Source organism: Adiantum capillus-veneris, chromosome 9 (assembly GCF_014529385.1).
Source record: "Adiantum capillus-veneris isolate H3 chromosome 9, ASM1452938v2, whole genome shotgun sequence".
Lineage (NCBI taxonomy): Eukaryota > Viridiplantae > Streptophyta > Polypodiopsida > Polypodiales > Pteridaceae > Adiantum > Adiantum capillus-veneris.
This window is the reverse complement of record NC_140939.1, coordinates 125,257,305-125,401,483: the sequence shown is the minus strand read 5'-3', so window position 1 is coordinate 125,401,483 and position 144,179 is coordinate 125,257,305. Positions and strand designations below refer to the sequence as shown.

General features: G+C 40.8%; 1 protein-coding gene across 2 annotated transcripts; it reads left to right on the top strand.

Annotated features, from left to right (window-relative positions):
- The first annotated feature begins 121,586 nt into the window (after positions 1 to 121,586).
- Positions 121,587 to 125,308, top strand: LOC147451135 (scarecrow-like protein 18). 2 transcript variants are annotated; one of them, XM_086520103.1, is made up of 3 exons: positions 121,587 to 121,817; positions 122,616 to 122,701; positions 122,931 to 125,308. In XM_086520103.1, the coding sequence occupies exon 3, from the start codon at positions 123,239 to 123,241 to the stop codon at positions 124,607 to 124,609; it is 1,371 nt and encodes a 456-aa protein (XP_086376229.1). In that variant the 5' UTR covers positions 121,587 to 121,817; positions 122,616 to 122,701; positions 122,931 to 123,238; the 3' UTR covers positions 124,610 to 125,308. The 2 variants fall into 2 exon arrangements, with proteins under 2 accessions (XP_086376229.1, XP_086376228.1); XM_086520102.1 differs by having other exon boundaries at positions 121,587 to 122,398; positions 122,616 to 125,308.
- Positions 125,309 to 144,179: the final 18,871 nt, after the last annotated feature.

The following is a 144,179-nucleotide window of genomic DNA, read 5'->3' as shown; positions in this document are numbered from 1 at the left end:
AATCCCGCTTTACAATGGTACTTGGCCAAAACCCATCATTTCTCTATGATCATGAAACTCTTTGCTTACCTTTGGTAGAGGATGTTCTCTGAGGTTGTCACGATTCCTTTCATGGTTTACACAGACTCTGAGAAATTGGACAGCTCGTTTACCATCTTTGCTACGTATCCTAGCATATGTTGAACCATCGTCCATTAACTTTGTTTCCATTCGAACTCCCACAATGTAGGGTTGTCCAAGGATGAGATGATATGAAGATGTATCCTGAACAAAGAAGTTTAGGTCAATCTTTACATCACCTATTGTTATCTTCACACCTGGACATGCTGCATACAATTCACCGGATGAATTGTTTGCCACTTTTACCATCCAACCATGATCTGTGTCCATCGGCCATTTGCACTTGTTGTAGAGACTCTTTGACATTATGTTTATTTCTGAACCATGGTCAATCAAGGCAAAAAATGGCTCTTCAAGATCACCTACCTTGACCAAAGTTTCTGTAGTAGCCCTTGCCCAATGACTTCGTGAATAGTAACTCCTAGGAATATCTTCAACTTCTTCATCATCATTTGAGAAATGCACTTGCTTCACTCTCCCACTAGATTGGTAGCATCCTACCATAGCTCCATCATTCTCCTTATTTTGCAGTTGCATCCCTTGTGTCTTCGAGGTTTCCCCTTCAACCTGTGGACGAGAAACTTCAGCAAGGGTTTGCCTCTTCCTCTTGATGATGTCAATGATCTCCTCGTGGAATTCATGCTTTGCAATGCCAAGAACTTCTCCCAGAGTGAACTCAATCTTGCTATTCAAGATCCTTTCCTCCAAGACTTTCTTTAAATCTGTAGCAACCTCAATATCAGATTGTAGTTTATAAGTTGGGCCTTTTGTCTTACCTTTCGTTGTCTCTTTCTTCTTTCCTGTTGTAGACTTCTCCATGAGTACTTCAGGTGGAGATGCTCCTTGTGTTGAGGGTGTTTGAGAAGGCATTGAGTCGCTTCTTCCCCCACTTCTAGAAGCTATTTTTGATGGTCCTTCATCAGCATTCTCACGTCTGCGCTTCTCTTCTACAATTGCCTCATTTTGTTGGCATTTTGTAATGTAGGCATGCACTGACAATGAGTCCACTGGATCATTCCATCCTGTTTCTAGACGTATAATGGAATCACCTGCTTCATGTAGAATCTCTTTTGTAAGCTTTCCCTTTTTAGCTAATTGCATGACATTTGGCCAAATTTGACCATGATGGTCACTCACCTCTTCATCACAAAAATGTTCAATTTTTACTCCATAAGTAGCTGCCTCAACTGAAGAGGTGGCATGCTTGGTTGCCATATCTTCAACTAAGGTTTGCATTCCCCCCTTCCCAAAGTTAGTTCTCAAGGGTAGACCTGTCTCTCTTAAGTGGATTTTACCATCCTTAAAAAAGACAACATCTTTTGACAAAGCATCACTAAAATCATCACAATCCCTTCTTACATGGTTTGTACTTTCACACCAAATACATCTATTAACAAACCCTTCTTTGGGCTGTTGTCTTTGCCTAGGAAGTGGCCCTGATGGTTGGCCTTTTTCTTCAAGCTTTGCAAACTTCACCTTCAAGTCACGCATTCCCTTCACAAGCTCATCTAGCATGGACTCATCAAACTTAGGAGCGATAAAAGTAGGCTTTACCATTTTGTCAGAAGTTGAGGTGGAAGGACTTGTAGTGTTTACTACCATCTTGTGCCTTCTTCTTTGTCGTTTGGCAAGTAGTGAGACAACACCTTCAACCTCATTCCAGTCGGTCTTTAGTCCTTGCTCAACATCATTATCTTCAAGAAGAAGCTCCAAATTTTCTTGAAACTCTTTACCTGCAGCTTGTAAGAAAAGATCTGTCTTCTCTGCATCTAGTGTGGCCCTTTCTGTCCTTGTGAGTTGTGCATAGCGCCGCTCAAATTCCCTAAGTAGTTCTGTTATTGATAGTCCTTGCTTTGGCTTGACTACCCATTCTAAGAATATCCTTTTGGTCACTCTCTCAGAGTCCTCCATGAAATATTCCTCCTTTAAAGCTACTTTGAGTTCTTCCCAATTTCTCCCATGCCCATCTTTAATTGCCCTAACATGCTCCCTAATTTCTGGAGCAACAACTAGCTCAAAGCTTTGAATCATCTCACCTTCTGACACGCGATGCAGCTCCATCTCCTTCACATACTCGCGTAAGTACTTGGTTACATCTTTGCCATTGAACTGATCCATTCTGTTGACGACCGCTTGTATGGCCTTCGTTGCTGAAATCTCCCTTCTTTCAGTAGCATGTTGTTGTTGCATGAACATTGCAAATGCTTGAAACATTTGCATTGTTGTTGGGTCAAAATGCATACCCTGTTGCTCAACATGATCACCCATGGTTACCCACAAACTCTCACCCTGGCAGTTTCGCGTCGGGCTCACCAAAAATATGTCAAGAAATTTGCGGTCTTGCCAGGAAAGCACCGGGCTTATGGCTGTGAGAGTTTGTGAGAGAACTCAACAAAAACTATATGAAGGAGTTAAACCATAGATGCCATGAAGACTAGGGTTTGGAAAGAAGTGCAATCAAAGAAGACTCACTCTTTCTCTCTTGCACTCACACACACACAAAGAAAGAACGCAAAAGAGAATGTCAAAACAATACGAAGATGAAAACATCAAGGCTATGGTCATATCGTATCATGGGTAATATGAAAGGGTTAATGGATGAGTTAATGGCATTCAATCTTGGTTGACCAAATAGGCTACGAATTGTTCTTTGGAATTGTAGTTTTGTGCTTACCATAATATATATATTTTGTCTAGTGAATGGAATTAATTGTGTGTACAAATCCTCTTGGTTCATAGCAAGATAACTACGCTTACATCAAAAGAAAAATTATAGTCTATGAGAGGTAGTATGATGGGATCCGGTGATAGAAGTATTTCATTGAGCCTTTCAGGGCCGAAGAGAAACACTATACGTTGTTGAAAGTGTATTTTACGGCTAATCCATACGTTAATTCTAATAGATCGTACAGAGTGAAAGTGATAGAAATGATCATCATGTGGGTTATTCATCTAGGATAGTATGTGAGAAATGTAGATATGTGAGAAGTGAAGAGATGAGAAGTTTCCCTCCCAAGCCCTATTCTTGCCCGTAGGCAATAAGGATACTGCGGGGAGAGATGTACCTGTAGCAAGAGAACCTAGAGAGGATGAATTACTAAGAATGAGAGAGATAGGTTTGGTTAAGGAGATGAGATTAGATACATATATATATATATATATATATATATATATATATATATATATATATGTTGGATTAGAGATGAAAATGAAAACAACAAGAAATCAAGAAAACATCAATGTAGAACACATCTTACTTGAAACCCTTCGGCACCATTATTGATGGGAGAGAGAAGAAGAGTGGATAATTCCACTTTGATTGATACACCAAGTGCAAGACCTTCTTTGATTAGAGTTGATCTTCCAAGGTTAGCTTGTTGCAAGAATGGCTAGTCTCCCTCTAGGAAAAAGTGTAGGCTTGGGCTTATGTTAATGGCTAAGTACAATTAGGCGTTACTACTCACTCCCTCATGAATTCCTCTCATCAATGGCTTGAATGCTTGCGTTCCTTCCAAGGAAGAAGAGGTCCCCTTTTATAGGTGAAGGGAACCCCCAAGGGTTTACACAAGAAGAGAGGAGCCAGTGTGAACAGGAATTGGAAAAGTTGGAAATGAGTTGTCCCTGCATGATGTGGACAGACTGGGGTCCAATATTTTGATCATATCTCCTAAACCATGGCTCCAAATAAAAAAATAAAAATATGGGCAAAAACTTCAGCTCATTAGCTACGATTTTCATTTTAAAATCGTTTTCCAATTCGGATTGGAACCTTGTGTAAAAAATTCATCAAAATAGGGTCCATTTATGGCAGCAAAAGTCTTCATGTGGTCTCCTTAGCCTAGACTTTCATTTAATTCCAAAGGACACCTCATGCCATATAAAAGCATGACATTGCTCCTTGACAAAGTTTTGTAATCATGCTTGCAATAATGCATTAAAATAAGTGTATCTTTGAAATCATGCCACCTAGTGTCCCACTAGGATTTGATTCTCTCCTAGTAGCTATTTAAAAAGAAATATAAGAAAAGTATAAAAAATACATAGAATATATATATATTGGAGTTTACCCTAGATATAGGATCTAGCTAGGGTGTGAGATGATAATGAAATAGTAGAAATAAATAATCAATGCTTTTTGCCCCAAGTTAAAGAGGCGGAGCTATTGATGCTTTTCCCATAGTATTTTCTGATGGTAAAGTAAGGATATGTTACCCTTGAGAAAAATAATAGGATGAGATAGAAGGCTTATTATTATACTTAAATATGCATATGTACACTATAGGAAATATAATTATGTATCTAAAAAAATACAAGATAGATCTTGTAGCATGCGTTCCCACTATGTACGTGTCACAGCACGACAACGTTGTGCAAGAGTCTATGCATACGGAGTTAGAGCATTAGAGCTCTAGTGAGTCACAACACATTGAGTGGTCATGTTTGCAGTGGATGATTGCAGAGGAGGCTGAGATATCAGCGATTGTGCAGTTATTCCTTTCTATGCTCGACAGTGAGCACGGGAATATAGTTGTGCGGGATATGTCTTCCAGCAGACACCTAGAGCAGCTGGTTTGCTCTGAGGTTGCGCGACAGGTTGATGCGTCTTTTGTAGACAGTCAGGAGATGCATTTGGCTGATACGCCTTGTCAGTCAGAGATGCCTATTGCCAGGCACATATATGTTGGTGCATGCTCCGTAGAGCTAGCAAGGCCCGCTAGCATTGCATCGGCATTCGGTGGTCTCATGTATGAGATGCGGTGGTCTCATGTATGAGATGCTGATCTTGAGACCGGATATCGCAGCTGCAGTGGGAGAATTTGCAGTTGGGGTTGTCAGTCGTTTGTTGACTGATGATGGCATAGTGCACGAGGGATATATGCAGGTATTGCGTACATACTTGCAGTACGTGTGCTGTACGTCTGGTGGTGTATGGACTTACACGGGAGCAGGACAGCCGGATGCACACGATCACAGCCAGCCAGTGGGCATCGGTTGAGAGAGATTTTCTCTCGCCTTTTGTAGTCTTTAGACTAGGTTCTCTTGCTTAAAGGCACAGTCTCCTTTAAGTGGGAGGTTGTTGGGGTATAGGCACCTGTGCCTTGCCCGGCCGCCCAGAGTCTGGGCGCCCACTGACTTGTATACCTTATACATAGCATAAGTGTATAGGGGGCTGCTCACTCTTTGGAGTCTCCCCACCCATATCTGCATCGTGTGTGTCTCCTTCTCTCTCTCTCACTCTCCGTCTGTAGTGCTCCCCGATCCCCTTCACCGTTTGTACCACCAGCACTTCCATTTTCTAGCAAAAAGGCCACCAAGGTACACTATGCCAAATCACGTCGTGGCCACCACATTCACTCAAGTTCTCAAGTCGACAACAAGACAACCAGTGGACCACGTGCAGTATGTCCTGACCACTTTGAAGGGCACCAAGAAGGAAGGCAAAATCACTTACTTGGGACACCAGAGGTCTTGATGAGAATAGCATACCATGCCATTGGCATGGCCGACAACCTACCGCCTGCTCCTGATCAAAACACCTGGATATTGGCAGCACAACCCTCTCCAAGATCTACAAGGTCACGAAAAAGATCGTATAAATTCGATGAAGAATTAGCTGATAGCTCGCTGAAAATGCGCAGCAGCGAGAGCTTTGAAAATGAGGAAAAGAGAGCTCGCAGAGAAGAAATGAAAAGAAAAGCTGTGGCCGCACACAAAGAAGAGCCAGCCCAAAAACAAGCACGTTTTGAAAGAGAGAAATAGGCCTACCAACGCAGTAGACAAGCACAAGGGAAGGACCCAAAAAATGGGTGTCTGCTGAACTTAAAGGCCCTAGAATGAAGCATCATACAAGAAAAGAGGTTGAAGATCCGACAGAGCGTTTGGCAAGAATGTACCAAGAAGCTGAAGCTCTAAAGCTGAAGGAGGCAGAAGAAGCTGCTAAGAAAGCCAAGGAGGCAGAAGAACAAAGACAAGCCAAGGAGACAGCTAGAGCAGAAGCCCAAGAACAAAGCGTAGATCTCCCAGACCAACCTCACCGCCTACCGAAAAACACGAACACCCCATGCCAAGCCCACCACCATCAACTGCGGTCAAAGAGTTCAATAAAGAAGCGGAGCCAGAGAAAACCAATGAATCTGAATCCAACAAAGAAGCAGAGTCTGCACAAGATGCGTACCAGCAAGAGAAAGAGAAAGATAAAGAAGCAGAGCCAGAAAAAGAGCCAAACTATCGGATGTCTGCAAAGCAAAAGACGAGCAGCGACAGAAGTAAAAAATGAACTTCTTACGACATCCCTGTCAGCTCAAAAAATTCAAGTGCAATTAGATGTTGCCAATGCTTTTCTGCAATACTCTGAACAGCGGATCAATGATCAGGTACTCTTCTTACGGCAAATAAGAGAAAATCCAGCAGTGGCCTCAATCAAAGGAATTGATGAAGTGTACAAGGCACTAGAGAAGAAAAAAAAAGATCTTGAGTTGGAATTAAAGCTGGAACAATCACAGTGCAAGGATCTGGCACTGATGCGGGTTCAGAGAGAAGAGGAGCTCCTAAAGGAAATAGCAGAGCTTAAGCGAGTTAACCAACTCCTCAGAGATGGAAAACCAAACACGCAAGAAGAGGCAGGCACTTCAGAGCCGCCACAAATAGACATACCCTCGGTCTCATTTGCTAAGTTTGAGACACAGTCCACAGCAGAGCCGAGTGGTGATGAGGATTTTCAGATCAACATCACAGATACAGAAACAGTGCCAATGGTCCAGCTGTCAAAAGCTGAAGAAGACACACTGAAAGAGAAGACCACTCAAGAGGTGGATGAGCAGTGGAAAGCCGCAATGGATTGAGAGTTGAGAGTTTTACACTCTGTCAACGTCACTCAACTCACTCCCAACCAGATCAATGCGCAATGGCATCAACAATCCCTGCCATACACTCTCATTAAAGTGGAATTACTACAGGTGAAAGAGAGGCTGTACAAAGATATGCAAGAAGATGGCGCAGATAAAGACCACCCAAAGTGGAGGTTAAGCTGGTTGAACAAGAATCCAAGATACGTGATTCTGTTCACAAGAGCACCTGCGGCCCTTCAAAGAGATCCCACATTTTGTCATGTACCCAGAGTAAGGACATGGCAAGCGCATGAAGCACTGACAAAGAAGAGGCCAACTTGGCTTAACTACCCCAGACTGCCAACTCCAGAGAGAGGACAAGCAACAGAGGAATACATGGTGAAAACCCTAACGGGTGCCATGTCTTTCTTCAAGAATTTACCAGATCTCTCTTGCGCCATGTTATATAAAATTTGCAGAATGTTGCTCACATGAATCCAAGTTTTTAATGAGCCTGAGCAAACAGGAGCCCCATGGATATTATTTTTGGAAGGTAACAAAGGCTTATGCTACGATCTGAGTGGGCAACCTTTGGAAGAAGTCCTTTACGGCTTCTATACCAGATGTATGTTCTTGCGTTGAATAATATGTTGGCATTTGAAGAAGCTTTCTACACTGAATTCTTCACCTGGCAAATGAAGATATTTGCACCGGTGATCAGCAACCTTACATCCAGGTTTGTAGGCTACTCAACGATGGAGCTGAAGAATAAAGTGACCATGCAATTTTTGCAAGTTCCTGACAAAGAACGAAGAATCAGATACCAAAAGGCACTTGATGCGCTTAAAGACCGCCTCGCCAGCCGTCAACTCAAAGACTATTTCAGTCCATAAAGTTGTATCAAGGGACAACACACGCGAGGAGCGGGGGAATGTTAACAGCAAACTAACACGGACAACATTTTTTAGAGTTCTTTTTGTAAACATTTATTATTTTGATAAATCGAGAATATTGTAAATCCTATTTTCTTGGATAAACTTTGTAATTAATGAGACGGGGCTACAAGCTTCCAGATTGTATCAGCCAATCATTACCCAGCTTTGGTAGAACTCCAGATTATTAGTTTTGACCACCCAAAAACCTTGGTTAAGGTATAAAAGACAATTTTTGTAAGTTTTTTATAAGTTTTTGGATAAGAAATACACAGCGTGAGCTAACGGCGCTCACTTCTCTCCTTCTCGCGCTTCCTACTCCCTCTCCGGTTGTCACATTGCGATTGCGTTTGTTGCATTGCAACCACAGGTAAGAGCTCTACGCATTGACGTAAGCCATTCACAGTATTTTGTAGCTTTTAGGGTCGCCGTCCCGCGGCCTAGTTTCATCATAGCTAGGAATTGACACTTTTAAATCGAAAACTAAGCATAGGTGGGATATTGGGGCATCATTGCTAAGCATTTAGATGCATTCTGGGTCAAAAAAGACTAGTTCAAAAATCCACTGCTGTTAATAATTACGATTTTGGAACTTGACCTAAAGTGGGGTTTGAGACCATAAGCATGTGTGCTTAGATCTTATAAACATGTCCTACAAGTTTTGTTACATTTGGATGTCATTTGATGTTGTAACGGATGTGATTTTTTTATCGATGAGCGATTGGCTTTTGGTGATTTCAGTCACTTGAGTGTAGCCCAAGTTAGATGCGAGTTGTTAGTTTTCGAGAGATTGACAACCTCTTGTAGCCTCTATGCACTAGTCGAGTCAGCCTCGTCCCATGGATTGACAATTTAATCATGGTTCTCGCTAATACTGCAATAAGATAGGATGGTGAGATTAGACATGTGTCCCACAGGTAGGTTTGTACGTGTGGAGGAGAAGGCTATTAGTGCTTAGTGCAAGGAAGACAAGGAGGTCATTGGTACTCAGTGCAAGAAATGTTGCAAAGAGAATAAATATGAGTCATTGAATCTCTCTCCAAGATGACGAGGTGCATTGAATGTAATTGAAAAGAGACATTCCCTCAATCATCATGGCTATTATGACAATGTGAAAATAATATACTTGGAAGCATATTTTTTGGACGATTGTACTGAGGACACCTTTTCATTTACAACACCTATATTCTAGAGAAAGAATGCCAAAAAAATTATTTTCTTCGAAGGCTCTCCAAATGATCTCCAAAATTTCCTAATCACTAGGTGATTTTGGAGGTCTTTTTGAGGGCCATATTGAAGGGAGAGAGAAAAGAAAATAAAAGCGCATCCAATGAGCAACAAGGCAACATAACGCAAAAAATACATGAATAAATCAAGAAATAGGATAAAACATTCCAAAATGGGAAGAATATAAAATTGTTTGTAAGGTAATATCTTGTTTTTATTGGGTTGGTCGTATCAATATGTGGATCCATTGGTAAGGGAATTTGATATCCATCAAGGTATTGAAAGAGAATGACTAAAAGCTATCATACTCCCGCCACTAAAAGCTATTACTCTATTAAGAAATGTTTCAAAACACATCCTCCCTCCATTACAAGCAAGTTATCTTTTCTCTTCCACTTAGAAAGAAGTATGGCTTCTTCTTCTTCCTGTTTCTGCCCTAAAAGCTCTAGGGGTTTCTCTACTCTCTCCACAAAGACAAGGAATAAAAGATCCTCTATAAAAAATATTTTTCAGTGTGCATGGAAAACATGATTGCTAGATTTTAAAAATTTATCAGTGTTTTTAAATAAATTAAACTATATTTACTCTAGCCTAATTCTCATTGGTCCACCTCTATGGCCATCCAATAGGATTTGAATGCACCTTGGGAGCAAATGGGCTAGGGGAGATGACATGCGTCCACTTGCCCTTTGTGTAAAGGGAGCTTGCTAGAGTGTGCGTGTGTTTCTCTCTCATCCCCTACTAAAAGGGCTCGCCCCCTCAAGGATAGGGATGTGGGAAGAGTTTTGAGTCTTCCCACAAGCATCCAATCTACCCTAAACTTGACCATTGGACATAACCTTTAAATTTTGGAACCTTAACATTTTGAAAGTCTTAATGGGCTGAACCTTAGGGTCTTTGAATCAAATTGATGCACATTTCTCTTTTGCATATGGCCCCCCCTTTGGATCCCTATTTTCTCTCCTTTGGATCCCTACTGTGACCGGTCTGCCAGCCTAACCAATATTCTAACTTTTTCTCCCTTGGTACTTCCCCATATTAAATGATCAGTTAAACATGATAAAATCATTTAGGAGAATTAGATATTAGTTATTATGGAATTACCTCTCTGTTGAAATCATAGTTGTCCTTGACTATGGGGTAGAGAAGATAAAGCCTAGTCATTAGTCCTTTTTCTAGCGGGTAGAGGATCCCTATTTTACCCTACGACATCGTTTCAAAATGGATGACTAATGCATTTGGTGCTTGAGAGCCTAAGCTGCCGCATGCATGTCTGTGCATTAGTCCTATCAATCTTCCATAGTAGAGTGACAAGCTCTACTTGGTGTTTGGAAGACGACGTCTCCATAAACTTGATCCTAAGCATGCATACTTCTTAATATTTGTGCACAATAAATAAAAAGAGAGTCTTATAAGACAATTTTTTTTTTTCAAGTTTTAAACATTTTTACATTCGCTTACTCTAGGGAAGCATTGTAAGCAATGACAAGGTTTAGGTTATCCTTTAATTATATGCCTTGCATCCATCTAGAATCTTCAAAAGGATAGTTATTAAAATTAATGAGATACCGTCGGATAATCTTACTGCCTCTCAATACCTTGTCTTTATGTTGGAGAATGGACTCGTGCTGCAGCACCTCTTCTTAGTCCTCGATCTCCGGTGGGTCTTCAATAGTTGGTTCTTGAGGTGGCTCTCCTTTGTAAGGCTTTAATAGGCTCACATGGAAAGCATTGTGTATGAGACAATGACTGGGCAACTTGAGTTGATAGGCCATCTCATTGATTGGTCTAAGAATCTCGAAGGGACCATAGTACCTTTTTGCTAACTTAGCATAGTACTTTTGGTGTCCCGTAGGATTCTTCTATGTGGCATGCCTTAATCGATCCTTGGGAAATTTAAGCAAGACCCAATCATTTTCTTTAAAGGCTGGGATCTTCTGTGCTTATCAACATCAGCCTTTTGCCTTTACTGTGAGATAGAGATAGCATCCTTAATCTTTTGAAAAGATTTTTGTAGGTCTTGGCTATACTCATCTGCAGCAAAGATCTTCCATGTACCTTAAGTAGCAGGGGACTGTTGGATCTTCCCTCAATTACCTTAAAAGTGCTTTTCCCATGGAGGTATGTACAATATTATTGTAGGCATACTCCACTAAGGGTAAGTACTCTCCCATTGGGACCTTTGATCTACTTCCGTTACATAGGCTTTTAGTAGATCAAGAATTGTTAGGTTAGCTATTTAACTTTGGCCATCCATTTAAGGTGATAGGCTGAAGAGAAGTTTAGCCTTGTCCCTAAATTCTCAAAGAGACCCTTCCAGATATTACTGGTCATTCTAGGATCTCTATCTGACACTATGGACATCGCCAAGCCATGGTACTTGAAGATTTGTGATATGAAGAGGGTTGCCATTTGATGGGCTTTGATAGTCTTTTTGACAGGTATAAAATGAGCTTGTTTGCTGAACCTGTCTATTATCGTCCATATTCCCATATTTCCATGGATAGACTTAGGCAATCCAAAGATAAAATCCATGGATATGCTCTCCCATGGTGAATAGGGATTTGCAAAGGTTGAAGCAATCCAGGTTGCTTCCTGCTATCAAACTTTGTCTTTTGGCATACCATACATTTAGAAACATACTCTTGTATGTTTGCTTTCATGGTAGGCCAATAGAAATATGTTTCTATCCCTTTAGGGGTAGACTGAATCCCTCTATGCCCCGCATAAGGAGGAGCATGAGATTCATACATTACTTTCTCACGTAGTGAGTTAGTAACGCATAGTCTATTGCCATAGAGAATATAACCATCTTGTAAGGTAAATGGTTCCTCTTTCTTCCCTAGTGCAAGGGCTGAAATCACATCTCTAAACTCGGGATCAATAGCGTACTCATCTATCATAGAAGATAGATCATTGTGAGTTGCTATGGAAACCGTATTCACTCTCGGCCGTCTTGAGAGTGCATTAGCTACTTGATTATGCTTGCCAACAATGTGAGAAATATGAAAATGAGATTGTGAAAGAAAATCTGTCCACCTCATTTGTTGGTCAGAGAGCTTGGTCTGCGGTATGAAGTACTTAAGGCTTTGGTGATCCGTCCGCAGAATGAAAGGAGTCTCCAATAAATAGTGCTTCCACGAGTCTAACGTATGTAGAGCTGTGAGAAGTTCCTTTTCATATATGCCTAGAGCTTGCTCAACAGGGTCGAGCCTTCGACTTTCATAGCCTACGGCGTTCCCTTCTTGGAGCAAAACAGCTCCAAGGCAATCACCACAAGCATCACATTGGACTTCAAATGGCTTTGAGAGATCCGGAGTGTAAGCACATGTTGAGAGATAAGCTTTTCTTTAAGCTTCTCGAAAGCATTGTTCTCCTTGGTAGACCATGTATACCTAACGTTTTTCTTTGTTAGGTCATGTAATGGTCCCGTGATTTGTGAGAAATTTCTATGAAGCATCTATAGTATGCACACATACCTATAAAGCTTCTTAGTTCATGTAGATTCCTTGGATTAGGCCATCCTTCTATTACTTCTAGCTTTGATGGATCCATTTGGATGCCATCTTGAGAGATAATGTGACCTAGATATTGAATCTCTTGCAAGAAAAACTCACTTTTCTTTCGATTAATATAGAGTTTATTCTCTCGTAAGACTTGAAATATTAACTCGAGGTGTTGCTTGTGTTCATCTAGTGAATTAGAGTAGATGAATAGTGTTCTTTGATAATTACATCATCAAAGAATAGTCCAGGCTTGAATAGCTTCTCCATCAAGCGGTTGAATGTGGCTGGTGCATTGGTCAAGCCAAAAGGCATGACAATGTATTTGTAAAGACCAAAAGTAGTGCAAAATGAGGTCTTTACAATGTCTTGATCAACTATCCTTATGTGATGGTAGCCACTTTTTAGGTCAATCCTACTGAAGTAGGTTGAACCTTGTAGCTTATCAAATAGGTCTTCTACCCTTGGAACGGGAAATCTATTCTTGATAGTGATCCTATTTAATGCTCTATAGTCGACACACATACGATATGTGCCATTTTTCTTTTGCAATACTAACACTGGTGAACAAAATGGAGATGAGCTAGGCCTAACCATGCCCTTCTCAACTAACTCATGCACTTGCTGTATAATCTCCTCTTGTTGAGCTTGAGAAACTCTATAAGGAGGTTTATTAGGCAGTGAACTTCCTGGAAGAAGTTCAATTGCATGGTCATCATTGCATCGTTTAGGAGGTAGTTCACTAGGTTATCCGTCAATAAAAACATCTTGAAATCCCTTGAGAAAATTGGATAACTCTAATTCCTTGTGATTGTTTATATTTTCTTTCGCTAAAGCATTAGGTTCATTTTGAGAATCTTTAACAAAAATCATGTACATGGAAATAGAGCTCTTTGAATTATTAAAAGCTTGCGTATGTACAATGGGTATGGTGTTACCCAACTCCTTAGCATCTATGTACATATCTTTTTCCTTGAACCTAAAGTAGATTTGCCTTTCATGGAATTTAACATTGGTAGCCATGTGATCAAACCATGGTGCCCCTAGGATTACATCCTCGTGCTTGAGAGGAGAGATAAAGAAGTCCTCCTTGTCCACATAGCTTTGGATATGGAGACTCAATTTCTCAATTAAGGGAGCGACTGAGGCTTCTTGCCCCTTGAAAGCACCATCGATGGATAGGACATCTCCCATCTCATAGACTTGGATGCCTAGCTTGGTGGCCAACTCTATGGATATGAAATTGTGAGTAGAACCAGGGTCAAAGAGAATAAAAGCATCATGTTCTCTTACCTTTCCCCAAGCATGGCATAGAGGAGATCCTTTGTGGTGAGCATCCTCTTCTTGGATTTTGACCAAGGTAGCTCTAGGAGACTCATTTCATGTATTCTTGTGGGGACAAGCACAATAGGCATGCCCTTGCTCCCCGCACTTGAAACATCGGTTATTTTTACGATAACGCTCTAGATCTTCAGAAGAGAGTTTATTTTTTCCTTTATAAAGTCTCTTCTCCTTAGCTTTGTTGTTGTTGGCATTGCCTTTAGGAGACTTTTGGACATTGTCCTTTCCCTTAGGCTCATTATTACGGTCCTTGTTCTCCGTGGGCTTAAGATTTCTCTTAGCCCCTTGTTGGAAATTGATTCATGAGGCCACCATGGTATGGTGCATGACCGCAGATATGGTGCGTGGCCTTTGGGGGTTGACATACTCCACCATATCTTCTGTTAGGCCCGCACAAAATTGTTGTTTTTTCTCTCCAAAATCCATCTTTTTGAAGGTAGTGTCTTTGAGATGTAAGTCCCAAAACTTGTTTACATATTTGTGAATAGATTCGTAGGGAGAGAGCTTCAAGCTTCGCGATTTGGTGAGTACTTTGTCTTTGGCATCGGTAGCCAAAAACTGCTTCATGATGGAAGCTCTTAAAGATTTCCATGTTTGTGGAGCTTCACTATTTGCCCGTAGGCTAGACCACCATTGCCTGGCAGATTTTTGAAAATCCATAGCTACATGGCGTAGCTTAGAGGACTCCGTGAAGCCATCATCTCCAAACGCCACATTGAATTGTTGGATGAAGGCCAAGACTTTGTCTGTAGCACCAAAGGTGCCATTGTAGGTAAGGAAAGAAATGTTCGTTCCTCTCTCTTTGAACTTTTTGAGCTTGGACAACCTCTTCCATGCGGCATAGGATTTCCTATGTCCTCTTCTTTTTGGTGGTTCAAAAGTTGCACCATCACTTTCTTCAGAGGAAGATAAATTTGAGGAGGATGGAGAAGAGGGTGACCTCTTTCTCGCCTTTTCCTTTCCTTGTTCCTCCTTGTTTGCACCATCACTTTCTTCATAAGAGGAAGAGGATGAAGAAGATGGAGAAGAGGGTGACCTCTTTCTCGCCTTTTTCTTCTCTTGCTTTTTGTCTTCCCTCTTTGAATTATGGTGTGGAGAAGTGTGCTATGGTCTTCTCTGTTTAGGGGGTATTGAAGAGCGTTTTGTCCATCGTCTTCGTGGAGCCATTCTGTCGAGGTGGCAGGAGACTCACTTCTTTCTTGTTCCTTCAGTGGGGGCTCTACCATAGATACTTGAGTTCTCCTTTGGGAAGGAGATGCATCATCAAGTAGTAGATTCTTGAGCCCTTTGTACAGATCCTCTTCTCCTTCCCTTATCAGAGAGAGACCTCTTTTGGAAGTCTCACAAGGAGGCTTCATGTTGGGGTATAAAGCCCAATGTGGTCGCCCAGGTAAGTGGGCGGGCTGCCAAGTATGTACACATATTCTTTTGTAAAAACCTAATAAGAACTCACTATGCTCTACACATTACAGTAGAGCGAGTTCACCATATCGTCGTGCTCTTCTTCTCGCACTCTCTCTCGCGTCACACTTCCGCTCGTACTCCTTCAACTGGTATCAGAGCTCAAATCGAGGCTCGGGGCAGCACTACAGGAGGCTAGAGTCACCAGCTCAGATTGGAGTGAAATTCGACAGGCGAAGACACGGCCCCAAATCCTGTGGGAAAGCCCGAAGGCCTTGGTGTTCTTAGAATTTCATTCTGAGGTCATCTCGGCCACCGTTCGGCTTCGATAAATGTCTGCGCAGGCCATTTTCGACTACGTGGTCTCGATGGGTGCAGATCCGACTCTGCAAATTTGGGGTTTTTGGCCTACGACTGCAAGTGTTGAGGATATCGACACTCCCAGAGTGTTGATTTGTGGCTGTCTACACATCAAAGGACGGCTCCCAGTTCTTGGAGGCGTGTCACATACGACACGGGCGCATCTACACACAGACTGTAGGCGACATTCACTAGTTCATCAAGTAGCTTGTGTTTGCTACTTGATATTTCAGATTTCATCCTGACATTGCAGGTACTTCCACATGGGATGTATTGTCAGAGATGATGTATGTCTGTTGAGGGTTTGCTGGCTGTGAGTCATGCAGCAAACAACCCGCAGCGGTTACAACATACAGTGGGAAATTTGTGGATGTATGCCTTTGTGGGAAGTCTATGTACTGTCAGATTTACTGAAGCCTTTGTTGAGGGTCGAGTGAGGTTTTATTGAGCTGGGGGATTCTCGAATGTTGAGATCCTTTCGGTGATACAGGTCTTGGAGCGATCCCTCGAGCACCCTTAGATAGGCAGCTAGGATGTATTGACTGTGAGTTAGACAGTTGGGATTGCATCTTTGCTTTACTGCCGTTGAGGCATTGCCGCAGTCTATGCTTACAGGACAGTCAAAGATAGTACAGGTGCATGACAGGTTTATCCACAGCTTACAGTGTCAGAGAGATAGTGTTTTTGAGCTGTTTTTTGGTCTGTTTTTTGAGTACACCAGAGCCATTTTACAAAGGAGACTCTGCCGAAATTTATGCAGAATCTGAAGCTTTCTTGGTTCATTTGACAAGTTGATATTGGTTCAGAGGTCAGTTTACAGGGGAAACTCTGCCGAATTTTTCCCAGGAAAGTAAACCACTGTGAAGCGTAGCTATGGCTAGATCACAGGACACTGCTCTTTACAATATCGAGATCGACCCACAAGCTATATCTGGTGATTCGGTGAGCATACATTGTCCGTTTTTGCATTTCAGCATATCCACACGTTCGCAATGAGTAGAGCTACACATTTGACACTTTAGTTTTCAAAAACGACGACCTGCAAAAACCTATCAGACATGCTACGTGATTTTACACAGAGTGTTTAGGGTTGGGTTTTGGATCACGGACCTTAGGGAGAGCGACCTATTGGTGTTAATAGGGTTTCCTTCAAGTTCCGTAGCGTTTCGAGAACGTTTGATGGGTATTTGGCTCTTGAAAGCGTTGTAGGAAATCTCTTCTTGTGTACTTTTGAAGGCTGTAACTTAGACATTCGGTAGAGACCTCTGTAGGAAGTAGTCAATAGTCGGTCGAGTGTAGGTTGACACCCTATGCTTGCTTCCACGCGCCTATGGGTCGAGCTTCGTCCTTAGCTGAAGAATCTTGTTAGGTGATTTCTCGTTGTGCTCACGTTCGTCGCGCCGTATCCGCCAACATTGGCGCCACTGCCGGGGACGAAAACCCTAGGTAGGTGACCGAGACTAGTCCTTGAGGATAGGGATTCTCTGGCTTGCCAGATTCTTATTTTACATTTAGATAGTATCAGAGGGTGGGGGACTCTCTAGATCTTAGGAGGAGTCTAGGGAGTGAGTGTCTGGCCTAGATCCTTTGACTTAGGTAGTATTAGGTAGGAGAGTAGGAGTTGGAGTGGTAAAGGCGGTGAAAGGATAGCTTGAGAGTCCGGAGAGGCCAGGAAGCAACCGAGACACCAAAATCACCATCTCACATGATGAGTAGGAGTAGGGTAAGTAGGACATCATGATTTATGATCTGGAGCACTTCATGCATGTTATATTTGTTGTAGGCTCATCAAAGAGCTGTAAAAGATGGAAAAGAGTGTTTAAAAGCTGAATTGAAGTTCAAAAGTTTCTGTGAGTATTTTTAAGAGAGCTGCAGAGCATAGGGAGTACTCCTGTCAGAAAAAATTTAAAGTTTAAGACAGTAGACATCCTACGTGTAGCATGTCTCCAAGGGGATTTTAGCAGGGAATTTGGGGAAACTGAGGTCACCTGTGTGTTCAGAGGGTGGGTTTCACCCTAGTAACATATAGACTTGAGTGTTTTCCCTTATTGGATTGCCCAAAAGCTAAAAGGCGGACTCAGAAAACGTAAAAGATCAGAAAAGGTTTAAATTGAGAGAAATTTTCATATTTTTGCACTTGTAAGGCATATTGGCACTTGCTGAGAGCATAGGGAAGGCAAAGTAGCACTTTAGTATGAGAAAAGGAGCAGTAGACATCCTACGCGTAGGATGTCTCCAGGGTGTACTGGTGAGAATTTTGAAAATCTGAGTTGACCAGTGTGTATAGAAGGTAACAATTACCCTATATTCACTTGGAAAGGGGAACTTAACCATATCTTGACAGGATAAGGCCAAAAGACGAAAATTGCTAGACATCTTACCCAAATCGGTACCAAGGCATTATTTTAAGACCAAAACCATAGGATGTCTTCATGAGCATGATCTACATGATTTATTGAGTGCATGAGAAAGGTTTTATCTCAATTGGGTGAGAAAATTGGGTTTTAAGCAGACTTTAGCATTTTTTTACTGAAAAAGGCTAGAATAGCTAAATTTTGGGGTCTTTTGAAATCCAAACTAAAATCTAAGCATAGCATTGGGTTGATGACGTCAAGGGGAAGCTGTGGCTCAAGTTTGGGGGCAAAACAAAGCACTTAGACATCCTACACGTAGGATGTGTTCACATTGATTTAGCACTCCAAATCCAACTGTGAGTATACCAGAGTGAGCAGCACCTTAAGAGGAGTCTGTGGTTTGAAGTTGGAGCAATTTTGAGCAGTTAGACATGCTATGTGTAGTATGTCTAAGGCATGATATTGAAGTCAAAATCTGACTGTGGACATAACAGGGTGTTGTATAGCCTTAGGCAAGCCTCCTACTCAATTTTGGTCCAAATTGGAGTTGATTTGACTGGTCAGATGAACATCAGGCTGCTGTAACAGATTTCTGATTAGTTGACCAGCTTATAGGTGTCCAAATCAAAAAGTGAGAACAGTTGTGGACACAACACATCAAGGGGAATCTATAGTGCAAATTTCAGCCAAAATTGAGTAGGTAGACATGCTACGCGTAGGATCTCTACAGGGGCTTATTGGAGTCAAAATCTGACTGTATACATAGAGTGATGTTCCAATTGACTTAAGAGTTCCAGAACTTCTTTCAAAATTGAAATTGGACCTAAGTTTGACCTTTTGACAGAGCAAAGATGGAATTAAGACTTTACCTCTAGACTGACAAACACTCTGGTAAAGTACACTTCCAGATTAGCAAACCTAATCAAGAACATCCGAAGTGTATAGAGTACAGTACTGGTTGAGGTTAACCCTCCAGTTATACCAATCATTACTAAGACCACCTCTAGCGGTTAAATTCTTTGATTCGATTGCCGAAATTAAACGCTTATGCACAGGTATATTCAGCATCAAGGCAAGAAGTTGTGCGGAAACTGATCCCTTGCCAGTAGTGGTTGGATTTGTGATAAATTGCATTGCTGGGTGTAAGCATGTTAACTTGTCATGCTTTTTGTGCTAGTTATCATGTGGCAACAAGCATATATTGTAAGCATAATGAGAGTGTAACTTTTCAAATGTGTGGGAATCCATCAAATATTTCAAAATAGGGAGACCACCCTGAATCCACTTTCCTGACCATTTACGTAGTGTTACTCTGAGGGGAGTGGGGTAGTCAAAATGCGTGGAGAGAAGTGGAGTGGGGCAGTCAACATGCATGGAGAGAAGCGGGACACAGGGGCTAGAGGTAAGAGGAGCGCAGGGGCCAGAGGTAAGAGAGAACTTTCTGTTGAACAAAGTCGAGGGCTGAACTTTCTGCTGCTTCTTCTCTACCCCGAAAAAGGGTGAAGCTCTCTGATTCCCCAGCATCCCCAATGGCAAAGACCTTGCATACAAAGGGGAAGGATGAATCAGGTACTCTCTCTCTCTCTCTCTCTCTCTACCTCATTATGATTTGCAAGGATAGTTGCTGGTGCTGTCTTGGCTGGAGAGTTGTCCCTTGATGTCGGCTTTAGCAGTAGGACATCTTGTGAATAGTCACTTGAAATACAATCGCTCAAGTAAAATTCTGGCTCAAGAAGCACAAACCAGTGTTTGATTTGAACCTTGAAATTGGAAGGAAGTGCTCAATACTGCACTTTCCTACTGCTAATCTTGTGACATTGGGGGTGTGCAGGCCGATGGCAAGCTCCAAAGTTTATAGTCCCAGTACAGAGCAAGTTCTGTATTACAGCAGAAGAGTTCAATGATTTTCATGGCCTCTCCCTGGCTGGTGCCAACCCCAAACTAGTGAGGTGGGATCAGATCAGTGATGTGGAGTGGTTCAATGTTTTCAGAGAGTCAAAAAATCATAGTCACTATCGCATTAAATGCAGTTGTTTGCGTATTGATATGTTTGACCAGGTGATGCAGCTGCATTACAAGGTGTACCAGAAGCTCCCAACAAACATGGAGATCAACTCTGCATTCACCAAGGGGTTTGTAAAATAATTCAGCCCGACGGCAATTGCAAGTAGCTCAGCCATGCAATTCAATTGGGCTGAATTTGCTATTCAGCATTTGCAGGACCTCCGAGAGAAAGGGTACTACGAGGCCCATGTCGAAAAGTGGAGGATGCGCAATGTATGTCAAAACATCGAGGAGGCGCAAGCTGAAATGAAGGAGGATACCCAGGAGACACCTATCTCTCGCCACAGCACTCACCAGCAGGCTGAAAGACTTGTCATTTTTTGGCATTGAGAATTTGCAGCACATAAAGGCTGCCTCTGAAATTCTCAGCAAACAACTGCAAGATGCTAAAGAACATCTTCTAACTGCAAAATCAGAGTTTGAAGCTGCGAGGGTTGTCCAAGCAAGCAATGCTAGGGTCACCCCAAATTGTGCTTGCTATGAGACAAAAGCTTCACAACTCTGAAAATGAATTACAGAGGTTACTACAGAGCGACAGCGTGGATGCAAAGAGGGAAATAGAGTGTAAAGTAAAAATAGAGACATTTAAAGAGACATTGGAAGGTTTGGCATTTCTTGACAGTGAGGACACTCTTGCTGCTGACTCAACTTGTCAGTGTGTAAGTGCGTGACTTTTATGCTTCTACCGTATGATTGGAATATGTGCACAACAAACCTATGTACTTACCATGCTCCTCTTTTTTTTGGTGTGCAGATTAATGTGGAGGTTATGGAAGAAAAATTGAATGCATGTGAAGGTCAACCGTAACTCCTAATGCACATGAGCAAGATGCTACAAGCTCCTCCATTCCCACTGCCCTGTGTAATATGGCTATGGGCACTTTTATAGAAAGTATAGAAGGGGTATGCGATGGGACAATGATCAACCCATGCAGTGGCTGTAGTTTGCCACTTGAAGTAAAGGGAACCAATGCCACGGTCAAGATGCCCTGTGGGCATAGCTACCACTTTCTCTGCTTTGCAGTTGCATGGTCCTTGTCGACAAAATGTAGAGCTGTGAGCTTCCAGCAAAGGATACCACAAGAATGGTGTTGGAAACCCACAGGGCAAAGACATCCAATCACACCAACATCTGGTAAGATTGTACAGGGTGTGCTAATTAGCATACCCAGTGTGTTAATTAGAATATTGAGTGTGTTAATTGGATATGCTAATTAGAATATCTTGTATGATATGCTGATTAGCATACTGGGTATGCTCATTAGCATACTTGATATGCTAATTAGCATATAGGGTATGTTAATTAGCACACTAGGTAAGCTAATTAGCATAATGGATATGCTAATTAGCATACCCAGTGAGAATATTGAGTGTGTTAACTGGATATGCTAATTAGCATATCTTGTATGCTAATTAGCATACCCTGTGCTCAGTGTACAGATTAGAGTAAGTTTGTCATATTAGCATATCTAGTAAGTTAACTACCATATCCAAATGCTAACTAGCAAACTGTATATGCTAATTAGCATACTGGGTATGCTGATTAGCGTACTAGGTATGCTTATTAGCATATTGGATATGCTAATTAGCATACTGGATATGCTAAATAGCAGACTGGGTATGCTAATTAGCATACTGGGAATGCTCAATAGCATATTGGGTATGCTGATTCACGTACTGAGTATGCTTATTAGCATATTGGATATGCTAATTAGCATACTGGATATGCTAAATAGCATACTGGGTATGCTAATTAGCATACTAGGAATACTAAATAGCATATTGGGTATGCTAATTAGCATATTGGATATGCTACGTAGCATACTGGGACTGCTAGTAGCTAGCATACAGGACTATCTTTTAGCGTATAGGGTGTGCTTATTAGCATACCCACAGTGTTAATTAGAATACTGAGTGTGTTGACTGGATATGCTAATTAGCATACTTGTGCTCAGTGTACAGACTAGAGTAAGTTTGTCATAATGGCAAATGTAGTAAGTAAGCTACCATCTCCAGATGCAAACTAGCATATTGGATATGCTAGTTAGCATACTCAGCAATTCGAATTAGCATACTGGGCTTGTCAGCATAATGGATTCCAATGTATGCGATGCCGCACACATAGTCACAGCATATCAAACATTTTCTAGCATACATGACATGCTTATATGAGTCTTAATCCACGTTTTTTGTTGCAGGCCTGTGGCAATCCCTCCGTGATGTGGGCAGTGTGCATGACACGAAGGGCAAGGGAAAGGCTGTAATGGAGGACCTTTCGATCGAGGAGAGTGATGAGCTGGATATAGGTGAGAACCCTTCGACGGAGAAGGGTGTTGAGTTGGATGCAAGGAGTGAAAGGGTGGATGAGGGCTCCCAACAGATGCCAAATGAAAGCATGAAAAAAAAGGATGAAGGCGGTGATGTGAGCAGAAACTCAGAAGATGAAAAAGAAGATGATTTTTTTGTCATGGCTCCTCGTGTGCCTCGTGTGCCAGCGATGCCTGCTGCAACTGACAAAGCAGAAGCTTCTCAGCAGACAGTGGCTAGTGGCTCGGGGGAAACTTTGAAGAATGACAACATAGAAGATGAGCAAGAAGTTGGTGACAACAGCCCTCTCAAGGGTTTTTTGCGTAAAGCTCAGCTGAAAAGAAAAGTTGGCCTTGAAGAGGTACCCGAAGACATTGAGCACAGCCTGTGGTTCGGACAAGGCTGAAAGCTCCAAAGGTGAAAAGAAAGCCACCCGCTCAAGAGCTTGCAAAAAATTGTGTTAAGACTTATTGCTCCCTACCCAGTTGTGCCCTTCACTGTATATGCTAGACCATTTTGAAACTCAAATGCGTATTGTAACTGACATGCATTTTGTTTTCCAATGAAAATGTATTTTTGTGCAATATAAATCTGAGCAGCACTTCATTGTAATAGTTCATTATAATTTTTGTGGTTTTTCTTTTTTAAACTTGTTCATTTCGTATCGTCGTTTCCCTGTAGAGGAAGAGAAACAGGCATTAATCGTTATGCCTGATGCAACTGCGTCCATGCAATGGCAGAAATTACAGAGATGGCGAGTCCACAAAGCCAGGCACTTAAGGAGACAGAAAATGGAGATTGAAAAATGCCTTGAACGATATTCACAGCTTGCCCATAGTATTATTGAGCGCCTAAATTATGTGCACCCAAGTGGGCCGGTTATTTTTGCTGAATGGTATCCTCTACTAGACCTAATATGGGTACCTAAGCATTTATGTGATGAAAAAAGGGCTCTGGTGCTGGACCTAAACGGTCTTTTGGTGGTAGTGGTAGAGGCTCGCTTTGGTGAAAAGCCCCCGGCATATGCAGATGAAATGCTGAAATACGATGTACTTGATAAGCAGGTGTTTTGTCTCAAGGACAATCTTTTTTATTTGGACTGGTGCCTACAGTTCTTTAATGTGTTTATATGGAGCACAAGCCTCCATAGTAAAGTCATGAGTATTTGCCGTACTGTTTTTAAAGAGCAGGTGCCAAAGATTACTGGGTTTTTTGCTCAAGCGCACTGTACAAAGCAATCCTGGCAGATCCAGAGAAAACCTTTGTTTATGAAAGACTTATCCTTGTTCTCGAAACACACTCCGGGGTACAACGCCCAAAACACACTTATAATCGATAATAGCTTCTACAAAGTGTTTCAGAATCCACCACAAACTTGGCTTGTTACTCCTAGTCTAGAGCACCAGAGTGCTGAGCAGAGGGAAAAGTTCCTTATAGAAACTTTGAAGTCCTGGCTTTTTCTTTGGCTGCAAACGGATGATCGAAAAGCATATGTTGCTGATAATGTGTTTGAGACAGGCTCAGATGAGTTTTCTAATGCAGTCGTCAAACATTTGCTTGACATTCAAAAGAGGGATATAGAGGCTAAAAGACTGGAAGAAATTCATCGCAAACAGCGGGAAGCTGACCTAGAAGCAGAAAGAGAGAAAGAAAAGCTGGAGAGGGAAAGAAGAGAAAGTGAGCGACATAGTGCCAACCGAGAAGCAGAGGAGGAAGCAGAGAGAAAGGAGGAAGCAAAGAGAAAGGAGGAATCAGAGAGAAAAGAAAAGAGGCAGCAGGAAGAAGACAAACAGCAAGAAGGACAGCCCGGCCACTACAAGCGCCCTTAGAGGAGGCCTTAAGGGTTTTTGGGGCAGTGACTGTGATTGTAAAATTGAACCCTATGTAAATAATTTGATGCTGGCAATTAATGTAAACAGTTTGATAGTTAGCATGCTGGCAATTAATGTAAACAGTTTGATAGTTAGCATGCTGACCAACTTTATAATAAAACTGCATACCCTTACAGCAAAGTGGTATATAGAAAATCTAGTGGATACAACTTAAAAGCTGAAGGGAATGCTATTACAGATTACTTCATAGATTTCTAGAGTGATTGTATACACCTGCCTTCTCCTTGGGACGTGCTCCATGGGTATTTTGATACATCGCACCAGATGTGAAAGTAGGTGGACGATAGGCTGCTTGTGGTCTAGCTTGAAGGTGTAAGCATCCAATTTCTTGTAATACAGTCCTTGCACAACATATGAGCCTCTGTCAATTACATTGCTTCATTCATCAATGTACCCCTTCTCCACCTTCTCCTTTTCTGCAACACACTTGACCAGATAGAAATCCACATCTTCGGCGTTGGTTAAAGCGTCTAGATTTACAGCAAATGTGTCTCCAAAACATAGAGCGCTACTCAACACATCATGATGACCTTCGTATGTGAAGTCATCATAGCCAACGACTTCCTCTGTCGAAACTTCATCTGTTTGCTCAAGTAATGGCTGCAGAATCTGATAATCCCAAGCCTCCACGTGAGCTTTATTGATGCAGCGATTCCACCTTCCGTTCATGCATGCATCACAGAAGCATGCCAACTTTCTTGTTGCAAGGGCAGTTGGATCCTGTGGGTTGTGACCACGAATAGCATGCAAAGAGCGATTTTTTGCCACAGTGGCACAATTCCACTTAACTTCCCTGTTAACATCTCCCTCTTTAACCTTCCAGAACACACGAGCACATTCCATTTCTTTTGAAGGATATGATGCAGGTGCTCCCTGCGATAGGTTGGCCTGGAAATAAGCAACCACATCTGCTGCATAGTGCAATATAGCTCCATTAGGTTTTAGTTGGTCATGGGTCAAGGTTCTTTTCATAATTGCTCCTGCACCATCATGCTCGCCCTTGCCATGCCCTGATCCAAAGAAGAACCAGCTCATCCCAATCCCTGTGAGTCCACCATATCTTGCAACAACAAAATAGAAAGGCCTAGCTCCCTTGAATTGCGAGGCCGCACCATCTGACCACACCCAATGTTGTTTACAAGTGACACCCTCTTGTTGTAACCAGTCATGGTGTAGCATGAAGCAATGTTGCACAAATAGTGTGTCATGCACCCTATCATTTGATATGAAGAAGTGGATTGTTTTGACTACCTCCCCTGCCTTGAGGTAGTACGTTATGTGTACAAAAATAGTTACTTGACTAGAGTGCCAATGCATTGACTGAATCTCATTTTTCTCCTTGAAGGCGTAATTTTCAGCAAAGTCGGCAACTAAGACAATGACATCATCCGGAAAGCAAAGTATACAATCCTTAAATTGTTGTCCTTGCCATCGTGCCACATAGTTATGAGTGATGAAGAGCTTCAACTTGGTCTGCAACAGTCGAAGAAAATCCCAGCTCTGCATTTCTTTATGCAAAAGATCTTTTCTGTTCTTACTGTTTCCATGCCTGTCTTTTTCTTCTACATATGCAAATACTTTCACATTTATACTCTTACCTGGCTTTGCTGTTTCTAAGAAACATAATTCTAACTTCTTTACTCCACATATCTTACAGTCTCCCATCAGGCATTCCCTTCTATGGAAAACTGCATCTGCTGGCTTTGGACAGAGAATGGACTCCCACATCTGTGTGACACCTTTGAACGTGTGATGTGAAGCCAGGAAACCGCTGCTAATGTTCTTGCCTGTAGCACAGATATTGCATACACAGTTGCAACATGTATCATGCAGCCCAAAATCACGAGAGCGCATGTGGTTCAGTGCGCCTTTCAAAAAGGTCATCTGCACATGGTATTCGCAACAGCATGTGTACCTATCCTTCAGCCTCCTGCAAAAGAATGGCTTTAACATCTCAAACATCCTCATGCCAATCTTGCAATCTGGATGTTTTTGTTTGAATATTTGAAAGAGCTCAACCTACAATATCTATATTTGATCAGTATGTTTACTAGGAGAAATAATCCAAACAGGACTATACGCATTGCTACTTAATACATCCACCATAGAAACAAATTGGTGTGTTAAACAGCACATTGTATGGTCCTAACATGCATGTAACTGGGTATAACATTGTATACTAAGCATGCTAGTTAGCATGCTGAGTATGTTAACTAGCATGCTGAGTATGCTAACTAGCATAGCTGAGTATGCTAACTAGAATACTAGCTGTGCTAACAAGCACAATCAGTGTGTAGTGTAGCATACGAGGCATACTCATTAGCATGCTAGTTAGCATGCTGAGTATACTCATCAGCATGCTAGTTAGCATGCTTAGTATTCTAACTAGTATGCTAAGTTAGCATACTAGCTGTGCTAACAAGCACAATCAGTGTGTAGTTTAGCATACGAGGCATACTCATCAGCATGCTAGTTAGCACAGCTGAATATGATAACTAGCATACTAGCTGTGCTAACAAGCATAATCAGTGTGTAATTTATCATATGAGTCATTGTTAACCACATGAATGTGTGCTAAGAAGAATAGAAGGTATGCTAACTAGCATACATATTGTGTTAACCAGCACACTTATTATGTTGAACAGCATAGCCAGCACACTACGAATGCTAACTAGCATAAATCAGCTTACCCGTTATGCTACTTAGCATTCTCAGCTGTGCTAACTGAAGTCGCGGAGCGGAGCGTGGGTCGACTCTCTCACACACACACACACAGTGAGCTTACACAGTACAGTACACAGAGAACTGTTAGAAGGGTTATCTCCCAATTCCCCAGTATTCACAAAGTATATGTGAGTATATACAAAGAGTTAGAGGTAAGTGAGTTAGGCGGGCGGGCGGCCATATCCGCATAAGAGGCCACTTGGGCTTTAATCCCAACAACCTCCCACTTAAAGTCCAATGTGGCACTTTAAGTAACTGTAAATCTATGAACATAAATGTACAAAGATTTACATGGCTGCCATCTATCCAATGCCCAATAACTCACGACAATGCACAAAGCCCTCTCCTGGAAGTCCCTTTGTGAGTAGATCAGCAGGATTGTCCTTGGTGTGGATCTTCAGCAGTTGTATCTGCTTGTCTTCAAGTACTTCCCTAATGAAGTGATATTTGACATCAATATGCTTAGTCTTCGAATGGAACACTGGATTCTTTGCCAATTGTATAGCACTTTGACTATCACAATATAACTCTGGCATATCTACTTTGATTCCCAAGTCTGTAACCAATCTACCAAGCCAAATAGCTTCTTTGCATGCCTCATTTGCTGCAACATACTCAGCTTCTGTAGTAGACTGCGTAACACAATCTTGTAATCGAGATCGCCATGATATGGCACCTCCAGCCAATGTAAAGACATAGCCTGATGTAGATCTCCTCTTATCCAAGTCTCCTGCATAATCTGAGTCAGTGTATCCTCTGACACTCAAATCCTGACTACCATAGCATATGCGCATACTCTTTGTATGTTTTAAGTATCTCATGATACCTTTCACTGCCTCCCAATGTTTCTTGCCGGGATTTGACATATATCTGCTAACCACTCCCACTGCAAATGCAATATCCGGACGTGTAGCAATCATTGCATACATCAAACTACCCACTGCAGACGCATATGGAATCTTATCCATTTCAGCCTTTTCTTCCTCAGACACAGGACAATCTTGTTTGCTAAGTTTCACATATGGTGGCAATGGAACACTCAATGCCTTTCCCTTCTCCATATTGAAACGTTGCAAAACCTTGTCAATATACTTTGTTTGAGATAACCAAATCAACTTCTTTGATCTGTCTCTCTCAATGCGCATACCAAGTATATGACTTGCCTCACCCATGTCTTTCATGTCAAACGATTTTGCCATCTTTGACTTCAAAGCTGAAATTTCTTCCAAGTGTTTGCCAGCAATCAACATGTCATCCACATACAAAATAAGGATCAGCCAACTGCCATCCTTAGCCTTCTTTGTATATAGACAGTGATCGAACTCACTACGTTTGTAGCCTTGAGAAAGCATAAACTGGTGGAACTTATGGTACCATGCCCTCGGTGATTGTTTTAAGCCATAAAGACTCTTTAACAACTGGCATACCAAATGTTCCATGCCTTTCTCAACAAACCCTTCTGGCTGCTGCATGTAAATTTCCACATCTAAATCACCATGCAAGAACGCTGTCTTGACATCCATTTGGTGCAACACCAAATCCAATATAGCAACCAATGCAAGAAAGCATCTCAATGTAGTCATCTTGACCACTGGAGAGAAGACTTCATCAAAGTCAATGCCTTGTTCTTGCTTAAAGCCCTTGGCAACAAGCCTTGCTTTGTACTTTGGCTGACTATCATGAGTGGTGATCTTATACCTGTAAACCCATTTACAAGGTAGAGCCTTTTTGCCCTGTGGTAATTTAACCAACTTCCATGTCTGGTTTTTATGCAGAGCTGTCATCTCTGACTGCATGGCCAACTGCCATTTTTTCGAGTCAACCACTTGTAATGCTTCCTTGTAACAAGATGGTTCTCCGCAATCTGTGAGCATGACATAATTTAGAGATGGCACATAGCGATCAGGTGGTTTGGAGACACGCTCAGAACGTCTCACCACAACTGATTCTGCCTCTCTAGCCACTATAGGCTGTTCCTGAGCCTGACCATGCTGTCTTGATGTGCTAGCACTAGGTCCATCTTCCCTGAAGACAACTCTTCTGATCTCCTCTGTCTTCTCTGGCTTAGCGTGAAACTTGGCTTCATTGAAATGCACATCATTGCTACGAATAAGCTTTCTGGACTCAGGATCCCAAAGCCGGTAACCCATCTCGCCCGATTCTCCGTAGCCAAGAAATATACGCTTCTTGCTCTTTGGTTCTAACTTATTTCTGAACTCCTTAGGAATATGGCTATAAGCTTCACAACCAAAGACTCTGAGATGCTTATACGAAGGTGCCTTGCCTGTCCATAGCATCTCGGCCACTGCACTCTTATCCAGAACCCTACTAGGAGACCTGTTGATCAAATGGACTGCTGTAGCCACTGCTTCCGCCCAAAATCCATCAGGCAACTCAGCATTTGACAACATGCTTCTGACCTTCTCTTGTATGGTCCTATTCATACGTTCTGCAACCCCATTTTGTGAAGGATTATATGGTGTAGTAAGTTCCCGCTTAATCCCTTTTCTTTCACAAAAGTCTTGAAAAGCTTTGGAAACGTACTCTCCACCATTGTCAGTTCTCAAGCACTTCAGCTTCTGACCACTCTGATTCTCCACCAGCTGCAAGAATGTCTTAAAGACCTTGAGCACCTCATCCTTGTGCTTCAAGAAGTAAACCCATACTTTGCGAGAATAGTCATCTATGAATGTACAAAAGTACGCTGCTCCCCCTAGTGACAAACTAGGCATTGGTCCGCATAGATCACTGTGTACAAGAGCTAACCGTTCGTCCCTACGATTCCTCTTTGATCTGTGCGGTTCCTGTGTTTGCTTACCATAAACACAATACTCACAAAACTCGAAATCTTGAAATGAAAAGCCAGGCAAATAACCATAATGAGAAAGTATTTCCATTCCTCTTTTTGACATATGTCCCAACCTACGATGCCACAGTGACACACTTGGCTGCTCAATCACATTAATTACATGGTTTTTAACCTCTGAAACATGTAAAGTGTACAGAGTTCCTGACTTGCTGCCATGTGCTACAGTCATCGAACATTTGGAGATCTTCCAAGCGCTGTTCCCAAAAACTGTCACATAACCCGCATCATCCAACTTCCCTGTACTAATCAAGCTCTTTCGGATTGCTGGAACATGTCTGACATTCTTGAGCCATAAAGAAGAGCCATTGTGAAACTTCAACTGCACATCTTCCACTCCAAGTATGTCACAAACCTGCTCATTGCCAAGTCTGACATAATCTTTAGTAGCCACATATGATGTAAACCACTCTTTGTGCGGAGAAACATGTAAAGATGCCCCTGAGTCGATAATCCAATCACTCATAGCATGTCCATTCTCTGCAATCAAGAAAATAGAATCAAGATTGCTTGTAAGGAAGATGTCACCAGCTGCTATACCAGAATCACTGTCTGAACCAGATCCTGTGACATTCACCTCTTCAATCTTCACTGAACTCTTCTTTTCATCTTGCTCAGAACTCTTTGTTTTTCCTTTTTCTTGTTTCCACTTCGTACAGTCTCGCTTCATGTGACCCTTCTTGCCACAATGGTAGCATTCTATGTCATCCTTTGACTTCGAATCACGAGACTTACTTCGGTTTTGTGCCTTCTTACCCTTCTTCTCTTTAAATTTTTGTCTCCCTCGAACGACCAAAGCACTATTGCCTTTGCCTTTGTCAATGTTCTTCCTGTTCACTTCCTCTGTGAGCAAGCTGCCTTCTACATTGGCACTTGTAAGACCTTCTGCGCGACAGAATTACTTAACGCTGTACGAAAAGTATCCCAACTGTCTGGCAAAGTGATTAAGAGAAACATAGCCTTCACTGAATCTGGAAAGACTATCTCCTGTGCTGTTAACTGGCTGAAAATTGTGTGAAATTCATTCAGATGATTTGACATGGCTGTCCCTTCCTTCATCTTCAAATCCACCAATTTCTTGAGCTAGTAAATCTGAGAAGCAGCACTTTGTTTCTCGTACATACCACATAGCTTTTGCCATACGCCATACGCAATAGTCTCTTCTGCTACGTTGAAGTAAACATTTTCTGCCAGTGTCAGCATGATTGTGGAACAAGCTAACTCGTCAAGCTCTTCCCACTCATCTTCAGCCATACCTTCTGGTCTCTCCCCTTTGAGCTTCAGTGGCTTCACTTGTTTTTTCTGCACCAAAACTTGCCAAATCTGTTTCTTCCAGAATGGAAAGTTTGTGCCATCCAGCTTCTTTATGTTGTAAAGAGTCTCACTTTGAGAAGATGCCATATCTGCCAAACTGCTTACTCCTGAGAAAAATCCGGCAGAGTTTCCCCTGTAAACTGGCCTCTGTACACAGTAAACAAGCTGTAATCAACAAGCTGAACACCTCTCCTCAGGAATTGTCAGTATTTTGAAAATTTTTGACAGAGTCTCCCCTGTAAACTGAGCTCTAGGAACCAAAAGATAGCTCAAAAAACAATCATAAATAGCTGACCAGTGACAAATCTAAAAAATCTCTGTAATATGCTATCCTGTAAGCATACACTGTCTCCTCTCTGGGCAATGACAGAACCTGTATCTGTCTCAAGACTAAACCCTGAACAATGCCTCAATGGCCTGACGCATAAGATGCAATCCAGTGTCTACACAAAGTCATACATCCTAAGGGATAAAAGTCGCCGAAGAGGATGCGTGTAGAGGGGAACTCCAGCAACCTAATCCGCCTCACACTGGGTAACCCAGCCCCCAGTGCTTGGCTTCAAAAAACCTCACACACGACCCTCTCAGATGGCTCAGCAAACTACCCAGAACTAGCATACATCCTATAATAGACCAATCACTTTCCTATGACCGCTGCGGCGGTCTGTCTGGTAGCGTGACTCACAACTAGTAGACCCACAATCACAGTACATCAATCTGCAATACATGCCAGTGGTGTCAAGCCGTCGTATGGCCACACCTCCCCTGGAACCTGGCAAGCACAAGAAGTAGCAATGCAGACTGCAATATATATATCTGATGATATATATGTGTACCTGGTCTATAGATGATGCTCTGAAGACTAATAAGTGATGTATGTCGATGCCGATATTGATGTCGACCACCTCCTGCTTGCCAATCTACACAAGACGGATTTCTTTGTGGCTGAAATCTATCTTCTGCTGTAGTGCTCAGAACGAAATTCTGAGGGCATAAACGGCTTCGAAAGGGGGGTAAAACTGCAGGTCACCTGCTGGAAACGCTCCCGGAACGCCGAGTGTGAATTTTCGAACTCCGGATCCAGAATCTGCCGAAAAAGTGCGCGCGCGATTGCGCAAATCCGCACTGAACCAAGGCTCTGATACCAATTGAAGTCGCGGAGCGGAGCGTGGGTCGACTCTCTCACACACACACACACAGTGAGCTTACACAATACAGTACGCAGAGAACTGTTAGAAGGGTTATCTCCCAATTCCCCAGTATTCACAAAGTATATGTGAGTATATACAAAGAGTTAGAGGTAAGTGAGTTAGGCAGGCGGGCGGCCATATCCGCATAAGAGGCCACTTGGGCTTTAATCCCAACACTAACTAGCATACTCATGAGCATGCTAGTTAGCATGCTGAGTATGCTAACTAGCATGCTGAGTATGCTAGTTAGCATAGCTAAATATGCTAACTAGCATACTAGCATAAACCAGCTTACCCATTATGCTACTTAGCATTCTTAGCTGTGCTAACTAGCATACTCAGCATGCTAGTTAGCTAGCTGAGTATGCTTACTAACATGCTATATTGCTAGTTAGCACAGTTGAGTTTGCTAACTAGCATACTACCTGTGCTAACAAGCAAAATCAGTGTGTAGTTTAACATATGAGTCATGGTAAACCACACAAAGTGTGCTAAGAAGAATAGAAGGTATGCTAACCAGCATACATATTGTGTTAACTAGCACACTTGTTATGTTGAATAGCATAGCCAGCACACTAGCATAAAAGGTGTTAAAGTAGCATACATATTGTGCTAACCAGCGTAGTCCTCAAGATCACTAGGCATGCTAACTAGCAGAAGATTTATGCTGAACACCACACACACCATACAGGAATGCTAACTAGCATATACCATAAACCGGCTTACCCATTATGCTAGTTAGCATACTACGAAAGGTAGCTAGCATACTCATTATGTCAAAGAACATACAGAGCATGCTAGTTAGCATAATAGGTATGCTAACTAGCATAAAGGGTGTTATAGTAGCTTACATATTGTGCTAGACAGCATACTTATCATGCTAAACAGCATACCCAGCATACTAGGAGTGAGACTATGCTAACTAGCACACATGCTAGGTGGCATACATAGCATAACATATTGTGATAACTAGCATGCTATGTATGCTAGGTAGATTACTAGCATGCTAGAATGCATAAGTTATGGCGCAAGTATGTCATTGATCACCTGAGACTCATCCAGGAGGTGCACAAGGTGTTTTATGTAGCTTTTCCTTCGCACTCTCTTTCGACAAACATCCTTCTTGTTGGGTGAAACACGAGTCTCCTCTGTCCAAAATGTGTAGACCAATTCCTTAATTTCATATGTGATAGGGCTATGACGGTGTTGCTTGTGACATTCAGCCAATGAAAATAGTCGAGCATTGACACCAGACTTCACCTGCCGTGATTTTGCTTTGAACAAGCTACGACGGTCGACTTTTAGGACCCTGGAGAATTTGGAAATAGGCATGTTTTCCTTTGAATTTATCAGCATCTACAATGCTGCATTCTTTAAAAACAACTCCTCGTTAGACGCTGGCTGCTTGACGATAGCTAGTGTGTTGCAGACATTGGAGACAATTGCACTCTGCACAGTAGCCCCTTCCTCTAAAGACTCATCACGGATTGCCCAAACAAGCGGATGTTGAGCAACAAGATTCCAGATTTCACACTTTGCTTCTTTGTTGAGACCTTCAGTCCTGCTCTTGAAAGCTTTCACAATCTCGAAGGAGATTTTCCTTTTCTCCTCATTGTCGACGGCATGATGTGCTCGTTTAGTTTTCATCTGTCGGTGCTCCCATTGTTTACGCTTTCTTTTTGTCTCATATTTCCTGATAATAGAAAGAGCTGGATGCTGGTAGTTGTGATTCATTTCCTGCAATGGCTCCCTTCTGTAATGGATTCCTTCTGCCTCCATTTCTAGTGGCAATAATGTTGTCTGCTGTTTTTCCATATCTGCAAGTCTGTTAAGCTTTGACAACTCAACTTCGAGGCAAGAAGCAATGCGAGAGAGAGAGAGAGAGAGAGAGAGAGAGAGAGAGAGAGAGAGAGAGAGAGAGAGAGAGGGAGGGAGGGAGGGAGGGAGGGAGTAGGAACGGGTCAAACTGTAAACTGGTCTGAGAGTGAGACAGAGAGGGAGTCTGCGCCGCATAGAGAGAGAGAGAGAGAGAGAGAGAGAGAACATAGGCCACATCCCACGTCGTCATCATAACTGAAAACAGAGGCCACACCCCATATGGGAGGGAACAAATAATATATCTTATGGTTATTAAAATTTCAAACTTCACTTGCTCTTTGGTTTTGAATAGATGGCACCTCTTACTAGCATTGTTCGGGACACCAAAAAGCATGACAAGTTAACATGCTTATACCCTGCTAAGTTTGATGAATTTAAGATCAGGAAGACACATTCCTAGAGACCAAAAAGTGGTAGGTGATCAGGGTAGCTTAGTGTCCACAGAGGAGAGTGTAAATCAGGCAAGGCTAGATCCATTAGCACCGATCATTGAGGAGGGTAGTGATACTGACACTTCATGAGATAATTCCTTCTTCATGATGGGTTGTCAACAGCCAAGAGGTTTCTTCGGTGAAGGACCAATGCTAGGAGGAAGCACCTCCCAAAACCCTTTGAACGATGCCAAGTTCACTATAATCTTCTTAGAAGGAACAAACTCTAGGGGAGCCCTAGTTTATTCTGACTATCAGGGACGTAAGTGTATTTGTATAGAAGAAAGGCCTTCTCAGAGACTGGAGATAATTCAAGTCTATGATGATGGAAATATATTCTAAGACGAAAAGGGGAACCACTATCTGATAGTTAGTAACCTTGAGGATTACAACAGATATGGAGATAATGTGGCAAAAGGAAAAATGGTCTCAGAGGCTCAAGAGCCGCCTCCAAAATTGATCGACCTGGAGCTCTTTTTATGTATGATTAAAAAACAACCAGGGTCTCTACCTATAATGATAATGTGGGAATTTACAAGCATGGGAGTGAGGGAGTAGTCTGTTATTTTTTATACAAAGAACCCTACCCAAATGAATTAAGCAAAGACAAGGTTCTTTACTTATTCTCTTATGAAAATTCTATGGGGAAGGATATCATTTTTGTTGATAGGTACGGGCTTGAATACAAACAAATTCTCCCAGAGGAGGTAGAAAAGACAACAGTTCCAGAAACATCAACATATGCCCCCGAAGAAGTACCAAGGTCCACCTATACCCCTAGCAAGTCAACAAATCCATTTTCAGAAGATTACGACACAACATCACATTCTAACCGCCGACAACAGATGTTCAACTACCAGAACCAACAAACAACCCAACCATCATTGCACGCATGGCTTCAACAAAGTGCGACATTAGAACAAGACCAAAATAGAGATGGTTATCCAGCCGTATGAGGACCACTCTATTCACAGTATCAAGGCGAGAGTAAGCCAAAAACTCAAGAGTCGATAGAGCCTGGAAGACAACCCATAGAACGAGCTCGAAGAGATGAACCACCTCTTGCAATAACCATAAAAAATTATGTCTTAGGGACACCTCTGGGAGAGGAACCCTCCCACTACCAAAGGCTAGAGGAGGTATATCAAGTAGGATGGAGACCAATGATGAGATTTGTAGACCATCGGAGAATTAGACCTTCCCAGGTGCAAAAATGGGTAAACAAGAAATACACGGGAAACAGAGATCCTAGGGATCATGTAGCAGCCTTTGTGCATGTAATTAGAATTGAAGAAGTGTTGGACTTCCCTACTCAGCTTGCAGGGTTTGGACTTACCCTAGAAGAGGATGCCGCTACTTGGTTTGACTCTGAGCGTAGAGACTTTGAGTCTATGGAGGAGGTTTTTAACGAGTTTATTGAGGAATTCTCACAAAGGGGGATAGCTCATAATACAATCTCACAAATTCATAAATTCAAACAGAAAGAAGGGGAATCTGTGCGAAATGCAACCCTACGACTAAAAAGATATGTGAAGTTCTGCCCTGTGGAAGAACTGCCAACTCAGTCCAGACTTATGCTTATATTTATTCAAGGACTAAGGAACGCAGATCTCCAGAAGGACTTACATATGAAGAGGAGCACGACATTAAATGAGTTAACTAAGGAGGCTCTTTACCTTGTATAGACAATTGTGCGGTCTACAAGGAGGGTGAATTCAAGGATCTTGATGACGATTCATCCTCACAACAAAGTGGAAGCAAGTCCGCTAAGACAACACCGAAAGGAGAAGTAGTTGTAGGCCAGGAGCAGCTTGTGAAGGAAGTGCTAAAAAAATTAATATGTATGCCAAGCCTCAGGCTAAGCAGCCAAAGTGGTGTGCTATTGGATAAAAATGGACAAACCATGTGACGGAGGAATGTTATTATAACAAGGGATATGTGAGAGAGCGACCATATGCTCCCCAAGCTCAGGTAGCATCTCCTCAACTTCCACCAATGCCTAGGTATCAAGCAGGCAACCTACCAGGACCTGTAGGTGTTGAAAGATCACAACCAATATTGGGGCAACAACCACCCCTACCAAGATTACGATCGGTTGGCATAAGATACACACCAACGATAAACAAACCAGAAGAGAAGGCTTTGGTACCTATGCATGTATATTACGAAGATTCCAATGGATATGTAGCAAATCTTGTCTATTATCCACCGGAAGAACCCCCAACGCTAGAACCTTGGAGCATGATTGGAAGTACAAGACCACCAACAGCTGCACAGGCAGCAGGAGAAGGAAGATACAGCTTGGATGAACGAACACTGTTGTTCATAGCCAATGGAGGCATGGGCAGGTAGAGGCATGTGTACCAACAGAGAGGAGCTCAAGGAGCACCTCAACAGCCTAAGGGACCCTACTACAAGTGTGGCGGAGACCATTGGCTAAGAGACTATCCTCATGATGAAATCATTAGAGTCAATGCGTATTGCACCGATTGTGGAATTACTCACTTGATTCCTGATTGCCCTAAGAACCTGAGCAAAGTAGCGAAAATTACTTTGAACATGTTGGAAGCAGTGCCTTTCAGTGGAGGGTCAGAAAATGAGAGAGTAATACCTATTCAGGCAGTGACATGAGCACAAGCTCAACAAATGACAAACGAACCCATAATTGAAGAGCCAAAGACCGATGCCCCAAGTATAGAAATGAAAAATTAGAGAAGCACTTGGAAAACTAGAAAGGCGCGTATGAAAGCGAGGAGAGAACGAGAGCAAATGGCTATACCCGAGGGGTTAAAACACACAAAGGATAGATTAGAGCGGTTAGAGGATCTAACTAGTTTAAGCTCATACACTGCGGCAACAATAGGGCCCAAGGAAGTAAAGGAACCCCGAAGTGCAGGATCAGGAGGATCAATGCTGGTAGAAAAAGTAAATGAGCAGTTGGACGCACTTTTAAAAGCATACGAAGCCAGACTAAAAAACAACCAAACCCAAGAGCAAAGATGGATGACTTATCCAAATGCAGAAATAGAAAAACAGAGGCTGGAAATGTGTCGAAAGATGATTGAAACTGCCCAATCCTTAATACAAAATCCGCTTGGTAAACCTGCAAGTTGGCACGAGGTAGTAGCTCCAACCCCTATCAAACCAACTCTAGAGAAACAAGTAGACACGAAGGAGATACTCACAATTGCCTCTGAGTCTAGGAGAGAACCTATCATAGTGCCAAATACAACAGATGAGACAATTGATGGTTTCCAACCTAAAACATTGGTAGAAATGGGTAAGGATTGTAACAGTCTAGATGACCCGTGGAAGCAAATCTGGGAAGAAAATGAAGCTAATAGGGTGAGTGTTGAGCCAACAGAGGATCACACCCACATTTTTGCTCACACTCATCATTTTGTAACCATTGATTGTAATAAATGTCTTTCCGACATTAATTTTGATTTGAGCCATTCCTTAAGTAACGGGACTCAATTGAGTTTCCAGCTTGTAATCCCGAAGTAATTTCACTTGCTGATGTAATTAGTTAGAGATGTTCTCACCTCCAAGGCTGAGGTATATAAGCCAAAGTTTTTGTAACCTAAGGGAGATTATTAATCAAAGTGAGTTTTTTGAGCGCCGTGACTGTGTCTGAGAGAGAGAGAGAGAGAGAGAGAGAGAGAGAGAGAGAGCGAGAGAGAGAGAGAGAGACAGAGACAGAGAGTCTTATCTACTTGCTACGCGAGCTACGGAGCCGCCATTGGAGAAGCGACACCGCCATTGTGTTAGCAACGGCGAGAGCTACGCACAGATACCAAGAGTGCGCGCTATCGGCTTCTATGTGTGGTAAGTTCCTACAAGCTTCGGTGTGAGTTTTCTTCCAACTCGTGTGTCGGAATGGAGCGTGCAGCATATCTATAGAACCACAACGAGTAGAGCTACACATTAGTACCATCGGGGTCAAGTTTCGATCACCTCTATTTTTCGGCCTGTCTTCATACGCGTTTACCGCACGGAGTGGTTATAGGTTGATTTTGCAGTTCAAGTCTTTAGGGTGTTGTTCTTACCTAGTGTATAGACTTCCCCTTGAGTTTGAGGTCGATTCAATGATTCTTGATCCTGTTTCGTATAGCATTCATTCGTAGTACGGATTTCAGTCACTTGCGTATTTTAGAACTTAGATTTGATTTCCTTAGTAGTGATTGTCATTAGAAGGTCAAGTAGGTGATTTGACACCCACCTAGTTGTTTCCATGCGCCTATGGGTCAAGCTCCGTCCTCGTCTGACAAATTCTGTTGTTGGTTGAGTTCTCGCTATTTAGCTTCCGCTAGCGGCGTAACCGCCTTAACATTTGGCGCCGTTGCCGGGGATGAGAGCCCTAAGTAGGTGACCTTAGACTAATCCTACAAGGTGAGTCGTATAAACTACTTTGTATACTTTAGTTATAAAAGATCTAGGAGTGGTGGACTCCGAAGATCTCGAGAGATACTAGGAAGTGGGGTATTCCTGGGTCTTCCGTGTTGACAGTATTTTTAGTTTAGCTTAGATTTGTTTGTTGTTTTGTTGGTGTTGAGTAGTTGTTGATAGAGAAAGAATTTGCTAGTCCGTGAGTGGCAGTGGATCTCTTTAAAATCACAATTACCAAACCCATTTTATGATTAGGAATAGCTTAGGTAGGACTTCATTTGATCCTGATCTAGAGCTAGTAATCATTGGAGTATTTGCTTCATATGGTTGATTGCATGTTAGATCACTAAACCGTCGAGTTAGTAGTGAAACTTGCAATAAACAAAAGTTAGAGAAATTTTCTGTGTATCTGGGAGCTGCTGAGCACTTGAGAAAGCTTTAGGAAGGATTCTGTGCCAAAAAACTGGAAATCTACAACTTTAGACATCATACGCGTATAATGTCTAAATGACCAAACAGAGACCAAAACAGAAATTTTGACTTTACCAGAGTGTTCAAAAGGGGGGTTATACCCTAATTTCAACTTAAAACAAGAGCATTAACACTCAAAGAAACCCAAAAAGACAAGTCGGAGTCCGAGAAACACAAAGAATAGGAAATTTTGGATTCAGATCTTGTTTTTACATTCAAACCTGACAAAAGCACTTGAAACTCAATTATAAACATTGGAGAAGGCTTAAAACCAAGAATAGTCAAAATCTGGGACAAAAGACATCATACGCGTATAATGTCTTTTAGCACATCCACTGCTTATTTTTGATATTTGACCTGACAAGATTATTACAAACACTGTAGAAAGCATAAATATCAAGTCTTGACCCAAATTGATGAAAAAGACATCATACGCGTATGATGTCTTTGACCTAATTTTGGACATATTTTGATACTTTGCCAACACAGATCCATTGTAATAGCTGTCTAGAGGTTATATTTCAAGTTTCATCCCATTTGGATCACAATTGACCCAAAACAAGTCAAAAGCGGAAAATTGCCAAGAAAAGCCTAAATTAGCCATAACTTGCTCAAACAGAGTTCAAACTGAATTTTGTGAGTGGACAGAGCATAAGGGGGCTATTGAGAGTGAGCATAACCAAAATAGTCCAAATCTGTGAAAAAAGACATCACACGCGTATAATGTCTTTTTCAGCATAACTGCAAGAAAATTCTCACTTGATGAAACAGAAGTTGTCCAACTGACAAGATTAAACAATTGACCAAGTATCAATCAGTTTGGATCAATTCTGACCACAAAAACTTGGGAAAACAAATTGCCGAGACGGAAAAGTTCAAGTCTTTAGGGTGTTGTTCTTACCTAGTGTATAGACTTCCCCTTGAGTTTGAGGTCGATTCAATGATTCTTGATCCTGTTTCGTATAGCATTCGTTCGTAGTACGGATTTCAGTCACTTGCGTATTTTAGAACTTAGATTTGATTTCCTTTGTAGTGATTGTCATTAGAAGGTCGAGTAGGTGATTTGACACCCACCTAGTTGTTTCCATGCGCCTGCGGGTCAAGCTCCGTCCTCGTCTGACAAATTCTATTGTTGGTTGAGTTCTCGCTATTTAGCTTCCGCTAGCGGCGTAACCGCCTTAACAGTGAGCCACTAAATAAATAGCACGAGAAAGGAGAAAAATGAGATCTTACCTCCCATTGAAGAGTTTGAGACAAGATCACAAATGAACTTTGATATGCATTCACAAGGGGGAGACCAGGGTTCAATTAGTTCGGGGCACAGTCAACCAGACTCGCTAAAAACTCTACCCTCTTACCTAGGGGAGTATGAAGCTAAGTCTGAGGTGAGAGCAATCCCATCTCAAAGACTCTCTTCCAACAGAGTGATGGATTCGCAAGGGTTGATTGAGTTATTGCCAACCCCTGTGGCATGCACAATCATGTTAGCTGAACTCCTGAGGTTACGACCAAACATGTGGACCACCATAGGCAAATGCTAAGAAAAATTTGGAGTAAATGACCCTACCTCGAAGCTTCAAGAAGGGATCAGAGAATTGGACAAGCCTCAACTAAACACTAGGCCAGTACCTTTAAGCAAGGTTGGAGAGTATTGCGAGGGAGAAGATGGAAATACCACACTACCAGTAGAATTTCAAGGAGTAGTATCCAAAGCTATTCTCGACAGTGGAGCGGGAGTCGCTATCGCCACCAAAGAAATCTGGAAAAAATGGAGAAAACCGACTTTGAGAGCTACCAGAATGAAATTGCAACTGGCAGATGGGTTCATGGAAAAGCCTCTAGGACTTTTAGAAAAATTAATTGTCACCTCTTGCGGAATTAAGTATGAGCATACATTTGCAATAGTTGATTTCGACAAAAAGAACAATTACGAGATCATCTTGGGAAGACCATTCATGAGACAATTAAAGATAGTCCAGGATTGGGGTTACAACCACATATACCTCAGACGTGGGGAGACTACAACCAAAATATACCTAAAAGACCATAGTTACAAGGATGTGAACCAGACACCATTGGAAGAGTTTGATTCAGCTACATTGGAAGGGTCCGAACTCTCAGCATGGTTAGGGCAGAAAAAAGAGCTATGGATGTGCAGAGCTTCACATTGTGGGAGCTTAAAAAGAGAGGAATGCATCTTAGAAATAACTATTGAGGACAAGGGTTACATTCCGGAACCTTCATTAGGGAAATTTTGAGGTCACTTTTGTGCCCTGTAAGAATATGTAGAGAGAGAATATATACTTTATTTAAAAAATAGTGAAATGTTTGTACAAAGGTGAGTTTGCGTCCTTTTTACCTCCGTCGAAACATGTCATTGTCAAATCTTTCTAGGATCTTTAGTATTCTAAAAAATACTCCATCCAAAACTAACGAAAACGTCAGTTCTGGCCCAAAATTCAAAATTTCCAAAAGCGGAAACAAACCTTTTCTGTGTCGTCTTCTTCCTCGTATCTACAGAGCTTTTCCCTAAAGTACTATCTCTGACAAATACTGTTAACAGACTTCCATAGAGAAGAGAAGCTTATACCATCTACACATTGAGCTAAATGGAGAATATTGTCCAGTGCGGAAGAGAAACAAATGTGCAGAGGTGTCCTCGTCCATATTTGAAGCAATGCGGCAAGATTAAAAAAAACACATTGATCTCTGGACTGATGGAAGATTGTATCCAGTGGACCCAATGACAAAGAGAACTCCCCCATTCTCAAATTGTTCATCTTTGATAAAATTTGTGGGTGATGGTCAAAGAGGGTTGCTGGGTTATACACAGAGTCTTGCGGCAAAGAGAGATATTCTTAAGTTAGAAGATCATTTGGCCAAACAAATGATAAATACTCTTAAACAACAGCTTGAGGAATGTAAAGAGAGCAACAAAAAGCTACAAACTCAGCTCAAACAAGCTAGAAGAAAGAATACAATGTTAGGAAACAGACAAAGAGAAAAGAAGTTAAAGAACATTGAAGCCTTGAGATGTGGTGGAGGAGGTTGCAGCAGGAGAATCAGAGCAGCAAGGTATATATGCTTATTTTATATTGTTAAGTTTCTACTATTCTTTGTTAATATGCTTAGGTTACTTTTCTTTGTTAAGTTGTATTATGATTCTGCTCCACATTATTATGCTTATGTTAGGTTGTTAATCTTTTTGTTAGGTTGTTATTATGACCCTATTGCTATTGTTCTTTATTAAATGATTAATATTCAGTTAACTTTAATTTAGTTGATCACTATTTGTTTATTTTGTTGGTGTCATTTGGACAAGATCAATAATCAGTTAATTTTGTACCTTTTGATTTAGGACTTTGCTACAACCAAACTCTGCATCAAACATGGAAATGGCAGCTAAACATTATTGTGATGTTTTACCTCCCAAGGTTGCCAAAAATATTTTCACAGAGAAGAAGTTTAAAAAGGCAAAGGAGCAGTGCATTGAGGGATTTTTGCAGAGCTCTTGCTTGGACAAGGAGGATGTGCAATATACTATGGATAAGATAGGCATTAGCAGAGATGGTTATAGCAAGCTGTTCAGAAATATGAAGTCAAGGTTAAAGCAATGTAAAGTCAGGCCCTCTTTGCTTCCAAAGCCATCCATTGTGCAGCAGGCAAGGAAAAAGATCAATGAGAGGATAATGGAGATGTTGGGTGAGCCTCACCATATTCATGGTACCTATCATGGTAAAAAGAGGGATCTTCAATTTGACGAGTTCAATAATATTTTCCTTGACTTGAAGACACTTCAGAAGGAAATGATCAGATTCTATGAGCTGGAGCATACAGAAGCAATTGGTGTTGTCAGTTTTGTGATAAAGCTTGATGAATGCGAGATTGTTAAGAACAGAAAAATTGAGAGGATTTCCATAACTTTAATGAACAGAGCATTGAAACCGAAGGATACCAAGTACTTCAGCGTGCAATCGGGGAAGAACAACAATACCCGAAGTCATTAATGCACAAGAATTAGGGGAAGAGCTTGAAGTTGAAGGGTTTGGAAGTTACAGGGTGGAATGGCACATGGGAGGAGACCTTAAAACCCTTAAATGTATGTACAATGTCTCCAAAGGAGCTATGGCAAAGAGCCCTTGTCTGTATTGTATGGCATCAGCAAAAGAATGTAATCCTGCAAATTGGAACAAAGCACCCAATAGGCATACTCAAGATCCAAACTTCAAAGCAGTTTTAAATATTCCACTTGCTAATGTCCACATATGCACTCTGCATGCTCTTTGCACAATTGTGGAGAAAATCGTACATCTATATGTGGGGTTTGCTTGGAAGTTACAGCCAAAAGCAGCTAGAGATGCTGCAATCAAATGTATTGAAAGGGTTTTATCAAAAATTGGCCTTCACAGTGGTAAGGTTAAGATTGAAACAGACTTGAAGAGGTCTTCAAATGGAAACAATGTGCCTAGAAAGGTCTCTGTTGGTGGTGTGAAGGCAAGAGCTTTCCTAGGGTTTCATGGCAAACTAGGAAAGGTAAATGCCAAGAAGGGTTCATCCAATGTGAAGTATAACCAGTGGAAAGCTCTCCACAATGCCATCAAAGATCATGGTCTTGAAGGTACATCAAGAAATAAAAAAGCAAAGGTATGGGAATCACTAGACAAAGTATTTTCCTTCTGTGATAAGACATCCTAGGGCAAAAATGATCTGCCAAATTTCAAGAAAGTGCTCAATAACTTTAGAAGTGCAATGAAAGATGCTTGGGATCAGGAATTCACACATTACATGGTAAGTTTTTTATTTATTTTCTTACCTTTTTAATATGTACATACTTTTAGTTTGGCAGCATATGATTAATCTCATACTTACTAATTATTGACACACTTTTACTTTGCCAGCATATAATTTACAATCACACTCCCTGGTTTGTAAAGAGATGGGGCTCCCTATCCATATGGTCTACACAAGGCATGGAGAAATCCCATTATCAAGCAAGAACCAAGTTTTTCAAGCATACAAGACATGGGGGAGGTGAAGTGAAGGCAAACAGCTTGCTTGAGGTTTTCCAATGGTTCTATAGACAAATATGGCATAGAACCAGATCAAAAATGACAAAGAAAGCACTACTGAACTCAGATTTAGCAAATGCCTTACACAGGAACAAGCAGAAAAGACAAAATTCATATAATAGTTCATCTGCAAATGAAAATTTCTTACAATGGCTAGCTACAAGAGAGAGACAAGGTAGAAAGTGGGCCAAAGTACAGGTTTGAGCAATTGGAATGAATCATACATATAAAAGTCAGTCTTCTGATGAAGGTACATCAACTTCACCCCTAAACTTTAGAAACTTCTGCTTATTGTAGCCTATCATTTGTCTCTTGAGGTCCCCAGAGTGGGCAAGCACATAGGATGCCATTGTGGAAAAATAACCAGCTCTAGAACCAGTAAGGCCAGGGAAGAATCCAAAAATTTTGATGGCTGCCTTCTTTTCCACCAATATTAACTTCTCTAACCCTGGAGGAAGCTGATATGAACCAACAACCTTTGCAAGTGCTTTAATTGCAAGCATTGGCAGCAATGGTTCTCTTGTAAACTTGTTATGGAATATAATGACAGTCTCTTTGTTGAGCTTCCCAATAAAGTGTCCCAAGCTCTGGTTCCTTCCTAAATTTACGGGTCTGGAACCCTTCCCCCTGCCAAGGAATTTGTCTGTGTCCAGTATTTCAATCTGCAAAAATATGTCTTGGTTAATTGTTCAGCACATTAATTAGACAAAGCAAAATGGTCATAAACATACCTTAGGAGACTCATCCTCCTCAAACAAGGCAGGTTCCCATATATCAATGGATCTAGTTGGCCTTACTTCATAATCTCTGGTCTTTTCGTCTCCCATATGCTCTATTTTAAGCCTTTTCTGGATCTCATTGAACTCCTCTTCCGAAGGTACACCCTGTTGCTCATATCTCAGAACAATGTCCTGCACATGCTTTCCAACACTTGAGCTGTCAATAAAATTTTCTGCCTCTGTGTCCAAGACTACTAAGGGTCAAGGTGAGTAATCAATAAATCCTATGTCATTAGATCCCCACTCAGCCAAAACTTCCAAAGCATAATCTTCCCTTAGATCAAAAAGATGTTGAATGTCATTCAGCAAAACATATTCCTTGTTGTTAACTTTGTATGTGGGAAATGTTGCTGTGCAATGCAAAGGATCAACATCTTCATCCTCAATGTCAACATTCTCCACTTTAGTGATGTTTTCTGCTTTAAATTTTGCAATGTCCAGCATCTCAGTGCTTTGTAGTTTCTCTTCCTCTTCATGGAACTCCATCTCTATCTCCTCTTCCTCCTGGTCCTCCTCAGCCTGAGAAATCTGCTTTGGAATCTGTTTGCCCTCTGGTTTTGGGAGTACACTGAAGAAAATGATAAGTCCAAGGTCATACTCTACCAACTGGCAATGCATATTACCATGAAATTTGCAAGGCTTTATGATCTTTTTCCAGTCTGGATGAAGGCTTGACCACTTCTTTGCCATACCTGTCCTTGCCAAGCTACCTGCTTTGCATATATCAACAAAATGAACAATATTGTCAAGCCTGTGATCTCTGGTCAATGCTGTATATATCTCTACCAAGTCACTAATTTGTGTGGAGAAGCCATCCACAAGTACTTGAAGATCAAAAGCAGCATTAAAAATCTCTTTGACACTTTGAAATCTTGTAAGTTCATTAACTTTGTAAAGAACAGACATCAGCCTGTCATCAGCGGTCTCTTGTATATCCTCTGTATCCATTATGACAATCCACAAATGTTTGAGAAAGAGAAAAGAGAAGTCCATCAAGACATTAAGAAATAGACATGACATGGTGTGTAAATTTCTTCTATGAATAAAATATATAAATAAACTACCCTTCCTTAATAATGCAAAAAACTAATAATGGTCTATAAACAAGTATGCAAGTTGTAAATATAAGCAAGCAAGAAAGAATTACATCAAATTGTGTCACTTGCTAAGTTGTGTCACTTGCTACTCGAGTTGTGAGGGTTAGGAGAAAGTTGGCACTCAATAAATTCGTGCACGGCGTGACAGAAGAAATGTTTTCCTCGGTGACACTTGGTACGCGAAATCCTCATGCTAAGAAGAGGTCGACACCTTCAGAATTTGCGCACGGGGTGTCGCGGGGTGTCGCTTGGAGGGTTGGAGGCTTTATTTCTAAGCCTTGTGAAGCACAATAAGAGGAAAAGCGGGTTGGTTAAGTTGTTTATATGGCCCAAAACGCCTCCTCGGGGGGTGTGCCAAGCGGTTTCCACCTCGAAGTGTGTGCCCAATGGCTAGTATGCGCCTAGGGAGGAGCGGTGCGCCTAGGGACTTGCGCATAGCGCCCTATACAAGCCCAAGAAGCTCCTCAAAACCCAAATCGAGTGCATTCTGAAGGAGATTTTACCCGATTCTAGCGGTGCTTCCACAACCCAATTCTACCCACGCTTGGATCAACCGTCACCCCGTGCGCGATCTGTGTATGTGTGAAGACATTCCTCCCTTCGTTATTTCGCGTATGGGGTGTCACATATAATGTGTACCCCCAAGTCCACCAGGAGGAGTTTAGCATGTGTTTATACATGTATAAGTATATAAACAAACTTTCACGTGCATAGAGGTGGAGTTCTACATCGCCTACAGCTTGTCACTCCGTGCGCGAGCCGCTTGGACGTTGAAAGCTTCCAATGCTATGGTTATCGCGCACGGGGTGTCACCATCCATTGCCAACACGGCCAGAGCCTTTTCTATTGTTATTTGTGAAAGTAATAGGAAAAATTATATATACATCTTTTACTTTTATTACTAATGTTTGTTGTTTGTTGTGAAGAAATCATTCCTGTTCCTTTTGAAGATGGCAAGGACCAAGAAGACTGCAAGGAAGGTGGTTGTTGATGAGCCTCTATCCAAAGATGAAGAAGAAGTTCCTCAGCCTAGCAAAGCTTCAGCTAGTACTTTACCAAACCAACCATCCACTTCCAAAGTTCCTGGCAAACCAACCTCTGCTGGCACAAAGAAGAGCACATCTCAGAGGAAGGATTCTTCTCTACCTGACCAAGGACAGGAGACTTTTCCAGACATGGGCTCTACCAAGGATGACAAGAAAGAAAGTCCTAAAGAGGAGCCACAAAGAGAACAACCAAGCAAAAGGAAAGCTACACATCAGAGGAAAGCTTCCAAGCCTGTGCAACTTAAGCCTCTCCTTACAAAGAGAAAGTTCAAGCAGGGGGTCAAATGTCTAAGAGAGATAAGGCAGGCCATGAAGGCCATCCAACTTGCAATTCCCAAACTGCCCTTCTAGAGACTGTGCAGACAAGTTGCAGAGGAGTACAAGATTTCCATGAGGTGGACTAGAACTGCATTGGCATGTATCCAGAGGCTTCTGAGGACTTTATGATTGAGCTTTTCCAAGATGCCTACATCTATGCAGCTCATGCCCATAGGGTTACTTTGATGGACAAAGACATGATCACTCTCAGGAGGATGAGATACAGGTTTTCAAAAATTTTGAAGCCTATCCCTATGCATGATATAAAGGCATTCAATATTCTCAACATTCCTCCATGGAGGAAGCCCAAGGAGCCTGAAGTAGGAGTTGTTGATATTACTGAAGAAGAGGAAAAGGAAAGGAAAAAGAGAGACAAGGAAGACAAGGAAATTGCAGAGAGAAAGGAGCTTGACCTGTTGGAACCTCAGCTAGTGCCCCTCTTGAGGAGTGTCAATCCTATTGGTTTTGTTGTCACTCTATTCAGTGAGGAGGATCCTAGGGAGGATTACAATTCACTTGACTCTGAGACCTTGGAAATTCTCAAGGATTGGACCAAGGAGATCAATTCTCCACTCCTTATCACATGCCTCAGGTTGTTTTTGTTTTCCTATGTATTTTTGTTTATAGCAAGAACTCTTTATATAACAATATCCTGTACCAGGTTAATGATGCATACATATGAGCCAGACCTTCAACAAAAGGTGGACTTTTTAGACCCTTCTATCTCCCACTTTCTCATGACAGAGACAAACATTAGAGAGATCACAAAGTGGTTGACTCATGTGGACTTGGAAATCTGAAAATTTTTCTTGATTCCTTATCATGAGAGGTAAGTTTCCTACCTACACCTTGGGAAGAGAATTTGCTAATTCATGTTAGAAGGCTAGCTGAGGCTTGTTTTTATAGCTCACATTGGAGTTTAATTGCAATTGATATTGTGAAAAGAAAATGCTACTTTGTCAATTCTCTTGCTGGAGTACATGGTCAAGCAAAATTGTAAGTATAGCAGCAGACACATTTTGTAAACCACAAACACATACTTTTAGTAAAGCAGAACCTCATTTATAAAGAATTTTGGACAGTGCTGCTACAAGATTTATAGAGACACTGGAGAATTGTCCACCCATGCCACAGATGCTGAATGAAATCCAATTTGCAGTTGTGAAGGTTGGAATTCTTTATGCTTTGTTCACTTCAATGGATTATCCTCAAAGATTTTTTCCCATAAATACATGTAATGAATTGCAGGTTCCAATCCAGCCTGAAATCCATTCATGTGGATGGAGGGTAGTGACCAATGCCAAGCTCCTCTTGGAATTCATATACTGCAATGACAATTAGGATATAGAAGTATAGCATATTTCATATTTGCCAGTTGCATTTTTTCTCATTTTATTGTTCCTAAAACTTGCTTTCTATTGCCTTGTATAGATCAACAGAGAGTGCTATAGTGAGAACCTTGTATGGTTGACAAGAGCAAGGATTATCAAGTATATGATTGAAGCAAATGGACAACTGCAAGAGGTATTTAAAGATGATGATGTTGAAGAGAAGGGGAAAGCAAAGCTGGAAGAGGAAGAAGAGAGTGGTGAGCAGGAAAAGGCAAGTGAAGAGATGGATGATAAGAGAAAGAGGAAGCAGCCTTCAAGCCCTCCTGCCAAAGAGCCCACTTCAAAAAGAAAATCTCCTGCAAAAGCACCAACCCCATTAAGGAAGTCCCCTAGGGACAGGAAAACTCCTGGCAGAAAACTATTCTAGCTTATTGTAGCCCACTTGTATCAAGCTTCCCAGTTCTCTATTGTATCCAATTGTCTATTCTATAGCCCACTTGTAACCAATTGGCCCTTGTATGGACCCTTGTATGTAAGTGCAAATATTTGAAATTGAATACATTTTGATCACCTTGTTTTAAGACTCTGTTACAAAATCAAATCAATGAAGTAAAATCAAATCATTGGATGTTTGGAAAAGTTGCATTTCAATAACAAAATAAAGATCCTTTTAGATCATGTGATACAAAATAAGATCCTTGCAGGTCATGTGATACAAAATAAGATCCTTGCAGGGCATGTGTTACAAAATTGCCTTGAAGGATGTTTAAGGCACCAAATGTACAATGCCATCCAAGATTTCCTTGCATTGTAGCCTCTTTTCATTCCTTTTTGATACCTACAAAAACAGTCCAAGTTAAATAAAGAACCAATAAGAGAACAAGAGACTTTTAGGCATAACAGTTACCTTTCCACCATTTACTTGAAAGCAGAATGTTGTGGGTAGTTCAATTTCATCATTTTGCAGGTCCAATCTCAATTGCTGTAAGATACACATGCCTCTTATCTTTACAATTGACAGATGCTCATTGTTACCCATATATCAATGTCTTCTATTGGGCTGTCAATGAAGTCCTCCATGTCTTGATCAAGTGGAGTTAGCTGACCACCAACATAGTGCCATCTTCTGTAATAAAATGACATAATGAAGTTTTGTGTCCCTATCATGTATTTGCAAGCAATTGAGCCAGCTTGCACATTACACGTGATTCCATTCATGGTTTTGGTGTCCCAACCCTCATCCACAAATTCAAGTACATTTGCTGAGTCTAAAGTCTTCACTGAAAACATTGTTCTAGATTTTCTGACTTCAGCATTAGAGAAGAAGTCTACAAAAACTGTAATGGGAATGAATATAGAAATTCTACTCTGTTTGCTTGCTATGTTTGCTTTCAAACACTTTTGAATCTCACAAAACAGTTTGCACCTGTAGCCCTCACTTGTATTTGAGCTAGGGAGTGACCTTTCTCCACTTTTGAAATCAGGCAAGTCTAGCTTGGTTGTGGCTCCAAGTTCTCCAGTCCTTCTAGGTGGAACATAATAATGGTCAAAGAAGAATATTCCATTCTCTGCCAGTGAACCGTTAGTCCTTCCCTTGTATATTTCTTCACCAATTGATCCATGACACACATCCAAAATATTTATAACACATTCTACTGGCTGCCATTCCATAATGTTTGAAGGATACAAATCTGTACAACAAATAACCTTATACAACATGCATTACAAATAAGGATTTAAGTTAAGAGACTTACATTTTGGTCTATGTAATGGCAAAGCAAAACTCTCTGAGTCAATATGCAGATCTTTATGCATGTACACATGCTGCACCAGCACCTCTTTGATTGATTTTTTGTTGTCGCCAAAGCTGAAATCTTTAACAATACCCTTCCATCCCGCCAAGAAAGAGTTTTTGGTGGAAGACTTTATTCTCTTATTCTGTTGCATCAGTATCCACGTTCCTTTGTGTATAGTTATTGGAATCCATTGTCCATTTTGATCAGTCGTGTTGTAAGTGACAATGGCTTCAATGGAAGTTCTTGGTCATTTTGATCGTGATAAAGATTCCATGGTGAAAAAAGAAATGAGCAGAGAAGTCTAGTCTGAGTTCAAGAGAAGAATAAGCAGAATGTGCAAAAAACGGTTCAAAACTGGAAAAGATCATGAGATAGAATCCAAACGTTGTTTTATGATGGCGACGTGCAAAATGAAACCAATATAATATGAGAAGTACGTCTTTCTAAAAGCGACAGCTATTGAATGACTTTGCACTTTTACTTGTTTACATTGCTATTTACTAGCTCAAAGTTGCGGTAAAGATAGAATATTTTCTTTTTTTGTGAGTTTTCAAAAATAGAGGTTCCGTAACGGAAGCTCTTCAACCATTGGTTGAGACCACTCTCTCTCTACACGCTAAAAGGCACAAAAATGACCTCAAAATTCCCCTAATGTTCCCGAAGATACCTTAGAACCTCTGGAATGGGAACACATACTAGCAACATTGGATGTCTGTACCATTATAAATAGCCCAACGACAAAATTTTGCGATAAGGATGGCTATGATGTGCTACCCTATTACATGGTAAACCTTATACTAGCAGCAGGAGATGAGAATGTAGACTCACTAGAACAAGAAGAGTTTTATAACTCCTCTGAGTATCTAGAACTAAGTCACGATGCAGATAACGAGTGTTCAGATAACTCAAGCGAGCATGGGGAGACAACCACGAATACCAAGTTTTATGATTTTGGAAATCAACACCCTAGACGCCAGGAACGCTATAGGAAAAAAAGAGCAGAAAACAAAATTAGAGAGAACCTGATGCCCAGGATAAAAGATAAAACTCACTATCTAATGCTTGTCAAGGCAGAGGATTGTGTAAAAGACCAAATATAAGGAAGATTCTCAAGAGTTCGAAGGGAAAGGACACATGAGGAAATAAAACAAGCACTTTATAGACTAAAATAGAAACAAAATCAAGAAAATCTCAACAATCAAAACAGGAAAAGACAAAAGATTCAGAGTGGACCAAAATGGAGCGTAAAAATAAATACCAAGAACTAAAACGGTCGTTACGAGAGGTATGGACTACGGAGGGAGAAAGTGACGGTAAGGAGGATTCAGAAAAAGAAAACATGCATGTACCATCCCACTATCGAAAATTCACCATTCAAGACTGAAAAATCATAATGACACCACCAAGAAGGGAAAGAATAAACTAGGAATCTTACGATGGGCCGGAAAATGCAAAACGGATAGACCTCACTGCACCAGGCGAAGAGCTTGAGCCTGTCTATATAGCAATTGATTTAGAGCCTGAAGAAGAAGAAAGGCTAACACAACTTCTCAAGAAGTATAAAGATGTGTTTGCATGGTCCTACAAAGACCTCAAAGGAGTTGATCCATCGATATACCAACATACAATTCCTTTGAAATCAAATGCCAAACCTAGCAAACAGCGTCCTTACACATATAATGACACATTCACTAAACGAATCAAAGAAGAGATTGACAAGCTGATGGATGTTGAATTCATCTATGAAATCGAGCATACAGATTGGGTGTCACCCATTATGGTTGTCCCCAAAAAGAATGGAAAGCTGTGTGTGTGTGTGTGTGTGTGAACCTCAAAAAAGTGAACGCAGTCACAATAAGGGATAATTATCCCTTGTCGATCATAGAACATGTGCTTGAGAGGGTGGCTAGAAAACGGGCTTATTCCTTTTTAGATGGTTTTTCGGGGTATAACCAATTGGCAATTGCAATAGAGGATCAACACAAAACAACATTTGCCACAGAGTGGGGAATATATGTGTATAGAGTTATGCCTTTTGGCCTAACCAATGCTCCAGCTACCTTCCGAAGGTTAATGACTCATGTGTTCAAAGAATACCTGAGAATATTCTTAGAAATATATATGGATGATCTCTGTGTCCACTCTCTTATACGAGAAGAACATATTGACCATTTACAAAAGGTATTTGAGAAGTGCAGAACATATCGAATCTATCTCAACCCGAAAAAGGGCATTTTAAGACCGCATCTTAGGACATATTGTCTCAAGAAATGGCGTAACCACTGATCTAGACAAAATTAGAGTCATAGAAGACTTGCCCAGGCCTACTAATGCCAAACAAATGCAATCTTTCATGGGACACTATGGATACTATCGAAGATTCATATATATGTATGCGATCATTGCACAACCTCTATATCGCTTATTAGTCAGTTTCGACTGGACAGAGGAGTGTGAAACTTCATTCCAAAAGCTTAAGGAAAACCTTGTATCAGCACCTGTACTTAAGGCACCAGATTGCGAAAAGATATTCCATGTTCACATTGATGCCTCTGCATACGCAATTGGGAGTATTCTGGCTCAACCTGGAGATAGAACAATGGATTTCCCAGTTTGTTATGCGAGCCGACAGCTAAATAGTGCAGAAAAGAACTACACCACCATTGAAAGAGAGGGATTAGGAATGATTTATGCTATAAAGAAATTTCGGCATTACTTGCTTGTAAACAAATTTGTGTTCTTCGCAGATCATCAAGATCTTTTGTATCCAGTAAAATAAACCATGCAATACTGGGAGAATTGTACGGTGGTTTATTATATTGCTAGAGTTTGACTTCATAGTGGTAGTAAAAAAAGGTAAAACTCATCTACGAGCGGATCATCTTTCAAGGCTACAAAACGGGGAAGATCCTGAAGGAGTAGATGATGACATACCTGATGCTTAATATAGAAATGATACCCAAATGGTCTCAGGAAATTGTTAGCATTCTTTCCTTTGTAGGTAGATTTGATAACAAGGAAGACAGATCCAAACAACAAACGTTTCGACAAACAAAAAAAATTCAGTTGATTGCAGGACGACTGTACCATCTAGGCTCTGACCAAATTCTACGATTATGTATAAATCCAGAGGAATTCGAGTGTTATCTTAAAGAAGCACACATTCAAGATTGTGCATTTCATTGTTTAACAATGAAAACACACCAAAGATTGAAACACTTAGGAGTTTATTGGCCAACTATGTATGCTGACACACATGCTTATGTTAACAATTGTACTATATGTAGTGCCAAACAATCAGTGGATCACGCGACATTGTTTCAGGTAACCATTGCACCTGCATGGAGTCAATATATCATTGGTTTCTTAACAACAAGGACATTTCCTGAAAACATAACAAAAGCACAAAAAAGGGCTATAGAGTTGGAGGCTCAAGACTTTAATTTAATTGGAAATCGACTCTACAAGAGAGGAAAGGACAATCAACTTAGAATCTGTGCAAAGTGAAAGTGAATACCTGCTGGTTTTAGAACACGCACATGGAGGAATAAGTGGAGGCCATTTTTTAGGCGATAAGACGGCAAAATGTGGATAGAGATGTCTCCTACATGCTGAGTACATATTGTGGAGCTTCTTTGCACTAGATCCATTCATGTCAAAGGTAGCCATTTTGCAAAGCATTACAATAACATGGTGGCTGTATAGCAATAAGGATTATTCTCAATTCCCTCTTTTTTTTTACAGAGTGCACTAGAGAAATACACCATACAATATTTTTATCGATATCGTGCGACACTTATCCAACATCTACTTTCTATTTCAAATCCTATAAGTTTGGATGCAGAAGACACCATGTTGGATGTAAAGAGGAGGTCGAGGAGCCACAGATCCACCATGTCGAGGGAAGGATTGAGAAGAAAGAGGATAATGCAAAGGGAGGGGCTGAGGAAGAATGCACATTGAAACTCCCAACCCTCAAGCAGAGCCCTCCACCATTCCTTCAAAAGAGCTTGGACATCCTCAAGGATCAACAATGCTTGAGCCTTATGTATTCCATTAACACTTTGTTAACTAGAGTAGTGGTCTACTCCTTTGCTTTGTCTTGCAGGTCAAACTAGATAGATATGATTAATTTTTTTAGATCACTCACATCCAAAGTTAGATCCTCATCTGCATCAATGATATCCCTAACGATTGATAGATATACTTATCTAGTATGGCCTTTTTCATAACATTATGTGTCTCACTAAGTGTACTAACAGTAGCTCTTTTTCTATCCAGCTATCTCCTAAACTTTTATACTCAGCTGTCTTCTTTTTCTCTTCCATTATTGCATTATCAAACTGTCAACTCTTCTATCTTCCTCTGGAGGGTATTGATCAATAGTGCATCTTTATTCTGCTCAATTTGATAATGCAGCATCCGTTCCTTCAATTTTACTATTTCTTTCTTCAGTTCATTGACTTTTTCCTTAGCCCTTTGAAGTTCCTCCTGCTGAGTAGTCATCTTTGAACTGGAGAGTGATCCTTGGATCTCCATCATCTACCCCATAGCATTCACTATCGTATTCCAGCCTGACTAAATGACAGCTACACAAAAAATCTATGATTGTATCTCTATATGTTTGATCAATTTCATAAATAGATACAAGAGTGTCATAAGGCATTAGTGTGAGTCTGTGTGCTTTCTTCATAATCAATCTCACTATAGAGGCTAGTTCTATAATTGTTGTAACTATTGAGCCAAATTGGGTGAGCGTGTGTGTGCATTACTATAGCAGCTTGAGTCTGAGACATTCTTGCAGGCGGAGTCCTTTTTAATAGTCTTGTTTTTAATTGTTTGATCCTGGGTCGTACTTATTGGTTCACTTCCTTTATTCTTGCTACTCGGTTTATCTGATGCCGACATGCCCTCTGGTGGAGTATTGGCCAAATCAATTGCTTTCTCTGTTGTTGCAGTGCCCTTAGACTTGATGTCTACACTCTTACCTGGAGCTTATCCAACAAGTATGTTGTTTTTTGTTTCTTTTCAGATGGCGCGAGCTCTGATTTAGCCGTTGGTCTTTTAGAGATCCAACCATTGCCAAATCTTTACCCTTGCCTTCTAGAGTATGCTTCGTCTCCTGGTCTCATGAAGTTCCTAGCTGACTGAGTTGCTTCTTTCCAATATCTTCACCAAAAACCTTCTTCCATATCTTATCGACATTTACATGTGTTGGTATGCAAGTGGACCTGTAAAGAAACTTCCAAGCATACCACACCTTGAGCGAATTCTATGTCTTGACCTTAGCATTTCTTATCTACTATATAAGAACTGATTGATATTGGTCTCAGCTTATTCTTAATCCTTGCCAAAATCATATTGAATATCTTTTCAAAAACATAGGTCGGGTTGTTCTTGAGGCTAATGGATTCAACAATGAATTTGTATACTCGCTTGCATTCCACTGCAGCTATTGAAATGCCTTTTCCATCATTTTTGTACTTCTTTTTGGTTGAGACGTCTTCTTTTAAAAACTTGTTAACCTCAATCAGATTGCACGGTGTAGGCTGAGTAGAAAATGGCAAATGTAAAACATGGAGCAACTGTCTTGCGGTCATCGCCACTGACTTTCCATGACTTTTAGCAGTCCCTGTGTCTGGGTGGAAGGTATCCACTACTTGCTGGATGATCTCTACATAAAAGGGAATCTTCATGGCTTCCACCACCACTTCCAGATTCTCAAGCTTGAGGAGTTGTTGTTCTTTCTACTGGAGAATGTATTTACCAATCTTGTGATGGCGTATCGAGCAAGAGGTTTCTGCAATTGGACTTAGAAGTGTCTCAATCTCTATTTCTATTTTTGTCTGTACATACACAAATCTGTGAACAGTCTTGGGTAGAGAGAGAGTACTCACTTGTTGATGTTGGTGAGTCGAAGAAGGAGCACTTTGGGATTTTTGGTAGAACAAAAACTGTAGTTGAGGGAGACGGTGTGAGCAAAGATGAAGGTTGTTGTGTAGAGGGCAATTGTACATACGAAGACTGAGGAATCTATGCAGGCCAATGAGAAATTCATGCAAGTCTCTGAGGGTAAAGTGTCCTTTCATGAACGCTCCACTCCTTTCGTGCCTTGAGTTTATGCACACCGTCTGCGACCTGGCATTCATGTGATCCACTAATTCAGACTCCACTGATTCCTTTGAAATCTGAACTTGATTGGAATTATAACTAAACAATCTACTAGTTTTGGTTCCTTGAAATTCGGTATCCTTTATTCCACTAGTCTAGTATATAACTGGTTCATAACCTCGCCTAAGTTTGAACCCATACGCTAACACCATTCCAAATCATTATCCAGGTTAACCCAATCTTAAACTGAATTAAGTCCATTGTCATTGGGTTGTAACAATGTCTAAATGATATACAACCCAACCAAATTGATCTGCCAATGCACGTAGAAAACGCACAGTAGTCATATGACAAGTGGGAGAAAAAGTATCTTTATAATCTACACTTTTTGTTGTGCATAACCCTTTGCAACAAGTCTAGCCTTATAACGATCAATCTCACCATCCAGCTTGCATTTCAACTTGTCAATCCACTTCATACCAATGGCTCTTTTTCTAGGAGGCAAATCACATAAAGTTCATGTGTCATTTTCTATAAGTGCATCATATTTTGATTGCATGGCAGCCATCCAATTTTCTAAATTTTGTGCTTCATCAAAAGACAGAGGTTCCTCAACATCACATAAGCTGGACACATCCAAAGCATAACAATCTGGTGCATAAGATGCATGGTGAGAACTTGAATGAGTACGACTAGACAAAGGTGCATCCAATTTACTGTCATGCAAAGTATGCCCCAACCATTCTGACATACCTCTAGCCTGCTCATTCTCAACCCTTTCCTCATCAAGTACATCATGTACATCTCCATCAGTAATAGGTTGATCTATAACATTTTCAGAAATCCCCATAGGCTGTACATTTGCCTAATTGTAATTTACATTCAAACTTTCACCACTGAAAAGAGGCAACAAAGTGTCATAAATGTCATGTGAGCTTACATTGCTGTCTCTAGTACATGACAAAAGGACTGAACAAAATCTTCCACAAACACAGAATCCCGTGAAACCAAGATACGCTTTGTTTGCGGATGATACAACCTGTAACCTTTGCTTTCAACACTATAATCAACAAAAATACATTTGACAGCCTTATCATCCATTTTTTTGTGCTTCTTTTGTGGCACCAAAGCATACGTCAAACAGCCAAAAACACGCATGTGCTCAATAGAAGGCTTTCTATCATGCCATGCTTCATAAGGAGTCATAGACTGCAAAGCTTTTGTAAGACACATGTTGAGTACATAGCTGGCACACATAATGGCCTCAAGCCAAAGCGAATGCGGTAAAGCTTGACTTTTGACTAGACATCATGCCATTTTCATAAGTGGCATGTTCTTTCCCTTAGCAACACCTTTTTGTTGAGACGTATAAGGCACTGTAAATTGATGTTTTATCCCACGACTAGCCAGAAATGCATTAAATTCATGAGACATATGCCCCCTCAATCTGAACGGAGGGTGCCCATATAACATTTCGAGACATTTTCAGTCATAGCGACAAATTGTTTTAAGCACATAAACACTTCGGACTTCGCTCTAAGTGGATATTCCGATGCATGCCTAGAGTAATCATCAATAAAAATCACGAAGTAAAGGTTAATTGCCCAAGGACGGAGTTTACATTGGCCCACAAACATCACTATGCATAAGTTGCAACCTGCATGTGGCCCTAACTGAACCATCCTTTGGAAACTTTGAATGCTGCATCTTACCCAAAATACAACCTACACATACGTTTGACAAGTGCTTCAAGAGATGGTAAAGAAGCAACCATGTCAGATTTCTGCAAACGCAATAAACTAGAAAAATTCAGATGTCCAAAAACTTGCATGCCAATGTTTTGCATCTGAAATAGCCTTAGAAATCCACAAAAGAATTTTCAAAATTCTACCCACACTTCTCATACAAAGTGAGCTTATACATCCCACGGCATAAAATGCCATTCAACAATTTCATCACCGAAACTGAGATCGTGTATTATACATCTGTCATCCACAAATTTAACTACAAGGCCAAGTCAAGCAAGTGCAGATATAGACAAAAGATTCTTCTTGATCCCAGGTACATATAATGCATCAACAAGTGTGAAATGACTGTCATTTGCGTCAGTAAGCACAATATTTCAAACTCCCTTAACCGGATAAGCTGAATTGTTGGCACAAGTGACGAAATTTCCATGATGGGCATCCTTGAGAGAGGTAAAGAAGCCACGATGTGAGGTAATGTGCTTTGTAGCACCACTGTCAAAATACCACACAATGAATCTGTAGCAATTGACATGCATGCATTGTCATAAAATTTAATATCTAACCAATCCCAAATGATTTTTTCATATTAAACTGATCATTTTAATGTGGGAGAATAAAACAGGAACAAGGGTTAAGATGTAGACATGTACTGATAGGTCTATCTCAACACGGGGCCAATGGTAAAGGTGCCCAAATGAGAGATGGTCTATCAAAGAGCAAGGCTAACCAATGGAGCATAAGACCTTAGGGTTAGCTTCATTGAAGACCTCCAATAGTTAGTGTAAAATTCCTTTGACCTTATGTAAGCTAGGGATGAGCCTGAGGTGGGAACCCGACCCAAGCTTAAGGTGCTTGAGGTGATTATCGTGTTTTATCACTAAGGTGCTTGAGATGCTAGGGCTGTACTTGAGGTGACAACCCAGCCCAAGCTTGAAGTGTTTAAGGGCCAAGCTTGTGGTGGGAATCAAGGCCAAGGTTGAGTGGATTGAGGTGTGCAAAAGTCAAATATAATCCCTACAAGGAGGGGGCAAGCCCTACATGAGGAGGGATGAGAGAGAACACACACACACACACAAGGCATGCCTAGTACAAAGAAATAAAAGGGGACACTTGTCAAGTTCCTCCTCATGTTGCCGTCATGATGTGCCTGAAGCCTATTGGTTGGCCACCCAAGGGGTCCAATGATAATTTAGGAGAATTAATTAATTGTCTTTGCATTTATCAAGTCCTCTCTCTCAAAGGGGAAAGAGGGACACTTGTCCCAAGGCTACCCTTGTTGCTTGTAATGCCTCCTGCTTGTGATTGGTTAGGCCTGGAGGGGTCCAATGAGCTTCAAGCATGAGCTACAAGGGGGGGTCGACCAAAGCAAGCTAGGGGGTTGCTTAGGGGGTATACTCTCCCACACACATTCTCTTTATGCATTGTGCAAAGTGCAAGAGCTCCCTCTCCTTCTCCAAGCAAGTAGAGGTTGAGAGCCTACACCAACACTCTTGGCTATGGAGTGCAAATCCCACCAAGAGCCATGCTTCAATGCTTAAGGTTGTCATCTTCTCCATCTTCATTACTATGCTATTATGTATGCTAGCAAGAAGAGTTATAATAAGTGAGGAACTAATTCTTTCTCCTATGAAATGTTTCTTCTTCCTCTTCCCTACCCTCATTCCCTGCTAGCTCTCTCCACCTTCGAAGGTGTTTGAGGTCTTGGGATTGAGGCTTGGGATAGTTAAAGCTTTCTTCAAAGTTTATGTTATTCTTGTGATGCATGAAGGTTTCCATCTTCATTGCATCACCTAGGTCACAAGGAACACAAAGATTGTGTTGTAACAAGTCTCCCTGCTGATGTCACTCTTTACCAAACTGCTATTGGCTGCCTCATTTATGTATGCAACACGAGGCCGGATATTCAGTTTGCAGTCTCACAGGTCAGCAGATTTATGCATAGCCCAAGGTCTAAGCATTGGCAGCCTGTCAAGAGGATTTTCCGCTACCTCAGTGGCACTTTACATCTTGGCTTGGGGGGGAACATTTCCGCCAGACTTACATGCTTTTTCAGACTGAGATTGGGCTGGTTGTTTTGACACGCGAGTGTCCACAAGTGGTTTTTGTTTCATGCTTGGCAGTTCATGTATATCATGGTTGAGCAAGAAGCAACCTACTGTGGCCACTTCGAGTTGTGAGGCTGAGTACAAGGCAGTCTTGACAGCTACGGTTGAGTGTGTATGGATCAGACGCCTTATGGCTGATTTGGGTGTTGGATAGGACACTGCCAACACTATCTACAGTGACAGTCAGAGCACATTGGCAGTTGCGAGATACCTAGTTTTTCATGCTCGCACAAAGCACATTGAGGTCCATTACCACTATGTTAGGGAGAGGCTCTCAGCCAACATGAGGTGCTTGATGTGCTTGTCATGCTGGAGATGTTAGGGCTGTACTTGAGATGAGAACCCAACCCAACCTTGAAGTGCTTAAGGGCCAAGCTTATGGTGGGAATCAAGGCCAAGGTTGAGTGGATTCAGGTGTGCAAAAGTCAAACATAATATCTACAAGGAGGGGGTGAGCCCTACATGAGGGGGGATGAGAGAGAACACACACACACACACTGACACAAGGCATGCCTAGTACAAAGAAATCAAAGGGGACACTTGTCAAGTTCCTCCTCATGTTGCCCTCATGGTGTGCGTGAAGCCTATTGGTTGGCCACCCAAGGGGTCCAATGATAATTTAGGAGAATTAATTAATTGTCTTTGCATTTATTAAGTCCTCTCTCTCAAAGGGGAAAGAGGCACACTTGTCCCAAGGCTACCCTTGTTGCTTGTAATGCCTCATGCTTGTGATTGGCTAGGCCTGGAGGGATCCAATGAGCTTCAAGCATGAGCTACAAGGGAGGGTCGACCAAAGCAAGCTAGGGGATTTCTTAGGGGGTATACTCTCCCACACACACTCTCTTTATGCATTGTGCAAAGTGCAAGAGCTCCCTCTCCTTCTCTAAGAAAGTAGAGGTTGAGCTCCTACACCAACACTCTTGGCTATGGAGTGCAAATCCAACCAAGAGCCATGCTTCAATGCTTAAGCTTTCCATCTTCTCCATCTTCATTACTATGCTATTATGTGAGGTCCCCACCCCGCTGTATCAAACCGCGGATCTGATGGTGAACCTGGTGGCCACTAGATCTATAATGGAAGCAAACAAAGTGGTTCAGGGTTCAACTAGCGGACGATCTCTCATCACAAAGTGAGTCGAGTTCGAGCCTACTAGCAAGGAGATCCAGCTCCACCTCGCAAGGGAAGCGTACTTAAACTATCTTGCGATCCTAAGACCCACCTTCCAAGAGGAGAGAAACCCCGAGTGCCTTTTTCCCCATGTTTCAGAGGCACGTACACTTGAAACTTCGCCGCTCTACGGGCAATGAGTATTACTAGTATCGATTTTAACACTATGGGGACAGAGAGTTCCCGACCAATCGGGACCACCCTTCTCATAGGCATTGGCAACCTGAGCCAAGCCCCCACTTTCCACCCCCACACTCACACTTCCTTGTGTGTCCTAATTTACTACCACAATGATTGTTCAACATAAACATTCCTTGATTAAATTCTGAATCACAATGTTCGTTAAGACAGCCCTTCAACCAGTATTGCAAACGGCACCAAGACAGTATTCTAGTAAAAATTCTACTCAAACTTATTCATTAAAATTCCAATGTTCTGGAGGAACAACATCCCCCCTCCAGCAAGAGTTTACTCCTCCCGTTGTCGCCTAGCTGCCCATACAACTAGGTATGTACATCGCATAGAAAGCACGACATGGACACTCCCACCGCATAGAAAGCAAGACGTGGATTCCCACCACATAGAAAGCAAGTCGTGGGTATCCAGCGCATAGAAAGCAAGTCGTGGATTCAAGAGCCCTTAACGAGGAACTCTGCCCCCTCTGATCAGTAGGAGGGTCAAGACTGATTCAACATTGGAAATAGAATGAACATGTCGAGATAAATTTTTTCTAGCAGACATTCTTTCCTATTGCAAACAGCATACCCATCAATCATTTCTTTCCTACTTTAGACTTTAATGTACAAATGAATTCAATGCCGATGTTTCCGTCGGATTCCTCCAACATGTTTGGGGATATGTTCTTTCCTAGATAAACGTGTGCAATGTTAACTTAAACAACTTGAGTGAAATTATGACCTACCTCTACCATTTCTTCGTCAATGGCCCGTGAGATGGCCGGTCTTTGTTCGTCCTTGGGAGCTTTTCCCTTCTCGTTCACATTGCTCGTTTCCACCTCGCGGTCGTGGGCACCACCGAAGCGAGTTCTCTTAACCGGGTCCATTTTACTCACTACTTTAAATGATAAATTTTAAAAAGAGCTAAAGTCCGAGAGCATCATAACAAACCAAATTGCGGATTAGAATCATTAATGAATCCTCCTTATGCAAGGGATTAGATTTTTCCTTCAAGACCTAGCAATTTTATGGGTAGTTCTTTACTTGCCGTATGGAAACTGGCTCTAAAGTTAATCACTTGGCTTAGATGATTAAGAACTAATTGATTTACAAGAGAGATGAAGTAAACAAGCTCAATCACTTTCCTAGTGCAATTTGAAGATGCAGAATTACCACAGGCATGTGTGATAGAAATTTCTCTTCTTATTGGCCTAATGACGGTTTAATTTAGCCCTTAATCACATCTTAATGTGAGTGAAGATTGAGTCAATTTAATTACAATATTATTGAATGGTAAAAGAATGAATTTCATCAATTCTACATTATTATCGGCTGACAATTTATTAACTATGCTGCGTAGAGAGAGAAATCTTTCCTAATCAAGTATTAATCATTGATTAAGAATTATGAATGGCTGCATAAATTAGCTAATCGAATGATGATTATGTAATGGAGTATAGCTATGTAAGCTTAGAGAGCAGCTATTGGGAATTATAGCTAAAAGTAGGCATAGTAGACGAAAAATATGGGAGAATAATGATGAGAATTAAAAAGAACCGGAATTAAACCATATTTACTGTGATTAGGGGCTGAGAATCCTCTTGATTTTTTGATCCAATGAATCTTCAAGATGAGAATTTCGGCAGCACCTCCCTCCTTGCTCTCCTTCAAAAACTGTGTGTGTGCCGGCAGCACCTCCCCAAGGTGTGTGTAGGTGTGTGTGTGTACTGGGTGTGTGTGTGAGCATGTGTGTGTGTGTGTGTGTGTGTGAGCACACCTTTAAATAGGCCTCCTCAAGCTGAAAATCGAACCTGCTTGCTATATGCATCTGGGAGCTACTCCAGTTAAGCATGGCAAGTCCAGTTGCCTACCCACCAAGTGTCCAGTTGGCTTGGTTAACTCGTTCTCTCACTTAGTTGCAAGCTTGGAAACTCTCCCAAGACTCCCACAAGGACAAAAGGCGCCCCCTAACTGCTAAAGCTGACCTGGAGTAGCCTGGAACCTGCTCCCACACACCCTCGAGCCCCCGGTGCCTCCCCGGACAATTTTGGGAAAAAATGATTTTAGGCTAATACGAGTTGGATTTTGATGCCGAAAATTGCTATACCAAGCCCTAACTAAGCCGTATTGGCCCGAGTACCTGCCATAATTAGCAGCCCCTCGGGGTCCGAAAATGCATTTTTCCAAATTTGGGGTACGGGTGTAGTTCTTCGAGACGGTCAAAACTGGATGGGTCGGGTGACCAAAAACTTACTATTTTTGGAATTTTTTTACAAAAATTATTTTAATTCACATTTCGAAGCTTTAAAACATTCTAAACACCATGGTACTGGACAGAATTTGGACAACTGCTAAAAATAGTAACTTTTTGTATTATGTTCATTTCAAGGTACAATGGTGCTCTTTTTGATCGGGGTCAGAGACCTTACAACCTCCCCAACGTGGAAAATTTGAGATGTCCTCATCTCAAGAATGTGTTTGGGTAATCCTTTATGAGCGTTGGTTTGTCCTCCCAAGTTGCATCTTCTTCAGGGTAATCCTTCCACTTTACCAGATGCTCCGTGATAGTTCTGTTGCGTAACTTCCTTTCCCTTGTTTCTAGTACTTAGTCAGGTTGGAGCTTGAGAACTCCTTGTGTTGGCATGACTATCTGATCTGAGTCCAAGAATTGATCAGGGTTAGGAATATAGGGTTTGAGTAAGCTGACGTGGAACACATCATGAACCTTCAAGTTTGCAGGTAACTTTAGCTTGTAGGCTTGGTCACTCACAACCTTAATGATCTCGAATGGCCCACAATAACTTGGGCTTAGCTTCTTATATTGCCTAGTGATAAGTTGCTTTTCTTTGGTCGGACTCGCAGAAAAACCTTATCCCCTTCTTTGAAAGTTCTTTCTGAACGGTTCTTATCTGCATAGTGCTTCTGTCTATCCTGAGCTGTCCGAATGTCCTGGCGAATAGCTTTAGTCTGAGCTTTCATATCTTCTAACATCTTCCTAGAGGCTTCTACCCTGATGGTTGGATCTGAGAAGTTCAGTGGTGCTAAACAGACCTGTCCATAAAGAGCTTTGAAAGGTGACATTCCAATGCTTCTGTGTTCGGAAGAATTATAGGCATACTCCACCAAAGGTAGATATTGTAACCACTTCTTTGGCTCTTGCGAACAATAGGCTCTGAGAATGTCCTCGATGACTTGATTAACTCTTTCAGTTTGCCCATCGGTCTGCGGATGATACATTGTACTGAAGGCTAATTGTGACCCAATAGATTGGAAAAGAGGAGTCCAAAATTTTGATGTAAACTTGGCATCTCTATCACTGACGATACGCTTGGGTAGACGGTGTAGCCTAAAAATCTCCTTGATGAATACCCGGCTAACACCTGAAGCAGTAAAGGTTGTTTTTATGGGTATTAGATGAGCCACTTTTGTGAGCATATCAACAACCATGAAAACAGAATCATAACCTCCTGTAGAAGGTAATCCTGTAACAAAATCCATACTGATGCATTCCCATTTCATCTGGGGTATGTCAAGAGGTTGAAGTTTCCCTGGTAACTTGATCCTTTCGGCTTTTATCCGCTGACAAGAAAGACATTGCCTCACATAGTGAAGTATGTCTCCTTTCATTCCAGACAAAAAATAACTCCTCTTGACAGCATGAAGAGTCTTAGCATAGCCTGGATGTCAGGATGTAGGGCTATCGTGTGCTTCATACAAAATGGCCTTCTTTAAGGCTTGATCTCCGGGTACACAGAGTCTATGTCTGTAGTAAAGACATCCTCCCATAAGAGAGTAGTCTTTAGCTTCAGGCATCTTATTCTGCTGAACTAATGATACTATACGTTGGTACTCTGGATCTACCAAGGATGCTTCTTTGATTCTATCCCAGATAGGGCTATTTGGAATAGAGATAGCTCCGAGAAAGGATTTTCGGCTAAGACCATCTGCAATTGCATTTTCCTCCCTGGTCTATATTTTATGTCAAGGTCATATTCCTGTAATAGCTCTATCCATCGCCGTTGTCGCATGTTGAGAATAGGTTGAGTAAAAATCCATTTTAAGCTCTTGTGGTCTGTAACCAGTTGAAACTTGCGACCGAGAAGATAATGTCTCCATAACTTCAGCGCATGTATAACCGCTAAAAGTTCCAAATCATGAGTAGGATAATTCTTCTCGTGATCCCTCAGCTTTCGCGAAGTATACGCCACTGGTCTTCCTTCTTGAGTAAGAACTCCGCCTAGAGCAAATTTGCTAGCATCTGTCGCTACTTCAAATTCTTTACTGAAGTCTGGAAGCTTTAAAATAGGAGCTGAGATCAAGAATTCTTTTAGCTTTTTTAGCTTAGCAAAGCTAGACTCATGCTCCGTCTTCCATTCAATCCTCATTCCTTTCTTTAGGAGTTCCGTCAAAGGTGCAACAATACGTGCATAATCCTTGACAAAAATCCGGTACCATCCCATTATTCCAAGAAATTCTCTTACTTCACTGACGGTGGATGGTTGAGGCCAATCAACAATATCCTTGACTTTGTCTGGGTCTACTGAAATCTCTTCAGCCGATATGACAAATCCAAGGGAGTTGACCTTTGGTGAGCAAAAAGTGCACTTGCTCTCTTTAGCGTAAAGTTGGTGTTCTCGAAGAAGATCAAGTACTTTGCGAACAGCTCTTCGTGATCTGCCTCGTTCTTAGAATAGATCAGAATGTCATCAAAGAAAACCACGACAAAATCATCCAGGTAAGGTCTAAAAATATCCTGCATAAGTCGATTGAAGCTTGCAGGAGCATTTGTTAGACCAAAAGACATTACTGTGAATTCGTAGTGCCCATACCTAGTGTTGAAAGCCGTCTTTGGAATATCTGATTCCTTGATCCTGATTTGGTAATATCCTGACCTTAGATCAATCTTTGTAAACATTTTGGCGCCGTGGAGCCTGTCTAAGAGTTCGTCAATCCTTGGAATTGGATACTTGTTCTTGACAGTTACCTGGTTCAGTCCACGGTAATCTATGCATAACCTTAAGGTTTCGTCCTTCTTCTTCTGAAAAATAACTGGTGCACCCCAAGGAGAAGTATTGGGTCGAATGAATCCTTGCTCAATGAGTTGCCTAAGTTGTTCCTTGAGTTCGATGGCCTCTAGAAGTGACATTTTATAAGGTCTTTTTGAGATAGGTTCACATCCAGGGATAGTCTTAATCTCATGATCTACCTCTCTATGTGGTGGAAGATTCGTAAGGTCTTCTGGGAATACATCATCATACTCCCTCAACCAGTTTGGTCGAAGTGAGGTATCTGATTGGTCCACCTTGTTGAGCTTTACCGCATAAATTTGCTGACCCTTTCTTAGTCCCTTCAAGAGTCTGCTGTCCTTAACTAGAGTAGCCCTAGGTCTCCCATTTCCCCCTTGGATTAAGGCTTCATTACCCAAGTTATCTGTAAAGGTAAAGTTTCCTTGTGCACAATGTATGTGGGCCCTATTTTGCTTTAGCCAGTCCATCCCTAGTATCCCATCAAAGAATCCTAAGGGTAGGGTTCGAAATTGGGCAGAAGTTGGGTGTCCCCCTAAATCAAAGTTGATTTTTCCTGCAGAGTGTTGAGATACTACTTCCTTGCCGTTTGCTAATTCTACAACTAGCTTGCTTGTTGGATACTTATCTAGCTTGAGCTTCCTCATGCATCTGGGTGAAAGAAATGAAAGAGTACTACCACAGTCTATAAGGAAGTTAACTTGTTCACCTCTGAGAGATCCTGGCGTATGAATGACTGCGTATTGCTCGCAACCATTGGGGTTGTTAATTGTAGCATGCAGGGTTGCTCTCTCCACTACTTCATCACCCACAGTTGGTTGTACCACTACAGCATTCACTCTGGCGGTAGCTCCACACCCTCGCCCTCTGTTCATCCTTCCTCGTCCTCCTCTTCCATTAGCTTGGCCACGCCCATGGGTATTCAAGGGTATGGCATTGGCGTTGGTTGCCTGGGTGTTCCTGGGGCACTTGGATCTGTAATGTCCATATTCGCCGCAACCATAGCATCGAACATCAGGGAACTCCATGGTTGTGGTGGTAGCCACAATAGGGCGCTGGTCATATGCTTGGTTGGCTGGTCTGTTATTCCAAGCAGTTGTCCTTGCCCTCTTTGCCCAATGATTCCTCCTGTTCTAGTTAACCTTTTGTACTTCAAGAGCTAGAGGTTTGGCCCTCAACAAGGCATCCTGTAGTGTCGTTGGCTTGAGAGCTTCCAACCTAGTATTCAAAGGGTCGATTAGCCCTTGGTAGAACCTCGCCACCTATTGTTCCAAGGTCATCTTAGGAGCATATCTCCGAAGAGTGACAAACTTTGCATAATATTCTTCGACAGATGAAGTCAGCTGTCGAAGTGAAAAGAATTCATTCATCTTCAAGGTCCTATAGGCAGGTGGTAAATAACGCCCCATTATCGCAGCTTTGATGTCTTCCCAGGATTGGGAAGATCCCTTAATATCCAGGTCCCTGCAATGTTGCTTCCACAATATCTTGGCATCGCCAGTCAAGCGGAACATCGCAAGCATGGTCTAATTTACGGGTTGGGTTCCCGCAGCTTCAAAGTAGTCGTCCATGGCTTCCATCCACACTTCCGCATCTCTCTCCACATTTTCCCCCTCGCCCTTAAAGATCGGAGGTTGGGCTTGCTTAAGGAGGAGCTTCTTCTCTTGCGCTGCCGAGTATAGAGCAACAGGCGGTGCCTACATGGGTTATACGAGATTCTTGATACCATTACTTGGATTTCAAAATAGACACGAGACTTTAAATAAAATTCAAGATTTCACTTTATCAAGAGACAGAGATTCAGAGACAAGAAGCACTTTATTGATGAAAATTTATTACAATCGAAACCCCTCAAGGTTTAGGATAACTAATGATCAACTTATTACATGGCTTTTTGGATTGCGTATAAAATACGCCTAGGAGATGGTGTTCACATGATGCACTACTTTGTTCGTGAAGTAGTTCCTGTACTCATCCTTGAGTGGATAATAAACTAAGATATCAAGCTGGGATTCTTCTTTTGGTACTCCAAAAGTTCTGACTCTGTTCGCTGGGATCACCTCGGTGACCTTTTCCAAGAGCCAGTCGTTGATGGTTTGATTCGAGTCTCCTGAAACAGTCAGGACCAATCGGGTAGGCAGCAAGTAGAATAACTCCACCATCCTCAACTCTTCTCCCCAACGTATCTTCGTCAAATCTGTAGCCAGGCATCCTAGCTTCCGAGCGTTGATGTAGTAAACCACTCCTGCAAGTGTCCAATCAAGTCTCCATCCTCTATCGATGCAAGTGGAGTGTGGCGTATGAGCCTTCATCAGTATCTCCATGACATCTCGCCTGAATTGGTAAACTGGGGATCGTCGAGCTTGCTCATAAATGAGCTCAAACACTTGGAACTTACGATATTCTAGCACACGGTCTTTCTGCAACAGCAATGCAAGGAATTCGAATCAGCTACCTATATACTTTCAGTTCCTTTTAGATGTTCAAACACTACAACTTTATTTCTCAGCCTAACCTAGGCTCTGATACCAGCTGTGAGGTCCCCACCCCGCCGTATCAAACCGCGGATTTGATGGTGAACCTGGTGGCCACTAGATCTATAACGGAAGCAAACAAAGTGGTTCAGGGTTCAACTAGCGGACGATCTCTCATCACAAAGTGAGTCGAGTTCGAGCCTACTAGCAAGGAGATCCAGCTCCACCTTGCAGGGGAAGCGTACTTAAACTATCTTGCGATCCTAAGACCCACCTTCCAAGAGGAGAGAAACCCCGAGTGCCTTTCTTCCCATGTTTCAGAGGCACGTACACTTGAAACTTCGCCGCTCTAGGGGCAATGAGTATTACTAGTATCGATTTTAACACTATGGGGACAGAGAGTTCCCGACCAATCGGGACCACCCTTCTCATAGGCATTGGCAACCTGAGGCAAGCCCCCCCTTTCCACCCCCACACTCACACTTCCTTGTGTGTCCTAATTTACTACCACAATGATTGTTCAACATAAACATTCCTTGATTGAATTCCGAATCACAATGTTCGTTAAGACAGCCCTTCAACCAGTATTGCAAACGGCACCAAGACAGTATTCTAGTAAAAATTCTACTCAAACTTATTCATTAAAATTCCAATGTTCTGGAGGTACAACATCCCCCCTCCAACGAGAGTTTACTCCTCCCGTTGTTGCCTAGCTGCCCATACAACTAAGTATGTCCACCGCATAGAAAGCACGACATGGACACTCCCACCGCATAGAAAGCAAGACGTGGGTTCCCACCGCATAGAAAGCAAGTCGTGGGTATCCACCACATAGAAAGCAAGTCGTGGATTCAAGATCCCTTAACGAGGAACTCTACCCCCTGTGATTAGTAGGGGAGTCAGGAATGATTCAACATTGGAAATAGAATGAACATGTCAAGCTAATTTTTTCTAGCAGACATTCTTTCCTATTGCAAACATCATACCCATCAATCATTTCTTTCCTACTTTAGACTTTAATGTACAAATGAATTCAATGCCGATGTTTTCGTCGGATTCCTCCAACATGTTTGGGGATATGTTCTTTCCTAGTTAAACGTGTGCAATGTTAACTTAAACAACTTGAATGAAATTATGACTTACCTCTTCCATGTCTTCGTCAATGGCCCGTGAGATGGCCGGTGTTTGTTCGTCCATGGGAGCTTTTCCCTTCCCGTTCACATTGCTCGTTTCTACCTCGCGGTCGTGGGCACCACTGAAGCGAGTTCTCTTAACTGGGGCCATTTATTCACTACTTTAAATGATAAATTTGAAAAAGAGCTAAAGTCTGAGAGCATCATAACAAACCAAATTGCAGATTAGAATCATTAATGAATCCTCCTTATGCAAGGGATTAGATTTTTTCTTCGAGACCTAGCAATTTTATGCGTAGTTCTTTACTTGCCCTATGGAAACTGACTCTAAAGTTAATCACTTGGCTTAGATGATTAAGAACTAATTGATTTACAAGAGAGATGAAGTAAGCAAGCTCAATCACTTTCCTAGTGCAATTTGAAGATGTAGAATTACCGCAGGCATGTGTAATAGAAATTTTTCTTCTTATTGACCTAATGACGGTTTAATTTTAGCCTTAATCACATCTTAATGTGAGAGAAGATTGAGTCAATTTAATTACAATACTATTGAATAGTAAAAGAATGAATTTCATGAATTCTACATTATTACTGGGGCTGACAATTTATTAACTATGCCGTCTAGAGAGAGAAATCTTTCCTAAAATCAAGTATTAATCATCGATGAAGAATGATGAATGGCTGTATAAATTAGCTAATTGAATGATGATTATGTAATGGAGTATAGCTATGTAAACTTAGAGAGCAGCTATTGGGAATCATAGCTAAAAGTAGACATAGTAGACGAAAAATTTGGGAGAATAATGATGAGAATTAAAAAGAACCGGAATTAAACCATATTTACTGTGATTAGGGGCTGAGAATCCTCTTGATTTTTTGATCCAATGAATCCTCAAGATGAGAATTTCGGCAGCACCTCCCTCCTTGCTCTCCTTCAAAAACTGTGTGTGCCGGCAGCACCTCCCCAAGGTGTGTGTAGGTGTGTGTGTGTGTGTGTGTGTACTGGGTGTGTGTGTGTGAGCATGTGTGTGTGTGTGTGTGTGTGTGAGCACACCTTTAAATAGGCCTCCTCAAGCTGAAAATCGAACCTGCTTGCTATATGCATCTGGGAGCTGCTCCAGTTAAGCATGGCAAGTCCAGTTGCCTACCCACCAAGTGTCCAGTTGGCTTGGTTAACTGGCTCTCTCACTTAGTTGCAAGCTTGGAAACTCTCCCAAGACTCCACAAGGACAAAAGGCGTCCCCTAGGTGCTAAAGCTGACCTGGAGTGGCCTGGAACCTGCTCCCACACAGCCTCGAGCCCCCGGTGCCTCCCCGGACAATTTTGGGAAAAATTGATTTTAGGCTAATACGAGTCGGAATTTGATGCCGAAAATTGCTATACCAAGCCCTAACTAAGACGTACTGGCCCGAGTACCTGCCATAATTAACAGCCCCTCGGGGTGCGAAAATGCATTTTTTCAAATTTGGGGTACGGGTGCAGTTTTTCGAAACGGTCAAAACTGGATGGGTCAGGTGACCAAAAACTTACTATTTTTGGATTTTTTTTACAAAAATTATTTTAATTCACATTTCGAAGCTTTAAAACATTCTAAACATCATGGCACTGACAAGATTTGAAAAACTGCTAAAAATAATAACTTTTTCCATTATGTTCATTTCAAGGTACAATGGTGCTCTTTTTGATCGGGGTCAGAGACCTTACATATCATGTATGCTAGCAAGAAGAGTTATGATAAGTGAGGAACTAATTCTTTCTCCTATGAAATGTTTCTTCTTCCTCTTCCCTACCCTCATTCCCTGCTAGCTCTCTCCACCTTCGAAGGTGTTTGAGGTCTTGGGACTGAGTCTTGGGATAGTTAAAGCTTTCTTCAAAGTTTATGTTATGCTTGTGATACATGAAGCTTTTCATCTTCATTGCATCACCTAAGTCACAAAAAACACAAAGATTGTATTGTAACAAGTCTCTCTTAATGGGAGAAGTCATAATACAAATGCCTATTGGAGGGGGGACCAGCTCCACATAAATCCGGTCCTCAACTGTTGTCATGTTCTCTAAATTCTCTCTCTTGCAAAAGTATTGTTCATGCCAAGTTAACTAATTGCTATGTCTATGGTGTTATCTTCAATTATGTTCACCCGCTATGCGCACAAAGTAATTTCTCAAAAGTACTCTCATTAATTTCCGCTACTCTAAAGTTAATAGGCAATTCCATTAGATGCATCATGGACAGTAGCATCATAAGTATACTCTGCACTAAAATCCCACTCTGCATCTACATCAACATCACAATCTCCTTTCATAGAAGACTCTACAATAGGTGCACTTGTATTGGACCCTGTGGTGGAACCCGCCTCTTTCTTCTTAGCCTCTTTTGCCTTTAATTTCGAACACTTAGTCTGTATTCTCATGGAGGCCTACAGAATCTCACGGGGGGGGGGAGGGGGGGGATTATTCAGGAACATTATCGATAAAATGAAAATTAGTACATGTTTCATGTTGCAGGTAAGGTGCTTCAAGGGGGACCCTCTATTCATGGTATGGTAAGACGTTTAAGGTAGAACTTGAAGGGGACAAGCCTGCAACTTGAGGCGTATGAGGGCGGTAGTTGGGGAAGGACTCCAAAACCTTGAGCATGTCTTGAGAAGATGTTGTGGGTAGCACTTGTGGGAGGGAGCCTTGTAGCATTAGCATAAGAAAATGGTAGATGAGGAGTCATCTCAACCTTCTAAGCACCTTGAGAAACAAAACCCCCAGAGCTGGTAGGAGCAGAGGTAGTGATAGGTTGAAATAGAGGGTTGGCCATCATCATCAAGGTAGAAGGGACATGTACGGGGAAGTCTCGTTGATGAGGGGGGTTGGGCAAAGGCATAACCGAATACCTAGAGCATGGTGGAGCTCCATCTCCCCACCCTCTCCCCAAGAGGGAGGGGGAAAAGAGAAAGACGACTACGACAAGATAGCCTCAATTATGAAAAAGGGGGTCAGGAAACGAGGCAATAGAGCCGTACCATGTATAGGTGCCTCAACTTAGAGCTCAATGTCCATGATCGCCATTCTTGTATCATCAGTAACATTTTACTGATAAGTATGCTTCAGGTGACCACATCCTAACTCGTGGGATCTATCTTTGAAGTCTCTTAAACTTGTTGCTAAAGTGCTAAAACTAACTCTCTCTCTCTCTCTCTCCCTCCATGCATTCTAAATTAAATTTTATGTATTATATGTAGACTAGAATATTCAAAGGCTACAAGGCTACCTCAAAAGCTCAAATGCGAATAGTGGTAGGCGAAGGAAACTTGAAAGTGGCCTTTTGCTGCGCTGGCGCTGTGATTCGCCCTTTGTCGTCAAGCAGGAAAAAGGCAGGCGCAAGCAAGGCAAGCCAATCGCGATGGCAAGATTCAGCGTCAAGCAAAAGCGAGGAAAAAATCGGCAACTCGCTTTTTTCTCATTGGGCCGGCTGTCCACGTGGCAAGTCTCAGTACCTCCACGTGCTTTCCTCTAACCACTCCACTTGCAAGCGTCTATCTGCCAAAATACTGCGGGCCGACCAAGTATGAAAAGTCTCCTTTTCAGGCACGTCATTAGGGCCCATTCACACGTACTTTCAGCTCAAAGTCAATCATTTGCTCAATGATGAGCTTGATACTTCTCACACCAAAATCACCATTGGGTCCCCCACATTCTACAATAGTTTATTGTTTAGCTAAGATGCTAGCTAATAGCTACTCTCTTGGAGAATCAAGCTCATATGGTGCTTAAATAAAATTAGAAAGAGTGGAAAAAAGTTCAATGGCTCATAGGGAAGGATGGAGCCCATCATATTAGGTGGATATTGGGATCAAATCCACAAGTACTCAAGGCATGGTTTGACAAATGACACCAGGAAGAGCAATGTTCACAACACTATAGGTAGCCAACCGTGAGAGATGAATAGAAATCCTTTGAGACCTTCAATTATCATAAGACTTTTGGGAGAATGAAGCTTCAAAATATAACAATCTTTACTTTTGAGATTATTAGGGTATGTTATCACATTGGCTCATGTAGAAATGGAGCAATGCAATATTATTTGATTCTCCCACTCCTCTACTTCACTAAATCAGGAGCAATTTGGTTATGCTATGCACCCGAGACAAATCAGACCTCGCTAGACCAAAAGCAAAGCAGAGAATCTCAAGGAGTGAACAATGAGGATGCCCCATTGTACATGGGTGGCTTATCCACTCTCTATCCCACAGTTGTGAGGACATCGTAATATCATGTTTTCCATGGTTTTAAGGTTGATGATGGTGTTGTTATGGACCTTGTTAGTCTCTTCTAAACCTCATATTTGAAAGCTTGCCTACATGAGGCCTTAGTACTTAGAACTCTTTGGGAGAAATTGTGAACCATAAGATTAAGCTTGTTGTGAGCAATTGTGGACTATTCTATGAAGCTAGTTAAATCGGGCCACATGGCGAAGTCAAATTTTTCCCCTGCTTTGATGGAGTGTTTAAGAGACGCATAGTTAGGGGACAACTCTTCTAATCTTATTTAGTGTTTAAGATAGGGCTTGAACTTGGGGGCCATTCACACTCTCCAACCTTTCTAAAACCTATGAGAAAACAACAAGAAAGTCCACACGATGAAATTGCTAAAGTATCAACGAAAGCTAGCTTAGTTGATAGAGCAAGAGGCTCTTGTGTCTAAGGTCTTGGGTTCAAACCCCCTTGATAGCTCGTGTGACATGTAGCAATTAGGGGCTATTCTCCTAGCCCATATGATGGGACGACCAACCTAATCCGGCTGGGATGCTCCACCTCATGGAGTCGGGTGTGTGAGGTGTAATTTCAAGTTCCTACTCTCTCTGAAAGAATTTACTATTGACAACACCAAAATTGTACTTCCATTATGAATAAATCGCATTACTTCCTTTGGAACAATCTCACAACGAGCTCATGTATGCCTAAGTTTCATTATACGTAAAACATTAAACATATTATACACGTTTGAAGGGCGTATCATACGTTTAGCATAATAAAACGGTCGTATTATACAATCATTGAAATTGGTTCACCGAATTATTTCTTTGTACTTAGATCAAAGTTTTTTTCGATTAAAAAAACTTCGATCGAATGATATTTGGTTTATAGCACGTCACCGAGTGCTTTCCCAACACCATTTCAAACAAACAAATAACATTTTACTTTGGAAATTGTCCCTCTCTTTCAATTAAAAGTTTTAAAAAATAAAAGATAATTGAAAAAATAACAATTTAGGTTAGATATAAAATTTAGTTGTTAATTGTATATTTAAAATTTCCCATTAATTATGAGTTGTAGTAGAATTTGTCTTTTGCTTTTAATTTTTAAGTTTGATATTTTATACTAATTTTAAAAATTAGTCCTTCGCACTTGTTCGAGTTCTCTCACACCACTTAAAGAGGAGAAAATTAGGATTTTAATCCATCTATCATTGTGTTGCAGTGTATACTCACACTTGAAGATGGATACGTGTTCTAAATATAGATTATTTATCTTTGTGCTAGAGTAAATGCGTTTATTCGCACTAGAGATAATCATTTGTTTTTCACCTTTCAAACTCACGTTATACATTAACATGATTACATAGTGCACTCCCCAAGGTCAGGCCTTGTGGTTTACCTCCACGAGACATCTATGATATATTTTTTGATTATGCACGAAAGGCAAAGGCTATACTAGAGAGTAAAAATAAATGGTCATGCAAAAGTTTTCATACTCTCGAAAGAATAGATCTAATAGATGAAGAGAAGGACATATTGCGAATGAGGAGAGGATCCAATGTGCACTCAGAATAGAGAGAAAATTTTTCCTAATCTTTGCTACTAGAGTAAATTGCATGATACAACATCCTTCGAAGGAGGTTCGTTTGATCATGGATCTAATTCAAAGAGAAGTTGTATCGATGGTATTGGGAAAGGGACACCTATGGATCAGACTCTTATCAAGATTTTAGTAAAAATGGTTATACATGCTGCATTTAAAGTGGACACAAACATTTCTCGCATACGGTATTCCATTCAATGTAGTGCACAACCCAATCTTCAAAGATGAATTGATGAGCACTGTCAAAAAAGGATTTGTGATGTTGGATTATAATAAAATTCACAGAGTATGTTGACAAGTAAAAGATGAGGTAGAAAGTACTCTCAACTATGTAGTGTTGGAATACGTTCCTACCTTTGGGTGTACTATAGCTTTGGATGGATGGACCAATTGTCAGACGAAGCCTTTGATGCGATGTTAATTTGTCCCTAAGGTTTAGTATTCTTAAATCCATTGACACATCTTTAAAAGAAAAAACAATTCCCTACCAAGATATATGAGCACACCTTATCAAAAGTTGGGGGGGCAAGGAATGTACCAGCCATCGTCACCGCCAACAATGCTGCAGATTATAAAACAAGAGTCTTGTAATTCAAGTAAAGTACCCGGAAATAACATGGGTACCATGTGGTGCATATACTATTAATTGCTTATAAAAGTTATTGGAAAAGTTTATAAAATAAAGAGCAGTCTGTTGAAAGAAAACACAATAGTAAAATTCACTAGAGAATATCAATTTTCATATGCTCTGTTCAAAACAAATTCGTCTAACAAGGCATTACAATTTTTTTGTGCGACTAGGTTTGCCACTGCATATATATTATGTGTTGTCGATGCTGAAAGAGGTTCTACATGCACTGGTGGAGACAATTGCCAACAGTTGATGGGATGCATGGATTAGTAAATATCCTAGCTATCAAATTATCCTAGTGGAGACAATTGCCAACAGTTGATGGGATGCATGGATTAGCAAATATCCTAGCTATCAAATTATAGAATTTAGGATCAATCAACTCGTCAATTCTCCGTTGTTTTGGAGGAGTGTGGAGAATGTTATCAACCATTTCTTGACCTGCTATGCTTGGTGGATAAAGACTCTTTTGTTTTTGGGAAGGTGTATGGGTATATGTCGAAAGCCATTGATAAACTTAAGAAATTTCAAGGCTATACTGAAAGAGACGAAACATTTCTAATTTCATGTGTAGAATCTTGATGGACGCAAATGCACACACTGTTATATAGCGCAACATTTGCTTTGGATCCAAAATTTCAAGTCCATGAACAATCCTCCAATTCTGAATTGATGCGTGTAATGGGAATGGCCTATGAACTTTGAGAATAGTAGAATTAAAAGAATTAGAGTGAGCATTTTTGTGAGATTACTTTGAGAACATAGAGGGTGAACTTAATTGATGGTAGCAATGTGAACATAGTACTTAATTAACTTGGCATGAACAATACTTTTTCAAGAGAGAGAGTATTAGAGAACATGACAATAGTTGAGGACCGGATTTACTTGGAGCCGGTCCCCCCTCCAAAAGGCGTTTGTATTATAGATCTCCCATCAAGAGAGACTTGGTACAATACAATCTTTGTGTTCCTTGTGACCTTGGTGATACTATGAAGATGGAAATCTTCATGCATCATGAGCATAACATAAACTTTGCAAAAGCATTAACTATCCCAAGCCTCAGTCCCAAGGCCTCAAACACCTTTGAAGGTGGAGAGAGCTAGCAGGGAATGAGGGTAGGGAAGAGGAAGAAGAATCATTCATAGGAGAAAGAAATAGTTTCTCACTTATCATCACTCTTTTTGCTTAGCATAGCATAATAGCATAGTAATGAAGATGAAGAAGATGGCAAGCTTAAGCATTGAAGCATGGCTCTTGGTTAGATTTGCATTCCATAGCCAAGATTGTTGATGCAGGCTTTCAACTTCTCAACAAGCTTGGAGAAGGAGATGGAGCTCTTGCACTTTGCACTCCACATAATGAGAGAATGTGTGTGTGCGTGTGGGAGAGTATACCTCCCTCTCATGTTTGGTCCATCTCTCTCTCTCTCTCTCTCTCTCTCTCTGTCTCTCTCTCTTATTATTTAATTACTTGATTTGGACATGTGTCCTCTTTTTTCTTTTAAAAGAAAGAACTTAATTATTTATTTTTTATGTATCTCAATTCTTATTGGATCCCTTTAAATCCTATCCAATAGGATTTAAGCACATCATGAGGGTCACATGTGAAGGATCATTTGAACATGTGTTTTTTATGCTTCTTAAGTCATTTGGTTTAAATTGAATACTTCAAACACTAGTCAATCAAGCATGGAAACCTTTTATGTCTCTTGAGAGTTTATCTTTGAATTGAACATCAAGAACCTTAGTCATTTTAGGCATAAAAATCACCTTAAGCTTTGGGCAAGGTTCCCACAAACATTTTAAACACTTTAGTTAGCAAGTTTGGGTAAGGTTCCCACAAACACTTTAAGCATGAGAATCACTTCAAGCTTGGGAAAGGTTCCCACAAACACTTTAATCAGTTTAGCTAGCAAGCTGACAAGCACCTCATGCTTGGGTGGGACTCCCACCTCAAGGTCAGTCCTGGATTGCCTAAGATCAAAGGACTTTTTAACACTAACTTTTGGAGGTCTTTAATGAAGCTAACCCTTAGATCTTTTAAGCTCCATTAGATGCACGTTGCTCTTTGATAGACTACCTCCTTTTGGACCCCTATTGAGATGTAACCATCTCTCCTCTTGGTCCCTTACTGAGGTAAATTTAGAAGCACTTATTGCACATTGCTCTTTGGTAGACCGTCTCCTCTTGGATCCCTATTGAGATGCAACCATTTCTTCTTTCCGTCCCCTGTTGAGATAGGTCTAGAAGCACATATCTATATCCTGACTCTTGTTCCCCTTTTATCTTCCCATATTAAATGATCAATTTAATATGAGAAAATCATATGGTAAAGTTAGATATTATATTTTATGACAATGCGTGATTTCAAAACTGTGTCCATGCAACTCTTAGGGCCTGATGGAGGAAAAGATACGTTTCACCAACGCGTTGACTATGCGAATAGAATTGGTCTGTTTGGTGATCCTTGGAACATTGACGCCATCAAAAAAGTCGGCACGCCTATGTGGTGAAAAGAATATGGTGGAGAGAATCTAGAATTGCAACACGTAGCTATCAGAGTAATAGATACTGCTACTTCAAGTGGTAGTTGCGAGATAAATTGTTCCACGTTTGACTCCTACACCACACTAAAAAAGAGAAATAAATTGAATCCAAAACAAGACGATAATTTTTTATATGTTATTGCAATATGAAATTGTTACATGCTCCAACCAACATTGCAATTAGAGCGGCAGAACATTGCTCTGGTATACATGAGGCTATTGCTACAGAGGTGCAAAGTGATAGCGAGTCAAAGTGGGAGGTTGCTTTAGAATGCTCACACATGGAAGGAATTGATGACATGGTTCCGGTATTTGATTGTGGTGATATCGTTTAAAATAAATTTTCGTACAATGTAGATGTAATCCACTTTGTGTTGTTAGCAAAGTGTTATGATCTAGTTCTTGTCATAATGATGTCTCTCTTTTCTCCATGTCACTTTTTATCGTGCTATCACTTTTTGGTTATACATCTTGTACATAATTCATTTACATGGTTCAAAAAGACACAAAGCGATAAATACTTGAGTTGATTACGTAGAGTGATTACAAAAGATCACGTGAATGATTACAACAATAGAAGAAAATGCATTTAAAACTCAATATTTTGAGTGAGATCTATCAAAATCTCATTCAAGAGAAACTCATCAGGGTCGAGGGATCCAGAGTTGAAAGATGTAGACAAAAAGTCACTGAGGTTGGTTGTGGCAGTTGCAATGTCTTCTTTTGGAAGAGTGAAAAACTTTTTGTTGTACTTTGTAAGCTTGCTCTGAGCCAATGCAAGCTCTTTTCTGGTGGTATTAAGATGTGTCTCAAGTGCTAACATGTTTAATCGCAAGCTTGCAAGAGTTTCATCTTGGCTTGCCAGGTCAACACGTTGGCTTGTCATCTCCACAATGACATCATGCTCTTTTGGTAAAAGGATGACTGGACGCTTTTGCGATGGTGATGGTCTTTGCTCGTTCTGTGCTAAAATCTTGTTGGCAATACGACCAAGTCCAGCACTCACGTTAGGTGGCTTATCATCCCAATTAACCCTTTTGCCCAATATGTAATGTACGTAGCTTGCTGAATGAAGTAGATGGAAACTTGGCTATTGTTAGTGAGAGCTTGTTGTTGGTGGATAAATCGTTGGAGAAGAACTCTCGTCAAGCCAACATGTTGTAAATTAGAAAGCTTCATTGGTGGATTTCCCTTTGCATGGCCACTCATTCTAAAGTGAGTATGTCGAATAAAGTAGTTGGGACACAATTCTTTGCACTATTGGAAACTTAAGGGTTCACTTTTTAGCATTGATTCATCCTCTTAGATGCTGGCAATGATTGATAAGTCTACTTGACCCCATTGAACTTGCCCCTCACTGACAATCCGTTGTGCCTAGTTGGAGTCAAGGACTTCGGCCATATCTACAAACCAAACACCAAAATTTAGCATAAGTAAAAGAAATGGTGAATGCTTGAACAAGTTGAAATTGTCACTTAAATCAATTTAAAGATTATGACATAAGTGTCACTTAAAACAACTCAAAAAAAAAAACCCTAAACTGTCATTTAACCATCATGTGGAACTCAAATTAACTTTAAGTTAACAACATATTGACGACTTCAACTCAAATTAACTTTAAGTTAACAACATATTGACGACTTCAACTCAAAAAAAGAGGCATGTATTCATTCATCTTTTGATCGTAGATCTGGGATTTCTATCCTTGCCTAAATCTATTGTTCTATGTATTTTTTTTAACAAAGGATCTCTGTTTCGGATCAGCTAGCTCAGACATGCAATTAAGTATGCGCTTCAATACCCAACATAGAGAATATACATCCGTGGCTTTAGAGAAGGGAGGAGGTTTGGTGGAGATGCACTTTTAGGTAGCCCAAGGGTGGCATGTATTCATTCATCTTTTGATCGTAGATCTAGGATTTCTATCCTTGCCTAAATCTATTGTTCTATGTATTTTTTTTAACAAAGGATCTCTGTTTCGGATCAGCTGGCTCAGACATGCAATTAAGTATGCACTTCAATACCCAACATAGAGAATATACATCCGTGGCTTTAGAGAAGGGAGGAGGGTTGGTGGAGATGCACTTTTAGGCAGCCCAAGGGTAGTCTTTACATTCCAAGGGTAGATTTTCTAGCTTTGGAAATGTTTTTATAGTAAAAAATAAGCTAGAAGTTTCCCAATCTATAGACCTGCAGTAAACACCCTTGTCGGTAAAATACAACATAATGTTGCGAGGGTGAAGGTTGTTGTGCAGAAAATCATGATAATGTAGATACTTCAAATTTTTTAGAACCGTATTAACAATGTGTAAAATATTCTCCTGGAAACTCTCTACCTCTACAGATCATAAGTGGGATTCTACACTCCCTATTGCAATCTCTGGAGTGTGACCAATAGGTCTACACAACCACAAGATGGAACACTAGATTATATCTATTCCAAGAGTGTGACTTGTAGGTCTACACAACCTCGAAATAGGTCTACATGTCTGCAAAACAATTTTGTGTGCGAGGAAAACCTCTAGTACAACACAAATTTAGAAAATAAAAAAATGTTGGCAATAAAAGAAATATTTCCAAAATGCGTTCTACTTGCTCTGCAAGCTCTGGTCATTGTAGCTATCAAATCACAAAAAGTCAGCTCAAGTATTGTGCAATCTTTTGATCGAGTTTGCCTATATATAGTAGGGTCTTTGATCGAATGTTCCTTTGATCAAAGTTTTCTTCCATCAAAGGAAACCTTCAATCCAAAGATTTCCTCGATTATACGACTTGTTCGGTATTACTCAATACAATGTATAATTTGAATAATAGGTATATTTTTTATTATACAACCGTATAAATGCAACCCAGATGTATGCACACGTCTCATGGATGGGAATCACGGAGGGAGCCTCGTCCATGGTTTTTTAGTATATCCTTAGGGTTATCCAAGTCTTCACACGAAGACTAATGGCACAATAGGCAAGGTTAGAGCCAAGATGCTTTCCATCAAACATATACAAAGCAACTTCTAGTCAACAAGAATGTAGGTGTGGGTATTTAGAGTGAGAGGGTCTTTGGTGAAGATGCATGAAAGAGCATGTGTGCAGGTGCATTCATGCAAGAGAGAGGAAGGATAAGAAGGAGACTGTGTGTGGGTGGACTTAACCTCTCAAGCTAAAGACCGAGAGAGCTCCTTATTCTTGTATATGTACAATGAATAAAGGAGAAATAAGTGGATGGTCAAACACTATGTCCGGCTTGGGGTAAGGCACAATGCCTTTACCCCAAAAACCTCCCACTTAAAGGAGAGTGTGCCAATAAGTGGATCCACTATAGGACCTAGTAGAATATACAATGGTAGGTGAAAGGCTCTCTCAACCCACACCCACGGACCATTTTCTCTCTTAATGTACATGCATGTCGTTGTCTAGGCTCTAGTGATGTGCAAAAGCATGTATCTTCGCTAGAATGTGTATGCATATCCTGTAGGTATCCCGTAATGACGTACATAGCTGCATGATGCATCATGCTAGTGTCATTCATCATTGGACTCACAATACCAATTGCAAACACTGCCACTATCTCAACACTAGAAGTTCATACATGAGACTCTCGAAGGCTGACAAAAAATGTGCAACCCTAGCTATCCTAGCCACCTCAACACTTATATCAAATGCAGCATCACCATCATGACTAGTCATGTATGGATGTGTCCACTCTGACTCCTCAAGGACCACCTCCCCTCATCCATAGGGATTGGATCCACATGTCCTAACATGACCGTATCAATCTCTAGCATGATTATATCAAAAAATCCATATCATCCATCTCCATATTAGGAGGCATCCCTGTCCTAAGAGGGTAAATCTAATGTGTCTCACTAGAGCATGGCCGCTCTAACTCTGTAGTATCAAACACATCATGCACAAACATCTGGAGATCCACAAAACAGACTCATCTCATCTCTCATTGACATGTCTGTAACACAATTGAGATCGAACCATCTCGTACCTCAGATACATGTATAGGGTAGACCAAGCCACTCCGAGCTCCCCGTGCAATCACTAGCAATCTGCAATATATCTAGAAAGACTTCTCTCTAAGAAGTATTTGACACCCAAATTCTTCCAACTATCTCATTGAGATCAACTTTGTCTCAGCTAAGAAACATAATGTACATCTCGAAGTGTATATGATACACCACTGCAAAATGACAAGCATACATCTCCTACTCCTGCAATGTCAAACAACAAACCATCGACTACGCACATGACCAAAATCCCACTAGAGAAAGTGCTAAACCACTCACGATATGGTGTGACATGGAAAAATGCACCCTCATCTAGCAACCTAGAGGAAGAAGTGCCACCTCTGGAAGACATGTAAGCAAGAGGAATGCTATAGATAAACATGAAATCACCGTCACTGGCATATGAAGCCACCTGTCTAGGATGTGTCAAAACCACATCTTCATCTTGTCTACATTGTTGCGGCTACCTTATACATCGAAAGCAATGATGCCTAATATGCCATGTGTGACCGCAATGCCAACATCGCATATATTGGCAACTACAAGACCGCCGTCTCTCACGAGTCGTCACTATCGACTCTGAATTATCACACATGATGGATTTCATATTAGTGAATAGCACATACACAAAAAAAGTGTATGGTGATAAAACCAAAACTATGGTCAGAAATACTGGGAGAAAACCGACAGAGTCTCCCCTATAAACTAAGCAAAATCTCAATCAAAATCTCAACCATAAACTGCATCAAAGATGTCAAAGTGGTAGATCACCTTGAACACTACATAATCATAGCCATGATCAATCACATCAATCTGATGCTCTCATATGCATAAAACGGCTCTACAATATGATGTACAATGTATCCGCAACTCAAATCCGCATATAATGAGCACCAAACAAGAGAGATGCAAGCACAAAAGGGTCACTAAAACCAAGTGATCTCAAATCGGGGATAAACAACTCAACCAAGCATAAATCACATGATTATATACACAAATAATGAGCAAACACAATGCTAAATAATGCATCCCACAAAATTGTCTACAAAGTCTGATGAGTGCGAATCCTTATACCTATAGCCTATAAAGCCGGTCAAAGCTCAAAACTGGCTACTTGTAACCCGTAACCACATGAGCATACACAAATCTCACTCTTGCAAGAGTGGATACAAGAACACTAAATCCGTGTCCAAACTGATAAAACCTATCAAAGTAAGAGCTATAACTCGATCACTGTCAAAGTGAGAGTAAATCTCAACCACTAAAGCATTAATTAGAGAGTAAGTTGCAGATATGTAGAAACTATGGCGAGAACATTGGGGAAAATGGACACAGCTTTCCGTGAAATTTAATCAAAATCTCAAAAATTCTCACCAAAATTGCACATACCATAAATAAATACGCAGTGTCTCAATAGTAGCAAATCCACATATGCTGTAATAAACTACCAAAATCCTGGCAATCTAGCTCGCTCTTGAATGAGAGGGTCTATGGACTATTTTACCTGTCCAAAATCACTATATACCTGTGAATCTACCATTTGTGAGCCATAACTAGCTCACTCAATATCAGCATATGCATACATAGAAAAAAAGCACAATATCATGCATATAACTCTCTGAAGTAACATACATTGATAATAAAAAGACACATAGGCTAAAACATGTGTTTTGATAATCGACAATGGCTATGCACTGACAAAATCATAGATAGCATACGTAATCTATAAAGTAGTCCATGCATTGCATAAACCAATGTTCCCTAAGATTAAAAAACATGTAGATGTCCACTTGTGTTGTCAATGTTGAAATCTTAGCTTCAGTCACAAAGTGATTCTTGGTTGGAACTCCAATGCTCTCCACCTGTGCTATTGATGCCAACTCTCCACCTCTAAACAGGTCTCTTGAGAGAGCCCAAGGAGAGCTAAAAAGTATGCTCCCACTTCGAAAATCACTCACTATGAGAGTAAATCGAAGTGTTGTCAATCCATGGGTGTGTGTCGATAGTAGGCTGGGAAAGGCCACATATGCTAAGGATGTCGAGGAAAGTCAATGACAAAGTAATGTTGTATTCCATCGCCCAAAAAAAGTTCCATAAGAGAGTTTAAAAAAATCATCTTTTTCTCTCACTCAAGATCCGATGTTGATCGTGCATTTTGATGCCAAGAGCTCTATGCATCGAGTGTTGTAGAACCTACAAAAGTAGACCGCTTTGTAGTTTGATGAATATGTTTCCCAAATTTGCTTGGAATTTGTAAAAACTTCCTTCTACAAAGTTGAAGAGCACAGATAATTGGTCAAGGTTGGAAAATTTGATTCTAAGTAGGAGAAATGTGAGTTGCAAAAATTGATTGCTGCATAGTTATGACCTGCAAAGAGTTTGAACAATCTATAGCAAAATGAGTGAGAAATTAGGAAATTTCTAATGTAAGCTAAACGGCTTACCCCAACAGACGCCCCCGTAAGCTGAAGCTTACACGAAGTGCATGGATTCTAACCAAGGCTAATATGGGTTACTTGCAGTAACCGCATATGGCACATGAGGTGATATCTAATGCAAGAGAGGGTATGTCTTACCTTCGAACTTTGGGTTTGTGGTGGCAGTGTCTTACAATACATCCTCATAATAGATAGTGTTGACTTCCCCCTTTTTCTTCTACTTTTCCTTCCACTATGTGTACTTTACCTTTGGAATATCTAGGATTCTCTCAATTCCTAGCATTATCTCAGAGGAAACATCGGTTGGGTGCATGTCCTTTCTTGTTGCAATGAGGGCACACCTTAATGCGGAAGCAATGTTGTGATTCGTGGTTGCTTTTTCCATAGTGTGAGCAACCTTTTCCGTGTACGACAAATGTGTTATTTTGAGACTTTGTGTAAGTGTGCCAATTCATTTTTCTTCCGCTAGAAGTGAGTTATTTACATCTTCAAGTGCGGGAATGGGATCTTTTTCCTTGAGCACAGTTACAATGTGATCAAAGCTACTTGGTAGGGCTTTGAGAAAAATGGCGATTTTATCCTCATCTGGAACTTGTTCCTCAGCATAGACAAGTTGGGTTGAGATACTTTTAAGTTTGTTGATGAGGCTAGCAACATCATCTTGCTCTTCCATAATGAGACGATAAAGTTGAATTTGAGGCTCATTTTTTAATGATTACCTCGAGCACCAAAAACAAGCTCTAGGGTTTGCCAAGCATGAAGCGTGGATGTAGCATCATCTATGTGAAGGATGAAGTCATCTTCGAGTGCAGTGATGATGATTCCAAGTGCTTGCTAATCTTTGTCTTGTTGTTGAGCGTCCAAAATTCGTGGCAAGGCTTCCCCCGAATCGGATGGCGGTTTTACGACGCTCCAAAGATTTTTCTTCATGAACACTCCTTTGACCTTTGTCTGCCAAGTGTGAAATCTGACACCGTTAGACTTATTGATGTTTTTGGTGGACATTGTCAATAGGGAGGTCTTATCAAATTTATTTGGTAGTGTCTATAAACCCTTTGCAAAGCTTGAGTCCAATGGCCAATGGGTAAGGCCTGATAGTTCAAATGATGCATACTTGTGTGTTTGAAGGTATTGTCGTCCTAGTTATGCCTTTCGTGGCTTGATTGTTGTGCTTCTTGTCGATATGGAGGCAAGGACATGGTGTCAATCAAGAGAAGGTGTGGGAGAAACCCCTTTAAAGAAAAACAACCACGGTGGTCAGGTCGGGCAATCCCGGGAAAACTTCGGGCACGCGGGGAGGCCTGGGCAATCGGGCAGGTCTGGGCAAGTCCGCGCACGAGTTGGCAACTGTGCAAATATTTGGGCAGCTAGGGGGCCTCTTTTAGGCCATGTACCTCAAAACAAATGGGAGGGTCCCACACAACTTTTGAGGGCCCTTTTTTACTTCAATCACCCTTTTCAAAAGGGCACACACACAAGGCCTGCAAATGGCATACACACACAAAATCGAAGGGTAAATGAGCAAATGATTAGCTACATGCTTTCCAAAAACTTTCAACTTTAATCTTTCAATAAAACATGCATATGAGTTTCGATTCAAGTATTCATGAATGCAATAGAAAACTCTTCAGAAGAGCATTTCATACACGTGCATGTAAATGGATAATTTTGCAAGGCAAGCACTATAAAATCCACCAAAGTTGGCCAAAATGGTCCACATTGAGAGTCATAGAATTATCCAATGCAATCAAGCAAGGGTTAACACAGAATCTAATTCTTAATCTAATTATCCTAGGGTAGTGGCCATATAGACGCGCAAATCTAATGATAGAGATGATTAGCATTGAGATACACGAATCTAATCCTAAAACAGTGATGAATCTATTTAGTGCTTCGAGAGAGCAAGCACTAAATCTAGCATAGAGATCTAATTAACGTAATTAAGAGATACTAATTACTTACAAGCTCAATACCACTCGTAAGGTTTGAATAATTATGGTGGATAAAGATTATTTTCATTCATGGTAGTGAGAACTTCATAATAATTAGGAGCAAAGAAAATTAGAGAGAGAGAGAGAGAGAGAGAGTACTCAATGAAAAATAGACTTGCTTGATTGATGTTTAGATAAAGAGTAAAATACAAGCTAAGCAATATGGCCATATATAGGAGCAGAGACGAAGGTGGCATTTAATGCTAGAGAGTGACGTTCATCACATGTGGCAAAAGGGTTAAATAGCATGTGGCTATAGAGAATAGCATGTGACTATAAAGTGAGATACATACATGCACATAATGGTTCATGGTTGGCATGCTTGGCTTTAGAGGTTGGTCATCCATTGTGTGTAAGCTAAACGGCCTACCCTAACATGACTGGACATTGTGTCCACGGATTTAGTAATTACATGATTGTTAACCTTGCATATTCTTTTAGTAAAGTGTTATTAAACCTTAGTATTTAGTTTGTAATTAGTGAAGAGCTTTGTGCTTCTTCATTCTTCCTAGTAGTTGGCCTCGCACCTGATGGTAGCACGTTGTATGAGAGAAGGACGGTGAATGAAAGGCTATGGCTATGAAGAGTCTGTGTTTCTTTGTGTATTATGTATTCAATTTCCATTCAGTACCCTGATTCTGTTCTAAACCGGTATGGGTACAGAAACTGTTTTGATTCTGTGAGGTGATGATGTAATTTTTAATGGTTGATTTAGTCGTAATTTCCACTCCCTGTATGCCTCAATAACACTTGGCGATCCTGCTGATTGTGGAGCAAACTTTGAGCAAAGCCTTAATGGGCAATGGGGTCTAGTTGGGGCATATGGGGTTGTGAACTTGAAGATTTCCTGCAAGCATTCTCTAATTGGAAGTCAGAGGAGGAAGAAAAGGAGAATTACAACTTAATTTTCCTTCAATAATATTTTCTCAAATTGCCTGGTGATTTAAAGCTTCAGGTTGCTTCCAAGGTTTTTTAGTTTTACAAAGCATAGTTTTTGCCTTTTGGATTAGTGAATTAGTGAATGGTCCAATCAGTTTGGTTAACTGCACTAGTAGACAACTCAAAATTTTCCTGAAGATCACAAGTAGAAGGAGACATGTATGAGTGATTCAAGGGATGAACCACTAAACATCTCCTATGGCATGAGGTTTCAGAGAAGGAGATATGAATCATGGATGGAATCTCAAATTCAAAGATCAGGAGGTCATGCAGAAGAAGAAATTCTTGAAGTATGAGCAGTTACAAGTTGGCCACCAATTCCTGAAGGAACAGGACCTAGTGAGACCAGCAACACAAGTGGAGACCAAAAACAGGAGGAAGGGGAAAAATCTTCACCTCGGCCAACAGTGCACGGAAGAAACCCAACTCCTGAAAGAGTCATCCATCAGTTAGTTGGCAATCAGGCAGTCCATCAGTTTTTGAGGTCAAAGAGACAATTGCAGTTTCTTACACTACCACCTTTACCATTGTTGACTTTTCATCCTTTGGGAGGTCAACCAGTTCAACCAGTACCCATTATGGCACAACCACCACTCAACCCTAAAGTAGGGGTAGCAAAATTCAGTGGAAAAGAATCCCAGGATGCTAATAGTCATGTGGGACAGTTTGAGACAAGATGGTCTGCTAGTAGGTATGATGTACTTTATAATGATGCTATCAAGAAGGAGCATTTTGTAGCAACATTACAGGGAAAAGCCATGTCTTGGTTCTTGCAGTATGGTACTGCTGCATTCCTTGATTATGATAACCTGAAGACCAGATTTTTGGCTAGGTTCAGAGTAGAGAAAACCCCTGAAGATGTCCTAAAGAAAATCAAAAAAATCAAGCAAAGGGTTTGCTGGTTGAAGATTATGCCCAAGAGTTTAGAAATCTCATGAATAGGTTGCAAGCCAATCAAAGGCCCTCTTGGGAGAAATTGGGTGATTATTTATGTAGAGGTTTGAGGAAGCAGTTGAATAGTGCAATTGTAGGACATGCTACTCTTACCCAACCTCAGGATTTTGCCAACATAGTGGATGCAGCAATGAGAGCTGAAAGAAGATACGGCACAACTAAACTCAAGAAGAGTAAGAAAAAGAAGTCTAAACAAGACTCAGATTCAGAGGAAGAGGACTTAGATTCAGATTCGGATACAGAATCAAATTCAGATTCTGATCTGGTAATAGATTTGAAGAGGATGAAGATGATACATGGAGTGCAAAGAGGAGGAAGACGAAGAAGTCCAAAATGAAAGAGTCCAAAGCACAGAAGCAGAAGATTAAAGGCAAAGGAAAGAATGGTAAGTTTGAAGTCAAGGAGCCAAACAATATTAGTAAGCAGATTTTGAAGAAACTGTAGGAAATGCAACCTCAATCCTTCCCAAGTCCTGCAAAAACTCCATTGTTGTCAGGTATGTCAAAGACCTGGACATGATTATGATAACTATCATTATAATCCCAACTTTAGGAGAAGGAGACTTGCCCACATTTTAGCAAGGATGGAATCAGGTGCTAATGTGGTTGCACCACAACCCTTCAGCGGTAGATTTTAGAATTCAAATCAACAAAGGCCATTCCAGCAAGGGAGTTGGCAAAATGGGCCAAGGTTTCAGCAAACCAACAATCCGATGCAACCATGTAACCATTGTGGTGTAATGGGACACAGGCAAGGACCTGCATGTGAGCTGTGGTGCAAGCATAGGAATGAGAGAGGTATTCCAATTGTGAATTTTGATTCCCCAAATGCAGGCACTAGTTCTTCCAATGATGGTAGAATGAAATCACCAGCTCAGGTAAATGCAATGTTTTTGGAAGAGATTGACACCTCAGATGAAAAGATGGCAGTCAACCATCAGAACCTGACAACAAACTATTTACTGAGGAAACATGAGGAAAGCTACCAAAACCATACACTGATTTTGTACACACTTCTCAGTGTGATTGCTCTCATTATATTCAAATTGAGGAAGTGTTTGACAAACCACGGGAAGTGCAAATTTTAGCCATCACAAGGTCCAAGGGAAAGTTTCCACTACAGGAAAAGGAGCAAGGAAAAGATTTTGAGGAACCTATTGATTGAAAAGATTAGGAGAAGATCAAGAGAGGAGTCTTACAAGAGATCCAATCTAATAAAAAACCCGAAAAAGCAGCAGATTTTTGGCCCACAGATTCAATTCATAAAATCTCGGAGAAGATGGGCAGTAAGCAATCACATTTTGCATCACTGCTGCATTCCTTGAAGCCAGATAATTCAGTGCAATCTTCTACCAAGGGGTTATCTGATGACCTTTTTGAAGCCCTTATGGATGCCCCAATTTCATTCAAAGTGGGATAGCTCTTGAAACCGGTCCCTGACTTCAGTCAGGTGCTCCTTAGGAAACTGACAAATGAAGCTAAAGGAAATAAATTACCAAAAGAATAAATGGAACATATCCATCTAGCACATATTGATTCTAGAGATGTAGCACCAATGGTGTTAGCAGCGGCTAACACATGCTACACCAATTATGCACCAAGCTGTGGATGTGCTATACTGCACAATATTTCCTTTTCATTGTATAGGGCCTTGGGCTCATTTAGGAGTTCCAAAGTTGTATAAGTCTAGGCTAAAGAGCTCAACTTTATCCCATAGTTGAAGGGTTTGAGGCCCAAATCTATAAAAGAGCCCTATGCTTAATGAGAAGTCGTTCTTGGGTGAGTTCTCCTCTTTGTAGAGTGGATGGTCATGAGGCTCATGGGCTTTCCATGCCCATGTAGCTCTTGATTTCTAATAATCAATTACACTTTCTTTCTTATTAGTCTTCTTTGTTTGATTATGTGGAGTGGGATTGTATTATTGTGATGGTAGATCTCCTAATCCCTTTTTTGAGTTAATCTATTCTATCCACACCATTGGCCATGGTGTGTGAGGGCTATGCCTTCCTTCTCTTCATCTCTCTCTCTCCAAGGTGTGCGGTTAGTGTGTGTGCATACGTAGTCGTATTGAGGGGTTGTGTCGGAATGGACACACTAATGCGGGGTAGGTATGCTAATTGCGTGCTTGTGTAGTTGTGTGATTAAAGTTGTGATGAGAGTGATTGATGTGAGAGGTTAATTTCAATCACATGATTGTGTGCAACCATGGCTTCTCTCTATGATGAGAAGAAGGATCCCTTGAACCTCTATGTCTATACATCCTAGGCTCGTGCTTCCATGCCCTAGCCGGGTTGCCAATCCACGATTTGACAATTTTGTGGGTTGCGATTAGGTCGTTCTACAACGCCTCCCTACATTTGGCACCGTTGCCGGGGATCGATAACCTAAGCTAGCAAGTTTAGGATGTGTAGAATAGAGTAATTTCATTATTAATTTCTCGGTTTTTGAGTGTGTGTAACTCATTTTTTGGTTTGATTTGATGATGTTGTGCAAGAAATTGATGCGAATGTTGAGTTATGAATATCCCAAACCCCCAATTTCACTAATTTCATGCTAACCCTTGCTAATTTCGCTTCTTTCCATGCTAATTTTACTAATTTCCTGCTAATTTTTACTAAGTTTGACTAACCTTGCTAACCTAACCACTAACATTTGAAGTGTAAAGTATGTATCCCCTTGCAAGAGGTGGAATCATCACTCTAATCAAGTTAATTGTACCAATTTATGCTTAATTTGATGATTTGAGTGTTTGATTTTGACCTACAAATGGTCAATTTTGGAGCGGATTTGATGGTGCACACACTTGTGTGTGCAATGATGCAACTTTGCGTGGAGCAAAGGAATAGCTCGGTGTGTAATTACGATGTAAGTGCACTCACTTTTTATGTCAATTTTTGATTGATCAATGTAATTCAATTTGCGAATTCATGATACATGAGTATGCAATCATGTAAATGATGTGTATGTTAGGCTAATTCAATAATTGGATAAGCCTAATTGCCAAAAAAAATTGGGCAAAAATTGAGTGTGTGTGTCTATTCAAGACCACTTGATTTTCTATGATTGATGGTCAATTAGGGCACCTACATGATTTTTTATTGTGAAAAGTTCATAAAAAGTGTGTGCAATCATTAGGTGTAAGCCTAAACGCATTGGAAATTGAGCCAAATTTGAAATTTTGTGCTTAATTTTTTAGTGTGTGCATTGCTTGATTGGGTAAAAATAGTGTAATTTTTTAGATTGAGCATGCATTCATTCACTTATGCTTGATCAAGTGTGCAATTTGAGCATTGCAATGTGAAATTGATGGATTAATTTCATAAATTTTTGGTCTAAATTTGGATGTGTGTGCCTACTCAATGCCATGTGCAATCCGGTGCTTGAATGAATACTTGGTATTTTTTACCAATTATGATGATTAATTTGGCCATATAGTTGATGTGTGTGCCTACTTAATGGCATTTGATATCCAATTTGGAATGAATGATTGATGTTGATCACTAGTCATAATGATTGAATAGACCTAAACCTTTGTGTGTGTCTCGTCAAATCAAATGAGATGAATGACTCAATTTGTGCACAATTGAGAATGATTTATGTGCATTTCCATTATGGTGTATGCCAAATTGATTAGAGATGTTAAATAATGCATTAATTTGTGCGATCATGAATTTCCATAATCAAGTGTGCATAGCCATACGAACCAAAATGAAAGAAAACCAATATGGGATAGGAGCAATCGAGATTGCAATGATTATATGTATGGTCTTGCAAATATTTTTTTTTTAACCTTACATTTTGCATATACGATGCATGATTTGAAGTCGTTTTTTGATTGAAAAAGAAAATGAATTCGAGCAATTGGTTTCATTTTGCAGTGTATGCATCATCATGCATGCACTTGATGTGCCCAATTGCACCTGTTACAGTGTCAATATTACTTTGAGTGTGAATATGCTCTAAGTAATATTAAAAAAAAACAACTATTTCAAATCTCATAACTCATGCCGGGTTACAACGCCGACTCTATTGCTTGGCTCGACCCCGAATTAGCGCGCACCCACTCAGCCCATTGATGGAGCCCCGGGTTTGCTGGTAACAAGTCGGGAGCCCACACACAGTCTCTTTACTGGCTTGTCAGACTCGTTGTACACAACCAATGGCTCACTGACCCAATCCTCTCTCTCTCTCTCTTGAAACGGCTCTACAGGCCCCGCCACACATGAACTCGCCAAGCTTGGCTACGTCAACATGGCCAACACACAAATGGGCCCGGGCCGCCTCTCTCTCGCTCTATTTTTTGTTAGCATTGCCGCATGCTTGACTTGACTACAAGGATGCGAGTTACCCCACACACACACACACTCTCTACTTTTACTGTAGCCACTGGTGTATAAGTTTGGATGCCTGCTACCTGGCAGTGCCTGCACTTCAACCTCTCACGCACACATACACGCTTGCATTTATTAACCCCACCCCGTTGACGCTTCTCTGCAACACTACAGTTTATGGTGGCTTTTTGTACGATTATCACTTTGTGCTATACACACACAATATATACTCATCGTCTACTGGCTTTCTTTGATGATCTCCTGTCTCTAACAAAGATGATGCCTGCACTTTTTCCTTCAACACACACACATTGTACACACACACACGCCTCTGTTCCACTTGCATTGATCCAGCACAGCAAGAAAAGCTTGCGCATGGGTAGTTTGGACCAGCCCTTACCCTCTTGCTCACGAAGTCGGGGGCTATGCTCATGGATCTTAATCCTTTCCGATTCAACACCACCTGCGGCCCCACTGCAAATGATGACACTGGCCTACGTCATTGGCAACTCCCTACTCCACCTGTCGGCCTCTCAGTATATAGGCACGCATACCTCACCCTTTCAGATTTTCAACATCGATAGCTCAATCACGGAAAAACACTGAAAATAATTTTTTAAAAAACAAAAATTCCCCATTATCTTTATGAAGGAATTGGTTATAGAAGAAGATTCCCACCCATGGTCACGAGCAAATAGGAAAATGAACAAAAATATTATAGTCGGAGTTCTCATTGCAATAAATGGGGATCGATCGATGCTTGTGCTTGATAGATATATTTTTTGAGCACTAAAATGTTGACATTTTGATCGGCTTTTCAGTGATCAATGCAATTCTCTCTCTCCCCTTCTCTCTCTTCTTGCTTCATATTTGAAAATCCACTCAAATGAGAGCATGGAGATGATTTTCCTATGGGTATGGAATTGATTCTTTGTGGTGGTTGGATGAGATTTTCATGCATAAACAAACTTCATTGCACAATTGCATCTAGTTTGTGCACTCTTCTAATACTGGGTTTGATTAACATTCTCATTGCATTACATGAAAAATTCTTTTTGGCATGCAAGGGATCTTAGTTGAGAGAATCATGTTTGGTTGAGAATGTGCATTAAAAACCTGAGCTTGGAATAGTTTATTGCAATTAAGTGCTTAAATTGATTGAAAAGTTGTTGCAAAGCACTAAAATTGAGCTTGTTTGAAGGGGCAATATCATGAAATTAGGTTTTTGATCACTTTGAGAGAGCTACATTATATCTCATCATAAGTTTTTCCTCTCTTTGTTATGTATGCCAGTTGTGCTAGGTAAGAGAAAAGGTGTGGGCATGGATAGTCGGGGCGATGATTGTGTGAGTATTCGGCTTATGCATGATCTAGTGCTTGCCTTTATTGCAAAATTCTCCTTGCACTAAAAGGGATGTTATTTTTGGCAAGCATATGAACTCCGAGAGCTACCATTTCTAATGATTTGATGCTTGGGTGATTGTGCATTTTAGTGCTTGATTTTTCCTTGCATAGCACTAAAGTTGAGATGCGATGAATGATCATGGGAGAGCAGTAAAATTTTGGGGTTGTGGTTTATATTGCATCTTTTAGTGCTTGTGTTGAATTTCCAAATGCTTAAGAGCACTAATGAGTTGAGTTGTTTGAAGGGATGTGGACAGGAGTGTGATTTCAAATGATCCAAGAAGGGGTCATCATTGAAAAATTTGTAAAATTTGGCTACTTAGAGCCATTCCATTTCTTTGGACTAAAAGTTGTATATATGCTAGCTCATAGCTTGGTCTAAATTGTAAATGTTTTCATTTGAGCTAGTGCTTAGCCAACTTTTTGAGCTTTCAAGTACAAATTTGTCTATTGAGAGCCATTCATTTTCAATTCATCAAGTTGAAGTAATCTCTAGCTCATAAATTGCTCTTAAATTGAAAATTTCATGTGAGCTAGTTGTTAGCCAACTTTTTGGAAAGCTTTTAATTGTAAAATTCGGCTTTCGACAACCACTTCATTTCATTCAAAAGTTGCATTATTTTCAGCTCTTAGCTTGTTTTAAATTCCATATTTCATTGAGCTAGAAATTAATCAAACTTTTGAATCATGCATGAGAGGTTGTAAAAATTTCAAAATTCACTTATGTAGAAGCTCATTTTTATCTCTCTCATTGTTGTTATGTATACATAAATTTGCTACAAAGAGCATCATGTACATAACCAAAGGCATTTTTTTCCCTTGGGCTTTTTCCCTTTGGCATATTTGGGTATGCAAGGCCCTAGCTTTAGGTTTTCATTAATGTTTTTTGTGTGCTTTTGGATTTCAATAAAATACTTTTGGAGCTCGTGTTTACACTTAGCTTCAAAAGGCTTCTTTTGCAAATAAAAAGATCAAGAGGCTTCTCTACACAAAGGGGATGCTTGCTCATGGATGCACAAAGAGCATGAATAGGTGTAATCCTTTCATGATTTTGCTCTTTTGTTCAGTATCTTCATTCTCTATGCTTGGCTTAAGTGATTTTTACTTCTAAGCTATGGTTCTTTCATGTTAAAAAGCTAGGCATCTAAAAGTTTCAACACTTTGCTTTGTGAAAATTCTCATCAAAAATTTAGGTTTTATGTGTGCTAATCATAGGTAATTGGCCTTGACCTTAGTTAATGTAGGATCATTTCTTGCTAGTCCTAGACTCTTAGTGATAGTTTTAATACTCCATTCATTTTTCAACATGACCTAGGGCTATGATTAGGCTTTAGTCCTTTAGTCCAATTTCCATAAGCATCTCATAAAGGAAGCAATAAAAAGTGATAAAAAATGAATCAATGAAGCAAAAAAGTGTCAAGAAAAAGTAACAAAAATGCTACTAGACACATGAAAAGAAAATTTATATGTTATGTTGTGTCTATGTAAGGCCTAGCGCCTTATTGGCACTTGGCAGGCGAGGGGAATCACCTTGGCTCGCTTGGTCAAGGCCCTAAACTGATGTGATGGGCTGATAGGGGTTAGTCGTCACCTTGGTAGGCTAGTAGGCTTTTGGAACACCTTCTTGAGGGTTCAAGGAGCCGAGAGTGCACCTAGACTTGCCTTGGGGTGGTAGCCTTGTGATTGTGCTTTACTTTTTTCAATGAATGACAAAAGCAAAACTGCCATGAGCTTCAAAAAGCTTTGACAATGTACTAACAGATTAGGAGTTTTTTAATAGCCCGTAGACATGATAGACTTGAATGATTTATAAAGATTGTTCACATAGTTTTTAGGCTAGTAGCTTTATGAACTTGCATTAGCCTAGGGTCATAATTGATTGCTTGTGTTTCATGCATAAAACTGAAATTTCAAGTGGTTTAATCTTCAGAATAGTTTATGTGTTTTTTTGCTTTATGTTGTCTAGTTTTTTACTACGATTGACCCATCTTTTAGAAGCAAAAAAACACTTTGCATGATTGTTCATTTGTGCTTCATGTTTTATTCATTCTTGGTGGCCTTTGATGCTCATTACTTGTTCTTATGTTTTGCAGCTCAACATTTCTTCCGTGGACTTGCTTTCCACCATGTCATCGTGTCTTGCTTCACCGGCACACGAGGAAGTGCGCCAAATTAGGAAGGGGGGAATGTTAGCAGGAGCTAACATAGGCTACACCAATTATACACCAAGATGTGGATGTGCTATAGTGCACAATATTTCCTTTTCATTGTATAGGGCCTTGGGCTCATTTAGGAGTTCCAAATTTGTATAAGTCTAAGCTAAAGAGCTCAACTTTATCCCATAGTTGAAGGGTTTGAAGCCCAAAGCTATAAAAGATCCCTATGCTTAATGAGAAGCCATTCTTGGGCGAGCTCTCCTCTTTGTAGAGTGGATGGTCATGAGACTTTCCATGCCCATGTAGCTCTTGATTTCTAATAATCAATTACACTTTCTTTCTTATTAGTCTTCTTTGTTTGATTATGTGGAGTGAGATTGTTTTAGTGTGATGGTAGATCTCCTAATCCCTTTTTTGAGTTAATATATTCTATCCACACCATTGGCCATGGTGTGTGAGGGCTATGCCTTCCTTCTCTTCATCTCTCTCTCTCCAAGGTGTGCGGTTAGTGTGTGTGCATACGTAGTCGCATTGAGGGGTTGTGTCGGAATGGACACACTAATGCGGAGTAGGTATGTTAATTGCATGCTTGTGTAGTTTTGTGATTACAAGTTGTGATTAGAGTGATTGATGTGAGAGGTTAATTTCAATCACATGATTGTGTGCAAGTGATTAGTAAGTAGGAATGTGTGGTTGACTAGAGGAAGCCCTTTCCATGGCTTCTCTCTATGATGAGAAGAAGGATCCCTTGAATCCTCTATGTCTATACATCCTAGGCTTGTGCTTCCATGCCCTAGCCGGGTTGCTGATCCACGATTTGACAATTTTGTGGGTTGCGATTAGGTCGTGCTATAATGCCTCCCTACAATAACAAGAGGATGTAGACTACAAAGTTCTAGTGATCAACATTTCCATTGGGAAGGTGTACTTGTCAAATGTGTTTGTGAATGGCAGTTCAGGAGTTAAAATTCTTTCTGAATCAGTTTGTAAGAAACCAAAATTGACTAATTGGGCACCTGCACCATTTCAAGTGAAAATGATAGATCAGAGGAGAGTACAACCTTTGGGGATTCTTAGGAACCAAATCATAAGTGTTGCAGGATTAATTTTCATTGTGAACTTTGTGATTCTCAGACTCGAAGAAATAACCTGTTCCTACCCAATGATCCTGGGAAGAACATGGTAAGGGCAGTTAAAGTCAAGCAAATTTGGGGTGCAAACACCATTGTGATCAAACAGGGTAAGAAGAAGTTTAGGATGCAGAGGATACCCTGGAAAACAATCCCACCAGGTTTTAGACCTTTGTATGCAGAGGGCATTAATATGGGGCAAGCAATTGAAGAAGATGAGGAAGAAGAGTTTCTTCAAAGGAATGAGATAGTTATTCCTATTTTTGAAGTTGATGTTCAAAAAATTGTAGACACAGTTTAGAATCAGGACCAGTCACCTGATCCACAATTGACAAACAACAGAAATGTTTCAGGTATTTCAGCTTCCACCAAAAAGTCACAAGAGGAGCAGGAAGCATTAGAAGCAGTTAAACATGCAGAGCAGATCTTTGATAAGCAAATGGTAAAGAGCTCAAGAGTTAGGGAAGATGATTTGGAAGACATGAATCTGGGAGAGGACGGAGACCCCAGGATAGTTAAAGTGTCCACTGAATTTGACATGAACTTCAAGGAGTCATTGAAAACTTTGTTAAAGGAGTTTAAAGATGTTTTTGCTTGGTCTTACACTGATATGAAGGGAGCAGACCCAGCAGTGTGTCAACATAGGATCAATTTGAAAACTGATGCAGTTCCAGTCAAGCAACGGAGGTATAGGATGAACCCCAATTATGCAAAACACGTGAAGGAGGAGATTGATAAACTTCTGGAAGTAGGTTTCATTTATCCAGTGGATAAAGTAACCTGGTTGTCACTCATTGTGGTGGTGCCAAAGAAGAATGGCAAGATCAGAATTTGTGTGGATTACAGGAAACTGAATGCTTCCACCATTACCAATCCATTCCCAATACCTTACTGTGACACAATGCTAGATACAGTTAGCAGGGAAGGAGATGTACAGCTTCTTGGATGGATTAGTCGATACAATCAGGTCAGTATGGATTTGGAAGACAGGGATAAAATAGCATTCATAATAGAATGGGGAGTGTATGCTTCCACGGTTATGAACTTTGGCCTCAAAAATGCACCACCAACATTTCAGAAATGGGTGATGGAGGTTTTTGCTCGTTACCTGACAACATTTATGAAGGTTTTTCTGGATGATTTCTGTGTGTAAGGAAGTAAAACTGAACATTTGCATCATTTGAGATTATGTTTTCAGAAATGCAGGGGGGCCAGGATGTCACTCAACCCTGCAAAATGTGCATTTGCAGTGAAAAGGGGTATTTTGTTGGGACACATCATCAATAAAGAGGGCATTGCCATTGATCCCAAGAAAGTGGAAGCTATTTTGAAAGCACATGCTCCTAAAACTATTAAGCAACTGATGAGGTTCATTGGACAGGTTAAATGGCACACCAGGTTTCTCAGATACCTGGCTCGTGTGTGTTTACCCTTGACATACTTAACAAAAAAGAATGTGGAGTTTGCATAAAAAGAAGAGCAGGAAAGGGCTTTTACATTGTTGAAGAAAATGCTAGTAATTGCACCTATCTTAATTCCTCCTGATTGGAAAAAACCATTCCACTTATTTGTGGATACCCATCATTCAGCTATTGGTGCAGTCTTGATGCAGGAAGCTGAGAAGGGTTGGTTTAAACCAATCTATTATGCAAGCAGGGTGTTATCTTCTGCAGAGAGGAACTATTCAATAACTGAAAGGGAATGCCTCGAGATGATCTTTGGACTTCAGAAGTTCATGAATTATTTGCTAGCCAATCAGGTGACAATTCATGTAGATCATAAAGCTTTGGTCTACTTGGTAAATAACCCTCATTTGTCAGGGAGACTGGCTAGATGGGTATTGTTGATGCAGGAGTTTGATTATTCATTCATGCATAAACCAGGCCAAGAACAGGTTATTGCAGATTATCTCAGTAGACTGGCTATAGGTGAAGTTCCCAATCAGGAAATTGATGAATTACTTGATACAAACTTGTTTCCAGTTCAGGTCATTCAAGACAAAGATTCATGGTATGCAGATATGTTATACTTTCTTCTTGATGGTGTTTTACCCAGAAAGATGGTGATTACCCAGATAAAGAAACTTGCATGGCAAAGTAGGTCCTTCATAGTATGCAGATATGTTATACTTTCTTCTTGATGGTGTTTTACCTAGACAGATGGTGGTTACCCAGAGAAAGAAACTTGCATGGCAAAGTAGGTCCTTCATAATGATTATGGGAGTCTTGTACAAAAAGGGAATTGATCAGATACTCAGGAGATGTGTGGAGAAGTTTGAACAACATGCAGTGTTAAATGAAGCTCATTCAGGTAATGCAGGTTGTCACTTTTCAGGAGAGATTACTGCAAAGAAAATATTACAAGCACGGTTCTGGTGGCCATTAGTTTTTAAGGATTCCCATGAGTTTGTGAAGTCTTTTTAACTTGATAGACCTCTCAATGAATCATTTTTTTATTAAGCAGTGTGAAAATGAAGCCTGAACAAAGGAAAATCATCATGCGGACCATTCGTAAGGAGTTTATATAGGCAATTTCAATGTGTGTCGATACCAAAATCTAGCAAATTAATGAGAGAGACATTTTTATTAAATATTTCATTAGCACTGTCTGGGAGAATACAGAGCGTCGGCTGCATGAACAAGGCCACCACAAGTTACTCGTGCTAGTAGGTAACTGAGAATTTGACCCGCATCATAAAATCAAAAGAGTTTTTTGCAGCATGAGTATATGTTACAGAGACTTGAAAGAAGACATTCCTCCCACTTGCAATACGGCCAAGAGTAGAGCTATGGGACAAACAATGGGAGGATCATAAGGTAAAGATGAAGAGAGTGAAAGTTCAAGATCAGTCCACCTTGCCTAAGCAAGTCAAGATGGGGCAAGATGTGCAGGGAGCCACCGACAACCGATCGGATGCTAGTAGCACGGGATCATTCATGCACACAACGTTCAATGCTAAGTGTGTACATTTGATTGGCGTTCCCCTTGAAGCCCTAGTAGAAGGTGCTAGGATTAGAGCAGGTTCGACATTTGGTTTTTACAAAGTATATACCATTAAGAGCGTATCTTTCTTTTCGAAACACATCAATTACGTAGAAAAATGCTATAAGGGAGGGGAAGAAGTAAAGTTCGACAGCTTCCAAGCAGAGTAGGACATGCAAACATTGCATGCCTCCATTGTCAAATGGAGTAGATTCACTACAAAGGCCCCTTGGATCACTCTCTTTTAGTACTATGATGGGACTCATTGGGAGATTTGTTGTGCCAAAAGTACCCTTCTCGCAAGGCGCATTTTGGTGTTGTATGCACAGACTCTAGCATGGTTGGAAGAAATTGCCGGCTACAAATCAGCAACCATTAGAGATATAACATGCATGTCTTAGAGCAGTGATTGAGCCATTTTGCACGCTTTGGTTGACAACATTGTAGAAGCACATTCAATTGGCATTGTACATTGAAATTTGCATCCATTAAATGTAGTGTTTGATTTCACCCATGAAAATGAACCTTGCATTGGCATTATTGATTTGGGCATGATGCTCAGAATTCCAGCCAAGCCAAGCATATGTCAAATAATTATGTATATAATGCAACTCAATCTTCGGAAGCAGTTTTGGAGGCAAAGAAAGTAGGAAAACATGAGATGTCAAAGCGGCCATGGATTACTGCAAAAATCTATGATCCTTAATGTTTGGATCCGTACACAAAGGCCAGTGATATATAGGCACTAGGTTTTTTTGTACGAGATGTTGCTAGATGATGAAGTGATTTGTCACCCTAACCATGAGACTATTAAAGCCACTCAACAGAAGGTGGACACATAGATGAAGTTAAGAGAGCGTGAGTCCAGTCGAAGAAATGCTTCAAATATTTGTCTATTTTTCAAAGAGCATTTAAAGACATATCCTAGCTCTGTTTCTGTCTCTCATTGAACTTGCAACATCTTTTTATTAGGCTTAAACACTTGAAAATTACCAACATCTATTGTAAATTATTTTTCATCTGGGTTTTTCATTTAGACCATATGTCTATGACCAATCATGTTGACTAATGTAACATGAATGGTTTTTCCTTTGGATCATCCATCTTCAATCAATCATGTTGACTATTGTACACATGAATGATTTTTCATTTGGATCAATTGTCTACAATCAATCGTGTTGATTACTCTACACATAAAGTGTTTGGGCCAGTTGTCTATAATCATGCTGATTGGCCCAACTCTTTATAATCGTGTTGATTGGGCCAACTATCTATAATTGTGTTGATTACTCTGTTTAAGAAATTTGATTTCTCTTGTTTGATGTGGTCTTGTCATGGTTGATAAACACTATGAACTGAAGAGTGAAAGATTAGATACTCGAGAGAATAGTGTTTGGCCAAGATATTTGATATTTATCTATTTAGCAATTGCAACTGTGAGAAACCATGGCTAAGCAAGGCCAGGCATGTGCCACACAACCGACCTTAGTAGATCATTACCAAGCAGTTGTTAATGCTTTTCAACACATGAAGTCTCTAGCACATGGCTTATCAACACAACAAGGGATTCACACAGCTTGTTTGCTATTGAAATGGGCAAATCCAAACCACACGTAGTGGAAGAACATCAACAAAAAAGTGACCAAGGAAATGATAAAGAAAATATGTCCATGTGAAGACACAAAAGATCAAGAAAGACAGGTGGAAAGTATCGAAGGGCCAGCACCAGGGTGATAGCATGTTTAGGTGGTACCAAAAAGGAGTGTCTTGGACACTCCTTTGGGAAGAGATGAAATAGGTGGTGGGTTATTCATTTTCATTTCATATAAAGGAAAGATAAAATCTTTTTGGCTGAGAGGTTGGAACGGGCTGGAAATTCTATTTCACTTTAATACTAAAGCTTAAAGTAGCAAATTGCTTGCGCATTTAAATTTCCTCTCACCACCACTCCTCTGGGCTCTCTGCAACGCTGCCTCAATGGGTCCCTCCACCTCTTATGCCCATCTCTCTCTCTCTCTCTCTCTCTCTCTCTCTCTCTCTCTCTCTCTCTCTCTCTCTCTCTCTCTCTCTCTCCATAGCCTCTGCTGTGGGCTTGTACAGCGTCCGCAGGCTTGCGGGCTCAGTGCTCTCTCTCTCTCTCTCTCTCTCTCTCTCTCTCTCTCTCTCTCTCTCTCTCTCTCTCTCTCTCTCTCTCTCTCTCTCTCTCTCTCTCTCTCTATGAGTACTATGGCACTGTTTTGATTGTCTTCATTGTCATGTCAATATCATCCTCGCACGTTCTACATGGAATCACATAATACTCATAATGGCAGTACAAACCCCCTTTACCTTCCTCCTTTATCTGCTACATAGCATATCCCGAGGGATCTTCTGCCGAGTCTACAAAACTACTGGGCTGCAAAGAAGAGGGAACAAAGAAACTTGCAAAAAGGATGGCACGAGCACGAGAAGATGGTGACATTGATGAGCAGGAGGCAAAGAAAATATATAGGGCAGTTGCTAAGTGTTGGCGTAATCAAACAAACGGGCTTTCCGAGGGTCTTCAATGGAGCATTTTAGAGCAACTTCTTAGTCATCCAATGTTCTCAATGTTGCAATCCACATCGGAGATAGTTGGGAGGCTGATTTTCTCTAACATTTGTCATACATTCTCTGAGGTGAAGACTCCTCTTTCAAACAATGAGCCTTTTTTTGAAACGGGCTACCGTCATGGCATGCCTCAATGGAGTCAATGGGGCTGACAATGTAATGAGCAATAATGATGTTGTGAAGGCATTAGGACTTCATCGAAGAAATTTCACGGGAGGCATTTTTTGGCTGCAAACTGATATGGAGGAGGGGTGACTTCCCTTAGAGACGTATCAATGTCAACAACATAGGACCAGTACCTTAACAAAAATCGAAATCAGAGAAATCGTGTTTCAATTATGGTCAATGGAAACCCGCATCTCCCCAAACAAGAAAGCTGTCGTTTGGAAGAGCACATGTGGTGGATCAGGTGCATCTCCTCGATTTACCTCAAGTATATCAACCAGAACATCTTCAAAGTGTGTCACAATGCTTTACTTAGTGATTTTGGGTGCTTGTTGCAAAAGCTTTGAAATGCTTTTTAAGTGTCTCAAAGTGCTTCAAAGTGCATCACTTAGAGCCTGCAAATGCTTGAAAGTGCCAGAAAAGTGCATCTGTGTGTGCATGAAAGCGCCAAAAAGTACTTCAAAGTATTTCAGAGCGCTTCCAAAGTGCACTAAAGTGCTTTATGGTGCTTGAAAGTGCCACAAAGTACTTTAGAGTGCTTCAGAGTGCTTTCTAAACTCTAAAGTGCTTTGGAGTGCTGTAGAGTGCCATAAAGTAACTCAGAATGCAAGAGCCCTTAAAGTGCACTTCAGAGTGCTTTCAAGTGCCCAAAAGTGCTTTAAAGTGTTAGAGTGCTTCAAAGTACTTTAGAGTGCTTCAAAGTGCTTGAAAGCATCAAAAAGTGCTTTACAGTTCTTCAACGTGCTTCAAAGTGCCACACAGTTCTATTTAGTGCACCAAAGTGTCCCAAGTGCTTCATAGTGCTTGAAACTGCCACAGAGTGCCTCAGAGTGTTTTGAAGTGCCACAAACTGCTTGAAAGTGCTTTTAAAGTGCCACCAAGTAGTTTAGAGTGCGTCCAAAGTGCACCAAAGTAGTTCAAAGTGCACCAAAGTGCTTCAGAGTGCTATCAAGTGCCACAAAGTGCCTCAGAGTGCTCTTAAAGTGCACCGAAGTTCTTCAGAGTGCTTTTAAGTGCCCCAAAGTTCTTTACAGTACTGCAGAGTGCTTCAAAGGGCACCAAAGTGCATGACAGGTTGCTTGAAAGTGCCACGTGGTGCTTGAAAGTGCCACAAAGTGCTTCATAGTACTTTCAAGTGCCCTAGAGTGCTTTAATGTGCTACAAAGTGCTTAAAAGTGCCCCAAAGTTCTTCAAAGTGTTCTCCAAATGCATGGAGTGCTTCACTAGTGGGCACCAACTCCCACTGCTCAACCAACCCCACCTCACTTTGGTTGAAAAGGTAGAGAAATGACATACCTACTTTTTTTGTGGACAAAAGTTGAAGTCATACCTACTTTTGTGAAAATACACCTCGAGGTGGTAGTATGTAAGTGTTGCAACTAGATTTTAGTACTTTATAGTATTTTTTAATGTCTTTTGTGTGGCAGAGGGATTTGTACATGCATCCAGGAGGCTCATCCTAACATTAGGATGTCTCTTAGATGCTTTGAGGGTCTGAATCCATACTTCGTACTACACAAGTTGAAGTACTGGAACACCTGCTGTTGTGAATACCATGTTCAACTTGTTTACTTGAAGGAAGCTTAAATCAGATGCGTCATGGAAGATACGGGCTACATGGAACATCACGCTTTTGCAAGTGTCTTGTGTGTAGTCCGAGTGGTGGAATAGCACAATGCACACCATCAAAAACCACTTTTTCATCCTTGACAGAACTATGGGAGTCTGTATTGTGTCCAAATCCAACTGATAGTTTTTTTCACCGCAGCAAATGTCTTTTGGGAACATGCACTGATTGCGGGATTGAAAGGCTCTTGTTGTGTCCCGTTGAAGAGAGTGATGGTATCTCTAGAATGACTGTCAAGCTTTTTGACAAGGTTCCTACACAAGAAAAGGATGAAAAAGGTCTAGATAAATGTCGAAAAGACCTCATGGTTTAGCAGCTCAGTCCGATGTGTTTCATTTCTATGCTCTGAGGGAAACTAGGGAAGTTCATCAAACACAACTACTTGTACATGTGGCAAGCTTAACAGTTCAAGGAGTGTTTGGCCAATTTTCCTGACGATGTAGTGGTGTCTATAGTGGATTTTGCAAAGAAGTACTCCTTTAAGGCGCAGAACTAGATCCAGTCAATGCATTGGTATTCATCTCAGGTCACAATCTTTGTTCACATTTCATTCTTACGTGATACGCTTGGTGCTATACAAAAGACGACTCACTTCTACATCTCTGACGACAAAACACATGACACTTTGTTTGTGCAACACCGTTTTCTTTTGCACAATGAATGGCTAAAAAGACACGGCTATAGTGTCAAGCAACATTGGGTGTGGTCAGATGGTGCTGTGTCACAATTCAAAGCAAGGTGGCCATTCTACTTTGTTGCACAATTCTTCAATATGACAGGTGTCAAAATGATGCACAATTTCTTTGCTTCAGGCATGGAAAGGGTGAACATGACGGGGCTGGTACAGTGGTCAAAAGAGCCCTCACATAGGAGCAGTTGAAATTTGATGGGTTCGAGCTGTATAACGCTTTAAGCGTTGTTGCATTCCTCAATGAAACTCTCAAAAATCAATGCCCACAGACAGGCAAGAAAGTCGATCGTGCTTTCTGGGAGGTCAAGCTCGGTGATGTCGATAGAGTTATAAAGTGGGATTGCAAGCGCATGACAGGGTCTCAATCCTGGCTCTATGTCAATGGCTACAGTCAAACGGCACGGACTAAGGCACAGACTGCTCTCTTGCTTTTGCGGTGTGTGCATCAAAGGTCAATGGAGGAGATGTGCCAACAAACTTATCATGTGCAGGGGTGGGTATACTTGCAAATACAACCCACAGTTACGGATAAAAGTGATGGAGAAGCGTCGAGTGAGGATGAGGATGAATACGCCCCCATGTATGATGGCCACCACGATGGCCTGAGCGATGCCTTCATGGTTGGCCAGAACTTTGGAGTCACTACAGAGGAGGAAGGTGCAGACTCCTACGTCCTGAAATGCACCAACACAAAGCGCCTGGCCAAAACAGAGGAAAAGTATCAATGGCACAACATCATTAAGAAAAAATTGTATGTGGTTGAGGGCCTATTCTATGACAACGTAATTGGCCGAGATGATACTTATGTCCTTTTGGACAACAAGCCCACTTCTCTAATCTACTCCCATCTGGTGCGATGCATCAGGTTTTCCATGTCCCCGAGGGAAGGTGAGCATAATATATATGATACGTCAAATGACATATTTGAGCAAATCTATAACAGCATGCCCCAGAGGAGAACTTGTAAGATTTATCTCTGTAACTTTGACTTTGGCCAGTACTTTTAACAATAGCTAGCACTTTTTTTAAAATATATATATAAAAAGGAGGCAATGAACTATATTGAAGAGATTCAGGAAGGATTACATCAAAGCTAAGGAGGGGGGGGGGGGGGGGGGGGGGGGATCACCTCACTACTACCCTCTAAAATTACAACTAATCACCCCAAATGAGCAAGCACTTTTCACAGTAGAGTGATAAAAGACATCTTTTAAAACACTTGAAAACACTTCTGAGCACTTGGCCAGTTGACCAACACTTTACCAGCCCCCCTGAACCACTTTACCAGCCCCCTGCCACTTGACCATATCTTTGGACCACTTAGGACCACCTGACCATCACTTTTAAGAACTTTATACTACTTGACAAACACTATGAACCACTTGACCACACCCTAAACCACTTGGCCAGCACTTTATACCACTTGATAAGCACTCTGAACCACCTGACCAGCACTTTGAACCACTTGACCAACCCTCTGAACCACTTGGACAACACTTTGTTCCACTTAACCACCATTTACCAGCCCCCTGAAAAACTTAACCAGCTCTTTGTACCACTTAGGACCTCTTGGCCAGCACTTTTAAGCACTTTATACCACTTGACAAGCACTCTAAACCACCTGACAAGCACTTTGAACCACTTGACCAACCCCCTGAACCACTTGGACATCACTTTGTACTACATTCAACCACTTAACAAACACCTGAACCACTTGACCAGCTCTTTGGACCACCTGACCATCACTTTATACTACTTGACAAGCACTATGAACCACTTGAGTAGCTCTATGGACCACTTAGGACCACATGACCAGCACTTTGGACCACCTGAACAACACTTTGAAGCACTTCATACTACTTGACAAGCACTATTGACCACTTGACCACCACCAACTTTGAACCACTTGACCACTTAACCCCAACACTTAACACCCAATCCAATTGATAGCAATAGTAAGACATTGGTTCATAGCAAGGAAGTTGGCGATCAATGTGCTCTACCTCATCATTGGCGGTGGGGGTTTTGAGCCAACCACACGAATTTTAACTACAGAGCACAAATGGAGAGAAACTAAGAGAGATTACTTAAAATTATATTTCCGGGAAAAAAAATACAAAGCTACAATCTAAAAAAGATAGCATGAAAAAAGAAGATACAAAGCTTCAAGAAGCTAAAGCTTCTTGCATGCTCTCGTTTTTGGGGGGAGTATGCTAGTACTCTTTTTGGGGTCCTGGGATAGCTCGTCCTCCATCTGCTTCTTTCTCTTCTTTTGTATCTTCAATGGTACAAATTGCAGGGTTGATTCCATTTCAGGATCCTCTACCTCAGCTACACTATCCTCCTTATAGGCATCAGTACCTAGGCAGCATATTGTGACCACAATGAACACGGTGACCATGATTCATACATGGGAGGAGACAAATATACAAAACTGACATTACCTTGGTTGCTTGCAGATGGAGTTGTCTCCTTCAGAATGTCTCGGTCACCACCCTCAACAGTTTTCCCACCTTCAACATTCTTGTACTTCAACAGCATGGTGTCAAGGGCAAAGACCTCGTCCACATCGTGCATGGACGATGTGGAAGCTTCTTTCTCAGCCATTGGCTTAGCTGAACCAATGCACACAATTAGTCTCCACAACAGATTAGCATAAGTTCTGTTGTATAAAATGACCAACCTACCTTCAAGCTCCTCATAAGAATTCCCAAGTGCCCAGCATCTTGCTATATGGGGTATCTCCCATTTACAGTCTAGGACAACACGCTTGGGATCAGTCGCGTTGACCAGTGAAAAGTAGAATGGATGGTATCTGTGGGCACATGACAGCTGAAAGACAGCGGTTGCATATTTGCCCGAAAGTTCTTGACCACAGGCCACACAATTTCCAGACAATAAAACAATATCCACACTAAATTTAGACTTGGAAGGTGGAGTGGGCACTAGAAGGGCCCTGCCCTCTGTTTTCATGAACTTGCTGGACCCCTTCATGAAGGAGGTATGCCTTCTGAACTCACCAAGCTCCCTGTCCATTTCCTAAAATATTTTCTTTACAAAATTAAAAACAAAGGAAGATTATTACACAACCAACCATGATGGGGAACATGCAAGCCCTAGCAGCAGGCACTTGCAAGCACCTTGGAGCACTTGCTGAATATTCAAGTACTTGTAAACACTTGCAAGTGCCTACAAGTGCTCTATCTGTCCACTTGCAGCACTTTGAAAGGCACTTGCTAGCACTTGGAAGCTCTTTTTAGCACTTTGAAGCACTTTCAACCACCTGCAAATGCTTGCAAGGTCTTGAAAGTGGTTAAAAGTGCGTAAAAGTGTCTCAAAGTGCTCTGAAGTGATTGCAAAATAAACTTTTAAGCACTTTGAAGCACCTTCAAGCACTGCAGGACTTTGCAAGTGGTTGAAAGTGCTTAAATGTGCCTATAAGATGGTTCAGAGTGCTTGCAAGTGCATAAAAGTTAGGCGCTTTTTAGCACTTGCTAGCATTTGAAGGTGTTTAAAAGTGCTTGCAAGTGCTCAATATGTCCACTTGCAGCACTTTGAAAGGCACTTGCTAGCACTTGGAAGCTCTTTTAAGCACTTTAAAGCACTTTCAACTACTTGCAAACTCCTGCAAGTGCTTACAGGGTCTTAAAATTGCTTCAAAGTGATTTAAAGTGGTTAAAAGTGCTCTGAAGTGATTGCAAAAAACACTTTTAATCACTTTGAAAGCATTTTGAAGCAGTTCTAACCACTTTGAATCTTCTTCAAGCACTTGCAAGAGTTTGTGTGTGGTTAAAAGTGCTTCAAAGTGCTTTTAATGTGCCAAATGGTGGTTCAAAGTGCTTGCAAGTGCATAAAAGCTAGGCACTTTTTCTCACTTGCAGGCATTTTTAGGTGTTTAAAAGTGCTTGAAAGTGCTTGCAGGTGGTTAAAAGTGTTTGCAAGTGCTAAATAGTCAAGAATTTTTTAGCACTTGCAAGCACTTTGAACCACTTTCATGCACTTGCAGGCATTTCCAGGTGTTTTGCATGTGCTTAAAAGAGCCTGTAGGTGTGGCTGAAAGTGTTTGCAAGTGCTTAAAAAGTGAGCACTCTCAACCACTTTTAGCACTTTAAAGACAGAGAAGACTGGAGTTCCTGCATGGTTGACACCTCCCCCTTCATCCTTGCAGCATCATTGAATCCAAAGGACTTGAAGAGAACCCTTGTAAGGGCTCCGATTTCAGTCTCCTTTTTGGCAATTGCAGCTGCATTTTCTGTTGGAGAGGCTTTCAGTTTTTCCACCTCCTCTTTGAGGCTCTCCACCTCTGCAGTGATGGGTGCACAAGCTGAGGAGGTGCGTTCATTGCGCAACCATAAGTCCCGCTTTGCAGCCAAGACTGTCTTTGTAGACTTCACCTTCTCTTCTGCCTTCACTTCCTGCTACTCAAGGTCATCGGCAATATTATCCACCCATGCTGTGTAGAGGGGCTGAGAGGCTGTCCACATGTATTGTAGAGGGTGGTTGGATGCCACAGGACCGTCCACAACATTCTCTATCATTCCTTCTGTAACATTTAATGGCCTAAAAACTTGTGTGTAGCGGAAATTATCATGAACATAGTGGGCATTTCATTAGAATAGATTCCTAATGAGAATTACAAGACTGCTTGGGTGGAGAGAGCAACAAAAAGCATAACACCTAGTTAGATAGCATCAACAATACTTTCAAAAGAGACAGAAATTAAGCTATTGACAACAGTTGAGGACCGGATTTGCATGGAGTCGGTCCCCCCTCCAAAAGGCTTTGTGTTATGGTTTCTCCCATCAAGAGAGACATTGTACAATACAATTCTTTGTGCTCCTTCCAGACTAGCTAGTGCAATGAAGATGAAAGCTTCATGCACTAAGCAAAACACTTAGAAAACACAACTTTAATTATCCCCGTTCTCAGACCCAAGACCTCACACACCTTCGAAGATGGTGAGAGCTAGCAGGGTATGAGAGTAGATTGAGAGGAAGAAGGAGTATCTTACGAGAAAGATGTACATCTCCTCACATAATTACTCATATTAGCATAGCTTTAGCTTAGTAATTAGCTTGATAGAGGAGATGAGCATGCATTGAAGCTTGGCGCTTGGTTGGATTTGCATCCACAAGCCAAGAGTGTGTCGATGTATGCTTCTATCTCACAAGCTTGGAGTAGGTGATGAGCTCTCCATTAAAGATTGGGAAGAGATAGTCTTCTCTTTCTTCACACATGAGATTGTGTGAGTGTGTGTGTGTAATAATGCATTGCAAAAATCAGTCCCCTCTCTCTCTTGGGCGAGCCCTCTTGCTATTTGCTCTTGCAGGCTCCCCATTGGACCTCCCCAAGTCAAGCCAATGGCTATTAAGCAGCATAAGTGATAGCCTTTTGACATGTGTCCCCCTTTCCCCTTTTGTGAGAGCTTTAGGTAATTTAATAATTAAACTAAACTCTCATTGGACCCCTTTGCCTCCTGGCCAATAGGAATCAGGCAAGCCATTGGGCTGCTGAATGCTCATTGGACCCCTTGGGAGACTGTCCAATAGTCTTCTAGAGGACTTAATTCTCATTGGTTCTTTTTTATTAAGTGTTTTTAAATTAATTAAACTAGATTTACTCTAGCCTAATTCTCATTGGTCCACCTCCAAGGCCATCCAATAGGAATTGGGCACACCTTGTGGGCCTCTGGGCTAGGGAGCTGACATGTGTACCTAATTCCCTTTGTGTAAAGGGAGCCTGTGTGTGTGTGACTTTCTCTCTCATCCCCTAAAAGAAGGGCTCGCCCCCTCCCATGTAGGGATATGCAAAGACTTTTTAGTTACACACAAAGCATCCAATTTCCCCTAGGGTTGACCTTTGGACACAACCTTTGAATTTTGGAACCTTAGCATTTTGGAAGTCTTAATGGGCTGAACCTTAGGGTCTTTTTCGCCCATTGTTGCACATGGCTCTTTTGCAGATGGCCCCCCCTTTGGATCCCTATTTTCCCTCCTTTGGATCCCTACTATGGCCGGTCTGCTAGCTTAACCAATATTCTAGCTTTTTCTCCCCTGGCACTTCCCCACATTAAATGATCAGTTTAATATGAGAAAATCATTTAGGAGAAAATCATTTAGGAGAAAATCATTTAGGAGAATATTGGTCTGCTAACTTGACCAATATTCTAGCTTTTTCTCCCCTGGCACTTCCCCACAAGAATCCTACGGGCCACCAAAAGTACTATGCTAAACTAGCAAAAAGGTACTACGGTCCCTTCCAGATTCTTGGGCCAATCAATGAGATGGCCTATCAACTCAAGTTGCCCAATCATTGGCTCATACACAATGCTTTCCATGTGAGCCTATTAAAGCCTTACAAAGGAGAGCCACCTCAAGAACCAACTATTGAAGACCCACCGAAGATCGAGGACCAAGAGGAGGTGCTGCAGCCCGAGTCCATTCTCCGACATGAAGACAAGGTATTAAGAGGCGGTAAGACTATCCGACGATATCTTATTAAGTTTAAGAATTATCCTTTTGAAGATGCTAGATAGATGTAAGGCATACAATTAAAGGATAACCTAAACCTTGTTATGCTTACAATGCTTCCCAAGAGTAAGCAAATGTATAAAATGTTAAAAATGAACAAAGTTTTTGTCTTATAAGACTCTCTTTTTCTTTATTGTGCACAAAAATGAAATAGTATGCATGCTTAGATCAAGTTTGCGGAGACGACGTCTCCCAAACACCAAGTAGAGCTTGTCACTCTATTATGGAAGACTGATAGGACTAATGTGCAGACATGCTTGCGGCAGCCTCAGGCTCTCAAGCGCCAAATGGACTAGTCATCCATTGTGGAATGATGTCGTAGGGTAACATAGGGATCCTCTACCCGCTAAGAAAAGGACTCATGAATATGCTTTATCTTCTCTACACCATAGTCGAGGACGACTATGATTTCAAGAGAGAGGTAATGTCATAATAATCAATATCTAATTCTCCTAAATGATTTTCTCATATTAAACTGATCATTTAATGTGGGGAAGTGCCAGGGGAGAAAAAGCTAGAATATTGGTTAAGCTAGCAGACCGACCACAGTAGGGATCCAAAGGAGGGAAAATAGGGATCCAAAGGGGGGGCCATCTGCAAAAGAGCCATGTGCAACAATGGGCTAAAAAGACCCTAAGGTTCAGCCCATTAAGACTTCCAAAATGCTAAGGTTCCAAAATTCAAAGGTTGTGTCCAAAGGGTTAAAGCTTAGGGGGAATTGGATGCTTTGTGTGCTCTCCAAAGTCAATGCATATCCCTACATGGGAGGGGGCGAGCCCTTCTTCCATGGGATGAGAGAGAAAGCCACACACACACACACACAGGCTCCCTTTACACAAAGGGAATTAGGGACACATGTCAGCTCCCTAGGCCAGATGCCCACAAGGTGTGCCCAGTTTCTATTGGATGACCCTTGAAGTGGACCAATGAGAATTAAGCTAGAGTAAATCTAGTTTAATTAATTTTAAAACACTTAATAAAAAGAACCAATGAAAATTAAGTCTCCTGGATGATTATTGGACAGCCTGAGAAGGAGTCCAATAGGAATTGAGCAGCCCAATGGGCTACTTAATTCCTATTGGTCAGAATGGGGAAAGGTCCAATGGGGATTTAATTCATTTAAATCAATTAAGTTTAATTGATTAAGCTCTCACAAAAGGGGAAAGGGGGACACATGTCAGAAGGCTATCACTTATGCTGCTTATTAGCCATTGGCTGAGCTTGGCATTGTCCAATAGGGAGCCTGCAAGCAAGGGGGCTCGCCCAAGAGAGAGAGGGGGCTGATTTTTGCAAGGCATTATCACACACACACACTCACACAATCTCATGTGTGAAGTAAGAGAAGACTATCTCTTCCCAAGCTTTAATGGAGAACTCATCACCTACTCCAAGCTTGTGAGATAGAAGCCTACATCAACATACTCTTGGCTTGTGGATGAAAATCCAACCAAGAGCCAAGCTTCAATGCGTGCTCATCTCCTCTACCAAGCTAATTACTAAGCTAAAGCTATGCTAATATGAGTGATTATGAGAGGAGATGTACATCTTTCTCGTAAGATACTCCTTCTTCCTCTCAATCTACTCTCATACCCTGCTAGCTCTCACCATCTTTGAAGGTGTGTGAGGTCTTGGGTCTGAGAACGGGGATAATTAAAGTTGTGTTTACTAAGTGTTTTGCTTAGTGCATGAAGCTTTCATCTTCATTGCACTAGCTAGTCTTGAAGGAACACAAAGAATTGTATTGTACAATGTCTCTCTTGATGGGAGAAACCATAATACAAATCCTTTTGGAGGGGGGACCGGCTCCATGCAAATCCGGTCCTCAAATGTTGTCTATAGCTTAATTTCTCTCTCTTTTGAAGTATTGTTGATGCTATCTAACTAGGTGTTATGCTTTTTGTTGCTCTCTCCACCCAAGCAGTCTTGTAATTCTCATTAGGAATCTATTCTAATGAAATGCCCACTATGTTCATGCTAATTTCCGCTACACACAAGTTATTAGGCCATTGAATGTTACAAGTGTAATATGAGAAAATCATTTAGGAGAATTAGATATTGATTATTATGACACCTTCAAATGTGGGGGACTTCCTTCACGCCGTAATCGGACATGAACTTCTGAGAACAAGACCTTTTGCAATGAATGACTAAGGCTATTCATTATGTTGTTATTATAGATTTTTTGAACTTTGGCCATTTTGAGCTCAAACAGTCTTTGTCATGTCTCATTGGTCGATTTCTTGCAAAATGCCATCCTATTGAACTTGTTAGAATGTAATTATTGTAATGATACCATTGTTGGCATGGCTAAATATACCAATTAGAAAGATGCGCTTATGTTTGTTGTATTCATTCCTTTTGGTTGGCCTCTCCTAATTAGCATTTTACAATGGATTGAAAGACTCTTTGATCCACTTCTACATAAAATGTGAAAATAAGATTGAGTATGCATAGGAGAAGCTAGTGGTAGTTTCAGCAAGCAAATCAATCGTACATGGGAATTTACTCCAACACTCTATGGAGGTATTAAAACCTTAATATATGACATATAAGGGCAGGCTTATTAGCTTGATAGGTTTTCCTAGGATTTCTAGATCACCTTTGGATATGTGACTTATTGGTCACTCTTGATCATCAAACAAGAATTAGAATGATCCTTATTGGTCCGTCTTGATCCTCATACTTGAAGTTCCTCAAACTGTGTCAAAGCCAACCTATTGTATTGTTTCAAGGGGTGTGGAACATCAAGACCCTTTCATATGCAATATATTTATGTGGTGCTTTTAAGATCCATCCCTCTATTGTATTGTTTCAAGGGGTGTGGAACATCAAGACCCTTTCATATGCAATATGTCATGTGATGCTTTTAAGATCCATCTTTCTAATGGGCTCTCGTTTCCTCTTTCCTTGGGAAAATATTTCTCTTCCTAATTTGAAAATACAAGAATTCATGAAAAATTCAATTATACATGTGTTTTATTGTATTATATGTATAGCTTCCATTATATAGGCAATATATTCCACATAGGTGCACTTTGTCCTTTTAAATTGGTTGTTAGCCACTATCTACACTATGTTTTCTTTTAAGCATGTTGGAATGGCACATTCTTCTATTCAGATATACCCATGATTAATTGATTGAACCTTATTGAAATTACTAGTCATTTTCTTGAATAAGAAAGAGAAAAATCTGTCAATCTGAACCTTTGAACCTATATACTCCATTCTGCGGGAAAAATGAAAGGTTTCCCATTAGCGTGAATACTTGGTATGATGATAGACCAAGCACAAAAACCTTAAAAGAGACCAAGACCTAGGTCCCATCGAAGATATGATTGGAATGTATAAGGACATGTTAATTAGACTATGCAAGGTAATGCAATGAATGTGGAGCAATAATTTTGAGTGAATAAGGAGGTCTTTTCCACTCACTAGCATCAAGGGGAATGGATGCACTTTATGGCTCCAATAACTAGAACATAGAGAGGGCACAACTACGATGTAATTGACATATAAGAGATAATTTGACTAGGATGTCTAGGTTTATTGGTATGGAATGAGTGGTTTCATTGACAAAAACTTGCCTTGAAAAATAATTATTTTCTTTAATAATAATTCAATTGATTAAGAGCATAATTGTAAGCAATTTATCCTCATTTTTCTTCTTCATTTCTATTTAAAAAGCATTCCATATGGCATAATGAACTTATAAAACCTTTCAAGAACAACCCAAACTACTTTTTTTGCATTCACCCGACGATTAGACAAAGTTTTCTAAAAGGGTTCTCATTATATTGTGGTTAAGCAATTTAATTGGTAGATGATAAATGGATGCTATTTTTCAACATTTACATCAATCATGCTTAAATTTTGCAATTAATATTCATAAATTCTTTTCTTGTGTTTTTAGAAGGTATTCAAGTCATTATCATGTACAATTCTTTTGTTGTTGTGTGACTTGTGATCAAGCTACTTGGGATCTACTAAAAGCGATTAGCTCAAGTAATCCTTGATTCTATAAGTCTGAACTTTTGTTCTAACACCTTCTTGGTGGTACACTTCAATGAATGTGGTTGGACCATCATGCCAAGTATAGTTAGGTGCTCATGATATGGGACATCTCTAACAACTACATTATGTGTTTGCATTGATTGATAATCCATGGAATGGCTCTAGGTTTGTTATAAATCTCACAATTAATTACTACAAGAACCTTCTAAGTCAATGGATTTGTGACAAAGAAAATTTATTACATCTACTTAAAATTTAATATGGGAAATTGACATCATGGGAGAGGTAGTGTCTAATGGTAGTGAAATTGGAACCTTGGTGGTTGAGAAGTTAAGCAAGTTTCATTAACTATGCTTAACTCAAGTACATTTGTAAAGACTCTTGTAAAAAATTTGTCATAAGAGCTTGTATTTGACATTGTAAAAACCATAATTTAAGGAGATTGTGCAGAAGAGAACTTTTTTTAAAACCTACATAAAACCTTGTTCACTTCTTTGAGAAGCGCAATTTCTCAAGCTTTGAATGGAGAACCTACATCAAACTAGTTACTGAGGTAAGTCACTACATTGAGAGGATAAGCTCTTCAAAAGTCCTACTTTTGAACATCAAGTTATTTGGAATTTTGTATTTCTCTCTCTCTCTCTCTCTCTCTCTCTCTCTCTCTCTCTCATAATGTTTGTCTCTCTCACTTATTAGCAGCTATACTAAGGCTTTGTATGCTCAATGGTGTTATGGCTATCATTACCATGGCTCATAAAATCTTGACTTTTTTAGCAAGCAAAATGCTATGGAATTTTATCAAAGCATGACGAATCGACGATGCCAACTTTTCTTCTTGAAAGGTTGTGTGTTTGTCTTCAATAACCTTTAGAGTGTGATGTAGCCTCAATCTCTTTATGAGATTAAAGCCACTTTCATCACCTCCATCAATAGTTGGGTCATAACTTTTCTTCAAAGAGGAGTATAGTAGCAATTACTCGCTTTAATACAAAGTGATTTGTGAAGAATAGAAATAACCTTTTGATGGCTACTCCTTGTTCAAGGATGTCTACACTTTAAGGCAATCACACTTTACAGTGGAGCACATCCGCCATTTGTGGCCACCATGGCTTAATCTTTTGGTGTAAGCATGCTTGTCTTGCTTTGGTTTGCCATAATATATCTTAAATCACATGGTACAAGTCTATCCCTTTGGCATCAAAGTTTGATAGCTAGTGATGAACAACTTGTTGAAGTTGATCCTTAGGAGGGACTCCCAGATCCATTAACACCGCTACGGGACATGAGAATTTCATATTAAGGTTTGGAATTGTGACCCCTACTTAGTGTGTGCATAAGCTTATCTAACTGTAGATCATTTTATTGATAAAGGTCATGAAAATTCGTTTGAAAGGGAAATTGTGAGGCTCTCAAAATCATTCAAATTTTGGCTTCCAAGATAGAAGACTCCTATGATCTCTCTCTCTCTCTCTCTCTCTCTCTCTCTCTCTCTCTCTCTCTCTCTCTCTCTCTCTCTCTCGCTATCTATCTATATGTATGCATGTATATATCACTATCTCTATAATGGACACATCAAGTACTGCTATTTTACTTTTCTTGCTCCCACAATGAACATAAATAGTTTCTTTTGCTATGCTTTTTTCTTTGTCTTGCTTGCAAAATTGACACATTATAGGGTCACTCCACAGGGACTCCACGTTCTAATATATAACTATAGCATGAGAGTGCACGAGGAGGAGATTTCTTTTTAATTCACATGTAGAAGACAGGTTTTAGAACCCCATTTTGGAAGAAATAGAACTTAATGAACAAAAAGGGATCATTTAATCTGGGATCATGTGTATTTGAGAAGATGTTTTTCAAAAGTCATTTTATGCACAATGTAGTCAATCTCTCAATAATCACCATATTGAGAACCCTTGAGGCCACCCATAGCTTGCACATTGTGTAGGGCCTTTTGAAATCGGAAGGCCCTTCAACAATGGTGTTGATTCAATCACCATTGAGGAGTGATTGAAAAATGAAGGTGAGCAGATGCTAGTGTGCCAATCAAGATGCCAAAAGAGCACCGTCAATGGCCCATACTGACGTGTTTCTTTCCAGTAGACGGTTTCAACCATCCTCCACTTGGGAGGAGCTTAGGAAGCCAATTGTTTGAGGGAGTTTCTGTGCAAAGCTATGGGGTTGTGAAGGCAACAATGCTCTTTTTTAGCCTTTTTATTAATTGCGGTCAAGGTTTGCTCCGGGTTGTAAAGTCAACAATGCGTTTTTCAATTTTCCATAGTACTATGGTCGAGATGCGCTCCATTTCAATGTACTAGTACGGCTGGCCGCCTTCGGCGGCCTCTCTCTCCCTCTTTATCGTGTGCAAAGGGGCTTGTTTTTGTTTTGGACTTTAACCTTTAAGTCGCAGATTGCGACACGTGTAAAGAGCTCCCCCTTCCGCCATATTATGTTAGTAGATGGTATGAGAGACCTTCCCCTTTATGACATTCATAAAATTTTCTTCTCTTTTTTTTTTTTTTTGGGGTGGTTTTTGTTGGGGAGAGGGGGGGGGGGGGGGGGGGGGGGTGGGGTTTCTAAGCCTCAACTTCAAGTGAAGTTACAAGTTCAAAAAAGAAATGGTATGGCCAACGCACTGCTTGCTGTCACCGACGGTGCATTCAAAAATTGACAAGTGGTTTATCCTGTGGAGGGAGGGGAGCCTGGAGGTCGTTGATCAACGGGTTACGGGAGGCTGGCAAAACTGGAGCAAAGAATTTACTTAGGAGAGAGACTTTGCAGATATAGACGTGTGTTGAATACAAGATTTATCCCCTGCTGTCTATGAAAAGACTGTGAGGCCGTATGGGGGAAGTCGTCATTCACTGTCTGTGTGGCGTGGCGTGGTATGGAGAAATGTAGACAACGGTTGTGTACACTCTACGCTGACTGAGTCGCTATGTAGCGTAACCGTATGTATGGTGTAGAATACGGGACTGTACTTTGTGCGTGTTTCTGGGTGTACCCGCTTAGGCGAGGCCAGCGACTTTTCGCTCTCTCTCTCTCTCTCTCTCTCTCTCAAAAGACAGTCTCTCTCAGCACGATTCACTGGAGTCTGGAGCTTCTTGTCAAGTTCGCAACCTCTTTCTTGCGCCATATCGTCAGTTTCTCTCTCTCTACACATCCAGAGAGTCTCAGGTCTGCGGTGACGCACTGAGTCCTGACTGTGTCGTGTGAACCTGAGACTTCTGTGAAATTGAGTATTTGGTGAGGCCTGCCTCCTAGTAGTACCCACACCCCCCGTCCCCTTGGACCGTCCTCATTCAACACCATGCCCATTGCCTCGTGCCTTTATAGATCATAAATTAATAATTAATCCTGGATTAGCAATGTTTATTACAGGCTAATGATAAGCTGGAGGGAGGTGCAATTTTGTCGTCGTACATCCTCCTCTCTCTTTCAGGCAGGTGATCATTGAAACATTCTCTCTCTAGGCAAAATCACACGACGTTAACTTGCGGCTCTGTCTCACCCTCAAGATCTTTCTCTCTAGACTCTCTCACACACCAGGTCACACAGTGCACACACCTCTCCTCATCTCTCTCTTTCACGCAGTGTGCACACACCTCTTTCATGCTGAGAAGGGAAGAGGGGGGGGGGGGAGAGAGAGAGAGAGAGAGAGAGTCTCGTCAGAGTCTCTTGGTTGCTTGTCTGAGATTGGGAGGCTTTCTTGTTCTCTCTCTATATTTCACTCAAGACATCCAGAGGTCCAGAGAGACAGTCATACTCGCACAGTCGCACTCTCTTTCTACCGCAGCGCCAGTCGACCATCTCTCTCTCTCTCTCTCTCTCTCTCTCGCAGCCGGCTCGCTCTCACCTTGCCAATCTGCAAGTGAGTGAAGGCTGAAGTTGTCAACTACCCTGGCTTTCTCTCTCTATCTCTTTCACCTCCCTGCTGAACGCAGTGGAATGTATGGCGTAGCTGGTGAACGTAGCCGGTAGCCCTACTCAGCTCCAAGATAGAAAAAAAAATACATCACGGAGCTCCTCTCCTAAATGGCATTAAACTCGCTCACAAATGACCTACTCTCTCTCTCTCTCTCTATCTCTTTATCTCTCTCTAGGGGTTATGTTGGATCTATGTAATTCAAAGCCGTAGCAAATGCATGTTGTACAGTTGTGAGTGTGGTGGATAAATGAAAAAGTGGGGGGAAATCTTGCAAGGCAAATGATCATCATTAAGGCACTGTCAAGAAGAGAACCTTCTCTCTCTATCGATGGCAGAGGGCACATACAGACACAGGCGCTCTCTCTCTATCTCTTCTCTCTTGATCAAGGATAGGCCTATATTGTGAAATGTGGTAGTGTAGAGGGGAGAGTAGTAGGCTTGTTGGTTTTCCACGATTTGCTTTTTGTTGTCTCGCGCCCTTATTCCTTCCATGCACGCATTGGTCGTATCATCAACGTGCACAGGTTGTTATATATATAAGGCAGGCGGGCAGGCAAATTCCTACTCTGTTCCACCCCTCCCTCTCTCTCTCTACAGAAGAGAGCTGGCCTCCCTCCCTCCCCTCTCTCTCTCTCTCTCTCTCTCCCCTTCTCTCTCCCCCTGCCCCTCTGTGTAATTGCGTGTATGTGTGTGCTTGTGTGTATATCCTGATTCTTCTCATTTTTTGCCTCATTTGTGCAGGCACGGTACGTCCTTTTTTGAGCCAATGCCCAAGCGAGAGGTTACATCGCAGGAATCTTGTGCGAATCTTGAGATCATGCTGTTTTGTATGATCTCTCCTTAGTACTTCCACTTAACTAGATACACACCCCCCCCCCCACCCCCCCACACACACACACACAAACAGTCCCTCTCACACAAACCCACTTCCTGTCTCACACCCTTCTCTCTCTCTCTCTCTCTCTCTCTCTCTCTCTCTCTCTCACACACACACACACACACTACTCTTTCTCTGCAAATGCGTTGTCAACATTGTCTACATGATTTGCCTTTCAGAAACTTGATGACCCTGCAAGAGCAGAGAATTCTTCTCTTTAAAAGCACTCTAAATTGAGAGCTGTTTGTACCCTATACATTGAAAGGCTCTCCCTCCTTTGATTTTCATCAGTTAAAGAAGGTTAACAGATACTTCACAGCCTTAATCACAATAAGGTACACCCTCTAAGGTCAATTAGAGGGTAAAGAGAGCTTTTCATGAGCTTTGATTGTAGCTAGTTAAGAGGGAGGGAAAGGCGGGGGCCCTTTCCTTGTGAAATGCTATATCATCATTAGCTGTATTGGGTTAGGTGGGGGCAGATGTTCAAATGCACTCCTTGCTGTTGCCCCCCAGATCCATCATTGCCAGCTTCTCCAAGCAAAAATACGCCAACTTTTTCTCTCATTGTGAGCAATCCAAACAGTTTCAGGGGCTTGGTTTCAATGAAATGCTCGGAAATCCCGATGCAAATGCAGGGGAGTCCTCCGACACAGTCCATGCGGTAAGTGCTGAGGAAGAAGCGTCGACGTCGTCCCGGCTCGCTGATGCGCTCACACACGCAAGCTTGGAGGATCTAGTGGTGGAATGCGCACTTGCGGTGGTGGATGCGAAATGGCAGAGATCTGTTCAACTCATCAATCATCTCAGGCAAAGGACCTCACCAGAAGGAGACTCCTTGGACAGGGTTGTCACACACTTTGTGGATAGTCTAACTGCAAGAGTGGTTTCGGAGCTTGGCGAAAGCCAAGTCACAGACCAGCTACTTCTGCGGCAACCATGGCTACCGCTCAACATCACAGATGCAGAGAGACAAGGAGCTTACCTCTCCCTTAACCAAGTAACTCCCTTCATTAGATTCACTCACCTAACTGCTAACCAGGCTATACTTGAGGTTTTCCAAGGATGGGATTCTGTGCATATTGTGGATATGGACATAATGCAAGGAGTGCAATGGCCGCCGCTAATGCAAGCGCTAGCTGGACGCGCAGGCGGGGCACCCCGCATACGAATATCTGGTGCAGGATCAAATTTCTCTCTGCTAGAACAAACAGGCAATCTGCTCGCCACATTCGCTGTGTCCCTCGGCCTCGCCATGTTTGAATTCCATCCTCTCCATGCTGAAGAACATAACATTGTAGAAATCCTGTCCCCTTCTTCCTTGGACTTGAGAGCTGGTGATGCGCTCGCTATCAACATGAGCATACCCCAACCGAGGTTAAGCTCGCGAGACCGAGGATCTTTTGTAACCATGGTAAGGTCTCTTGACCCAACCATAGTCACCCTTGCTGATAGAGAAGTGAATTGCAGGCAGGGAAGTATGATGGAGACCTTCAACCATTATCGTGCATTGTTTGATTCTTTGGAGGCCACTTTGCCTCCTTCAAGTCTTGAGAGGAGCAATGTAGAGAGGGTCTGGTTGAGAGGAGAGATAGTCAGTCTCTTTTCAGTTTCCAATTCTACTGGAGGTGATGGAAGCCGAACTTCGACGGATTTTCAGTGCTTCAACTGGAAGGAAACAATGAGGAATGAGGGATTTCTATCGGTCTCGCACAGCCCATTTGCAGTCTCGCAGGCGAGGCTTCTACTGCGGCTTCACTATCCTTCACAAGGCTATCAGCTGAGAGAAGAGGATGGTGACTCTCTACTTCTGGGGTGGCAAGGTACTCCTCTCTTTGGTGTGTCAGCTTGGAGGGTATAGGTGAGCTTGCCCTCCCCATGTCATATTGGATTTTATGTCACATATGTAGCATTGTCTTGATATGCCATAAATGACAAAGCTCTTAATATTCAGCTGTGCTCCTCACATAAGAAGTTAGCCTTAACTCTGCGGTAGTCCATCTCAACCTCTAGTTTAGAGGTTGTATAGTCAACGGCGGACGGCTAGCCTTCCCTTGTTTTCATCAGCAATGGCGGCATCACCCGTGACATGGCCCTAATTCAAAGCCAATCTTAGAAGCAATGCACAATTTGTAGAACCTCTTCATTCATCAAGGCACAACATTTTTTACCACAATTTGCCATCCCCTCTAGACCAAGTATACCCAATGCAGCTACCACCGTTCACCGGCCTCTCCCTCTCACATGATATTTTTGGTGATCCATCAACGCCGCTCTCTTGACAGTTTTGTTAGATTGTTTTAACCTGTGATTAAGCGGCCACCGCGCTTTTCCTCTTGACCCTGGTCCTCACTTTAATCACACTTTCAAGCCCCACAGTACACATCTCAATTACTTTGTAATCAAATTTGCACCGATGTCGTAGCCATACCGGTGCTCCGAGCAAACCTTTTAACCCAATCAACCATAATTTTCAGAGTGCTGGTGGCTCTTGTGTCATATTTTAATAGCAATCAGATGCCAATGAAGAGAAATGGAAGAGTTATTTCCTTTTGATATTTGTTCAGGTCTCTATTGCATTGGTTGCTGTAGTTGGTGATCAATGGTGTTATGTGAACTGTAATTGTTAATAACCAGACTTTAGTTCTGTTTTTGGCAAAATGCTAAAATGGCTTACATTATGGAAAGGGAAACTCCATACACATTTGAATTATAGTGAGGTTTTAAATTATTTGCAATCTAACAGAGATAAACTTAGGTTTCTGTTTGAATGCTTCTTGTTCGGAGTCGTGACCTCATCACGTGAAGAACCGCGGTACAAGTTCTTGGTAGTATCAGCTTGTTGTGCCTCCATTGATGTAGGTCAAGCTTGAGAGCATAGCTGTATCTTCACTAGACATTTAGACTTGATGAAAAATCATCTTTTCCCTTGCTCTCTTTCTCTTTCCATGTTGTCATGCTCATGGAGTGGGATTCATAAAAAAAGGATAAAGTCAGCTCTCAACAAAGGAAGCTTGGAACTTGGCCTTCTTTTGGTTATGGCAATCATATGCTTTGCCATTTGTGCACACCGTTATCATATGCTGGCTTATCAGTACTATTTTTTGCAAAGGGCAAGAAGCCTAGGGCCTTAGTCACCCCATACTTGTGCATTGGGAAGGAGAGGCCCTAACTCTTTCTATTTCCAAACAGTTATGTAACTCCCTAGTCTCTAAAGTTTGCTAAACTGTTGCAAACTTCAAAAAAAAAAAAAGAACTCCAGCAAGGCAGGACAAAGAAGACAAAATGGCTTGCACTTGCTTTGAAGGGGCTTTACAATGTGAAGGGTGACAATCCTCCTCACTAACTACCACAAGCATGAGGGGGTAGGATTAAGGGTGGTTATTGCACTGACTAAGATCTACGACGAGGATTCAACGACAAAGTAGGGTAAAGTAATCTAGGGTACAAAGGTAATTTTAGGGCCATGTGCATCCTTGAGTCTCGAACCCACCACTTGGGCTTTCCCATGCATGTGCCTTAACGATGTCGGAAGGATGCATTTTTGTGATGTATAGGAGACTTGAGCGATGGGAATAGTATCTTAAGGGGTATGGCTAGGATAGTACAATAATACCTTTTTCCTTGTTAGGTCTGTTTTTTTTGTTTCGACCCACCTGTAAGATATATGTGTACACTACTATTGGGTCCATCCCATCCGATGGATCTTGTGGCCTTGATTCTACATATGAGCCACTTCCTTGTTTGATGTAGGTATCTGTAAACACAATGTGAGTCCACGGTGCAGTAGCGTGCATGTGCGATGAGGAAGAAAATGAGAAGAGGGAGAAATTTGCTCGGTGTAACTACAACATGAATCAGGTGTGAGCCCTTGTTCATTTACTATATCCAAAATATAAGGCTAGTGAGTTAGAGATGGATGTTAGTGACATTGGGCTGACCGAAGTGGCCTTTACCCCAATCTCTTATTGGAAGGCCAATGTGGCCCCAAGTGATCAAAGAACAAAAGTATGTACAAAACGTGTACAACCGTGAAGCATGACAATGGCTTCACTCCACATCCATCAACTCTATGCAATGTGTAAACTGTTGCGAAGCTAGGGCTTTTATAAGAGCATCCATAGGGTGGTTGTCAGTATGAAATTTGACAATATCAAACTGTTTATCTACCAATGGATCTTGAATAAAAGTGATACCTCACCTCTATGAATCTCATTTTGGAATGAAACACGAGATTCTTTGCCAAAGCAACACCTTCTGACTCTCACAATGTAACACTGGAATCTATATTTGACCCTTGTTCAGATCTCTCGTCAAATGTGCCAACCATAAAGCTTTCTTGATGGCCTCTGATGTTGCAACATACTCAGTTTCCATTGTGAAAGAGGACATGCAATTTTGGAGACTCCATCTCCGAGCGATAGCTCTTCTTGCAAATATGAAAACATAGCCAGATATAGACTTGTAGTTACATTTCTTGTATAATCCGCATCTTCGTATCCAATGATGGATGTATCACTATCAAGCACGTGCTTGCTATACCTTTTAAGTACTTGAGAATATACTTCACTGCAACCCAATGTTTCTTGCTAGGGTTAGCCATATAATTACTCACCACTCTTATTGCAAATGCAATGACTAGCCTTGAATCTATCATCAAATATATAAGCTGCCCACAATTGAAAAATACAGAATTTTAAGCCATCTCGTTCTTTCTAGGATCCTATTTAGAAGAATTATCCTTGCTAAGTTTCACATATATAGGCGTTGGGGTACTCAATGCTTTCTCCCCTTGCATATTGAAACGTTGCAAAACCTTACGAATGTACGATTCCTGAGTCAATTTAAGAATCCTCTTGGATTTGTCATGCTTGATATATATACCAAGAAACTCTCAGCAACTAATTTTCCCTTATACTTGGGGTTTGAATCTCTCGATCTAAATTGTTGCTTGTGAACCCATCTGCAAAGTAAAGTTTTCTTTCCCTCACGCAATTTGACCGATTCTCAAGTCTCATTTTTGACAATCAAATCATATTTTGATTGCATATCTTGCTCCATTGTAGCTTATCATCCATTTCAAGGACTATCATATCATGTAAGTGCAGAAAAGGGTGGCTATTTCAAAAGCTAAATAAGGGTATGAGTTAGGGGTAGGTCCCCAATAGTATTCCCTTCTCAACTTATAAGTAAGGGGGTGGGATATAAATCACTTGAGATGCGAGGGGGAGGGAGAAGGAAAAGAGAGACGTATACTGCAAGGACAAAAACATATACTCTTTATTTGGAATCTACTATTAACTCATATCTCCATTGGCATAAGTAGATAGAGAGTTTGATGAGATCACATCAAATGCTAGCATTAGTAGCACCATAATTTTGATTACCATCTAATGTCAAATGAATGTTAGTTTTTTATATTATAACACCTAAACTTTTTTTTGCACAAATCAAAGGAAATTTATTAGTATTCACATGCTTTCATCAAGGGTAACCTAATGAACAATTATTATTTCTTCTTCTCTAGTCTTATGGTGTAAGAGTCAGTTGAAGCTTTAGGAGAATCTCAATCAAGGTATACTGACGTGAGCTAATGTTAAAAAAAACAAAAGAGAGTTTTACTACATAACAAATTTAGCCATAATGTGTTTTCAAAGAACTATACCAACTCTGATACATAACTTAAAGATATAATAATTTTTTTTACTATAGCTCTTACAAGGGTAAGAAGTGGATCATATCAACGTATACAAGTCCTAAATAGAGGGGTTTTTAAAACTCCCCACTCCAAGTGGCATGTCCTTTCCTATTAAGAGTAATCCATTGAGTCTTCCATTTGCATAGCTTCTTGAAAGCAAGATGGATATCTGCCGTTAATCGACATTACATAATTCACATTGCTCAGGCGGATGTGAGGCTCACTCTATAGCATTTCAAACCCTAACTATTACTCTGCGCTCTTTTTAGAGCGTTGCTAGGGAAAGGCTTCTAATTAGATTGTTGAGTTCTTACCAAATCTGAGGCATTATCCTCAAATGTGACATTTTCGTACTCAATCTCTTTGACATGCTCCGTATGTAATATTGTTGACTTATTGAAGATCACATGTAGACTGCAAATAAAATCACTAAATTTTAGGTGCCAAAAATGATAGCCCATCTCTCCATTTGCACCATATCCAAAAAAGATACATATGTGTGACTTTGGATCAAGATTTTTTTCAACTCCTCTGGCACATGAGTATACGTATGCTTCGCCCAAAGACATTTACATTATCATAGTGTAGGCTCTTGCTTAACCATAACTCTTTTGGAATCTTGTAATTCAATGGCATACTAGGCAATGTGTTGCAATCCAAAAGCCTCGTGTCAAATTTACCATGGAAAGCATAGTTGTAACATGCTCATAAGTCACGTGATTTATATGCTCAACTATTCTATTTTGGACATGTGTGTATGACATTATTAAAATGTTGTTGAAACCCTCGTTTTGTACATAGGTCTATTATGTCTTTCTAGACATATTACTTGTCCTCAAGCCCTTAAGCTTTTTGCTACACTGATTCTTAACAAGCGCAAGGAACTTCTGAAATGTAGAGAATCCCTCATCTTTATGTTTCAAAGGATAAACCCACACCTTCCAAGTAGAATCATCTATAAATGTTAAAAAGTGACTACCCCTTCTTAGAAACTTGGTTGGCATAGGACCACATATGTCACTATATACACATTTTAGTGGCTCAACACACCTTCCATTCAATAGCAAATGAATAGTTCTAGTTTTCTTTCCATATAAACAATTTATATACATAGAAGAATCATAAAACTCAACAGTAACAAATAATTGAAACGTGCTAGAGTTTTCATTTCCTTCTCACTCATATGGCCTAGCCGATCGGCGGCTATGCCATCACTTAGTAGACAACAACTCAACTATAAAATAAGATCGTCTTTTATAAAAGACACATGCATGAAGAAAAAAGTACCATGTTTTTTACCTTTGAGAACTACAAGATTTCCCTTTTTGACAATCCTTGGATTATTTCCAAACATAGTCATGTATCCCAAGTCATCTAATTGTCCACAACATAGATTTAAGTCTTATCTAACTCTGGGACATATATGACATTCTCCAACATAAATTCCATTCCACTTGGTATACCAGCTTTGTTCCTCCAATTCCAACGATCTCAACTTCATGAGTATCGCTTGATTTAACTACATCTTGATAGCCCTTCACATAAGAGGAAAACCACTCTCTATGCAATGAAAAACTCGCACCATAATCTATCATTCAATTCTGTGCATAATTGGCATCTTGTGTCGCAAAGACATTTGCAGTAAAATCTAAGGTGAAAACCAAGATGTCTGAGATATAAGTTATCTCAGAAACATCATGAGTCTTAAAAGACTCTACAATGTTGATTTTCTCAAGCTTAAACTTGCCCTTTATAATCGTAATTGTGACCTCTCTCTTTGCGAGATTGTGTAACATAAGCATCACCACTCTTCGTAGGTTCAAGAGATTTTCTAAGAATATCTTTAGTGAGAAAACTACCCATGAAATTGTTTATACGAGCTTTCCATGTAAGGTCCCTCCCTAAAAACCTAGAGCCATTCAGAACTTTTTCAGCCTATAAAATAATTTAGAAAAAGCAAGACCGACAAAGAAGTCATGTAGACAACGAGACTTTACTCCAGAATGAAAAGACAAGGATATTTTGGATAAGAAATTACGTCATCCCTATATTTTTCCAAAAAGATTAAGATTATTTTTATACTTCTTCATGAAGATCTCGATGGGAACTGATCTAGATCGGGAACTGGGAGAAAAAGGGACTAACTTGATTGAAAAATAAAGTTAAGAGATAAAAACTAATAAGAAAATTGGGGTCCAATAGGAATTAAGAAGAAAATTAGTGTCCAATAGAATTTGAGAAGAGAATTGGGGTCCAATAGGAATTAAGAAGAGAATTGGGGTCCAATAGCATTTGAGAAGAGAAATGGGGTCCAATAGAAATTGAGAGGAGAATTGAGGCCCAATAGGATTTGAGAAAAGAATACCCACCATTTCCTATATAAGCACCCCCTCTCCTTTGATTTTACACACACATATTGCTAAGCTACTTGCATACTTATCATGCTCAAGAATTATGCTTAAGTAAATCAAGGTTTCCATTAAACCTTGCTCTTGCTCTCTCCCTCTCTTGAAGGCCAACCCTTGAGGGTTTTGTGAAGAAGTTCCTCTCTCCTTCCTCTTATCCTACATCCCTTTCCTTTCTCCTTGAGCCTCACATCTTTTCAAGAAGGACTTCAACCCCACTTCCCTCTTGTTTAGAGGAGGTAATCTTCATTTCTAGCAGAATTAATTAATCTTTGTGTTTTAATACTAGGAAGGTTTATGTGCATCATTTTAGGTTTAAGCTTTAATGGAAAACTTGTAATTAGGGTTAAGTGATAAGAGTATCTATGCATCATTAAGTTAAGCTTAAAAGGTAGGTTTGCACTCATAAGCTAAGCTTTAATGGTAACTTTGCACTCAGATATAAGCTTTAGTAACTACCTTGCATTTTTAGGTTTAAGCTTTAATGGAAACCTCGTAATTAGGGTCAAGTGATAAGAGTATCTATGCATCATAAAGTTAAGCTTCAAAGGTAGATTTGCACTCGTAAGCTAAGCTTTAATGGTAACTTTGCACTTAGATGTAAGCTTTAGTGACTACCTTGTATTTTTAGGTTTAAGCTTTAATGAAAACCTCACAATTAGGGTTAAGTGATAAGAGTATCTATGCATCATTAAGTTAAGATTAAAAGGTAGATTTGCACTCATAAGCTAAAATTTAATAGTAACTTGCACTTAGATATAAGCTTTAGTGATTACCTTGCATTTTTAGGTTTAAGCTTTAATGGAAACCTTGCAATTAGGGTCAAGTGATAAGAGTATCTATGCATCATAAATTTAAGCTTCAAAGGTAGATTTTCTCTTGTAAGCTAAGCTTTAATGGTAATTACTTTGCACTTAGGTGTAAGCTTTAGTGACTACCTTGTATTTTAGGTTTAAGTTTTAATGGAAACCTCGCAATTAGGGTTAAGTACTAAGAGTATCTATGCATCATTAAGTTAAGTTTCAAAGATAGATTTTCACTCTTAAGCTAAGAATTAATGGTAACTTTGCACTTAGGTGTAAGCTTTAGTGATTACCTTGCATTGTTAGGTTTAAGCTTTAATGGAAACCTTGCAATTAGGGTCAAGTGATAAGAGTATCTATGCATCATAAAGTTAAGCTTCAAAGGTAGATTTTCTCTCGTAAGCTAAGCTTTAATGGTAACTTTGCACTTAGGTGCAAGCTTTAGTAACTACCTTGTATTTTAGGTTTAAGCTTTAATGGAAACCTCAAAATTAGGGTTAAGTGCTAAGAGTATCTATGCATCATTAAGTTAAGTTTCAAAGATATATTTTCACTCTTAAGCTAAGCATTAATGGTAACTTTACACTTAGGTGTAAGCTTTAGTGACTACCTTGTATTTTAGGATTAAGCTTTAATGGAAAGCTCGAAAACTCATAAATTATAGGATGATCTTCTAGCTTCTTAAATGGAAAGCTAAGCACCATAAGAAAAGAGTAGTTGTCTTAGCTCGATAGAAGTAGTTCAATTTTTGGTATTGAAGAGTATTTCTAAAAGTTGTCAATTTCAAGTTTATTTGTAAATACGGGATGGGAGAGATAGGGGATAACTTCGTGGAATTGACCTCCGTGTTGTTTTGAACCGAAAACTCTACAAGCTTCCATGGAGATGTCCCATGGATGGCAAAGGATTGCAAAAACCTGGGAATCGTACAAAACAGGGATTGAACTAAAAGTTGGCATTTTCGAAGAGACATTACATGCCTATGGCAAAAACTCGCTTGTATTATCTAAATAAACTTGGCTGGTAGATAATTAATGAAAGTAGGAATTAAAGTTGATAAATGAATGAACCTGGAAATTACCGACTAGGAGTTAAAAAGGAATCTCGAGAGGTGATAGGGATAGCCCATTGCAAAACATAGATTTAACTAGGAGTTTTGAAGATTGTCTGAAAATGACCGAAAAGATGGATCTTCTTAGGGTCAATTTGATTGAAAGGCCGGCCCATTGAGAGGATTCTCTTGGGGAACTTGATGGAGATTGACCCTTTTTGGCTAGGCAGCGTAACCGACAGGTTATTATACCTAGGTCATTCATGCCCGAGGGATAAGGGATGAATGGGTTTGTTTTATTTTTGCCCGACCGGGTGAAGTACCCGCGGTATCTTATTGGAAATCGGCCATAATCCGGGTATGGCCTGATGCCAATAGTTGGATGAGAAGATCATACTCAGGGAGGATGATATGAATTTAATCAAGGAAATTTGTTCGACTTGGTTGCTTAAAAAGGAACTGGAAAGGCTAGGAATATAGGGACTATCCTGTGCATCTCTCACCAAATGGTGCTATACCTCTCGAAATAAAATGCTTAGGAAGGAATGATTAAATTACTTGATGAACCTTCCCCAAACACTTAATATTGTGAAGGTGTTGCCATTTTAATGGCTTGTAATCGATTATCTTGGTCTGAATGGAGAGGCAAGATGAATTGGTTGAAACTAAATGTGTTGCATGATTAGTTAGGAAACTAGTTACAATCTAATTATAGCAGATAAAGGAAAGCAAATGAATTAAAAGTTTTTAAATAAAGATCTAGTGGGAACAATCAGATGAATTTCCCTGAACGAGGGTATGCAACAGATTGCATGCTGCTTGTTGTTTGATGATGTCTGATAGACTATTGTTTCCTAATTTTGTAGTAGTTAAGTACTACCTCGGGAAGGGATTTTCATGAAATGGTTCGGTGGGTGGGCGGATCCGGAGGGTTAGATGGCTGGACGTTGATTTAAATTTTTTTATATTAAATGCTAAGACTACGCGGGATAAAAATGGGTAACCGGGGACGAGCGAGACCAGGTAGGATTGCAATGTCCCTCTTCTTATGGGAAAGTGATAACTGCCGTGCCTGCTTGTCAAGAAAAAGGGGTTATCGCCATGAACCAAGGGAGAACAAGAAAGCAAGAGCAGATCCTTAAGTTAAAGATCAAGAGAATCAAGACTAAGGACCACGATTTTGGGTGCGGAAAGCTATCAAGGACAGATTGATTATGAGAAGCGGATAGAATCGTTGAATGAAGGGATGTACCCCCTTGGGTTGGCATTCGAGATAGGCCGAGGCCCTGTCTGAGTGTCGGTCCCAAGTGGGAGGCATACCTGTAGATAGATCTACGTCATTCCCTAGAACGGTATGGAGGACTGAGGGAAGTGAGTAGGGTCGAGTCTGGGTATGGCCCTCACATTCCATTAGGTACCAAATTGCTTAGGGATGTAGAAAACATATCCCATGAGGAAGGTAAGGAACGGAGTAAGAAAATAGACTAGGCTTCATTATCAAAGTTGAGTCCTTGTGAAGTCAATTGACTAAAAATGATATTACACTCATTCAAGTGCTCTAACATACTACCACCTTCCTTCATATGAAGTACGTCAAGTAAACTTGGTTACTAATAGTTTTGCTCTCATAAGTGTTGCATAACTTCAACCATACATCATGAGTGGTGGCTTTACCCACAATAGTAAAGAACACTAACTCTGCAAGGTGCAAACAAATGGTAGACCTTGCTTTAACATCAAGTGATTTCCAATGGGCATTTGTGTAATCAGCATCCACTTGGCGTTCAAACAATGGCTCTAACTGGTTCTTTTGAATCAACACATCCTGGATATGTTCTTTCCAGATGACAATTTTTGTGCCATCAAAGTTTTGGATATTATAAATATTTTTTTCAAAAGACAAGATCATAAATCTACCAACAGTCAATTTTATGGCAAGAATTTGGAAAAAATTAATAGAGTGCCTTTGGTAACCGGAACAAAATCTCAAAATCAAATGTTGGTAGTAGGTATAAAGAGTGTCATATAAAATTGATCAATCATTGACCAAAACCAACTGCAAACATTGCATCAATAGCAGATAGTCCTCTCTATACTTGTCCTATGGAAAGGTTTCATATAAGGGTACCCTTGAATTCTCTATCACTGAAAGGATATCAACATTTAAGAATCCCCCGGATCAATAAAACCTCACCACGACAATCCAAAGACTAAAAAAATGATAGAAGACCGTGGTCAAGCTCAATAATTACTGATCAAGTCTCAAAAATGATTAGGAATCGTTGTAGATGCCAATGAGTCCATACAAACAACATGAAATAGTAGCTGGATTTTCATATAAACAAGCATCGATAGACATGCAAGCATAAACAATCACTAGAATTCCTGCAGGGATATATTGCTCTCAAAAGGAAGTCAAATTTGCTCAATGCATTGATATGCATAAAGCATAGATTAAAAAAATGCTCATAAGCATCTCACAAAAGTCATGATACCACAACTTGTAGACCTACGAATATACTGAACCTATAACTTGTGAACCATGTATCCAATTATGCAGAATTGAGAAGTTGATTTGGCTATGTATACAAACTATAGAAATCAATGTCTAGCCCACATATGTCATATATAAACAAAGAACATATGGCTACAAAGCACTCCTTTGTGTGCAAAAAGTATGCTCTTGCATGAGTGACTATATGCGTATGTCTATGTATGCGTGTTGAGTCTGATCCACTTGTGTTGGGATTGATCCTCTATAGAAAGGTGTGTCATTGGTTGGCCAATGTTGAACTGAAAAAAAAATGGTCATCATAGATATAGTGAAACTAAACCAATCTGCAATCAAACAATCATATTCTCAAAATTGTGATGAATTTGAAAACTTTGCATTGAGAATACATCCTTATATCTATGCCATTCCACATCATTGCTTATTTCATCACCTTGTTACCACGATTCTCTAGGGATGATCGAGTAAATGCTAGAAGCTGAGTGATCCAGGTGCCACCTCGGGTTTAAATAGTAAATAATATGAAATATGATGCTTGACTAAAATGCAGACCTAGTGTTTTTCAGTGTAAGAAAATAAAAGCCAGAGCAAAGAGCTTGCGAGCCATGTTGCATGAGTGACAAAAGAACCCAACCAATCCTAAGAAAGTGACAACAACTGCACAGACTCGCGAGACAAGTGCTAGCGTGCAACTTATGGATCTACGCCACCATAAATTATTGCTGAGGGCACACATACAAAGGCAACAACAATCAAGAGAGTTGGATGGGGCTTCCAAGTGTATGGGACAGTGGGTTGAAGAGAGCCGATGGTGGAGTTAGTAGCTCAATGATGTGACAAGGAGGGCCGATGGTGATGTGGGTTTTGACATCACACACTGAGGATGGGATTCATGAAAAATGCAACGAGCCCCAGGGTCACGTGGAGGAGGAAAGACTAGAGGATGGCAGAGAGTTGAGGACAAAGGGGAGGTCAGATGTAGAATGGCAATGAAGTTGAATTGGTAGGGTAGTGGCGAGAGCTATTGGTGGACATAGGAGTGGTGTTGAGGACTAATGTACCGGTTGGGTAAGAGACGACTAGAGCTCATGGAGCAAGGACTTTAGGATATTTTAGGCTACATGCATCCAATGGAGGCAATGAGAGATCACATGCAATGCTGAATAGAAATGCAGAGGATAGTTTTTTGACTTTTCCAACCAAAAAGGGCACATTCCCTATGGTTTATAATACTTGGGTGAGGATGATACCACCTCCTTGCCATACATATTTATGGTTTTTTTTTGTCCGATCACAACATGAGATCACGTATGCATTGATCATGATCTTTTGAATCCATATTTGTATAACTTTTATTGCTACTAAAAATGGATAGCTTTTAATTTCCATTCTTGTGAGGTCTGGATGATGAATCAAATTCGGAGGTGCTGAGAATCAACCTATAGCCTAGTAGCTAGGTACTACTACTTTTTGATTGAAACATTGCATATTCAATGCTATGTTGCAATGTGGAATGTTATTATCACAAAATATACTTTAAAGGTTGAGACGATCGCTTGGATCTAGATTATTTTAAGTAGATGTGACATGAGGACGTTTCTCCGAAAGAAGTGACTTACGATTGTGTCATCTAAGTCCAACACCTAATGTTGTTTCAAGAAGACTTCATTTTTCATTATGATTTCAAGTATGTTAGAATAAAACATTTCAAAGTGTTGGCAAACCTGTGTGTGTGTGTATAGAAAATAACATAAAACTAAACAAGTAATTCCCAAATTTCAATAAGTATAGGGGACAATTAATCATCCTTGATTAGAAAAATGGATCCTTGTACATCAATGGGTATGCATATTAGCAGTAGTTAAACAGTTTGTATTTCCAAAACATAAGGCAAGATTTGTGTATGATATTTGCATCCATCACTTAGAAAAATATCATTGATACACTATTCATGGATTGCAAGTGTCTTGTGCACAAGCATCACTTGTTATGGATGTCCATCAAGTGCAAAGCATGAACAAATTAGGCCACAACACATCATTTGAGAAGTAGGCATGACGGAGTTAAGGTGAAAGGAGCACAAGCCAATGAGGAATTCTTGTAGTTACCAAGTGTCCTTATCTACCACGGAGACTCTTTTGTAGAAGTGTATAGGGGGCGGCATGTCTTCTTATTAGTTTTCTTGTAGAGAAGTGAGGAGGTTGGAGATTGGGAGTCCATCCATGCAAGGGGTGGGAGTTTTAAAAGATACCCATCATGCAACTCCATCATTCATCCGAGGTTAGTGGAAGTATACTGTGAAGGATGGGAAAAGTGTGAGAGGTTAGTATTTGTAGTGTGGGCCCCAAGCAAAATAACTCAAAGCACCCAAAAAATGTGATTTGTTCCATAACGGTTTACTTGGACAGGTGGTGGACCTTCAAACCACCTTGGGCTAAAACCTTTATAACACAAAAAATAGTAAATTGGACAAGTGCTTGAAGGGGCAGAGCACAATGTAGAGGCAGCACCATTTTTTGTGCCTTTCTTTGGAGGAGTTGTATTTTGCGGTGTTGTGTCACCACAACTTGGGGTCGCTCAATGTATAAATATAATTCAACCATTTTGGAAAAGAAATAATCTTTGCATCATATGAGACTTAACATGACAAAGGATCCTTGATAGGCCATTTTGACCGAGTTGATAACAAAATTCTTCTTTTGCATTTATAGAAAGAGTTTGCATGGGTGATTTTTGTTGATGACCATTCTGTATGGTTTTTTTATCTAGGACACCTGCAATCCCCAATCCTGTCTCAACTTGTGTCTACCACTTAGCTTTTCTTATATGAAAAATGGTTTTATTTTGAGCAGCAGAAAGTCTAGTTGTGCTTCTTGTTTAGTGAGATAGCTTTTGGGATGATAAGCAACACCTGAGCAAAGATAGCTTTGGGCCTTGGCTCATGGAGGATGCTCATGGTGGTCAATGGAGTTACAGTAGTAACCTTGGGCCACTATATTACAAATTTACATGGCTTTTGATTGGGAGGGAAAAGCCGCCCGCCGTCCGCAGTCAAATATGCGGGCGGGCCGAGTGTGAAAGTGAAAATTGGTACAAGTTTAAATTGTGTACATGAATGAGTTCAATTTTTTGTGGAATGATTAAAATGGAGGGACCCACAACATGGTGGAGATGGGATGATAGGAGCGTGCTTATAATTTTATGGGTACGACTCTTCTTTGTTGTTATCAACGAAACTTTTGTATCTACATGCGTGCTATCAAAAACCCCATGCGTGTCTCTTTTGCACACTCTTTTTTCTTCCTTTTGCCTTGGAAATTTTGACTAAATTCTTTTGTGATGCATGGATGCGTATGTTGAAAGGTAAGTCATAAGCAAACTACATTCATCTCTATATAAAACATGCACCTTTTTCATGTCTCTTTCACTCCCTCCTCCGTGGTAGCCTTCTATTCTAAAATGTGCACTGTTGAGCGTCGCCTTCATCTTCACTTTCTTTTAGAAAAGATGAAAGTGTGCCTCTTTCAAATAGGTCCTCTTTTGCGGCATGTTTAGGTGCTTGGGGTATGCCCACACGAGGGAGGGGTTTGGTTAACTGCTATGAGTCACCCTCTCGTTCCTCCACTAACTGCACCTCAACAGGGTGCAATTAGAGTTTGGGCATCTTACTCCTCTTTCTTGTGTGTGTGAACTGTTGAGCGTCGCCTTCATCTTCACTTTCTTTTAAAAAAGATGAAAGTGTGCCTCTTTCAAATAGGTCCTCTTTTGCGACATGTTTACGTTCTTAGGGTATGCCCACACGAGGATGGGGGGGTGGTTAACTGCTATGAGTCACCCTCTCGTTCCTCCACTAACTGCACCTCAACAGGGTGCAATTAGAGTTTAAGCATCTTACTCCTCTTTCTTGTGTGTGTGTGTGCGTGAGGAGATGTCCAATCAAGTGTCACTTCTTTCACTCCAACAAATTAGCCCTCCTCAGTGTTCGAGAAAAATCAATTTCACAATCATACACAATTTCGATTCAAAGATGAAAATTTGCAAAATAACTGACATTTTTTACAATTTAACTCTATCTTTTCAGATTTTCCAAGCAAATTTTCTCCTTCTCCTCCTCTCTTCAACCAGTTGTTTTGATTTTTCAACCAACTCAAGGGTGGGGTAAGCCTCATGAGGTATACTTTTCCCGAGCATCGCCCCTTCTCGTGTGGGGGGTACTATAGAGGGATTGGCACACTACCGCTTCGTTTTACGAAACAAAGTACTTCACAACGACTTTGGAATATTGCATATAATTACAAGAGAAGGCTTGCACAACAAAGCCTCTATTAGTAAGCTTCACCTCTTTTAGTCAATGTTTTTTTCGGACTGCATTGTTGTTGTAAGCGTCAAGCCGAAGCTTTCCAAGGGCAAGCACACAACATCGAATGCATATGCGCAATCTACCAAGGGTACCTTAGGGTTAGTTAGTAATTATTGCAAGCAAGCTCTCTCTTTCATCCCCTGAGTGTGTGCATGTCTGTGCACGCGCACGGTTGCGCTTCTGCTTGCATTAACTATAGTGGGCCATCCTCATGCAACACCTTGTTTCCTTTTAAAAAGAAAAGGCAAGATAAATTTTTATCAATTAAAAAGAAAGGGGGAAGTACAAACATCACAGCATCCACCTACAACATTACATCATGAGATCTTTTCTTGTGAAGTAATACCATGTGCTATGTGAAAAATTGGTGCATAAGTAGACAGGAATTGATGGCAAAGCTACATGTACAAAAGTTTACTATAAAGTGGTCTGCATTCAACTAGAATACTGCCAAAACTTTGGATGATATTAGGCGAAAACTTTTTTGTATGAAGAGGGCAAACCTTTTGCAATGGTGGCACTTTGGAGTGAAATGTTCATAGTCACAATTTTAGTTCAACAAACCCTATGGTGCCATTACCATAGCCAAGCATGTATTTTGTATAATCTCTCTCTCTCTCTCTCTCTCTCTCTCTCTCTCTCTCTCTCACACACACACACACACACACATGATGATGATGAGATGAGAGATTTTTATGTTGTAGGAACTTTTTTAAGAAACCTCTCTCTCTCTCTCTCTCTCTCTCACACTCTCACACACACACACACACACACACACACACACACACACACACACACACACATGCACTCACATAATGTTGTAGAAACATTTGAGAGAGAGAGAGAGAGAGAGAGAGAGAGAGAGAGCAAAAAAAAGAGTTGAAAATAAAATAACCTTTTATCACCCAAGTGTGGTAGATTGATTATCCTGTTCCCTTTGGAGCATAGGTCTTGACTTCACATCTCATTGGATTGATCTATGAGGTCTCTTGGGTATCATCTCTCTCTCTCTCTCTCTCTCTCTCTCTCTCTCTCTCTCTCTCACACACACACACACACACACACACACACACACACACACACACACACACACGCACGCACGCACATAATGTTGTAGAAACATTTGAGAGAGAGAGAGAGAGAGAGAGAGAGAGAGACAAAAAAAAAGTTGAAAATAAAATAAACTTTTTATCACCCAAGTGTGGTAGATTGATTATCCTGTTCCCTTTGGAGCATAGGTCTTGACTTCAAAGCTCATTGGATAGATCTATGAGGTCTCTTGGGAACGTTTCTATAAAATCTCAGGTTTGGGGAGAGAGAGAGAGAGAGAGAGAGAGAGAGAGAGAGAGAGAGAGAGAGAGAGAGAATAAGAAAATGAAAACAAAATAACATTTGTATTACACAAGTGTGATAATTAGTTATCCCATTTTCCTCTACAGTAACAAGTCTTGAGTTTAAGACATCTAACATGGATCTACGAGGTCTCCTAGGATGTTCTTGAATATTAAATTTCTCCTCTCTCTCTCTCTCTCTCTCTCTCTCTCTCTCTCTCTCTCTACCCAATCATCAACCATTTTACAAGGCGAAAATGGAGAGGGCAAACAAACACAGCCGGTGGAGCCTATGTACCTCCATCAACATTGGTAGCTGGGTTCTTTTGCAGACAAGGAAGAGAAAGAAAAATGGCAATGAGAATGTCAATGGTTACCAAGGAGGCACCCAAAAATCCTGACTATCATTAGAGACGCACAAGATAATCAAGGATGTACTTATAAAACATCCATATATGCTCTCCAAGCTCGTCTCCAAATGACCTCGATAGGGTTTCCTGCAACAAACATACAAAATTGTGAGTCCTCAACATCTGACTTATGTGCTGTATTATTGGGCTTTTTGATCTTTTAGTGATTGTATCTTATGCATGTCATTGAATTATATATAGCCCTAAATCAACGAAGATTGGCAACTAGTGGATTGCATTATGGAAAACTTTAAAGCTTTCCATGCCTCGGTTTCTCTGTCATATTTCTGCAATGCATACTTTAAGCTAAAGAGCAACACAAAATTCAAACCTTTCACATCTTTGTATTCATCCCCTCACTTTTGTAGCCCTAAAATGTTCCATGCATATAGTTAGAGAATTTTTCTGAAAAGGCAAATCCCTAGTCTCAATTTTCACTCAAAATTCATGCTATCAATTTGTAACATGTCAAATTGTCTACAAAATTTCTCATAAAGCATTTTACAAGATTTATGAAAGTATGCCCTATGAGGGGCCTTGTGATGGCTATTCGGGAGAGTGTGGAGCAGATGATAGTGAGGGTGCTTGACATGTGGGTTCTTCAGTGGGAGCAACAATTGGGGTGGTGGGTGCAAAGGGTGCATCGAGGGGGGGATTAGCTGGGGATGCCAAAACAAAGAGAGACACCAGCAGGGAAGTGAGGAGGGGCGGGGGCCATCAACAAGGGAGGCAGGAGCAAAGGGTGCCTTGGGGTGGACATTAGCAAGGGAGGCGGGAGCATAGGGTGCCTTGGGGTACGCTCAACAAGGGAGGTGCGAGCAAAGGGTGCTTTAGGTTTCGGCATCAATGGAGGAGGTTCGTACAAACAATGACTCTAGTGGAGTTGGTTCTAACATAGGAATCTTATCATCATCAAGGTAAAGAAACATTGAGGGTGGGGGGTGGGTTGTATGTCTATGTTGGGACCGTGATTTTGGTCACACAACTAGTAGCACAAATGCATCAAAAAGGCCTTGTGTTCGAGTTTCAAAAATATTGATGATGTTTTGCACAATGGTGTCCCTGAAGAGATTCACATCTATTGTAGTATAGACTATAGTCCATAAGAATTCTAGACCCTAGATGCACACATAAACATAAAACAACAATCACAAAAAGGATTTGCAAAATTTCCAACTATACTAGTCTCCTTACAATTTTGTGTTTTGTGGGATGAAAACTCTTCAAAAGGAGAAAAGGATTGGCCAACACCCTCCAACCACATGAGTGCCCATCCTCTTGCTTTGGTACCTTGCATCTCAAGAGTGTCATCTCATCCCCTGATGGACTCATTGGATGAGCACCTCAAGACCAGGTATGCACTTGCATGTAGACCTATTGAACCTAGAGGAAATTGCAAAACATTTACATGCTTTTGTGGAATTGGCAAGGTAATAGGATTCACGCTCGATTCACGCTCCAGAAAACCTACTATTATACTCCAATGCAAGCAAGTCCATAGTAGAAATGCACACATTAAATGATGAGCTTCCTATTATCAATACCTTAAGTGATGTACTACTACTCTTTTTGTTCATTGGATGCAATCAACAAATTTTTCAAGCCTCAATGTTGGTATATTGGAACCAATCAACTAGATTAATGTGGGAGGAAACTTTTGAAGACAAAATGATAGATAGTTGAGAGTCCAGAGTAAACACAGATTTTTGAACATCCCATGAGAGGTTCAAACAATGAGGCTACAAAATAACACAAAACACAAAATCTTATTGTAGTGAAAAAATAAAATTTTCCAAAGAAAGCACTTGATGATTACACCAGCTAGGCTTCTATGAGGGTCTAGCAAGATGGAAATCTTGCCATGGTCCAAAAGGAGAATAGTGTTCACCCTTTGAGATCTCAAAGGGATGCCAATTCGAAATATGGACCGAGGCACTACATGTCCTCCACATTGGCTGCAAGAATGGAGCATACATCTTCCTCAATAGCCATTGTTTGCTATATATCTTGGGAGTAATGGACTCATTCCCCCTCATATTCCCATTCTATGTTTTGCCATATATTGTAGCTATCATGTTCAGTAGTGACCTCTATCACCTTCACCTTTGAAATAGGGAGAATGGGCAAACTATTACCATTTTTGTTTCCAACAAAGACACTAGTCTCAATGTCTTGTGATAATTGAAACAGAGGATTTAGAGGGAGTTAATGTTGCAGGACATCACTATAATCCATTGAGCATGGGCAGCCATGCCATAACTATCTTGGAGCAACTCTATAGGGAAATTTTCCACACTCCTGTAGGCAATGTTAGCCTATATACTCAATGCTTGTTTCTCAACATGTATCTCACTTTGGTGAGTGTTCCACATCAATTAGTGCCAACATAGCCTTGGTGGGATATCAATTAAATGTTGATGTGGTCGTTGTTGTGACCATGATAGTATTGAGCTAAGTTAGGTTCTAGGACAACGCCCTCAAGGAAAACTTTAATGCAGTATTTTCTCCAATGCTATATCATGTGTATACTGCATATTAGCAAACAACCAATTGGTGTTGCCACTGGTGGACTTGGTCAATTGCTTGTGGCTAGTTTGGAGGGGTGGCTAGTGATCATGGTCGGTGGCCATAGGCCATGGTGAAAAATCCATGTTGTACTAACCATGCTACACTGACCTACCACCCTTGCTTGACACTATAAATAGAGGTCCTTTACATAAGACAAGACATCCAATGTTGTGATATCCAAACCCCTTTTACCCTCTTAGCTTAAGTTGCCCAAGCCACCATCTCAGCTCCATCTTGAGAGTGCATGGGTGGACAATGTCATCACATTGCATGAAGTTGGCACTCAAATTTTT

What these genes read in the sequence shown, in the direction of transcription:
- LOC147451135 (XM_086520103.1), top strand. Translation starts at nt 123,239, where the DNA reads ATGCACTCCTTGCTGTTGCCCCCCAGATCCATCATTGCCAGCTTCTCC.